This window comes from Oryctolagus cuniculus, chromosome 2, assembly GCF_964237555.1.
Source record: "Oryctolagus cuniculus chromosome 2, mOryCun1.1, whole genome shotgun sequence".
In the NCBI taxonomy this organism is placed as follows: domain Eukaryota; kingdom Metazoa; phylum Chordata; class Mammalia; order Lagomorpha; family Leporidae; genus Oryctolagus; species Oryctolagus cuniculus.
The window spans coordinates 42,012,947-42,156,029 of record NC_091433.1 but is presented as its reverse complement, the minus strand read 5'-3'; the positions used below and the strand labels follow the sequence as shown (position 1 = coordinate 42,156,029).

The window sequence follows — 143,083 nt, the reverse complement described above, 5'->3', positions numbered from 1 at the left end:
TAACATGAACTGGAAAAGAGAATTTTACTCTGTTTCCACAGACAGGATTGGAACTCACAAGGTTATCCTGTCAAAACTAAGCCTCAAGCCTCTTGACAACAGGTTCTGTGTTCTGTCCTCCGTACACATGTTACATGTAATAAATTTTTTTTAAACGGTGATTAGCCAGTGGCTCAGTTAATGACTGAAAACAAGATCCATTTTTGTGATGGTGTTTACCTAGATGACTTCTAAGAAGTGCTGCTCATTCCTATTTACTGGTCATAAAAGAGATACTTGCATAGTCATTAATTTTAAAAGCCTTGTTGAATCAGCTAATAACATGCACAAGCGTTCTGTAATTCATTCCTAATAGGATTTTCAATTCGTATGCCATAATCATTGGAAAACAAAATCTCTAAATATTCATTCATAGTGAGACTTTCTCTAGTAGCCTAGAACACAATGGCAAACAGAAACGTGTAACGACAGCTTTACAAACGATGCAAGGGGCAAGCTCTGCTCTGCCGGCTGCCGGGAGGCTCCAGTGTCCATGAACACTAAGGAGTGACACCGGAGTGGTGGCCCCCAAGGGTGGAGGGAGACTGTGTGCTTGTGACATGACAGACGTTTGATTCACATTTGATGATGCATTCTCTTCTGCCCCGTATATCATATATTTAAAATTGTCTGGGAGCAGCACTGTGGTGTAACAAATAAGGGTGCTACCTGCAGCACCAGCATCCCATAAGGGTGCTAGTTTGAGTCCCGGATGCTCCCTTCTGATGCAGCTCTCTGCTATGGCCTGGGAAAGCAGTAGAAGATGGCCCAAGTGCTGGGGACGGTGCTGTGGTGCAGTGGGTTAAAGCCCTGGCCTAAAGCGCCAGCATCCCATATGGGAGCTGGTTCTAGTCCTGGCTGCTCCTCTTCCAATCCAGCTCTCTACTACGGCCTGAGATGGCAGAGGAGGATGGCCCAGGTACTTGGGCCCCTGAGCCCACATGGGAGACCCAGAGGAAACTCCTGGCTCCTGGCTTCAGATCGGCACAGCTACGGCCATTGTGGCCATCTGGGGAGTGAACCAGCAGATGGAAGACCTCTCTCTCTCTGTCTCTACCTCTTTCTGTAACTCTGCATTTCAAATAAACAAAATAAATCTTTAAAAAAAAATGAAGAAGATGGCCCAAGTTCTGGGGCCCCTGCACCTGAGTGGGAGACTCAGAAGATGCTCGTGGTTCCTAGCTTCAGATCAGCCCAGCTCCAGCCGTTGTGACCATTTGGGGAGTGAACCAGAGGATGGAAGACTTTTTTTCTCTCTCTCTCTCTGCCTCTGCCTCTCTGTAACTCTGCCTTCCAAATAAATAAATGAATCTTTTAAAAAAAAATTTACAGTTCCACATCAAAATATAAACAAAAGGTCTGATTTTGTTTAACAATGGCCAGTATTAACTGAACACTTCCTGCATTCTCATACTTTCTATGAGGTCATATATCTCATTTAATTCCAAAAGAACCCAATGAAATAGGTAGGATTATTGTTCCTGATTTACAGATGAAGAAACTAAGCCTCAAAGTCATTAAAATAATTTGGTGAAGGACACATAACTAGTAACTGAATTAGTATTCAAACCAGATTGTCTGATTCTAGGCTATAGAATATCATGGCTTACCCAATAAACACTGCCCCCCTCCCTGGAGTCACATCTCTGCAGTGTCAGCTATCATTGCTACTGCTATTGTCTTTGCCATTATTATTCGATCAAATGAGTAGAAAACCTACTAAAGGATAAGATGGGGGGCGCTAAGTAGGTGGTTAGCAGGAAGTCAGAAAAGGCCATCTTTCCCACCTCTTTTCCAAGTACATTGCTAAGGCTGCCCTGTAGTTTCTGCTTTCAAGTTTATTTTTTTTTACATTTTATTCTTTTCTAAACTGTATATATTTTAAGATAGAGAGAGAGAGAGAGAGAGGCAGCCAGAAAGAGCTCCTATCCTGGGGCTGGTGTTGTGGCACAGCAGACTAAGCCTCATCTTTGACACTAGCATCCCACTTCTAATCCCACTCCCAGGTGATGTACCTGGGAAAGCAGCGGAAGATGGTCCAAGAGCTTGGGCCCCTGCCATCCTGGGAGACCCTGGTTGGAGTCCTAGGCTCCTAGTTTCAGGCTAACCCAGCCTTGGCCATTACAGCCATTTGGGGAGTGAACCAGCAGATGGAAGATGTGTGTGTGTGTGTGTGTGTGTGTGTGTGTGTGTGTGTTCCTCTCTGTCACTCTGCCTTTCAAATAAATAAATAAATCTTAAAAAAGAAAAGAACAGAACAGAACTCCTATCCTCTGGTTTACTACCCAAATGTTCACATGTGCAGGGCCAGACCAGGCTGAACTTCCGAGTGAGAAACTCAGTCCCTAGGGGCTAGTGCTGTGGTGTAGCGGGTGAAGCCGCTGTCTGCGGTGCTGGCATCCCATGTGGGTACTGGTTCGAATCCCGGCAGCTCTTTGTTATGGCCTAGAAAAGCAGTGGAGGATGGCCCAGCCCTTGGGCTGCTGCACCTGCATGGGAAACCCAGAGGAAGTTCCTGGCTTTGGAATGGCGCAGCTCAAGCTGTTGGGGCCAATTGGGGAGTGAACCAGCAGATGGGAGACCTCTCTCTCTCTCTCTCTCTCTCTCTCTGCCTCTCCTTCTTTCTCTGTGTTAACTCTTTCAAGTAAATAAACAAATCTTAAAAAAGGAAAAAGCAAGAAACTCATTCCCCAATCTCCTACGTGGGTGGCAGGGATGCAACTGCTTGAGCCATCACGTGCTTCCCCCAGGGCACACATTAGCGGGAAGCAGAACAGAGCCAGTACTCAGGCACTCCGACATGGAATAAGGACATGTCCAGTGGTGTCTTAACCACTGTCTTCAGTGCTATGCCACAAGCCTGCCCCTCACATTTATTCGTGACATGTCCAGAGAGGCTAGAGGATGTTAAAAGTGGCTGGGGGGGGGGGGGACATGGGGCGTAAAGGGTAACAGGGAGCGGCAGATCCAACTCTTTCCTGAGCTAAGTCCTTGCACTGGTTTCCTAGCTATTTGACCATGGCTGTACTGCCTAGTTTTTTTTTTTTTTTTAATCTGTACAATGGGGCTATAATAGTACCTACCTTGTACAGAATGAAGGCTAAGTACAGTGAGCACTTAACACAGCACCTACACAGAGAACACTGCACTGCTCAGTAACTGGGGGCTAACCCGGCCATCACTACACCATCCGTGGACTTCCTGTGTCTCTGATGTTCCTATGTCTGAGTTTTCAAATCAGCAACACAAGTCAAATACTTCGGGAGATTAAAAAGAAAGTAAGAAAGGCTATGTCATAGATATCAGTCACATGTTACTACTATTTCTTGATCTTTGTGTAAATTAGATAGACCAAAGACACCCACTCATGATTCCCGAAGTGGGTCACAACAAAATCCACCAGTTTGTTGGAGATGTTGACGGTCAGCGATATGGCTGGTGCAATCTCGCCCTCTGGTGACGGAAGGAGGTGATGCTCTGATTTCACAATTGGATATCTTGACAACACCATAATCCTGCATGGGAGTGAAAAGAAACACGCATCACGCTCTGTCTCACCGCATTATGTCACTGGGATGAAGCATTTGCATTAAAAAGAGGTGTGTTCCACCACAAGTGTCCCACTGAGGGGCCTTCCGAGCAGTTACACAGCAGGCCCATATGCTGGTCTGCTTGGTGGCTCAGTGCACCTCTGCCATTCAGCAGTCCCTCTGTATCCTTGCACAGCGCTGTCAACTCTGTCTTAACAAGTGCTATGGTGCCATGAAAAGGGTGGTGTTAGCAGCACATGGAATCCATTTCACTTCCCATTGTCACTGTGACAACACATTTTCACAATTCTAATACAAATCAACACAAATAAGAGCATATAGTCTCGGGGCATGCCCTGTGGCAGAGCAGGTTAAGCCTGGATCCACCTACAGTGTGGGCATCCCATATGGGAGCTGGTCTGAGTCCTAGCTGCTCTACTTCTGATCCAGCTCTCTGCTAAGGCACACGGGGAAGCAGTGGAAGATGGCCCAAGTCCTTGGGCCCCTGCACCCACGTGGGAGACCCAGAAGAAGCTCCTGGCTTCTGGCTTTGGACTGGCCCAGCTCCCATCATTGTGGCCATTTGGGGAGTGAACCAGTGGATAGAGGATCTCTCTCTTTCTCTCTCTGTCTCTCCCTCTCTCTGCCTCTGTCTCTCCCTCTCTGTAACTAAGCCTTTCAAGTAACATAAATAAATCTTAAAAAACAAAACACATAGTCTTGCCAGTAAAGACATGAAGTAACAAGTTACAAAAAGTTAAAAGTTAGACTGTCTAATGTATGACAAGGTCTTCTTTTTTAGAAACTATTTGAGAAACAAGAGACACAGAGAGAGAGTGCGCTCCATCTGCTGGTTCATTTGTCTAAATGCCTGCAAGAAGTCAGGGACTCAGTCCAGGTCTCCCGACATGAGTGGCAGTGACTCAATGACTTGATCCATCACCTGCTGCCTCCCAAGTGCTGCGTTAGCAGGAAGCTGGAATCAGGAGCCAGGAATCAAAACCAGGTAGTCTAAAATGGGACAGTAGTGTCCCCAGCCTGCCTGTCCTGCGTGGCCCGCCAGGTTACATACACCGGGCTCCTGGATATCACTTGACTGTCCAAGGGAATCTCCAACTTAGCACAAACCTTCCCACCACAATTCGGTAAAGTGGGACCCTCTATGGTCAGGCAGCCACCCTGGTCTTTAATCTCGGCCCTTGGTTCACTCTACTCCAGGCACAGCAAGCTCAGTCCCGCCTCCAGTCTTTCCTTAGCTGTTCCCTCAGCCGTTCTGGAGGCTGGTCCTTCCCATCGGAATGTCTTCAGAGAGCTCCTCCTCACTACCCTAGCTATGGGATCAGCACTGCTCATGGCCACTGCCGTGTGTGTGTGTCTGTCTGTCTGTCTGTCTCTCTCCAGTTTGTTTCCCATGTTGCATTTATCATGATCTCAAATTATCTTGTTTATGTACTTCTTTCTGTTCCCTAGAATATGTTCCAAGGCCCCCAGTGGATGCCTGAACTACAGTGGGTGCCATGACAAAGGGATGATTCGTGCCCAGGGCAGGAAGGAGCAGGACGGTGGAAGATTTTATCACACTCTTCAGAAAGTTGCACGACTTGAAATTCATGGACTGTTTATGGCTGGAATTTCCTTTAATATGTTTGCTCCATGGCTGGCTGCAGGCAACGGAAACCATGCGGCGCACACCTGCGGGGAAGGGAGGACTGCTCTATGTGTTCATGGTCCCTCTCTTCACACTGAGAACATGAGCTCCATGGGGCAGCACCCAGGTCAGACATGCTTGGTGCTGGAACCTCAGCTCCTATGTGAATGGTTTACAACAACAGCCACAAACTGGAAACACCCAGCAACAAGGAAATCACGTTCAAGTTTATGAAATCTGCACACCTTCCGCACCTTCCTATCCCCCAAGAAACCTCACTGGGGCAGAGTCAAGGGTGAAGACAGGAGGATCTCAACTCCCCACTTCCAGCCGACCTGCCTGGCCTGTCAGGAACAGCTCAGGATGAAATCCCCAAGTCTACTCACCCCCAGGTGTGATCCCTTGTGCTAGGACCGAAGTCTGTGTAGAAGCCCAATTTCTCCCCTAGCCACATGGTCAAGTCATTGTTCCCCATGTAGGGCTTAGAGGCATCGCTCTCCAAAATCGTTATGAAATCTGCACCTGTTTACAAAAACAAAAAGCTGGGCCGATGCTGTGGCGTAGCGGGTAAAGCCACCGCCTGCAGTGCTGACATCCCATACAGGCGCCGCTTCGAGTCCTGGCTGCTCCACTTCTGATGCAGCTCTCTGCTGTGGCCTGGGAAAGCAGTAGAGGACGGCCCAAGTGCTTGGGCCCCTGCACCCACGTGGGAGACCCAGAAGAAGCTCCTGGCTCCTGGCTTTGGATCGGCACAACTCCAACTATTGTGGTCATCTGGGGAGTAAACAAGTGGATAGACCTCTCTCTCTCTCTCTCTCTAACTCTGCCTTTCAACTAAATAAATAAATCTTTAAAAATAAAAAACACACAGTAAGTACAGCAATGTAGGACACGATGATCAAAACTTCATTCAAGCTGGTGCCGCGGCTCACTAGGCTAATCCTCCACCTTGCGACGTCGGCACATGGGGTTCTAGTCCCGGTCAGGGCGCTGGATTCTGTCCCGGTTGACCCACTTCCAGGCCAGCTCTCTGCTGTGGCCAGGGAGTGCAGTGGAGGATGGCCCAAGTCCTTGGGCCCTGCACCCCATGGGAGACCAGGAGAAGCACCTGGCTCCTGCCATCGGATCAGCGGCTGGCCGCGGCGGCCATTGGAGGGTGAACCAACGGCAAAAGGAAGACCTTTCTCTGTCTCTCTCTCTCAACGTCCACTCTGCCTCTCAAAATAAATAAATAAATAAATAAATAAAATAAAAACTTCATTCAAGGCCCTTAACCTACTTTATTAATAAACCCCCAAAGTCATTCCTCAAGAATCACTAGCTATAAAGCAATTTTCCCATGTGTAGTAATAATTAAAATATAGAACACCTGGAGGAAATATTGGTCAGGAAAAAAGCATAACTTTTCTAAACATTCAAATATTCTAACATCTTTCTCCAAATTTCAAATAATCTTCATGCTTTTCTCAAATACCCAATGTATGTTCAGAAACAATAGAATAGTGCATAACATTCTATTCTAGGGCAAACAGCTCCACGGTTCTGGCATAGAAGTAGTTTTATTGCCTTTTTTATTTTTTAAAATTTTTATTTAATTTAATTTTCTTTGAAAGGCAGGCCAACAGAGAGAGAGACAGAGACAGAGGTTTTCCATCTGCTGGTTCACTCCCCAAATGGCCATAACATCCAGAGCCAGGTCAAGCCAAAGCCAGAACCCAGAATTCAATTCAGGTCTCCTGTGTGGGTGGCAGGGCCCCAAATACTTGAGCCATCACCTGCTGCCTCTAGGGTGCACAATAGCAGTAAGCTTGACAGGAAGCAGAGGAGCCAGGACGCGAACCAGGCACTCTGAGATGGGCTGCAGGATTCCCAAGCAACATCTTAGCTGCTGCATCCAACACATACCCTTCATTGACTCTCAGACTTAGGCCAGATGTGCCTCAAAGGACTGTAATCAGGACTGAATACAGACAAGGGACCAAACAAATTCCTTCGTGGCCTTATGTTCAGATACTCAGAAAGTTCTCAGGAGGCATGCTTATCATTAAGAACAACAAGAACACAGGGCTGGCACTGTGGCATAGTGGGCTAAGCCTCCACCTGTGGCACCAGCATCCCATATGGGTGTCAGTTCCAGTCCTGGCTGCTCCACTTCCAATCCAGCTCCCTGCTAATGGCCTGCAAAACCAGTGGAAGATGGCCTAAGTGCTTGGGCCCTTGCACTCACATGGGAAACCTAGAAGAAGCTCCAGGCTCCTGGCTTCGGATCAGCCCAGCTCTAGCCATTGTGGTCATTTGGGGAGTGAACCAGTGGGTGGAAGACCTTTCTCTTTATCTCTCCCTCTCTCTGTAACTCTACCTCTCAAGTAAAAATAAATTTTAATTTTTTTAAAAAAATTTAAAAAAAGAATAACAAGAACAGTTCAACCCTTCACTGATCTTGCTTCACGTTGCTGATTCGAGAATCAAATGCTCACAAAATTTAGAAGATGCTTCACATAAAGATGAGCTCCCCAGGACACACACACACACACACACACACAAAATAAAATAAAATAAAATAAAATGGATGCTCAGGCTGCAGTTTGCTTCACAATGAGCCTCACTCGGACCCATTCTGCCTGTTAATTCAATGATTTTCTGGTCCCCAACAGTGGGTCCTTGAGTGACAGCAGCTAACAGCAGAGGCATCTCTAAAAAGAAACAGCATGACCAGAGTCCCTGCAGACAGCTGGCATGTGGTGGTGTTCAGAACCAACTGGATTAATTGCTGTCAAACAAAGACAGATGTGAGACGGCCGCTTGGGCTCCCTGCAGTTGCCCTGCAAAGAAAGCCTTTTCAGGATGAGTCTGTGACCCAGCAAGCCCTCCTCCTGTGATTTATGATCTTGCTGGAAACAGAAGCAACAGTAGTAGTTTCTCAAGACCTGGAGCAAATTCCCGTAAGACTCACCAGTGTCCCTGAGCAGCTGAGCTGAGCGTTCCAGGCTGGACCATCCTTCATTGTCGTACCCGAACCGGAAAGGCCAGATGGCAGCAGAGAAATCCTTGGCTGGAGCCTGCGGGATGGTTTCCGTAGTAATTTAGGATGACTGGGAACAATGGACAGTTTTATCCACCTTTCTCTACCAAACTTCATTTTTTGGTAAAGAAATTTCCTTAGACGTTTGCATGCATTTAATTCACAAAAATAAGGAGATTTCTATTATATGGTACGATCATAATAAGGCTGTGAACTTCCAGGTTAAACTTAGCAATTAGAAGGAACGGGTGTACAGCTCAGTGGTAGAACATTTGATTGAAGACATTAGAAGAGACGTTTGGAAAGTACTTATACAAAGCTTTGTTTATTACAGCAAGACATTAGAGATAAGCTAGCTGGCCATCTGTAGAAAAAGAAATGGTGACACATACATATAATGTGATACTACAAGGTACTGAAACATGAATTAGGACAACATATTTCCATGCAGATGAAATTCGCAAAGATGATTTTTTATGTTTAAAAAGCTGCAAAATATATATGTGAGATGCTGTTACTTAAGTAAAGTTAAAAACTTAGAAAAAGCAATATTGTCTAGGGATCTATTATACGTAGTAACAGTAAAAGGAAATGCTTGAAAATTACTTTTTAAAAACCATTCTCAGGAGAGTGGTTATCCCTGTAGTCACATGTAAAGGAGTAGAGAGGCCTTTACTGTATTTATAAAGTGGCCAGCTTATTCTCACCTAGTTATGGACAATCTTACATCCCTACTGTTCTAGGCGAGGCCAAGGCCAGGAAGCACAGCCCCCTTGAAGAGCTCCTCTTTGGGGCCCTTGAGGTAGTCAGAGAATGCCCAACTCTAACCCTTCATCCCAAACAAACACCTACTGATCTACGACAGGGCCCCTGTGAAAGAGAATAGCTGAATTTGAACCAAGTCTGTGACCACATCTAAAACAGACAAACTGAACCATACAAGTTGAGGTTGGGAGAGGATAAGCACATACACCTTTGCATAGAAGGGGCAGTATCTGACTAACCAGGTCTGTGTGTGTCCTACCATCAGTAAGCCAGGCGTTTCATCTTTGTGAAGGTTGTAAGATGAGGATGGAACCATCAACAGAGACATCAAGAGGCATGATTAGATCCATCCAGTTATGCTTTTTCAGACAACTATATGAGGGGCTTCAAAAAAGTTGATGGAAATATATATTATTATTATTTTTAAAAAGATTTTATTTATTTATTTAAGAGGTAGCGTTACAAACAGTGAGTGGGAGAGACAGAGAAAGGTGTTCCATCCACTGGTTCACTCCCAAAATGGCCACAAGCTCAATCCAGAGCTGGACCAATCCAAAGCCAGGAGCCAGGAGCTTCTTCTGGGTCTCCCACATGGGTGCAGGAGCCCAAGGACTTGAGCCACCTTCTACTGCTTTCCCAGGCCATAGCAGAGAGCTGGATTGGAAGAGGAGCAGCTGGGTCTTGAACCAGTGCCCATGTAGGCATGGGATGGGATAATACGTGTGTATTATGTAGGCATCCCAGGCGAAAGATTAACCTACTGTGCCACAGCACCAGCCCCAAGAAATGCATATTGTGAAAAATCATGCATCAGTTTCATTTTGGCACAAAAATAAAATCATCTTTTAATTCTATTTTTTCCATGAATTATTTTTTAAAAAGAGTTCCCATCTGCTGGGTCACTCCCAAGATGCCCACCATGGCCAGGGCCAAAGTCAAGAGCCAGGAACATAACCAAGGTCTCCCCCACAGGAGGCAGAGACCCAATTATCTGAGCCTTCACTGCTGTGTTCCGGAGTCTGCATTAGCAGGAAGCTGGAGTCAGGAGCTGCATCCAGGAGTCAAACCCTGGCACTTCTATGTAGGAGATGGGTGTCTTAACCACTAGACTAAGCACTCACGCACTGCTCCATTAAGGTTTTGCAGTACCCTCATATGCATATCTATAAAAAAGCCTGGATTTCACCATTTCCAAACCCGTTATACCTTCATGCTTCCCATCTCAGCAAAAACCATCTCTCACTATCCAGTTGTTCAAGTCAAAAACATAGACGTTGCCACTGATTCCTTCCTTTTCCTCATCCAGTCAAATCCAACTCAGCAGTCAAAACTGTCAGTTCTACTTTCAAAATATATCCCGAGTCTATCCACCTCTCTCCAAGTCCACTGTCACACCCCCACAAAAAACACCCTTATCTATCTCTAAGAATTTATTCCCTAAGAATTTATCTCTTTCTAAGAATTTATTCCCTTATATATACTCTTGTCCCCTATAATTCACTCCACACACAGCAGCCAAATTTACGTGTATCAATTTTTTTCACTCTATTGCTTGAGACATTTGGCCTCCACTCACAGCAAATCAAAACCAGGAGTGGCTACTGTGGTTGGAGAGGCCTTCCCCCTCCTCTCCAATTTCATCTTCCACCATCATCAGCCATGCTGGTCACCCAGATGTACCTCAAACACACCACACTCGGCCCGGATCCCAGCTCTGTGAACAGTGGGCTGCTTCTCAACTTTCAAGTCTCATTTCAAGTGGCTCCTCCTCAAAGCAGCCTTCTCTATACACTCAGACCCAGTCACTCTCTACTCCATAATCTTATTTCCTTTATAGCAACGTGATCTAAAATTATAGTCTTTATTTGTTCCTCTGAATACTGTCTTTTTCTACTAGACAGCAACCTCTGGAAGAGCAGGGATCTTGTTCAACTTGTTTACTTCTGTATCCTGGGCACCAGGCACATAGAGGGACTTTCAATCAACAATTGTCACATGCATGGATGAATTAGTCAATTAATAAATGAACAAAAGAATGAAATAGGTATTAAATCCAGTTCATATGACTCCTCTGAAAAAGAATTCCTAACTGATAGTAAGTGTGCTGTTCTGACAGTGTAGCTATAATAGTGACTAACAATTAGACGGCACACGAGATCGTGGACTATTTATTAAGAAGTAGTTACTGAGTTCTAAAAATATGCCAAGCATTCTGTCAGGTACTGAGATACAAAGATAAATGAGAGAAGCATGTTCTCCATTCTCAGTATAGCTTTTAATTTAATAAGAAAAATCTCCCAGAAATAAGACTGCAAAAGTTTAAAGTTAATTCTCAAATTCTGTTAGTCAAAACTATAACCCAGACTGCATAATGAAACACATTGAAATTTTTATTAGAACAGATAGAAAGTCCAGTGCTACAATGATTTATTCTTCTTTCTGCCTACCCTTCTAGATGAGAACAGGACATTAAAATATTTAAAATTGTAGAAAGCAAGAGGGAAAAAAGAAAGGAAATATTCTGTGACCCATCATTATACAAACTACTCATAATTTGAAAAAATCAAGAAGTTTCTGTGAGACTATTCTTAAGACAAAGAATCTCACATTGCTATCTTCAGCAATATCTACTAACAAGTATAGAGAAGCCCACTATGAAATAGTTTCATAAAATAATGCCACTGTGCTATCAACATGTGACAGAGGCCATGAAGCCATCAGATGCAGGCCTAGTATCCAGTCAAAACAGTAAGATATACAAACATATGTATACACACGTATTATTATAAAATTTTATTACAAAATCTTTAAGTACTCACCCCTTTGCCCAATTTTCTCTCATAGGATTTTTGCCGTAGCCCTAATCCCAACAGCCCCACACCAACAAGCAGCCATAAAGCTAAACAGAAAAAAAAAAAAAAAAACCAATTGTTTAAAAGAAACCAAACTTGTTTTAAAAATAATTTTTACAAAATTATTGAATGTATTCATTGAGAATTTTGTGCAAAGTGAAAATGTCTATTTCCTGGATTAATTTTCATGTGTTCATGCATACATAATGTATTACTTCAAATCTAGGTTTCAAAGAATCTTCCCTAAAAATGTTCCAAGGACCATTAGCTTAAAGTAAAAAATGAATCAGAAAATACACAAGAAAACAAATCTCCATGAGCAGGAGCCAGCAGGGGAGAAAAACCCTGCAGCCTCAATCCCACAAAGACTTCAGATATTGGAACCTTCGGGATCAGAGCATAAAATAAGTAGGCTTAAGATATTTAGAAATATGACAGTATTAGGGGGCTGGTGCTGTGGCGCAGTGGGTTAATGCCTTGGCCTGAAGCACCGGCATCCCATGTGGGCGCTGGTTCTGGTCCCGGCTACTCCTCTTCCGATCCAGCTCTCTGCTATGGCCTGGGAAAGCAGTAGAAGATGGCCCAAGTCCTTGGGCCCCTGCACCCATGAGGGAGACCCGGAAGAAGCTCCTGGCTCCTGCCTTCAGAATGGCGCAGCTCCGGCCGTTGCGGCCATCTGGGAAGTAAACCAGTGGATGGAAGACCTCTCTCTCTGTCTCTACCTCTCTCTGTAACCCTGTCTTTCAAATAAATAAAATAAATTTTAAAAAAAGAAATATAAAAGTATTAAAATTATGACAAAGGAACATGAGACTACAACTATCAGGAATATTTGTAAAGAAAGCAAACATTCTAGAAGCTAAAAAGTTATAATAATTGAAATTAGACACTCAATGGACAAGACAGTACAATCTGAATAGAGAATTAATGCAAAGGGTGGCACAAAAATGCACAGATAGAAAATATCAAAGAGATTAAGAGACATGGAGGGGACTGGTGCTGTGGTATAGTGAGTAAAGTCGCAGCCTGAGGCGCCAGCATCCCATGTGGGTACAGGTTCAAGTCCCGGCTGCTCCACTTCTGATCCAGCTCTCTGCTATGGCCTGAGAAAGCAGTAGAAGATGGCCCAAGTGCTTGGGCCCCTGCACCCACATGGGAGGCCTGGAAGAAGCTCCCGGCTCCTGGCTTCCGATCAGCACAGCTCCAGCTGTTGTGGCCATCTGGAGAGTAAACCAGTGGATGAAAGACCTCTCACTGTGCCTCTGCCTCTCTGTAACTCTGCCTTACAAGTAAATAAATAAATCTTTACAAAAAATGAAAATTTAAAATAAATAAATAAAATATATATCCAAAGCTCCTTGAGACTCCATTCAAAGGTTGCAGGCTAATTAAAAGAGAGAGGGAAAGAGGGAGAGAGGGAGAGAGGAAGAGAGGGAGAGAGGGAGAGAGAGAGAGAGAGAGAGAGAGAGAGAGAGATGGAGAACAAAGCAAGACAGTCCAACCCTTATCTAACTGGAGCCAAAACTGAATAAAGAGAAAGAATGGGAAAGAGGCAGTTTTTGAAGAATTAGAAATTATAAAAGACATCACTCTCTAGATTCATAAAGTTCGAAGACTCCCAAGAAAGATGGGGAAGAAATAGATACATCCTGGTGAAACCGCACAACACCAAAACAGAACAATCTTAGGAGCCAACAGAAACAAAAGACAGGTTACCTTCACAGACAAGTCACAGGAAAGTTACACTGACCGATGACTTCTCCACAGCAGAAGCAGAAGCTGGAAGCCAGGGGAGCTGTACCCTCAATGTGCTGGGACTAAAATTAGTAATTACTAAAAGAATAAAAAGTGAAGGCATATTTTCAAACTGCAAAGAGTACTGGGGAGGAGGGATATAAGAAAAAAGGGAAGTGAAAGCCCAACCAGCACAAAAGAAATCGAGAAGAAAGAGAGGAAGAAATACACCTAGAAAAGAGTAGAAAATGAAAAAGCAAAAGAAGATGTAAACTATGGACTTTGGGCAATGGTGATTTGTTAACCAGGTTCACTGATTACCACTCAGTTTTGCTGTCAACCTGAAACTGCTTTAAAAAATAAAGTTTTTTTTTAAGATTTATTTAGTTAAAAGGCAAAGTTACAGAGAAAGAGGGGGAGAGAGAAAGAGAGATTGATCTCCCATCCACTGGTTCACTTCCCAAATGGCTGCAATGGCCACGGGTAGGCAAGACCAAAGCCAGGAGCCAGGAACTTCTTCCAAGACTCCTGCATGAGTGGCAGAGACCCAAGTACTTGGGCCACCATCTCCTGCTTTTCCCAGGTACATTAGCAGGGAGTTGGATGGCAACTGGAGCAGCCAGGACATGAACCATATAGGATGCTGGCATTGCAGGCAGTGGCTTTACCCACTAGACCACAACACTGGCCCCTCACTTGGCCTTTCAAATAAATAAAATAAATCTTTTAAAAAAAATGCTAGATCCTGGTATAAAGGTACATACCAAAACATAAGAACACACACCAAAAAACTTCATCCTAAAAAAAAAATTTTTTTTTGACAGGCAGAGTTAGACAGTGAGAGAGAGAGACAGAGTGAAAGGTCTTCCTTTTTCCGTTGGTTCACCCCCCAAATGGCCACTATAACCAGCGCTGGGCTGATCCGAAGCCAGGAGCCAGGTGCTTCCTCCTGGTCTCCCATGAGGGTGCAGGGCCCAGGCACTTGGGCCATCCTCCACTGCCTTCCTGGGCCACAGCAGAGAGCTGGACTGGAAGAGGAGCAACCGGGACAGAATCCAGTGCCCCAACAGGGACTAGAACCCAGGGTACCCGTGCCGCAGGCAGAGGATTTGCCTAGTGAGCCGCGGCACCAGCCTACTTCATCCTAAATTTAAATAGGATATTTTCAAATCAGGATGAAACATAAATGAAAGTCTTTATATACATGGGGCCGGTGCTGTGGCACAGCAAGTTAAAGCCCTGGCCTGAAACGCCAGCATCGCATATGGACACCGGTTCGAGACCTGGCTGCTCCTCTTCTGATCCAGCTCTCTGCTATGGCCTGGGAAAGCAGTAGAAGATGGCTGAAGTCCTTGGGCCCCTGTACCCATGTGGGATACCCAGAAGAAGCTCCTCGCTCCTGGCTTCGAATCAGCGCAGCTCCAGCCATTGCGGCCAGTTAGGGAGTGAACCAGTGGATGGAAGGCCTTTCTCTCTCTCTCTCTCTCTGCCTCTCCTCTCTCTGTGTAACTCTGACTTTCAAATAAATAAATAAATCTTTAAAAAAAATGTCTTTATATAATGGTCTTACTGTGTTGTGACATTTATTTTAGGAATACATTAAATATTTATATAGCTTCTTAATTGTTTTCTATCTCTTTACACTATAATATTTTATTTCCTTTAATAAAGTATCAGTCCTTAGGGTGGAGACCATTGTTTATATATCTTTGTCTACATAGTAACTGCCCATTCACTTCCTATACATCACATCATTCATCACATCATTTTTATTTATCATGGTCCATGTTAAAGGAATTCGATATTGAATAGCAGACTAATTTCATGTTGGACTCTCTAATTCATTAACATTCCAAATGTTAGCATATTTAATCTCCAAAAAAGAGAAGAAGAAATGGAGTGAACAGTCTTAATTATTAGAACAGTGTATTCTGAGAATTCTACCTGTTAAATCATCTTACCTATGTTAGAAACAAAATAAAACTAATACAAAGACATATGTGGGACACCCACATATCAGAGTGTCTGGGTTCGAGACCCAGCTTTATTCTGGATTCCAGCTTGTTGCTAATGTGCAGGCTTCAGCCTGTCTCAGCCCCAGCTGTTTTGCAGGAATCTGGGGAGTGAACCAGTGGATAGGAGATTTCTCTTTCTGCCTTTCAAATAAATAAGAAAACAGATAAATAATTTTAAGTGGAGTATTTTTAAAACAACTAGTAGAGAGTACTTATGGTTGAAATGATTTGCTTTAAAGAGTACTCTTTAAAAAAAGATTTATTTATTTATTTGAAAGTCAGAGTTACCAAGAGGCAGAGGTAGAGAGAGAGAAAGGTCTTCCATCCACTGGTTCACTCCCCAAATGGCCGCAATGGCTGGAGCTAGTCAGATCTGAAACCAGGAGCCAGGAGCTTCCTCTGGGTCTCCCACGTGGGTGCAAGAGCTCAAGGACTTGAGCCATCTTCCATTGCTTTCCCAGGCCACAGCAGAGAGCTGGATCAGAAGTGGAGCAGTTGGAACTGGAACCAATGTACATATGGGATGCCAGCACTGCAATTGGCAGCCTTACCTGCTACACCACAGCACTGGCCCCAAGAGTAGTTACTCTTCACCTTAAAGTAGTTAACCAAAAAAGGATAGAGAAGATTGTTGTTAATAATATCAACAAAATATGGATAATTGTAGTAATTGAATGAAGGCTACATGAGGGTTCATTATACTCTAGGGTTGCATACTTGAAAATTTATAAAATAAATGCTTTTTTAAGAAAAAAAAAGCACTGTGGCACAGTGGGCAAAGCTGCCGCCTACATGGCTAGCATCCCACATGTGTGCTGGTTCAAGTCCCAGCTGCTCCACTTTCAATCCAGCTCTCTGCTATGGCCTGGGATAGCAGGAGAAGATGACCTAAGTTCTTGGGCCCCTGCACCTGCGTGGGAAACCTGGAAGAAGCTCCTGGCTCCTGGTTTTGGACCGGCACAGCTCCATCCATTTGTGGCCGATTGGGAGTGAACCAGCAGATGGCAGACTTTCTCTCTCTCTCTCTCTCTCTCTCTCTCTCTCTGCTTCTCCTTCTCTCTGTGTGTAACTCTGACTTTCAAATAAATAAATCTTTAAAAAAAAAAAAAAAGAAAAAAGTAAAGCTATACTTACAAAGTTTCATGTATTTTTCACTCTTTCTGAAAAGCTCTTTAGGAGTGTTTTTTGTTTGAAAAATAAAGTCAAGGTTTTTCTTAGGACCAAACAGCATATTTAGCCCAATAATCAGCATCATGGTACCTGTGAAAAGAGAAAGACAGACTATATTATAATGGAATAAAAAAAAAATCCTTCCACAGGAAAATTCCAGGAGCCAAGAATTCTATTGAATAAACAAGCTCTGGAAATCCAGTTGGTGTTGAATTTTTCTCAGTACCTAAGCAATCACCGTAGTAGTGCTTCTGATCATTGGGAACCAGGTGAGGTTCCGGGACTCACGCTCAACATAAAGGGACCCCAGCCTCTTCCTGATGAGGGACGCCTGAATCTCCCGAGCGTGTCCGGGTCACTGGGCTGCTGGGGGCCTTGGGCCGGAGACAACGGGCACATGAGAAAGGAGCCTCTGAGCCACCAGAGGGCCTCATCCTCTCCACTGAAGAGCCCGCACACGCCCCAAGTGGAGGAGCACAACAGGGCAAATGTGGGTTCTGAAAATGGCAGTGCCCTGGGACGTAGGTCCTGTGTACACAGGGTCCTCCCGGAGGCCGCGTGCAGCAAGCCAGACAACTAAGAGGAGCTCGGGTCAGGTACAGCACAAAGGAGCTCATGGAGAACTGTACCAAGTACTCACAAAGTACCTGCAAAGGCCACACAGTTCCCAAGAATGGAAACAGACACAAGGCACAGGATGTACATTAAGAGACACCAAGTAAACCGCAAGCTAAGGGAGAAGGCTGGCAAAAAAAAAAAAAAAAAAAAGTGAAGCCCAAGCTTCCAGGAAACAGCAGGAAAAACCCAGACAAAAATTCATAATTAATTGCTCATATAATATAGATTCTTTGCAATCTAGTTATATTAAAAGCAACTTCAAATATTGCCAATGTTCCTTGTTTTTTGTGGTCTCATCAATATAATGTCACTCATACTTTTTAAAAGAAGAGTGCTTAGTTGTATGGAACTGCAATGACACACTGCGTCTGCAAGTGCACAAGCAGTGAGAAGGAACAGGAAAGGCTCCCCACTCATTCTGAAGAAACAAACTCGTGCACAGAATGCTCTTACGTTTATTCATTTTCTTCACACGCAGACCCCTAAGCAAGACGGAGGAAGAAGAAAGCAGGGCACTGGACAGGAGAACAGAGCAGGACAGAGCAGACACCTGAAAGAAACCAGAGGAAATGCAGTTTCAAAGCCAAGATTATGGCACAGCAAATGCAGCAATGTATTTGTTTAATTCAATGAGAGGTTGAGTATTTACCCACAATACCAAAGTCTCAAAAGTTGTTTCTTAAATTTTTCAAGTAATTTAAAAATAGGTCTTCCAAGAACAGGCACTTGGCCAGGCAGTTAAGGCACTGCTTGGGACGTCCACGTGCCATATGAGACTGCCCTGTGAGAGTCCCAGGTGCGCATCACACTCCAGCTTCCGGCTCCACACGACCTGGGAGGCAGCAGGTGATGGCTCGTGTAGGTGGGCCCCTGCCGGCTACGTGGGAGACCCAGATTGAGTTCTGGGTTCCTGGCTTTGGATCAGCCCAGCCCCAGTTGTTACAGCATTTGGGGAGTGAACCAACCAATGGATAATAGATCTACAAATGGAAAAATGAAGAAAATTTGGATCCCTATCACCATGCTTTACATCTATATTTTAAAGGTTTATTTTGAAAAATTTTAGTTGTTTTAACTTTACTTGAAAGGCATACTGATAGAAACATAGAAAGAGAGAGAGAGAGAGAAAAAATACTTTCATCTGCTGGTTAATTCCTCAAATGCCTGCAACAGCCAGGGCTAGACCAGTTTGAAGCCAGGAGCATGGAACTACAACCAGGTCTCCCACACAGGTGCAGGAACCAAAGTACTTGAACCATCATCTGCTGCCTCCTAAGCACATTAGCAGGAAGCTGAATCAGAAACAGAGGCAGGACTTGAATGGGATGCAGGCGTCCAAGCAACAGCTTAACCTGCTGACCACAATGCCCACCCCTCTACATTTTAAAAGACTGATTGTGGAAGTACTGGATACATTTTACTTAAATTGAAATGATACGCAGTATGTGATTTGTGCGTACCTGGAATGCATCAGTAATTTCATTATAGCCAGAAGACAATTTTTAAAATACTGAACTGAGCTAAATTTATGAAATTTTAATTTTGTTACATGTGTTTATAACTACTAAAGTGGAAAATGTGTGTGTTCTCTGATTTGGTAATTTTTCATTTACAGAAAGATACATATCTATTTTATTGGTAAAATAAAATACCCATGAGCCAGGAACTCCATCTGGGTCTTCCACAAGGGTGGCAGGGACCCAACTACTTGAGCCTGTACCACTTCCTCCCAGCATGGGCATTCGCAGCAAGTCAAAAGCAGAAGCAGAGCCAGAACTCAAACCCAGGCACCCTGATACGGAATGAGGGTACCCCAAGCTTAAGCATTATGCCAAATGCTCATCTTTAGTTATTTTTAAGCAAGAGAGACAGAGAGATATTTATTTTACTAAGAAAGCAGAATCATCCCATTTATTTCTACAAGTCATGTAAGCTGCTGAACCACGGCCAGTTCTCAAGGGTATTTTTGAGCAGTTACTTTAATCCAGATCTCTTACAGGTACTCACCCAAAAGCACATCAGACCTTTCTCTAGCATAGACACCTCCTGGAACAAACTTAAAAGCTGTGCACCAGGCACAGAAAAATATTTCTAGAAGATAAACTATCATGGCAACGGTCATGGTTTTCCCAGGATTTGTCCCTGAGCTAACCAGCTGCCCAAGTACTGGAGGCCACATGGACGCAGTGAAGATGGCCAGCACGCAGCCGGAAACAGCAGCTGCCCACGTGGGCAGGTAAAGGAGGCCCAAGGCTGAAGCCGCTCCTGTTTGTAAGAGAAAGAGGGGAAAATACATTAGACAAGAAAACCGTAAATCTCATAGGATGACCGATTTACAGCCTTTGCAGCCAGAGGGACCTTAGGGATATATTGGTTCAATCTCCAGACAAATGAGAAAGCCAAAGACTAGCAAGGTTATTGTGATTTGCTCAAGGTCACACAGCCAGTTACTGGCCCAATGGAGGCAGAATGCAGGTCTACTAAAACCCAGCCCAACATTATTTCCTTCAGTTAGGATAGGGAGAGGAAAGAAAGCATTTTTAAGCAATTAGCATGAAGATCCTAACAGCCACAAGAACTGAAATTATATGTGATACCAAATTTACATTTAATCAACTAGGTCTAGGACATTACAAAACAGGTAAAGTCACTGTGGTTTCTAAAATGTCTTTGTTAAGGGACTTTCTACAGCAACTTCCGCCTATCTGAATGCTGTCCCTTCTCCTGCTACCTGTACACACTTTCCGAACCTCACGGCCCCAAAAGCCGATGTGACTGGGATAGCAACAGCAGGCTCTCTGCTCTAGCAATCCCGCCGCGGGGAGCTGGGGTAGGCGCTGAGTGATTAAGCCACTCTGTTGAGCCTACCAGTGAGGTCACACCACTTTTCTCCCAAGTCCTGTAAAACCAGCTTTGGAACAACACCTCGGAGCCACCCCGTCTTGGAACTTTCAACAGAACATCTTTTCATAGCCAACCTGCCGTTCTCTAAATAATTTAACCAACATTGAGTCATCGGGACCCAGCCTTCAAGGGGATCTGCAGCAGAATCCTCACACCTCAGCAAGAACTCTAGAAAACTCCACTGAGAAGAGAACACGGCTGCAGTCTGCCTCTCAAAGCCCCGGGAGCCATCAATGAGTTCCACTTGCACCACTCCCGGGGAATGCCTGGAGGCTCCATTCCTCCCCACTTTCCGGATTAAAAGACTACGTCACCGAGACGATGTGAGAACCAGACTCCAGGGTCCTCCGTAGCCAACAGAGTTTAGATCCGTGAACACTTAGATCCTACAGCGGTGATTTTTCATCTTGAAACAAAACAGCTGTAATGTCTATTTGCTGTAGAAAGAGATAAAGGAGCCAGCGCTGAGATGCAGTGGGTAAAGCCGCCTGCTGTATATGGGCAACAGTTTTTGTCCCGGCTGCTTCTCTTCTGATCCAGCACCCTGCTAATATGCCTGAGAAAGCAGTAGAAGATGACCCAAAGCTGGCGCCGCGGCTCACTAGGCTAATCCTCCGCCTTGCGGCGCCAGCACACCAGGTTCTAGTCCCGGTCAGGGCGCCGGATTCTGTCCCGGTTACCCCTCTTGCAGGCCAGCTCTCTGCTGTGGCCAGGGAGTGCAGTGGAGGATGGCCCAAGTGCTTGGGCCCTGCACCTGCATGGGAGACCAGGAGAAGCACCTGGCTCCTGCCATCGGATCAGTGTGGTGTGCTGGCCACGGCGGCCATTGGAGGGTGAACCAACGACAAAAAGGAAGACCTTTCTCTCTCTCTCTCTCACTGTCCACTCTGCCTGTCAAGAAAATAAAAATTAAAAAAAAAAAAAAGATGATGACCCAAGTGCTTGGACCCCTGCACCCACGTGGGAGACCCTGAAGAAGCTACCAGCTCCTGGCTTCAGATCAGCTCAGCTCTGGCTGTTGCAACCATTTTGGGAGTGAACCAGTGGATGGAAGACTTCTCTCTCTCTCTCTCTCTCTCTCTCTCTCTCTCTCTGTGTCTTTCTATAACTCTGCCTTTCAAATAAATCTTTAAAAAAAAAAAGTTAAAATGCTGAATTGCATAGAAACAGAAGGACTGCCTGAGACTGAGACGACCACAGCCAATATGACTTTATATGTGCTTCTCCTAAGTCTTTACCTTACAAGGGTAGAAATTTTCCATGAATAGAACTCTACCATACATTGAGGATTATCTGCTGCTTTTTATGTAACATTATATCAAGAATACCTTCTCATGTTATTCTTTTTTTCTAAAACATTGTTAGTACATATAATACTTCGCGGGATAAATACACTAAAATACAGGAGATTTCCAATGCCAAGCCTTTATAACGACAGTGATTGACATCTTTCTTTGTCACTAAATCAATTACCACATCTTCAACTATTTCCTTAAAACAGATTTCTGGCAATATAACAACTGTGTCAAGGGTTATGAGCATTGTGGAGTCATTACTCAGGGTCAATTGTTCCTAGAAGGTTATACCAATCTTTCCTTCCTGCAGAAAACTCACCAAGAGTCTCAACACCATTTAAATCCTGCCAAAATTCATTTTCTAAATATCTTTACCAAATTAGGGCTGGAAAATAGTATGACATGTTAAATTGCACTTATTTTATTAGTAGTACAATTGAGTTTTACAATGACTATTTTCAAAAGAGTATCCTACTTTTTCATTCAAATATAGAGAGAATATTAGGAAGTACAGGCATTGTGGTGCAGCCGACTAAGCTGCTGTATCAGAGTGCCTGGGAGGGGTACTGGTTCCTCAGCTTCTGATCCAGCTTCCTGCCAATGCACATCCTGGAGGCACAAGATTATGGCTCAGGTACTTCAGTCACTGCCATCCACACAGGAGATTGGGATGGAGTTCCAGGCTCCTGGCTTAGGGCTGGCCCAGCAGGGGCTTTTGCAGGTATTTGGGGATTGAATCAGCAGATGGAAGATCTCTCTCTCTCTCTCTATCTATCTCTCTCTCTGGTATGTGTGTATGTGTCTCTGTAGCTCTGCCTTTCAAATAAATACAAATAAATAAACTTAAGCAAATGATTTGGCTGTTTTCATTTTATTGCACACAATTATCAGCAGGAAAGAAAAATCTCTTTGAATTTTCCATCTAACTCCTTTTATTTTTACTTTAGTTTCTATTTTTAAATAGGTCCTAATTTTTTTAAAGATTTGTTTATTTATTTGGGAGGCAGAGTCACAGACAGAGAGCGGGGAAAAGAGAGAAAAGTCTTGCATCCGCTGGTTCACTCCCCAAATGGCCACAACAAGCTGAGCTGGGCTGAGCCAAAGCCATTAGCCAAAGCTCCCAGTGCCATGGCAACTTCTTTCTGGTCTCCCACATGGGTGCAGGGGCCCAAGGACTTGAGCCATCTTCCAATGCTTTCCCAGGCCATAGCAGAGAGCTGGATCAATAGAGGAGCAGCCAGGACGTGAACCGGCGCCCATATGAGACACAGATGCTGCAGGTGGAGGCTTAATCTATATATTTATATATTTTTAAATCCACTAAAATTGTATTTTTAAGTAGGCTATAAATTCAAAACCTAACCGTCAAAAAAAAATAAAAAAGGAACCTGCTGGGGCCGGCGCGTTTATGAAATTCTTCTGTTATTGCCATAACAAATCTCATGCTGAGTCTCCAGTTTGAGATGTCAGCCTCAGCCTGCAACGGGGAAATATGGTTCCTTTTGCTACACTCTGCTTTACCTCGTGGTTTTCAGAGATGAATCGGTGAGAAGTGGGCACCGTCTCCAGATAATTCAGTGGGAGCTCCAACTTATTTCAGGCGAACAGGCCATTAGAAAGGGAGCTGCAGCTCATGAATGATGGCCCTGCTGCACTCGACCGTGAACACGTTATCAGAAGCCTGAAATCTGCTTGCCCTGAGAGTCTTTAAGACGGCTACTTAATATTTCAGAGACGCAGCAAAACTAGATCGGTCTGACTCAGGATCTGACCTTACTTAGCTGGGAAAAAAGGACCGCAGTTCCCCAGCTCTTCTGTTCACTAACAGCCTATGTCTCTGTGATCCTCGGTTTTCCCACGTTTAGAAGGAAGCAGCTAATTATCTGCCCAAAAAGCACTTCGCTTACATCCTATGAAAAAAGAGTCTTCAAAAAGCCTATGCAAAGTATATATTATGAAAAAAAAACTATGCATGGACTTCAAAAAATTTTGCACCACAACGAACCTATCTGTTAATCCCATTTTCCTCACAAACTTCTCGAGGTACCCCACAAACGCGGGGCAACTTTTCGGTGCGTTTCCATTTCCCTTGCTCCAAACTGCACACAGGTTACGCCGCTTGCAAACTTGGTGTTCACAACGGCTCTGGCTCTGTTCCTGAGGAATCCCATGAGGCAGCTCTCTGAGGAGAAGAAAGGGGACTCCCACACGCACACCAACAGCCACAGACCCCAGAACAAGTGCCTGCTGGAAAACACACAAGCCAGCGAAGACAGCTCAACATGACCGCAACCACTTGCTCAGGTGGCCCCAGGAGGACGAGGACCTGGGAAGAAATAGTTCAGGTAGACTCCAGAGTTTGGTAGAAGGATGGAGAACTAAACTGTTACATACAAAAGAGGAAGAGAAATTGAGGAATTTCATTAAAATTTTTTAAACTTATTTTCACTGTATTTCAAGGGCAGGGAGACAGAGGAAGAGGGATATTCCATCTACTGATTCACTCCCCAAATGGCCACAGTGGCTGCAGCTGGGCAGGTCAGGAGCCAGGAGCTTCTCCCTGGTCTCCCACATGGGGTGCAGGGGCCCAAGGACTTGGGCCATCTTCTGCTGCTTTCCTAGACACATTAGCAAGGAGCTGGATCGGAAGTGGAGCAGCCGGGACTCAAACTGGCACCCATATGGGATGCCAATTCTGCAGGCAGCAGCTCTACACACTGTGCCACAACACCACCCCTCCCCTGCAACCAGTGGCCTCTTGATCCAACTTTGCCCAGCACCAGCCCCACTGAGGAGATTCATTTTGGAATCCCAGAGGAGCACATTTGTGAAACACAGAGAAGCAAGGAATCTGGAGGGGGATATGGGGTTTAACAACCAGGAGCATGAAGGTAGTACTGTGGGAGTACAATCTGGGGAGTGGACAGACACAGAAGGACAGGGAGAATAAAGTGTGGGGGAAGCTGCAGCCTGGAGCAGGTGGTCACCCAGGGCCTTGGTGACAGGGGACTATAGCTGCTGCAGCTGGTTTAACAGCCCACCTGGCAACAGCACATTTGTGTGGCTGCACCTACAGTTGCACATGCTTGCAAGTAAGTTGGGTAACAAAAGTCAGTGATGGCATACCTGCACATAAATTCTACCTACCTGTAGCCCACCAGATTAAACCAGCAGCATGAAACCATGGATAAGCTGAAAGCATCAATCCACTTGCAAAGCACACCAGAACTGCACCTCTGTAGAAAAGCAACATGTTATGAGACATCTGATGTTATTAAAATTTCATTGACCCAGATATAAAACAGAAATACACCTCCTACCTCTAGGTATACCCAAGAGATAATGTAAGTGTGAAACAACCAATGAGATAATGAGAGCCCACTGAACCAACATCGCACAGCTTCCAAACACTGAAGTCACAAAAACTCTACTTGAGATAAATGACATCTGTAGTGTTTCATAGTCAATGTCAACACAGTAATTGTTCAGTAATTCTCAGTCTATTAAATTACAGTCCATATTAGCCATATGGCATTTTCAATGACTCTGCCAAAGATAAAATGAGAAAGTCATTAGGAAGAGTTCGCTTTAATTTGTTCTTTTGTTTCTCTGCACCTCAATACTGCTCTTTTCTAATCTCTGTTTTCCTGTGTCAGCGTGATAAATAAATTGATAGCTGTGGGGCTGCCACCTCCACTTGCAACACTGGAATCCCATACAGGTGCCAGTTCATGTTCTGGATGCTCCACTTCCAATCTAGCTCTCTGCTATGGCCTGGGAAAGCAAAGACAGCCCAAGTCCTTGCGCCTCTGCACCCATGTGGGAGACTGGGAAGAAGCTCCTGGTTCCTGGTTTCATATTGGCACAGCTCCGGCCATTGTGGCCATTTGGGGAGTGAACCAGAGGATGGAAGGCCTTTCTCTCTGTCTCCCCTTATTAGCAGGAAGCTGGAATGGGAAGTAGAGTCAGGACTCAAACCCAGACACTCTGATATGGTATGCAGGCATCCCAAGCCTGTAAGGAAGACAGAGAGAAACTCTCGGGCTAGCATGGATCTAGTGTCTGTAACTCTGCCTCTCCAGTAAATAAATAGATCTTTTATATAAAAAAAAAATGACAGGTGTATGTTTTTTAAAAAACAAGCACCACAAAATGTTTCTTTCTGCTATCGTGGCAAACTCTTTTAAGAGGAGGAAAAAAGAAATTAAAGTTTAGGCAGAAATCCAGAGGCATGTGCAACCACATTGTGACATTCAATCACTAGCTGTAACATGAAGTACACTTAAAAAATAGAGCACTTACTTCATAAAAGGCACTGGTTTAAGATTTTGATCTGTATCAGTTTTTATATTAATGTATTTATTTTCCTTTTATTTGAAAGGCAGAGAGACAGACAGACAGAAAGCAATTTATCACTCGGTGGTTCAGTCTTCCAATGACTGTAGCAGCTGGGGCTGGGCCAGGCTGAAGCCAAGAGCCAGGAACTCAACCCACATCTCCCACATGGGTGGCAGGGATCCAAGTACTAGAACTACCACCTGCTGCCTGTAAGGGTGAGTGAGCATTATTAGCAGGAAGCTGGAATGGGAAGCAGAGCCGGGACTCAAACCCAGACACTGTGACATGGCATGCAGGCATCCTGAGCAGCATCTTAACCGCTGTCCCAAATGCCTACCCCTGCCCTGTATTATTACCCACTTAATCCTCTCAAGCCTGTAAGGAAAATGCTGCTGTTGTCCCCATCTTGCAGAGGAGAATACTGGAAGACAAAGCATTTTCTTGTCAAGGCACAGTGGTCTTGTGTACCAAATGTCCATAACTGTAGCAGAGGGCCTGGAGGACATGGGCGGGCAGGCAGGCTGGACATTCCCTGCCCCCAGGAAACTTCCTTTACGTGGGATTGCTCAGAGTGCCGAGGCAGGAGCTCTGTGAACCTCTCCCTCAGCTGTGCACAGCCCGCATCCTCCACCATCTGCCTTCCAGGACCCTTCAGCACAGGGGCAAGCACCCTTCTGCTCCTCGTGTCCAGAGTACACAGGACTCGCCTGCAACATTTCTGCTATCTAAGGAGAATGACATGGGAACTCTGGCAAGCATGGATCTAGTGTCTGGCGAAGGATGTGTTTCTTCCTCCAACCATAACTGCTGATTTCTTGATTTCTTCCAAACCCAAACTCACCCAAATGGGTTAGGATCTGGTCCTGTATGGGGATGACCACTCACTGCCCATCTGGAAACAAGAGAGACTTCTCCAAAAATCCAGTGGGTGAGGAACAAAAGGCTACCGAAGGCAGCCCCTGCCAATGGCCAGTGAGACCCGGGGGCCCCTCCCTTGGCTGCCTCGCTGGTCTTCCTTCCTTCGGGTTTACTGCAGTCACCATCTAGAATTTTTTAAAACAATAGACAAAGTTCAGTTGCATGGACATTTTCCCTCTGATTTTAACAGACTTCTAGGAAGGAGGAAATGGTCCCTGGCTTCAAGAAGCTGACTTTAGAAGGGGATATGAACATGGGACTACGATCCAATGCAGAATGTGCTGCCAGCCGTTCAGTGGGAGAGATGACTTCAGGCAGGCTGGGTGAGGAATGGCTTAGGGAGAGCAAGCAGTTTGGAATTTGACAACTGAAAATGCAGAGTTATTTGTTTCGTGTGAAGTTGATGGTATGAGCAAAAACACATCCTGAAAAACTGAGTGACACGTTCAGGGAGATGCAGTCCACCTGGAGTGGAACACTTCTTGTATAGCAGGCTCCAGAGAACAAGATTCCCCAGCCCCCCTCACCCCCTGTACCAGAGTAATAGTGGTGCCTTCCTTGGCTGAGCAGTTACTGTGCACCAAGCCCTCTTTCGAGCCCTTTGTATTTATTCATTCAATCTTCACAACTTTATGAGGTAGGACCCATCAGCAATCCCATTGTGCAGATTAGAAGACAGGCCCGGGGGATCAGACAACTCGTCCAAGGCCACACTGCTAATAAAGAGACACTGGGATTGAAGCCGACCCAGGCTGGCTCCTTAACTGTGCTAAACATCACGGTACAGTTTGACCAGGGGGTCCCAAGCCACCGCATCCATGACCTCACACACAAATGTATAACAACTGGAGCAAATGCCAGAGGGGAATGTCCTCTGGCAGAACAGAGAGGACCTGCTGGGCAGCTGCTTGTGACACTGTGAAGTCCTCTGAGGACACAAGGAAGCCTGGGGGTCAGTCTGTGCAGCTGGGAGCTGGACGTTCCAAGGAGGGAAAAGCTGTTCTCACAACGAGGGGACCAGAGGAAGGAGAGGCAGAGCTGAGAGCTGGGAGGATGGGGGTGGGGGAGGAGAGGATGGTGAAGACAGAAGGGAGGCCAGGGCCTGGGGTTAGGCAGAGGACCTTCAGAAAAGAGGTATCTAACCTGACCTGCCTGAGTTAAACACAGCATAGTAGTGACTCCATTCATAGTAGGTGACTCCATCCCAGGCAGCCAGCAAGTCTTCTAATAAGACTATTAAAAAAAAAAAAAAAAAAAGGCCATGTACAGATACCCCGGGGTAGGCAGGGAAGTGTCAGGACTGTCAGAACTGGACATGAGTGCCCAGACAGAAGCAGAGGCATGGAGTGACGGCCGGCAACCATATCACGTAAACTTAAAACAGAGAAGAGACAAAAAGAAAATTCGAGCCAGGAACTGTAAGCAATCCTGAGGCCTTGATCCTTATCCGTCTGGCTCTGAGAAACGTGCTGCCGAGTTCCCAGCTCCGGGTGATTGTTTTTAATGAAATACAAAACTTACATCAGGGCAGCAGGCTGAGCTCTAGATGTTCCGACTCATTTCAAGGCCACATGGCCAGTTACTTGCAGCGTCTCCCTGTCCTCACTGCCTCTGTTCATGCCAAAATTGCCGCCGGAGCAGTATTCAACCAGCACTTTGTTCAAGGTGAGCAAACACCCCCGAAACTTCCACTCATCCCTTCTGAGATTTCCGCTCGTGTTTACAAGGGCACCGCGGCCCACTGAGAGCGCCACAGAAAGCCAGGAGCGAGGCAACGAGAAGGCAGTAGCAGCTCTGCCTCCTTTTCCAAGGAGTCTCAACTGAGCCTATGGCGGAAACATCGAGCTTCGGTACGTGTCTGTCTTGGAGAACATCAGCGTGCGAGAGTCAGGGGGGATGAATATGCGAGATGTCCCCTTTCTTTCTTTCTTTTTTTTTTTTTTTTTTTTTTTTTTTTTTTTTTTTTTTTTATGTGACAGGTAGAGTTAGTCTAGTGAGAGAGAGAGAGACCGAGAGAAAGGACTTCCTTCCACTGGTTTACTCCCCAAATGGCTGCCACGGCTGGCGCTGCACCAATCTGAAGCCAGGAGCCAGGTGCTTCCTCCTGGTCTCCCGTGCAGGTGCAGGGCCCAAGCACTTGGGCCTTCCATCCTCCACTGCCTTCCTGGGCCACAGCAGAGAGCTGGACTGGAAGAGGTGCAACCGGAACTAGAATCCAGTGCCCATATGGGATGCCAGAGCTGTAGGCGGAGGATTAACCTAGTGAGCCACAGCACCCCCCCCCCCCCACTTTCTTTTCAAGCTTCAAATTTGGAGCATCAGACTCCGGGGTGGGGGTGGGAGTGGGGGGACACACATGCAGTTCCCACAGCTGGAGATCAGAGTAACTTGTGGAGAGCTGGAGAGGTCCTGGGGTCAGTGGGGAATCCCGCTCTGGAGAGCCTGGTCCAAGGAAGGCGAGAGCTGAGCAGGAGCTGCACGCGTGAGGCCTGCCTGATCCGAGGGTCCCACTGACACGTGACGCAAGCCAGAGATGGTTCTCTCCTCACTCTCTGTCTCTACTGACACACGAAGAGTGCCTCCTCCTTAGAAAACAGCACCCTGGCTGCACCAGTTGCTATTTCAGAGAGGAGGCAAGCTGAAACAGAGATGTACACAGACCAATTCTTTCCCTAGCGTTTCTTTTCAAGACCTGCTCCTTCTGTGTGGGAAAAGTCAACTCCGTGAAAGGAAATCCCTGCGTTAACTGCGCATCCTCTTACCTGCGCCGATGCGCTCAAGCGTGGCTATGGTACTTAATGTCAGAATCACTCTGTTGGATGTGTGGTAGCTCCAGACTGGGTTCAGCGAAGCGTACCATATGCGAAGCACCAGGAGAAGAATCTGTCCTAAAATGAATCCCCAGAGCCTGTGGTATCTGTAAGCACAAACATATTTTTTAAAGACTTTTTCCTGTGAATTCAATATACTGTGTCCACTGAGAGTTTTAAAGGTTCAGGGGATGAGGATCAGAACTAGTCTGATGGTAACTGTCAATCATCTATTTGACTTAGCCTTCACCCAGCCCATCAGGCAACTTGTTGTATTTCATTCATGCTAAAAACATGTTTGAGACTGATGGCAAGTATTCACGTCTTGGTTTTATAGAAAGGAAGGAAGGGGAGTTCTACAAGGCCATCTACAGCCTGAATCTGCAGGCCCCGAGGTCCCCTTGGTACGGGATCATGCTTCTGTGTCTACAGGTGCATATAGTAGGAACCGTACCTTTGCAAAGCACTCCCTGACCACCAAGTCACGGCCTGCACCACCAGCGAGGAAGACACGCCAAGTGCGAGGACCACCAGCCGAAGGTTAGCGTTTGGAGCCTGGAAGGACGCTATGCTGCCTATAAACAGATGAAGGAGAGCTGAGCATTTCTGGCAAGTACACTCTGGTACTCGATTTATGTTTGGCAAATCTTTACACCCAAAGAGTTTAAAAGGCACCATCTTATTCAACCAACCCAATGGCTTTTGGTTTAATCATAAAAGCTATGCAACCACCACCACTCTCTTATTTCAGAGTACTTTAGTCACTCCCCAAATAAACCCCATACCCTTTAGTAGTCACTGCCCACTCCCTCTTCTCCCAGCTCCCAGCCTCTGCCAGTCACTAATCTACTGTGTGTCCCTGTGGATTTGTCCTAATCCACAATTAATATAAATTAATTAAATAAATTAATATAAATAGAATAATACAATGCATGGTATTTTGTGACTGCTTCTTTCCCTTAAGATAATGGTTCCAAGGTTCACCCATGGTTTAGCAGGCATCAGTACTTCATTCCTTTTCGTGGCTAAATAATATTCCTCTGCATGGACAGACTGCATTTTATTTATTCACTCATTGAATGGATTCTCATTTTTCGGTTTTTATGAATAATGATATTATGAACATTTGTGTACAAGCTTCCGTGTGGATCTGGGTTTTTGTTTTTTTGGAGGGGTATTTACCTAGGAGTGGAGTAGTTAGTTCCTATAATAACTCTGTTTAACATTCTGAGGAATTGCCAAATTATTTGCTAAAACAGCTGTATATCATTTCTTATTACATTTCTTATGTTTCTATCAGCAACAGGTGAAGGTTTCAATGTCTCCACATCCTTGCTAATACTTGTTGTCTGTCTTTTTGATTATAGCTATCCTAGTGAATCAAAATCTTGAAGATAAAAAATAACGTAAATTAATAGGAGTGTGAACTAGGTTCATATTCATTATAGTAATTACCCTAACATATCTGGGGTGCCAAAGGTAAGGTAGTACGTAACACTATCCCACCTCGTGGGTGTGTAAGAGTGCCTTAGACTCACAAAGCTGCTTCAGGCCCCTAAGACACATTAGAAGGGCGTTTAAGGCAAACCATGGCTTATGACAGCCGCTGCGTAGCATTAACAAAGCACAATGGTTCCTCGGAAGGGTACATGGCAGCAAATGGCTTCCTGAGTCACTTTCCTTCCTACTCTGCTTTCTCAAACATAACTCTACTTCCACTCGTGGTGGGTGGGTTGCCACGGATGAGGATGGAGCAAGAGGAACAGCAGGAAACATCACAGTCAGCTATCATACCCACCCCAAACCTGTCTTACATCACAGCCCTAACAGCTCCCAGAAGTTACTGGGCCAGAGCTAGACTTCAACTATGAAAAGCTGCCCAGTAACTGCCCTGCTGGGGGCTGGGGACCTGCACAGATAGCACTGAGCAGACGGTGATACGGTGCCACTGACGCGGCCACTCCTGGGGGCACGAATCTGACAAGCCCCAGGCCACGGTGATTCATTTAAGGAAATTCTAGGCAGCGACCACTGAAGTCAAAGGCTTTCTTCCTATGATTTCTTGAGCTGAAAATTTCCATGATCATTTGACATATCTTTCACCTCCATGGACGCCATCTCTGTAAAAGACACAATTTTCAGGAGTCTTCTCCACTCTTCTTTCTAAGCCCAGGCTGCTTTGAAAACAAGAGCTTTATACCTTCATGGGGGGACTCATGGCACTAGCTGTGTTCTGCCTTCTTCTGGGACTCACAGAAAACAGCCAGAAATTTCCCAGTGATTTCCTGGCACTTCTGAGAAAGTCAAATGACTATCTCCAGACAGAAGAACTGCACAGCATGGCTTATGAACAAAAGCCATTGGAAAACAGAGAAACCAGCTGAATCGGAGCAGGACAAGAAGTTCCGAGTTTTCAATGACAGCTTCACCAGGCTGGGGCCTGGCCTTTTTGCTTTTTAAATCTATTTTCCATAACCTCATCTTCTTCCTTTGTCACTACCAGTATTCTTCCAGGGGTTCTTAGTGTGTATTGATAATAAAAATCTCGCTTATTTGTGATAGTAAGTATACACTAAAATTTTCCTTGTTACTTTTTGCCAACGTGATATATTCAAATTCAGAATTCCAAAGGTATAAAGGGTATCCAGTGCAAAGTTTTCCCTCAATACCTGTCTTTAGAGACTATATTCTCCATCCAAGTAGCAGCTAAAATGTAATCTGGGAGCCAGTGCTGTGGTGCAATGGGTTAAGCCACCGTCTGCAATGCCAGCATCCCCTATGAGCCTGATTCAAGTCCCAGCTGCCCCATTTCTGATCCAGCTCCCTGCTAAAGTGCCTGGGAATGTAGTGGAAGATGGTCCCTGCCACCCATGGAGAAGACCTGGATGAAGTTCCTGGCTCCCGACTTCCACACTGGCTGTTGCGACCATCTGGGGGAATTAGTGGAAAGATCTCTCTCTCTCTCTTCCTCTGTCTCTGCTTCTCTTTCTGTAACTCTTTCAAATAAATAAATTAATTTCTTTCAAAAATGCTATTCCTTGAATCCCTTAGAGATATTTAATTCATGTTTAATGAAATACTAAGTACATTTCCATTTGAACTTTTCTCAACAAATGTTAGCATCCTGCATGCACTACTCAATAATTTATTCCTTTTTTCACTTAATATATTGAAGAGCATTGCATCTTTTTAAAATTTTTATTTATTTATTTTTATTTTTTAACAGTCAGAGTGAGACAGTGAGAGAGAGAGACAGAGAGAGTTATAGACAGTGTGAGAGAGACAAAGAGAAAGGTCTTCCTTCCGTTGGTTCACCCCCCTAATGGCCGCTACGGCCAGCGCTGTGCCGATCTGAAGCCAGAAGCTGGTGCCGCAGACAGAGGATTAGCCATGTGAGCTACGGCGCCGGCCCGACCATTGCATCTTATTATATAAATAATATTCTCCTTCTTTGTTACAAGCTGCATAGTATTCTATAGTACTCCGCTTCACTGCCATATTGTATTTAACCTATCCCTGAAAGATGACATTTGGGTTACTATAAACATTCCTCTAATGCTTAAATAATCTTGGATGTTTGGGCCGGCACTGCGGCTCAATAGGCTAATCCTCCACCTGCGGCGCTGGCACCCCGGGTTCTAGTCCCCGTCAGGGCACCGGATTCTGTCCCGGTTGCCCCTCTTCCAGGCCAGCTCTCTGCTGTGGCCCGGGAGTGCAGTGGAGGATGGCCCAAGTGCTTGGGCCCTGCACCCGCATGGGAGACCAGGAGAAGCACCTGGCTCCTGCCTTCGGATCAGTGCAATGCACTGGCCATTGGAGGGTGAACCAACGGCAAAAGGAAGACCTTTCTCTCTGTCTCTCTCTCTCTCATTGTCCACTTTGCCTGTCAAAAATAAATAAATAATATTGGATGTTTAGTATTTTGCACATGTATATCTATATGATTAGAAATGGAAATGTGAGGTTTAAGGTTGCGTACATTTTTTAAATTTTCATAAAGACTGGAAAATTACCCTCTACACAGCTTGTACCAATTCACAATCCTGCCAGCAATGTGTGAGTACCTGTTCTCCCACACTGAACACACTGAAGTCAGACTTTGTTCTTTACAGGCTGTCTGCGAAACTGCACAAGTGTGTGTAAGTTATATTGCATACATTTTACTACATTACTAAGAACCGGTTACATTGTCTTTCCAATGAACTAGTCATGTCTTTTGCCTTTTCCATGGAGTTGCTGGTCTTTTTCTATAACTGGTTTGTAGACAAGCTTTAACCAAAGAACTGTAAATATTTGTCTTAGCTTGTTTGCTCATTGTGGTAACTGACATGCATAATTTTTATGTTCCTGCAGTGTTATGTAATGAATTTTTCATGGTGTCTCAGGACTGTGTGATATTTGGGAAGAACACAATATATCCAAGAGCTAAGGGGGGGGGGGGGTGGCAGAGTGGGTTAAGCCGCTGCTTGGGAAGCCTGCACTCCATCTGAACTCCATACTGGAGTACCTGAGCTTCTGATCCTGATTCCTGCCAACGCATCCTGGAAGGAAGTAGTTGACGGCCCTAATACTTGGGTTCCCGCCACACACATGGCAGACCTGGATGGTGTTCCATGTTCCTGGTTGGCCCAGCCCCAGCGATTGCAGGTATCTTGGGAGTGAACCAGCAGTTGGAAGCTCACTCACTTGTGCAATTGCTCCCTCTCTTTCTTCCCTCTCCCTCTGTCACTCTGCCTTTTAAATAAATAAATCTTTAAAAGGGGGGGGGAGGGGTGGTATTGTGGCATAGCAGGTAAGGCCACCTCCTGCAACACTGACATCCCATTTGGGAGTTGGTTCGTGTCTGGCTGCACCACTTCTGATCCAGCTCCTGGCTGATGGCCTGGGAAAAGCAGCACAGGATGAGTCAAATGCTTGGACCCCTGCCACCCGTGTGGGGAAACCCAGAGGAAGCCCCTGGCTTCAGTCTGGCCCAGTGCTAACCATTGGGGGCCATCTGGGGAGTATACCAGTAGATGGAAAATCAATCTCAATCTCTCTCCCTTTCTCTCTCCCTCTCTCTCTCCCTCCTCCCCCACCCCATAACTCTTTCAAACAAACAAAAGAATTAACTGTTCTCCAAGGTATCTTTCCTTCCTCATTTCAGTGATTTTTTAGGCAGAAACTGTAGAATGCAGAATATATTGATTCAACCTAGCTTTCTACATTTATTAAAACTTCTCTAAGGTAGTCAAGGAAAATGAAATCTTTGAGTTTTTGATTCAATCATTTAGCATTCAAGGGATAATCTATACCATTTTACTTAATTTTTAACTTTAAAAAAATGTAAAAGAAACATTTTTGAAACCTTACCCACAGTAATTATCCGCAGCAGAGTTAGCATCCACTTCTTGTTAACCAGTTTCCAGAAAGGAGCAATTGTCAGGAATATTGGAGAAAGAGCAGCTATGCTGAAACCTTCCAGCCCCGTGAGCTCTAGCGTTTGCAGGGGAAAGTAATAGATCATCGGTCCCAGGTCATGGTAGAGAGACCAAGAAACATAGCCTATTAAAAATATAATAAAAGAGAAACGATGTTCCTTTGGTTGTTTCTGACAATAACCCTGCTGCATCCCCTGGGTTCCAGGAGCAGAATTCCTCCCCTACCCCACAGGTTGAGCTTGGCAATGGTCTCCGCCTGTTCCTTTAATCAAGTCCCTCAGTAAGGCCTTTTTCCATTGGACCACATGAGCCAAATCTGGTTTCCTGTTGGGACTCTATAAGGAAATAGTCCCTTGACTCAGTTGAGCCATGTATAATGAAAAACATGACAGTTCCCAGCAGCAGGACTGCCTCCTCCCACCCTGGGCAGCATCCTAAAGCACTTGACTTGGGCAGCAATCAGTTTCCCCTGATGTAGACCAATTTAAACCCAACCCTTGGGAGGCAGAGCCAGATCTCAAGTCAGCTGCGCCTCCACCAACGACTAGACCGGGCAGTCTTGTGCAATCAAAATCATCCCAGACGGGCACCGCCCAGGCGCGGGGCTCACCTCTCTCACGCCTCACACAACCCCATGGCCTATGAAGGTAGCCCTCGCTTACAAATAAACAACCAAACAAGCTAAGCCAGAACAAAAAGCAACCAGCCTTGGGAGACACAGAAAGTTAAGTCATTAGATCACACATGCAGCAAATGGTAGGGGACTGAACTTAAACCCAAGTCATTTGGCCCCAAACGGGGAGCCCTCTAACCACCTGCCTGGCAACTTTCCCCCAAGTTACTTCTCAACATTTTTTTTTTTTTTTGACAAGCAGAGTGGACAGTGAGAGAGAGACAGAGAGAAAGGTGAGAAAGGTCTTCTTTTTTGCCGTTTGTTCACCCTTCAATGGCCGCCACGGCCGGCGCGCTGCGGCCAGCGCACCGCGCTGATCAGATGGCAGGAGCCAGGTACTTCTCCTGGTCTCTCATGGGGTGCAGGGCCCAAGTACTTGGGCCATCCTCCACTGCACTCCCGGGCCACAGCAGAGAGCTGGCCTGGAAGAGGGGCAACCGGGACAGAATCTGGCACCCCGACCAGGACTAGAACCCGGTGTGCCGGCGCCGCAAGGCGGAGGATTAGCCTAGTGAGCCGTGGCGCCGGCTGTCAACATCCTTTCTTAATCAACAAACCAGGACTTGTGACCGCCTCACAGAGCTGGTAGACAGATTGAGATCAAGTACACAGAGTGTCTAGCACCCGAAAAGCTTATAGAGAGCTAATGGTTTTACATCTCCCAACTGGTAAGATTCAGGCTGAGCTAGAAAAATTCCATCGGAGGCCCCCTGAGAACTACCAGCTCCCAGAATCTCTTGGTCTAGAAAAATGGCTCAGACGCCACGTTTTGGGTCCAGCCAGCAACTTACAAAGGCCTGTTGGCTCAAAAGTGGGCCATGGGATTCTGGCAATTCTGGTTTTGATCATAGCAGCTCCGAAAGAATCGCCCCCAGGAACTACCCCGGGTACTGCAAAACTGGTGCCTACACGAGGCTTCACACTGCGCTTCGAGACAAATGCCCAAGTGTGCAGCTGCAACCAGGGCCACTTGAGCCTGGGGAAAATGAGTGCCCGTTCAGGCCAAACCGCTCTGAGTTAAACTTCAAGGTCATGGGTGGGGTTATCGGGGCCGGTACCAGCCGCGTGGACAGGCGAGGATCTCGCCATCCCGGGGCGACGCCTTCTGCAGGTGCCACGCACGCAGCGCTCGGCTTCGGAAACCTCCATTGCCGTCTTCTCTTGGATGCCCTTCAGTAGCTAAAGTTCCCGGAGACGATAAGCATCTCCAATCTGGGCCCGGACGCTCTCTTCTTCCTCCGGGAGCTCAGCCAACCGGGCCGAGCGCCGTGGCTCCGCACCGGGCTAGGGGAGCCGGAGCCCTCGAGCGCACCGCGCGGGGCGGCTTCCGCTTACCCAGGAGGGTCTCCAGGACGATTTCTTTCCACAGCGAGGGCATCTTCGCTGCGTAGAGCGGTGCTTTCTAGGAAAGCTACGCCGGCCGGACCCCGCCGCAGAGTTCCCCGGGACCAGCGCCGGCGCCCCACGACCCCGCGCTGAGCCCGCCGTCCGCGCCCTCCCGCACTCCAGCCCACGTGTGGAGCCGAGGCAGAGTGGGGCGGCTCCTGCGCTGCTCTTCCCACCACGCCCAGCCCAGCGCCACCTGTGCGCGCTGCGCCGCCGCGGGCGCTTCTCGTCCCCGCGCTGCCTGGGCGCCGCTGCTTCTGCCGGGGCCCTGAGCGCTCGAGGGCTTCCGCAGCCTCTGCCAAGGGACTGCGCGCTGCTGGGGACGCGCGTCCCGGCGCCGGGTCTGGGCGTCTCGGACCCGGCCATCCGCCCAGCGTGGAGCGCAGCCGGCGCGGGGGACGAGGGAACAGATGCAGCCCCGGGTGGAGGATGCCCTGGTTGAAACGAGGCCCGCAGCGGGCTTCGCGGGAAGACAGGAGGCGCGGGCTCAGACCCGGGGAGAGGACTGCGGGACCGCCTCAGGCGCTCTGGGGGGCCTCACCGGGCGCGCCCGAGGCCTGCGGGCTCCAGCGAGGGCCAACGGGGCCTGCGCTACTCCTTCTCAGCTTCAGGTGGCCAAACATTTTAGAGGTCGCAGGCTTTTCTGTGACTTTTAGAAAAGTAGCAATGTTTGCTCAAGGTGGGACGGCGCGGAGGTGGTGGGGTGGTGGAGAGGAACGCGAGTGCCCTGGGCTGAACGCGGGAGGCGGTCTAATTTATGCAACGACTGAACGAGGCTGGTTCTCGCTCCAACGCTAGCACACGCCAGGGTATCTTGAACTTTTTTAGAAGTTCCACAAAGCGATTTATTTAATTCACTCTCACGTTTTCAGATGAACTTATCACTGATGGAGAGTTTGCTCTGAAATCGAACAATGACAGAGAATCACTTGAAAGCAACTGTTGCTGTAAGTATAGCAGTTTGGAGCAGAAAGTTCGCAGTCACAAAGAGAGGCAAAGAACAGGGCAACAGAGTGAGAGTTCGGAAATAAACCCTTTCATCCAGGGTCAAAGGATTTCCACAAGTTTCCCAAGACAATTAAATGGCAGAAAGAATAGTCTTTTCAAAAAATGATTCCAGGGTAACAAATTATCCACATGCAAAAGAATGATCTTGGAGTGAGAAAGAAAACAAAAAGAGAGGACCTCGTGTTATCTTTTCCTGCCCTCCTAGCTCTGACTTCTTAGCATCCTACAAACATTGGAGAATCTCTTAGAAAACATTCTAGGGGCAGGTGCTGTGGCAGCAGGTTAAGCCCCGCCTCCCCACCCCCCTGAAGTGCTGGTATCCCATATGGACGGCAGTTCAAGATCCGGCTGCTCCACTTCTGATCCAACTCCTGGCTAATGCACCTGGGGAAGCAGCAAAGAATGGCCCAAGTGCTTGGACTCCTGCATCCACTTGGGAGACCGTGACATGGCTCCTGGCTTCAGCCTGGTTCAGTCTTGGTTGTTGTTGGTCATTTGGGAAGTGAACTAGTGGATGAAAGACCTCTCTCTTTCTCCCCCTCCCTCTCTCTCCCTCTCCTTTTCAAATAAATAAAAATAAACCTTTAAAAAAAGAAAATAAAAACATTCTCGCTATTAGGTACTATTTTTCCTCAAGAGTGCAATTCTACCTATGTGTCAAGGGTCTTGGATCACACTGGGCAGCGGCCACGCTGCTTCTCTGTTAAGATGGGAAATGTGTGGCAGGCTGAAACCAGCACCCAGGCAGACATCATGCCACAGCTCTCTTCCCCACTGCTGCCAGAGTTGGCCCCAAAATCTGCTCAGAGCTAATGACTAAACAAAATGCATATCTGCACAATGGACTGTTATTCAGCCATTAACAGGAATGGAGGACTGGCACCTGCTACCATATGGATGAATCTGGAAAACATTACATCCTGGTCAGGCATCTGCCCTAGCAGATAGGTCACTGGGTGGGACACCCACATCCCACATAAGAATGCTGAGTGTGTGTCGAGGCTCCACTCCCAATTCTAGTTTCCTATTTATGTAGACTCTGGAAGGCAGTGGTGATGGCTGGCTCCCAGCCACCCATGTGAGACACCTGGAATGAATTTGTGGTTCCTTGCAGGCAACTGGAGAGCGACCCAGTGGGTTGGGCTCTCTCTCACTCTCTCTCTCCGTCCCTTCTTTCTCTGTCTCTCAAGTTTCAAATTAATTAATTAAAAAGAAAGAAAACATTATTCTCAGTGAAAGAAGCCAAGTACAAAAGGCCAAAGGCCATGTCTTGGATGGTCCCATCTATGAGAAATGTCTGGAATAGGAAAACCCCTGGTGCCAGAGAGAACAGTGGTGGTTGCCAGGCCTGGCGGGGGAGCAGAGATAGAAAGTCACTGCTTAGAGGAAGGGGCTCCTTTTTTGGATGATGAAATCTTAAAACTAGATTGTGCTGATAGATCCCCAACTCTGTGAATATACTAAAGCCACTCAGATATACACTTTAAAAAAAATATTTTATTTATTTATTTGAGAGACAGAGTAACAGACAGTAAGCGGGAGAGACAGAGAGAAAGGTCTTTCATCTGCTGTTTCACTCCCCAAATGGCCACAATGGCTGGAGCTGAGCCGATCTGAAGCCAGGAGCCAGGAACTTCTTCTGGGTCTCCCATGTGGGCACAGGGGCCCAAGGACTTGGGCCATCTTCTGCTGCTTTCCCAGGCCACAGTAGAGAGCTGGATCAGAAGAGGAGCAGCCAGTACTTGAACCAGAATCCATATGGGATGCCAGTGCTGCAGGTAGAGGATTAACCTACTGTGCCACAGCGCCAGCCCCTAGATATATACTTTAAAAGAGGGAATTTCATGGTGTGTGAATTGTAACTCAATTTTACAAAGAAGAAAACATGCATCTGATAAGGGATTGGAATCCAGAATATATAAAAATTGATTACAACTCAACAACAGAAAGACCCACTTTAAAGATGGACAAAGGATTTGAAAGACTATTCTCTAAAGATGATATACACGTAGCCATTAAGTAGAGGAAAGGACATTCAAGGTAATTTCATCAAGGAAATGCAAATCAAAACCACAGTAATGTACCACTTTACACTACAGTGGCTATAATCGAAAAACTAAGATAACGGCAAGTGTTGGCAAGAATACAGAGACACTGGAGCCCTCATATACTGCTGGTGGGAATATAAAGCCACACAGCCACTTTGGCAATCAGTCTGGCAGTTCCTCATGTAATGAAACATACAGTTGCCATATGACTCAATAATTCCACTCCTGGGTGTATAGCCAAGAGAAATACTGAATGTGTGCACAAATGTTCATAGTAACATTCCTCAGAGTAGCCAAAAAGTGGAAATAAATGCACAACAAATGAATAACAGATAAGCAAATTGTGATGCAGCCACACAATAGAATATCACTCAGCGATAGGAAGGGCGCAGGTACTTACATACTCAGTGACAAGACTGGATCTCGAAAACCTATTGCCAACTGAAAGAAGTCAGTCACAAAACCACATATGATATGATTCCATTTATATGAAATGTTCAAAATAGGCACAGTGATAGTGACCCAGAGAACACTGATGATTTCACTGGGTTGTGGGGACAGCTGGAAAGAAAATGAGGCTGCTGGGGCTGTGGTGTAGCAGGTAAAGCCACCACCTGCAGTGCCGGCATCCATATGGGCGCCAGTTGGAGTCCCGGCTGCTCTACTTCCAAACCAGCTCTCTGCTATGGCCTGGAAAAGGAGTAGAAGATGGCCCAAGTCTTTGGGCCCTGCTCCCACTTGGGAGACCTGAAAGAAGCTCCTGGCTCCTGGCTTCGGATCAGTGCAGCTCTGGCCATTGTGGCCATCTGGGGAGTGAACCAGTGGATGGAAGACCCCCCCCCTCCCGCCTCTCCTCTCTCCTCTCTCTGTGTAACTCTGACTTTCAAATAAATAAATAAATCTTAAAAAAAAAAAAAAAAGAAAGAAAGAGAATGAGGACTAATGAGTGCAAAGTCCCTCTTAGAGGAAAATGAAACTTCCTAAAATTGTATGAAGACATGCATTGCACAACTCTCAATATACTAAAAGCATTGCTGTATGTGTATTAAACAGGTGAACTACATGCTGTGTGAATGACATCTCAACAAGATTTTTAGAACTACAATTCTTTCTAGCTATATGTTTTTAAAATGTTCCAGTTCGAGTTACAGGCATTTAGGACCAGACATCCTTCAACATGTAAAGGGCTTCAGTGACTAAAAACTGCAGACACTGCTTTTTCCTTCTTTCTTGCCCACAACAGTTTCATTACAATACACTCATAAAAAGCATCTGATTCAGTGCTGTGTGCCCAGCAGGTGCTCGCACAATTTGTTCCCTTTCAAAGCTAAGTGCTAGGGAAGATCTGACTTCTACTGAGGGTGCAGTGTCTTTTCTCCTCTACTCAGAGCTCAGTTCTGGGTCTTAGCATCTTTTCTCTTGAACAGTTTGATCGCAGCTTACTGCGAGAGAGTCTGGAAATGCAGTCCAGCTGTGAGCCCAGAAAGAGAAAGCAGCGATGTTTTGATAAGCAGCTCTCAGGATCTGCTCCAGAAAACTACTAGGGCTGTTCAGGGGGGTTCCACAGCTGACGGACTGAGGCATTCAACATAGCACCTATGGTATGCACAGTGCTCAGGAAATGGTGACTTGTGTTATCATCTGTATACCTCCTGCCCCTAATGGATGGCCTTGTGCTAAGCATATAGTGGCTCTTCAGAATATGGTTGGCAATTCTACCAGTGACATCCCCATCCTGTGATCGTTCTCACTGCCTTCTGCAGTCTTTCTATAACTCCTGGCTTTTTTCCCCAACTACAGAGCCAAGAATAGCACTAAGTGTGCAGGGGGTGGATTTTCATCAAAGCCCCCCCTCCACTTCTACAATGGGGTATTAGCATTTCTACTGTGTTGACCCTCATTTTTCTGACTTGCTAGTTTGTTACCCCATGATACATTATGGGAAATTTTGTCATGATTCTTGGTGCTTTCCTATATAGCTTGTAAGAATAGTTTAAACTGGTCGGCGCCGCAGCTCACTAGGCTAATCCTCTGCCTGTGGCACCGGCACCCCAGGTTCTAGTCCCGATTGGGGCGCTGGATTCTGTCCTGGTTGCTCCTCTTCCAGTCCAGCTCTCTGCTGTGGCCCGGGAAGGCAGTGGAGGATGGCCCAGGTGCCTGGGCTCTGCACCCGCATGGGAGACCAGGAGGAAGCACCTGGCTCCTGGCTTTGGATCGGCGCAGCATGCCAGCCGTAGCTGCCATTTCAGGGGCGAACCAACGGAGAAAGGAAGACCTTTCTCTCTGTCTCTCTCTCTCACTGTCTAACTCTGCCTGTAAAAAATTTTTTTTTAAAAGAAATAGTTTAACTATTCTATGTTTCTATAGGAGGTTAATTCTGAAGTTGCTTTGGATTTTATTCACAAGTATCTTACCAGATGAATGCCCATATGAACTTTTAATTACCTTGCTCTTCATTGAGCTTCATTCCTATTTAACTATAGATATTATATAATATTTCCTCACAACATATAGGATATGAGTTATTATATAGCTGATTATACAACGGCTCATTCAGTTCGACTTGCCTGTGAATGCACTCATTGTATGTAAAAGTTTTACTGCTGTTACTTCGATTTTCAAGTTTACAATCTGCTGGTTTTAAGTCAGTCTCTTTTGCTGGAATCTCTTCTTTGACCCCAAGTTGCCATTTGCATTCTTATTTTACACAGAAATGAATGAAGTCCTTTAAGGCAATGCCCAGTGCCTCTTTCTTTCTCCCTTATTTCTTGGAGCATGAACACAACAAGTTCAGCTGGAACATACTGGACAATTTTTTTTTTTTTTTTTATCAGAAGACAAAATCTCTTCTAGGAGACAACTCATTCTGGAATAATAAAGACATTCTGGTCCCCTAGTGAAAACTAAAAATGCATTTTTAAAGAGGTGAAGTCAAGAGAAACGCTACTTCAGGTTCCCAATTACACTCATTAATTCTTTTAAAAAAGGCACCTGTGCCACTTTAGGAAAAAGCGAAGTTCTTATTTCACCATGGCAAGGCTGGTATCATATGTCCACTGCGGGCCAGCCACAGCCTCACTCCATCATCGTGAATCTGGGAATCGGGCTGCGGGAGCGGCTCCTCCCGTGGGGTTCCTGCCAGGATCGCATCATTCGCCCCCACACTCAGCAAGCACAGGGGCCAAGCTGACCTCAGCAGGGCGGTGGCAATACAAAAGAGGCAGCAGGTATTTTGAAAAATACAGTCTATTACAGCCCTCTTATAAGAATGGATAGTCATTTCTGTTGTTTTAATTTGTGTTTATAATTGATTAATATTTAATTATTATCTTTGAATATTTGGGATTTTCCCCTTAGAATGAGGATTCTTCAAATAATTCATGGAGGATGTATATTATGAAAAAATTATGCATATATTTCAAAACTTTTCCCCCAAAATAAATTTATTGGTTAAATTTTCCATGATTTTTCTGAAGTTCCTTTTTACACTGAGAATATTTTCGCATGTCAGTAAGTGATCTTTTGCAATGTGAATTTTTTTTTTTTTTTTGACAGGCAGAGTGGACAGTGAGAGAGAGAGACAGAGAGAGAAAGGTCTTCCTTTTGCCGTTGGTTCACCCTCCAATGGCCGCCGCTGCAGCCGGCGCACCGTGCTGATCCGATGGCAGGAGCCAGGATCCAGGTGCTTTTCCTGGTCTCCCATGGGGTGCAGGGCCCAAGCACCTGGGCCATCCTCCACTGCACTCCCTGGCCATAGCAGAGAGCTGGCCTGGAAGAGGGGCAACCGGGACAGAATCCGGCACCCCGACCGGGACTAGAACCCGGTGTGCCGGCGCCGCAAGGTGGAGGATTAGCCTATTGAGCTACGGCGCTGGCCGCAATGTGAATTTTAATGGCTATAATATGATTCTGTAGCATGGCTACATATAATTTACTTAACCATTCTCTTTGAAACCTATTTAGGCTGTTTTGCTTATAAGAATAATCAAATACATAAAAGTAATATTTAGAAAGCATGAAGACTTTTTGTTTCTTCCCCTTTTTTTTGACATATGGTTCATTCAAGAAAGAGCTTCCATGTCTCCAAGAAAACGAAAGCAGCAGTGAACGTCTCTAAGGAGCTGAAGGGCCTTGGCTCTGTTCGGCCAAAGTCATCAAGACGTGGGTTCTGCTTGATCAGCGGAGTTTAACCAGTGACTGCGAAGCAATGGAGGCGCTCTTGGTGCGCCTTCCTCCACTGCGGGCAGGGAGGCTTCTGTGGAAGTCAGCTACCTACCAAATACCATGCTTACCTTGCACTGTCCATCAAGGAGAGCTGTTTCTGGAAAGGCACTGCCAGCTCAGGGCCGCGTTCCTCAGCTCCCCTGGCATCTCCACGGCATCCTGTGTGCCTGGAAAATGACCAACGGAATGTGACCATAGTGATACTGGCGTGTGTCCCTTCCAGGGAAAGGAGTGCTTTTCTCCCCCCACCCCCACACCTGCCAATTCCCTCTTCTGCTTGTAAAAAGATGGCCCTAGGGAAAGACTGAGCACCAAGAGAAAGGGAGCACCAGTCCTTGAACCCCAGCCAGCAGGAGAGCAAGCCCAGAGGCTGAGAACCGACCTTGGACTGTCATGTGTGACTGTGGAGCCACTGAAATGATGAGATGCATTCATTACAAATTAGCATGGCCTCCCCAAAACACCCACAGCCAGCTTTCCCCCAGAGGTTAAGAGAACAAAAATCAAAGAGAATGCCACTGAGCAGTCATCCTATCCTCCTCGAGGCACAGAAAGGGAGAAAGAGAAATACTCACCTTGAAAAATATGAGTTTGGAGTTTGAACTAATTCCTCTAGGAGTTGGAAGCTGCCCCAGATGGGTTTTTCTTCAGTGAACACTGTCCTGAGACATTGTAGGCAGGGATCCAGTCTCCCTAATGCCCAGGGGCCTCTGGTGTAACTGAGATTACATGTGAAATCACTATGCTGTTTTGAACTGGAAAAATTGGAAAAATGTTGCAACTATTACGAGTTGAGCCTTGGAGGAGGGAGCAAGGGACCTAGCAGTTAAGACACTGGTTACAATGTCCATATCCCAGGTGGGATGCCTGGGTTCCATACCTCCACTGGCTCCTGACTCCAGCTTCCTGCTAGGTGCAGCAATGATGGCGCGAGTAGTTGGGACCCTGCCACCCACATGGGAGACGTGGATTGAGTTTCCAGCTCCCGGCTCCAGCCCAGCCCAGCCCCGCCCCAGATATTGCGAGCATTTGGGGAGTAAACCAAAGGGTGGGATGTCTCTCTCTCTCCCTTTCTCTCACTCTCCCTGCTCCTCACAAATAAATAATAAAAATAAACATACCCTGGGTATTTAAAAAATAGAGTAGTGCCTTGGAGAAAAGCAATCCATGTTTGAATCCCAGCTTGATTACGGACTAGGTCAGAACTAATATTCCAGGGATAGTAGCCAAAAACTATGCTGGGAAGCGCTACCCCACACTGAGCTCTGGCTGCCATGGTTGCTCCTGCTATGCCTGCCAGGAACTCACCTATCCTGAAACCTCTGCGACCAGCACCAGAGCCAGCATTGCCTTCAGGGCTGGACTTTCCAGCTGCCATTGCTGCCGCCACCATTTGGGTTCCCGGGAAGCAGACCCTAGGAATTAGAAGTGGGTGAGATTTAGGAGCAAAATGCCATGGAAGACAATAAGGCAGAGAACAGGAAGAGGCAGGGAGAGCCCTGGGCCTTGACGCTGATCAGCAAGGCAGGGGAGGAGGGTGGAGTGGGCAGGAAGAGCTTCAGCCCACACTGACCTGCTCAAGTCCCGACCGGCAGAACAGAAGCCTAAGAAAGTGTGTCATGCTGCAGGGGACTGGCCCAGCTCTCTTACCCAGCTCTGTGCCTATTCAACGGACGGGGCCTTCTGGATAGAGCAGAGACATGGAATGAGTGCTGCACAGATGCCAAGACTGTCAGTTACACTCCTCATGGCAGGTTCTCCTGGAGGCATTTCTCAGTGGCACAGCTCCAAGCTGCCAAAAGAAGGCTCCCATCCTTTCCCTTGGCTTCACCAGCTCCTGAACCAAAGTCTGACTGATGGAGATTAGACTGCATGCCTTGGCTGCAAGGGGGCCTAGGGAAGAAAGTGATTGACAACTGCAGCACCAAACCAAGAAACAGTCTTCTCAGATGAAGGTCAAAACAAATGAGTGTCCATTCTCGCAAGCAAAGCCCTGAGCCTGGAGCCTGGCACCCAACAGGCACCACCCAAATGGAAGCTGCTGTCCTCACTGACCTCACTCACCATGGCAGTGAGGGCGCCAGAAGGAGAACCGGCTGTTGGCTCCATCTCCTCTGGGTTCCCATCTTGACTCAAGCCTTGTGGTGGAACACCTTGAAGCCTCAAGTCCCCATGTGCAAAGACTTCTTGGAAGAATCGTGACCTGAGTTCCTGTCTATAAAATGGCCAACCCAGAGCACACTCTCAGAAAATCACAATGCCATAGCTGCTGTGTGGTGAGCAGAGTGGAGCACCAGGGTTAGAGTGAACTTGCAATGTGGTAGGCACTCGGCAGTGTTCATCTTTGTAGCCCTAGTATTCAGTGTGGAGTGTGGCACAGACCAGGTACTCAATAGGCATTTGTTGATTAAGAATGAATTGATGAACACACTTCTGCTATTACTAACAAAGACAACTATGATAAATCATTTTAGATTAAGAATTTCATTATGCAGACTGGTGATTCCTACCAGTATCCTCTCTTCCCTTTATTTTTTTTTTTCAAGAAGTCTTCATTTTAGTTCATTGAATTGATTTTTTATCTTTAGCAAAGTATATAATGCATAATTTTAAGAATAATAAGAACAAAGTGTCTTTCCTGTTGCCTACCCCACCTCATCCTTGATTCCTATTCTTTAGATGCAACCAGTAACTCAGCCATTTCTTCCATGTGCTTCCGTGTTGCTTGTTCTTGATATTTTGAACTGACATCACTCATTTCTTTAGTTGCAGAAGGTGGGGGTTTAAATCTCTTACACTGCTCCCCCAAGTCACACACATACCTCCTCCTCCCATCTAATACAGTTATTACAGTTATTTCAATAATATTTATGAAATCCATAACATGTTTATTGCATTAACATTATGTCACAGAGGAGCCATGCAGAACGCTGTCACTGTGTTTTATTTCTTTGATAGTTTTTGTGCTATCTTTTGGTTATCATGGATTTATTTTTTCATTTACTTGCCTCTGTTCATTGTAAATTCATTTCCAGATTATCCCCATGAGCTGTAAAACCCCTAGCAGTCAAACCCACTAGGTCTTCCTGAGTTCTCTTTTTCCCCTGGAGTCACTGCTGCCGGAACCCTTTATCCTTGTGCTCCAGTTTGGGATGGGTTGCTGTCCTGCAGCTTCCTTTCACCCCTCTCCTGTGTGAGACTCCTCCCTACTTATGAGATCCAGGTCTTCCTGGTGGCTGGCTTCCCCCAGTCCCAGCTTCTTCAGAAAGAATACATAGGAAGTGAGGTTTGGTTTGTTGTTTGTTTTGGTGCTTTGCATGTCTGTAAATATCATTACCCTATCCCATGGGTGTGATAGTGCAGTCCAATAAGGTAGAGAAATTGAATAGGAATCACATTATTGCAACTATTCATCCCAATGTTTGGGCAAATATGACATAATTTCCAAAATATCAGTAGCTTGAACAAGATGATGGTTTTCTTTCTCACATAACTGTTGATTTAAGTAATCTGGGGCTGGTGTGCTGGTTCCACAGCCATCAGGAACCCAGGCTCTTTCTGTCTTGTTGCTCACCATCTTCCACAGGCAGATCCCACTTCAAGGTAACTACTTCACCTCCAGAGCTCACAGCCTCATTCAAATCAAGAATGAGAAAAGAGAAGGAGAAAGATAAGATACTACCCTTTGAGGACATTCCCTAGAAGTTGCTCCTATCTGCTTCTATGTACATCTCATTGGCCAGATCCTTTATGATTGTATTAACATTTTATTCTTGTTTTTAACCTTGTTTTCATGATACTGCCCACAAATTTTATTGTACTTACATATTGCATCATTAGTATTATTAGATTTTAAATACATAGTATGAAATAAGCATGTCTTTTAATTGGTATTACTTTCACATCTCTAGTAATTCAGATGTTGGGCGTAGTTAATTACTACTTCTGTTTTGTGGGTTATACTAGTCAGGGTCCTTCAGAAAACAGGGTATTGAGGGTGGGAGGAGATTGTAAGGAATGGACTCACATAATTATGGAAGCTGAGACGTACCAAGAGCTGCAGTTGGCAAGCTGGTGACCCAGGAGAGCCGATGGTGTGGTTCTAGAACAAGAACAGGCAGGCTCAAGATCGGAGAAGAGCTGATGTTTCCATTCAAGTCTGAAGGGAGGAAAAGAAGGAGTGCCAGCTCAGAACCGCCAGGCAGGCGGAGTTCCATTTCATTCAGGGGAGGGTGATCTGGCAGCATGTTAGGGAGAGCAGTCTGTTTTACTTCACCCACTGATTCAGGTATTCCTTTCATGCAGAAACACCTGCACAGACACACCCAGGGTGATGCTTGGCCAAAGCTCAGGGCACCTCATGGTCCGGTCAGTTTACCCACAAAATTAACAGTTTTAACAACCTTCCTTTTGTCTGAGCCATTTCACCTTGGATTTCTGTCCTGATTCATCTACAAACAAAGTAGCTGCTTGTATCTGCAGCCCAGTGTGTTCATTGTGCACCTGACTAGTTCAGGGCAGAGCGGGAAGGGTGGAGGGCAGGTTGGGAAGCGACAGCCGAATGGTATGGGGTGTCTTTCTAGGTGATAAAAAGGTTCCAGAACTGATAGTGGTAGTGACTGCACAACTGAATTTACTAGAAGCCATTTTATTGTGTACTTTAAGTAGGTGAATTTTATGATATGTGAATCACATTATAGGAGTTTTTAAAACTGTGGTAAGGTATAGAATTGCTATCTGTACCTCTAAAATGGTTAGCAGGTGACCCTGGTTCTATCTACCTGGAGCAGGTGTAAACATGCTTTAAGCGTAGCAGTCGAGACACAGCCAGCTGTGTGCCTGCAACTGCAGAAGAGGAGGTGCCCTCAAAACCAATTCCTGTGCCCCCCCAGATGAGGGTTTCTCCACCGGATGAAAGGGGATCAATCACTTTGGCTCCCCAAAGTGAGGAAAATCTCCTTACAAGAGCATTTGCAAAATCATAAAAACAGAATAAGGGTTTGAGAAACGTGGACTTCACATCCTAATACAAGAACTGTGTTTTGTTTCATTTAGAGTTGCAACCAGGAGCACAAGCCAAGCATGGGTTTTCAGAAAAAAAGGCTTCCTCCCAAGTCAAGCCTAGAAAATATAAAAATTAAATAAAAAAGTACCCATCATTCAGTAGTTTCTTGGATACATACTTGTTCCTCACTTGTGTGAGGGATTGGTTTTCGAATCTCTACAAATACCAAAACCCACGGGTGCTCAATACCCATTTATAAGATGGCTTGGGGCCGGCATCGTATCATAGTGGGTAAAGCTGCCATCTGCAGTACTGGCATCTCATATGGGCTTGGGTTTGGGCCCCTGTCACTCACATGAGAGACCCAGAAGCAGCTCCTGGCTCTTGGCTTTGGTCTGGCCCAGCTCCAGCCGTTGCAGCCATTTGGAGAGTGAACCAGCAGATGGAAGACCTCTCACTCTCCTCTAATTCTGCCTTTCAAATAAATAAATAAATCTTTAAAAATAAAATCAAATGGCCTAGTATTTGGTTATAACATATGCATATCCTCCTGTGACCCTTAAAACATCTCAAGGGGCTGGCACTATGGCACAGTGGGTTAACGCCCTGGCCTGAAGCACCGGCATCTCATATGGATGCTGATTCGATACCCAGCTGCTCCACTTCCAATCTAGCTCTCTGCTATGGCTTGGGAAAGCAGTAGAAGATGGCCTAAGTCCTTGGGCCCCTGCACCCACGTGGAAGACCTGGAGGAAGCTCCTGGCTCCTGGCTTCAGATCAGCACAGCTCCGGCCATTGCAGCCAATTGGGGAGTGAACCATCAGATAGAAGACCAGTCTCTCTCTGCCTCTCCTCTCTGTGTAACTCTTTCAAATAAATAAATAAATCTTTAAAAAAAATCTTGAGATTACTTACAAAATCTTGTACAGTGAAAATGCTATTTACACAGTTGTGATACTATATTGTTTTGGGAATAACAACAAGGAAAAAAATCTGCACATGCTCAGGAGAGATGCAGCATTTTCCCTGAACGCTGGAGCAGCAGTGGAGTGTGGAGTGCTCAGGTGCTCACAACCCAGCAGGTGTTCTGCCAGGGGTTGTGAGCTGGGAGCTCTGTGGGCGGGAAGGGAACTTGCCTGGGGCCCCCCAGAGCCAAGCTTGTGACAGCTTGTTGATTGGTGGTGGGTTGCGGTACTCCGCACCTTCCTAAGTCTCCATCATCTTAATTATAGAATGAAAGCAATGATGCCATCAGCGCCCTGACTGGTCTGGTCAGAAAGAAAACCTGATTGAGTGTGACTCACATCTTGCTGTCAGTTAGCTCCCCTGGAAGACTGACCCAACACATACATTTCTGGAAGAGTTACCTAAATACAAGAACCCCACTAGTGTTCTCAAACGTTTCATTCATTTGTTCATTCAACAAATACTTGGTGATTATCAATTACTCACGCTTCTCAAAGTGGCGCACACTACGGGGTGGGCAGAAGTATACAAGAGGTGCATAGATTCAGCATTGCATGCCTCCCCACAGCATTAAGCTTACTCAGTATAAGCAATTTATAACATATTTACGTTAAAACAAGCAGGGGTATAATACAGAGAAGAATGCAAAGTGCCTACAAAGTTTTAGGATAAAAAATTGGGGATAAGGTTTTAGTAAAAATTTTTACACTAAAACTCTGTGATTAAGTTTTAGGCTATATCAAAGTATACTTCTTTGATATATGTTTTCCAGAATTGGGGGGGGAGGGGGGACTTGTTCATCTTCTTTTGCCATTAACTGAACATCAATTGCTAAATAAGTATCTTCAAAGATGCAACTATACGGCCTTCTTAGGGTACATCACAGGAGCTGGAACAAGGAACAGAGGTCCACGCCTGTGCCTTCTGAGACATGTCAGGTGGCTCTTGTGTCTGTGAAGCAGTTGTATAGGAAATGCTGGCCAGAGCCATGCAAAGCCGATTCAGGGGGCTCAACAGAAGACATCAGGAGAAGAAGGAAAATGCAGCAGAAAGCTCCTTAAGGAAACAGAGTCAAAAGCAGCAAAGGAAGAGTCCTTCCTGCAAAGCAAAACCCCCTTCCGCTCAGGTGACGGAGGCAGAAGGCTTGCAAGGACAGAGATTACAACGGGCAGGGGTCATGGAAAAGCCTTTCCAGATGGACAACATGAACACCTAGGAAAGAAACAAAGTTAGGAAAAGGGAAGTTGTACTGGGGTTCAGGGATCAATCAGGTGGTCTAAAGCGGACGTTTCACCAAGCGTGCCAATGCAGCCTCATGAAGCGACCTTGAAAATCGGGACGGCGAATGTGAAATGTACCTGCTCCCTAGCACGTGCTCAAGTGGAGTCTGCTGAGTTACGTGAGCTGCAGATGTGCATCCGGATGTACTCTGCAGCTCCCCGGCAAGTTCAGACGAGCCCTGTGACGCATTCCCTTTCCCTCCCCTCCCTGTCCCATCCCTCCCATTCCAACACACACGAGAGATTTTGCAATACCACCCACAGCATCAGCATCATTACACGCTGTTCAGTCCATGACTAGTCCCGTGTGATGACTCAGCCGGAGGGTGGAGTAACTTGTGCTGGATGAAGAGAATTGTGATTGCCCTGTTTTCAGCGTGGTGAAGTCCTTGCAAGTCTGTAAGTTTTACGTCTTCCTAGTTGCCAGTGTGACCATGCCCCTTGGGGAGGAACTGTGTTATCTTGATTTAATTTAGTTCCTGTGTCTGGCATATAGAAGGCATGGTATCCTCTTTCCCCACCCAATCTCTAAACCAACTGGATACAAAGGAATCAAGCAGAGGGAAACCAAAACTCTAGCTGCTTCACTGCTGCTCAGAGTGGGGCCTGTGGCTTAGATATGCAGCAACAATGTTACCCTAATAACTGAACACAAGATTTAGGCAGATCCGCCCACACAGCAAAAGGCAGCCCTAGAAAACTGCAGGTCTCATCCTGGGTGCAGAGCCTGGGGGTGTGGCCAATTACAGACCAGGGCAGGAACTCTCAGCAGATGAATGAAGCAAGCCAGGGACTCCTTCCCAACCCCCAGTCCCTCCTGGGAGACCCTGGAGCACCCCAGCCACGTACCCTCTGCAGTGGCTGTGTGGTGGGGAGCTGACTACTGCCAGCTATAAACAGGAAGCCCATGGACAGAGGGGACTCAGTTACCCCAGCTGATCCCGTCTGGGGTGGAAGCTGGCACATCCCCTTCTGCTGGGAAGTCGTCCGCTCAGCCCCTCTCAGCTACAGTGCATTGTCCCAGAGGCCTTGAAGGAAACCACAGGATGTGTCAGAAGGAATCCTGGCCCTGCTCCTCCAAGATCTCTGGAATGTGAAGCAGGTCACTGGGAAGGTATGAAATGAATTTGCATAAGGATCCCAGGGCCTTCTGGGAGAAAATGATCTGGGCCCCCACACCTGTTCCCAGAGATCTGAAGATTTACAGGGCCTGCTGGCAATGTGCAGTGCCAAGAATGCCAGCCTCTTCTAAGCCACAGTAAAACCTGAGAACACAACAGATTATAGCAAAAAGGCTTTATCTTTAAACTAACCTCCAACAATAAACAAGAACGTCTAATGACACAGCGAAGCTTTTGAGTAGTAATACATTTGTATGCATACAGTATTTTAAATTTTTTCATTTTTATTTATTCTGAAAGGCAGTGGCAGAAAAAGAAACAGATAGACAAGGAGAGATTTCTCATCTGTTAGTCAACTCCTCAAAGCTGGACTGGGCCAAAACCAGGAGCCTGGAACTCAGTGTAGATTTCCGACATGGATGGTAGGACCCGAGTCCTTGAGCTATCACCTGCTGGCTCTCAGAATGCATTAGCAGAAAGCTAGAATCAGAAGCAGAGCCAGGACTTGAACCCAGGCACTGTGATATGGGGCGCGAGAGTCTCAAGTGGTGTCTTAACTGTGCAAACTTCCACCTGTCTCAATATCAAATCAAGGTAACCACCGTGGAGCAGGACTGTAAGAGAACAGTGGGAGAAGTAGGCCAATGAATAATATACATAACTGTGCCTAAAGCAAATATTTAGTCCAATTTCTTTTCTTTAAAAAGATTTATTTTTTTTTTGAAAGGCAGAGTTACAGAGGCAGAGGCAGAGAGGAGACAGGTCTTCCATCCGCTGGTTCACTCCCCAGATGACCACAATGGCTGGAGTTGGGCCAATCCAAAGCCAGAATCCAGGAGCTTCTTCTGGGTCTCCAACGTGGGTGCAGGGGCCCAAGGACTTGGGTCACCCTCCACTGCCACCCCAGGTCATAGCAGAGAGCCAGATTGGAAGTGGAACAGCCAGGACTGGATGGGATGCCGGCGCCACAGGCAGAGGATCAACCCAGTACGCCACAGCACCAGCCCCTAGTCTAATTTCTAACAGCAAAATTTCTTTTTTTTTTTTTTTTTTTTTTTTTTTTTTTTTTTTGGTAGAGTGGACAGTGAGAGAGAGAGACAGAGAGAAAGGTCTTCCTTTGCCATTGGTTCACCCTCCAATGGCCACTACGGCCAGCGCACCACGCTGATCTGAAGGCAGGAGCCAGGTGCTTCTTCTGGTCTCCCATGGGGTGCAGGGCCCAAGTACTTGGGCCATCCTCCACTGCACTCCCAGGCCACAGCAAAGAGCTGGCCTGGAAGAGGGGCAACCAGGACAGAATCTGGTGCCCCGACCAGGACTAGAACCCGGTGTGCCGGCGTCACAAGGCAGAGGACTAGCCTAGTGAGCCGCGGCGCTGGCTACAGCAAAATTTCTAGCCTACTAGCATACATATAAAGAGGATTACACTAATTCCAAATAAATATTCCAAGTTCACTTTTTTTTAAAGTCTGGTGCCCTTTTTTCTTGGAAGCAGCCTTGTGTGTGTTTCATCTGTACATCAGTCATCAATTTCATAGACTTTTGGAGTAAAAGCAGACCTTAGAAGTTATCTGTTTAGTTCAGCAGCTATCCCCGTCCTCTTATTTTATAGATGAGTGACTTACCCAAGGTCAAGTTAATGCAGGGACAAAACTCTTGTTTTCTAGTTTATTCCCTAAAATATATATTTAAATTTTTTTCCTAATTTTCTCTATTTGAGAGGGGTTTCCAGCCACCTGATATAAATTAAAGCAGTGTCTTGCACAGCCAGGAACAGTAGGAATGCCAAATTATCCCCAGACCCTGCACCTCCTGGAGAACCGAGGTATTGCAATGAGATGCGATGCCGTCCCTGCACTACACCCCTCATAAGCAGGAAGCAGTTATAGAAGAGATGATTCTACATCCATCAACTCCCCTTAGGATTAAAGGGATGGAGTCTCTGAGGGGGGAATGAAGTAGGCAGGCTTACAGGTTCAAATCGATTAGGTTTGTGAGCTGGAAGACCATACCTTTGCTACAGTGGGTCATCGCAGTTGGTCAGCTTCCCTTGGAGCAAATGACAGACATTGTTGAGAGCCCCCAGCAACATGCTCAGGAGGTTCTACATTTACAAACTTTCAAAACTGAGGCACCTTAACCCAATTAGTTCAGACAACTGTCTCCTCCCACCTCAGCTTCCTGTCTTTCACATTTCTGGTCAAAGCCATGGGAGTGGCTTCAGGTGTTTTGGGAGCTCTGGGAAGGGGAGATTGAGGAATGTGCCATTTTAGCTGCAATTTGCAAAGTTTTGATAAACCAAGCAGGTAAAGCAGTAGACATAATTTGACTTCTTATAATTTACTTACTAGAAAACTGGAAGAAAATTTGGATTAAAAAAATGGAACATGGAACAAAAATAGTTACAGCGAGAAACAAAATAGAGAAATGAGTCCCATGTTGAGAAGCAAACAGTAGCCAAAAATGATCCTACTGAAGGTAGTAATTCATCAGGAGGTAGTAATTCATTTAGTAATACTGTGAATGAAGAAGAGTAAGTAATGTGAACCCACGTGGAAAATATTTGAACATCATACCAGCTTGACGTGAAATACTGCCATCTAAAAAGGCAACACAAAATTATAGCATAGCACCACAAGGAGAACACAGACACATGCTGGCTAATAATTACTGTCACTTCAATCTGTATTCAAGAGTAGATACCTTGGGACAAAACAAGAAAACTTCCTGAAATCTTACAGCTCAGGACTAACAGAGATTTCCCCCAAATTCGACCACAAACCTTAAAATAGACCTGTTATCAATGAATTGTGAAGCTGAAGGGAATTCTTTTCAACTATCACCGTAAACAAATTTTTCATGAACCATGACAGAGGGAAATCCAAATTATCTTTCTATTGATTGTCACTACAGAAAATATCACGGGATCACTTTTCTATGAATAGACAATCAGTTTTTAAATATGAGGAAAACAGTGTTAGGTCTAAGACACTTAATTTATTTAAAATATTTTATTTTTCTGTATTTGTGGGATTTTTTGCTAAGTTGTCAGTTTTTTTGAAATTTGTAATTGGTTACCATTTCTTTCTCATTCTACAATAAATATTCTTTCATATCTGATCTTGTGTTCTTTCATCTTAAAGAGGGTCTTTAAAACTGAATAAGCTACAGGTTCCACAGAACCTTGTCCTGCCCTTGGTGTTAGTTAAAAGGTAACTCACGGGGCTGGTGCTGTGATGTAGTGGGTAAAGTTGCCACCTGAGGTGCTGGCATCTCATATGGGCAATGATTCAAGTCCTGGCCACTCCACTTCCAATCCAGCTCTCTGATATGGCCTGGGAAGGCAGTGGAAGATGGTCCGAGTCCTTGGGCCCCTATACCTGCGTGGGGAACTTGGAGGAGACTCTAGGCTCCTGGCTTCAGATCAGCCCATCTCTGGTTGTTGCAGCCATTTGGGGAAGTGAATCAGTGGATGGAAGACTTCCCTGTCTCTCTTTCTCTCTGCCTCTCTGTAACTTTGCCTTTCAAATAAATAAATAAAAATAAAAATCTTGAGAAAAAAAAGGCACAAATTTTCTAACAGGAGGAAATCGTGGCCTGTTTTTGGAGCCTCTGGGAGACTCCCTAAGCTGACCAGTAGGGTAACCAGAATGTGGGTTATGCTGTGCCTTGACCAGCAGGTGGCAGTGAAGTAGAGCAATTCCAAATAACAGCCTACTTTGCCATTAAAAATAGCAACTAGGGGCAGGTGTCTGGTGCATAGGACACCGGAGTACAGCATCAAAGTGCCTGGGTTCATCTCCCGGATCCAGCTTACTGCTAATGCAGACTCTAGGAGGTGGTGGTGACAGCTCAAGTAATCGGGTTCCTGCCACTCTCCCTGGGAGACCTGGATTGAGTTTCTAGCTCCCAGCTGCAGCACCCCCTCTCTCCAGATCCAGCTGTCACAGTCACTTGGGGAGTGAACCAGTAGATGTGATGGAGCTCTCTTCTGTCTTTCTCTCCATTTCTCTTGTTCTATCTTGCAAATGAATAATTTTTCAAATAGCAATGTAAAAGGTAATCTTTTACACTATCAGATAACAAATGTTTCACTTCTGTGTGTTGGGAATATTTTAGATGAATAATGCTTTAAGAATGGTGTAGGGGTCGGCGCCATGGCTCATTTGGTTAATCCTCTGCCTGTGACACCAGCATCCCATATGGGCGCCAGGTTCTAGTTCTGGTTGCTCCTCTTCCAGTCCAGCTCTCTGCTGTGGCCCAGGAGGGCAGCGAAGGATGGCCCAAGTGCTTGGGCCCCTGCACCCACATCGGAGACCAGGAGGAGGCACTTGGCTCCTGGCTTCGAATCGGTGCAGTGCTGGCCATGGTGGCCATTTGGGGAGTGAACCAATGGAGGGAAGACCTTTCTCTCTGTCTCTCTCTCTCACTGTCTATAACTCTACCTGTCAAAAAAAATGGTGTAAATAAATACAGCTTCCTCTAAGTTAAAATGTTATATAAATAATAGCATGCAGAGCCTTCCCCGTATTATAATTATATGAACACTGTGTCTCAGAATTTTACTACAACAGTTTCTCATCAAGAGTGGTTACTTTCTTATTACCCTGCAGGAGAGCCCAGTTAAAAAAAAAGATTTACTTGTTTGAAAGGCAGTTAGAGAGAGAGAGAATATCTTCCATCTGCTGATTCACTCCCCAAATGGCCTCAACAGTCGGGGTTGGGCCAGGCCAAAGCCGGGAGCCAGGAGCTTCATCCAGGTCTCCCACATGGGTGCAGGGGTCCAAGCATTTGGGTCATCTTCTGCTGCTTTCCTAGGAGCATTAGCAGAGAGCTGGATGGGAAGTAGAACAGCCAGGATATGAACCAGCACACACACAGGATGCTGGCACTGCAGGTAGCAGTTTAATCAACTATGCAACAGTGCTGACCCCCAAAGCCATTGTTTTTTCACCAATTCTTCTAGTTTGGAAAAGCAAATATTAATTTGCAGGGTCTGTTACATGCAAAACTAAAATAATTCCATGTTGCTGTCGAAGAGCCCAAGCAATCAAAACCATCGCATGGGCTGGCAGCAGGTGGAACAATGGTGGTGAGCTAAGCCCCAGGCTCATTCCCAATGCTGACAGCCAAGATCCTTGGAAAAAGGAGCCATAAAAAGAGCTAATATGTCCACAGGGCCGTCCCTGTGCCAGGCAGGGTTCTCAAGTTCCTCACGTTATTTTACTAATTTGAATGATGCTCACCAACAATCTCATGAGTTGGGACTATAATTATCCTTGTTTTCAGGTGAGGAAATTGGGCCACAGAGATTAAATAACTTCTCCAAGGTCACACAGTAAGTTATCTATGGTCACAGAGCTGAGCTTTGAATCTAGGCAGCTGGGCTCAAGAAATGGGACGCGTAGCCACCACGCACGGCTGCCTCTTGCTAAAAGCAGCCTATTTTTCTCCCTTCCCAAGAGAACATCATTATAAAATGCCCAGCAGGAGCCACCCTAAGAACAGCAACATTGCCATGTTCCAGTCCATCCACGTGAAGGAAGGACGAGACTGCCCAAGAGAGGAGGGGTGAGACATGCCCTTCAGATCCTTTCTCCGGGCGTGGCCGAGCACGAGGCCACAGCAGTGGGACTTCACGGGGTCTTGCCAAGACTGGTGCTCCGCACTTCCCGAGTCACCCAGAGACACTGGTGTTCTTGCTGTGAAGGCCTTTCAAAGGGTGGGCGGCACCCACACTCCCTGCCACCTCACCATCCACTCACTCTATCTCAGTCCTCGCCGTGGCTTCTCATCTTCCTCTCCCAGGACGCCACCAGGAACCTTCTCCAGGCAGCCAAGCCCCCTCCCTGGCCTCTTCCCTACTCCCCCCGTGCTCCCCACCCCTTGCCCTTTCTTCTTTAATCTCCTTTACCCGGCTGCCACCCCTGCCCATCCCTTCTCTCCTCTTCTCCTCTCTCATTCTACACAGTCCCTCTTTCTGGCTCAGCTGTTCCTTAGGGAATGACTAGTTTCCAGCACTTTCTTGTTCTAGTTGTTCTTTGCTCTCATCTCATATTCCCTGCTCTCTTCTACATTTTTCTCTTTGGATGTCTCCACTCAAAACGTCTAACATATGACCATCTGCCCACTCCCTGTGGTCCTTTTCTTGTATCACCTGCGTCGGCCACGGGCGTGGTCATCCACCAGAGCTCTGTGGCACACCAGTTCCTTCTTGAGCCCACATCATCGCCCCATGCCCACCTTCACCCTGACCCCAAATTCTACCCTCCCACACATCCTCCTAAAATGCAGGCTGATGACATCACACTCCAACTTTGAGATCTTTGGTGGCTTCCCACTAAGAATAACATATGTTCCAAATGTCATTTAAGGACTTCGGTAGTCCAGTCCCAACTTGAATTTCTTTTTCTCTCTTTTTTTTTTTTTTTAAGATTTATTTACTTTACTTGAAAGGCAGAGTTACAGAGAAGGAGAAGCAGAGACAGATGGACAAAGAGATCTTCCATCCACTGATTCACTCCCCAAATGGCCCAGATGGCTGGAGCTGGGCCAATCCAAAGCCAGTAGCCAGGAGCCAGGAGCTTCTTCCAGGTCTCCCACATGGCTACAGGGGCCAGAGGACTTGGGCCACCTTCCACCACTTTCTCAGACACATTAGCAGGTAGCTGGATCAGAAGAGGAGCCACCAGGACTCGAACTGGCACCTATATGGGATGCCGGTGCTGCAGGTGGTGGCTTAATCTGCTGCACCACAGCATCAGCCCCCCAACTTTTATTTCTAATTTCCCTCTGGTCATAACACCCACTCTACTCCCTCACTCAGGCACTCATTCTTTAGCCACATGTGGGTCAAACATAGGAAAGAACATTAAGTGCATTAGGCAACCCGAGGGTCATTATCTAACTCCACCACTTCTTGCCACGTAATTTTAAAACAATTGTTTAATCTCTCCATGCCTTGTTAGTTCCTTCATCTGGATTCTCTGAATAAACATGGAATGTCTATTGTGAGCCAAATGGTGTGCTTAGAATGCAGTAAACACTAGTTCCTTTACCCCACACCTCTATAATGCAATTCTTAAAAACAACTCCAAAAACCTCAGGACCAAGTTCAAAATGTGTGGCATTAGTGAAGACTTCCCCCAGCTCTCAAGACAAGGCCCAGCGCTCCCTCTCAGCACTTGGAACCAGAATCATGCTGCGTATTTTGTTATCTTCCTAATGTATCTATCTCCTCTAGTCTGGAACACTTTGACAGCATCTTGGAATAGTGTTTTATGATCTTTGCATCTTTTGCTTCTAAATATGCACATGAATACACTCAGGAGGAGAAGAAATGGCAGTGTTATCTATTGTTACCAAGACGGAGTCTTACCAGAATTCTCTGGAAATTAATTATAAATACCTTTGTGTTGAGGTGTCCCAGATATTTTCAAATTACCTTTCATAGTGTGCTGAATAACTTCCTGCCTTGATGCTATAAAATCTTGTTAATTTGACTTCTCTTCGAGCAAAGATAAGATTTGCATGCACTATGTTTGGATTTTCTAATACTCACGCTAGAAACAGTTGGTGAACTAGTTATCTGGAAAACACTGTTTATGTTTGCGTGTTATTTGAATAGTAGCTAAATAATGTGTAACTACACTTGCTTCTGCTGATAGTATACACATTTCCAGTTCTGTTTTTCTGTCTCCCCTCACAAGAACCTCAACATTCAAAAGGGCAGGAATCTTGCCTACCTTATTCCTGCTCGGTCCCTAGAGTCTAAATCAGGGTCTATGAGATTTGTGGATGAGATGCTGAACAAATGAATGTGCTGTGTTTTCATTTTTAATAGAATATAAATGATGAAAACAAAATGAGTGCTGCTACGTTTAAGAAACTCGTGGAACTAAACAGGAGCCCATCTTTGTAGATGTCTCCATGTGTATGATCCACTGGTATCTCACGCGCCCGTGTCTCAGTGGCCTGTGAGTTTCTTGCCCATACCCTACAGCCAAGCCTTCTCCAGGTTTCTTTGGACCCAAACCCCAGCCACGTTCTTTTAAGGCAACTCTGCTTCTTTCCTTCCTTAGGGGAGGTGGCTGGGACAGGGGGAGCGCTCTGCAATGTGCCTCTTTCCTACCTCAGAGTTAACTCAGTGACTTGGGACTTCCTTTCTAAGCCTTACACAGTTTCACGTCTGTACATTTTCTCTTTTCCTCAAATTCTTGTTCCAGCTCCACTGCCTGAATCCCACCTCTCCTTCGCAACGCAGCCCAGACGTCTCCGGGACACCTCCTTGCATCTCTGCAGCCACCCTCAGCTGCCCTTCGTCGGCACTGGATGGAAACCACTGGGACAGGAATAAGGCTGGCTCCCTGCCCGGCCTGTGGGCAGTGGGGAGGGTCACAGAGCACGGCCTGGCCCTCTACAAGGACTACCGGCCAGTAAACAACTGTGAAGAAGTTGTACAGGAACAGTTTAGATCCCTTCTTAACATGTAAGCTCCTAAAGCAGCTCTTGGGCGTGCTCGTCTTCCTAAGCCCACAGACCGTGGTACAGGTCCACGACTGAGCACACACACGTTTCAAGGTTACTTAAGAGAAGCCTGGCTTTCTGCACGGACAGTGCTTACCTGCCCTTCACGTGACATTGTAATGGGAGGAAGTCCTGCACCAGCATCCCCAGAACAAGGTGCGTTTCCCTGTGGTGAGTCAGCAGATAGAGATGAGAAAGCTCTGTGCTAAAAACAGAGATTGTTCCTTCTTATTTTTTAAAATTAGCCTGGAAGAAATGGGTCCTGAAGCAGAAAAGGGGGACGAGGGGGGGAGGACAAGACAGTGACTCCCTGCTGAGCCCTGAAGAATGCTGAGCAGGCCCATGGTGATTTTCCATGAGAAAGAAAGGAGAGAGAGGGAGGAAAGAGAGGAAGGGAGGGACACCCAGAAAGGGGCACAGGGGACAAGTGCACCCACTAAACCAAGGCTGGGATCAGCCACCTTTCTGATGGTTGTGGTTTTTTTCAAATAAGATAATTTTTTACAGAAAATGTCTTCCTAATATATTCTACAGTATGGGGGCCAGTACTGTGGCACAGAAGGTTAAGTTACCGCCTGGACCACTGGCATCCTGTATGAGCACTGGTTCAAACCCCAGGTGCTCCACTTCAGATCCAGCTCCCTGTTACTGTGCCTGGGAAAAGCAGCATAAGATGGCCCAAGCGCTTGGGACCCTGAACCCGCGTGGGAAACCCAGGTGGAGTTCCAAGCTCCTGGCTATGGCCTTGGCCCAGCCTTGGCCATCGTGGCCAACCAGAGTGAACCAACAGATGGAAGATCTCTGTTTTCTGCTCTCTCTCTCTCTCTCTCCCTTTCTGTCACTCTGCCTTTGAAATAAATAAACCAATTAATCTTTTTTTAAAAAAGTACAAATGGGAATATGATGACAAATTTCTCTTTCCCATGACAATTCCTTATGTCTAGATATCTCCGCCCCAGAAGCAACACAGCTGTGGGCTTCTTTGTATGTGTTGTGGAGGGGAAGCGGGGTGGGGACAGTCTCCATGTGTACAGATGGGGATGACCCCCAGTCACCACCAGGCTAAGACAGCTTCCAGGGAGAGCAGTGACCCCTGGACAGAAGGGACAAAGGACAGCTCCTTCCAGCTACCTCCTCTCCCTACCAGTTCACTCTGAAGGTCACCGCATTTGCCTTCCCTTAACACAAAGGCTACCCTGGTACTTTGACACTGGTCCTACCGGTTTTCTTCTCTTTACTCCCTAATGCCTAAAATCCCTTTAACTGAAACAGAGCTTCTCACGCACCACTGAAGATCAAAGGCTGGAAAGACCGATGCTGGGTGAGCCAAATACTGCAGAGCTGTGGTCCTATAGGACAAGACTGGTCATGACGCGGCTGACTGCACAGAGGTGGGTTCAGCGACTATTAGCCACCCAGCAGCCAGTCGGCTCTCTCTAATCTCATGACCCTCTGGTCTAGTGTGGCTTTAAATCAACTTCTTTTATCTTCTTAAATAGATGCATTTTGAAGGAAAATTTTTATATTTTACAATAGCTTTAAAATTCACATTTCAGGGCTGGCTGTGGCACAGCAGGTTAAAGCCAGGTCCTGTAGAGCCAGCATCCCATATGGGCGCAGGTTCGAGTCCCAGTTGCTCCACTTCCAATCCAACTCCCTGCTAATGCACCTAAAACATCAGTGGAGGATAGTCCAAGTCCTGGGGCCCCTGCACCCACATGGGAGACCCAGAATAAGCTCCTGGCTCCTGGCTTCAGAACGGCTCAGCTCCAGCCATTGCAACGATTTGGGGAGTAAACCAGTGGACAGAAGACCTCTCTCTCTCTCTCTCTCTCTAGCTCTCTCTGTAACTCTTTCAAATAAATAAAATAGGGGCCAGCGCTGTGGCAGAGTAGGTTAATCCTCCTCCTGTGGCGCTGGCATCCCATATGGCGCCAGTTCTAGCTAGCCCTGGTTGTTCTTCTTCCAATCCAGCTCTTGCTATGGCTTGGGAAAGCAGTGTAAGATGGTCCAAGTCCTTGGGCCTCTGCATCCTGTGGGAGACCAGGAAGAAGCTCCTGGCTCCTGGCTTCAAATCATCCCAGCTCTGGCCGTTGAGCCCATTTGGGGAGTGAACCAGAAGATGCAAGATCGTCTGTTTCTCCCTCTCTCTCTCTGTAACTCTACCTCTCAAATAAACAAGAAATAAAATCTTAAAAAAAAACTATCTTATAAACAAGAAAAGATTTCTATCAAAAAAGGAAATATTTCAAAAAAATAAATCTTTTTTAAAAATTAAATTTAAATATAATATTTTATTTAAAGATTTATTTACTTAGTTATTTGAAAGGTAGAGTAACAGACAGAAGGAGTGACAGAGAGACAGAAATATTCCATCTGCTGGTTCACCTCCAATTACTGCAATGGCCAGGATTGGGCCAGGCTGAAGCCGAGAACTCAGAACTCAATTTTAAGTCTCCCATATGGATGGCAGGGCCCCAACTACTTTGAACATTACTTACTGCCTTCCCAATCCATTAGCAAGCAGGAAGCTGAATCAGAAGTGGAGTAGCTGGGACTCGAACTGGCACTTCAATATGGGATGTAAGCATCCCAAGCAACAGCTTAACCTATCGTACCTAACTACAACATTTTAAATGGGTTCATGTAGCCATGGCTACACAAGAGCTTTAACCAGCCAGCATGGCAGGAGCACTGTGCGCAAGCAGTAGGGCTGCGTTGGTTCTCCCCTCCTCCTAACTGGCCCTGCCCTGCCCACTCAAAATCACCCTGGGTCTCACCTGTGGTGTACTTCTATACTTTGGAAATTCTTCTGCAGTACAAGTTTTTTTTTTTTTTTTTTTTTTTTTTTTTTTTTGACAGGCAGAGTGGACAGTGAGAGAGAGAAACAGAGAGAAAGGTCTTCCTTTGCCGTTGGTTCACCCTCCAATGGCCGCCGCGCTGCGGCCGGCGCACCGCACTGATCCGATGGCAAGAGCCAGGGACTTACCCTGGTCTCCCCTGGGGTGCAGGGCCCAAGTACTTGGACCATCCTCCACTGCACTCCTGGGCCACAGCAGAGAGCTGGCCTGGAAGAGGGGCAACCGGGACAGAATCTGGCGCCTCGACCAGGACTAGAACCCAGTGTGCTGGCGCTGCAAGGCAGAGGATTAGCCTAGTGAGCTGCGGCGCCGGCCCAAGATATGTTCTTTTGCTAAATTAATCTCCCTAAAATACAAATTTGATGTTACTTTCCAGATCAAAAATCTTCAGTGGCTAGCACTGTGGCGTAGTAGGTTAAGCCTCTGCCTGTGGTGCCACTATCCCATATGGATACCGGTTTGAGTCCTAGCTGCTCCACTTCCAATCCAGCTCCTTGCTGGTAGCCTGGGCAGGCAGTGGAAGATGTTCCAAGTGCTAGGGCCCCTGCACCCACGTGGGAGACCTGAATGAAGCTCCTAGCTTTGGAGTGGCCCAGTTCCAACAGTTGTAGCCACTTAGGGAGTGAACCAGTGGATGGAAGACTCTCTCTGTCTCATCCTCTCTGTCTGTAACTCTGCCTTTCAAATAAATAAATAAAAATTAAAAAAAAAATATCAGAGCTCACTGCCCCATGTTGCTTACAGCAGGAAGTCCTAACTTCTTAACGTGGCATTCAAAGCTTCTGCAATAAGACAGCAGCCTACTTTTCACTTACGCATTTAACAATATTTACTGTTATTCCTTGGTAACTATGGGGCTTGGGTCCAGCCCCACCCTCACCTTGCAAATTCCCAAATCTGCAGATGTCCAAGTCTCATCTATAAAACAGCATAATACTTGCATATAACTTATATACATCCTATAACATACTTTAAATCATCTCTAGATTACTCATAATACTTATTTACAATGTAAATGTTGTTTAAATAGTTGTTACAGAGTAATGACAATAAATAAGTCTGTACATGTTTAGTACAGATGGAATTTTTTCTCAAATATTTCTAATCCACACTTGGTTGTGTGGAACCGAAGGATACAGGGGCTGACGGTATTCACTGAACGTCTCTCCTGTCTTTCCAGCTTTATCTTCCACTACTGCCATGAACACATCTTAAACTCCATATTTCTAAATCCCAGAGCATCTCCTATCTCCTCCATTTCAGTTCCTTCCACATCCAGCCATCACCACCTGTCAAAATTCTACATGTGCTATAGGACTCAGCTCAAAAGCTGTCTCCTCCATGAAGCCATCCCACATCCTTTTGGATCAGAAATAACCTTTCCTGCGGCCAGTGCTGCGGCTCACTTGGCTAATCCTCCACCTGTGGCACCGGTACCCTGGGTTCTAGTCCCGGTTAGGGGCGCCAGATTCTGTCCCGGTTGCTCCTCTTCCAGTCTAGCTCTCTGCTGTGGCCAAGGAAGGCAGTGGAGGATGGCCCAAGTGCTTGGGCCCTGCACCTGCATGGGAGACCAGGAGGAAGCACCTGGCTCCTGGCTTCGGATTGGCGCAGCACCTGCCGTGGCATCCATTTTGGGGGTGAACCAACTCTCTAACTCTGCCTGTCAAAAAACAAAAAGAAATAGCCTTTCCCATTTCTGCCCTTCCATTGCCCCAAGCCCTCTTCAGAAGTGTATCATAGGCCGGCGCCGCGGCTCACTAGGCTAATCCTCCGCCTAGCGGCGCCGGCACACCGGGTTCTAGTCCCGGTCGGGGAGCCGGATTCTGTCCCGGTTGCCCCTCTTCCAGGCCAGCCCTCTGCTGTGGCCAGGGAGTGCAGTGGAGGATGGCCCAGGTGCTTGGGCCCTGCACCCCATGGGAGACCAGGAAAAGCACCTGGCTCCTGGCTCCTGCCATCGGATCAGCGCGGTGCGCCGGCCGCAGCGCGCCGGCCGCGGCGGCCATTGGAGGGTGAACCAACGGCAAAAGGAAGACCTTTCTCTCTGTCTCTCTCTCTCTCACTGTCCACTCTGCCTGTCAAAAAAAAAAAAAAAAAAAAAAAAAAAAAAAAAAAAAAGAAGTGTATCATGGTTACAATCAAGCCTGACTTCACTCCCTTACAAATTATGTTTGCCAAAGTGATCTTGCCTGGCCAATCTCACCTCCCCTACCCAGTAACTAGCCCAATCCTTTGCATCATTTAATAATGTTTCTTGGACTCGGTATGCAAACTGTCTCCTAGCAACAGCCCTACCTACCTTGCAATAGCTCATATTTCAGAAATGCAAATTAGGCATAGGAAAATACATTTATTGAGCTGTCACTTGTCTACAGATACCTGTGTTTGGGAAGTTTTCCAAAACTTTGCACCTGCTTTGCTGGCCACCCTGCTGTGTTGTTCCTTTGGGTCACATTTCAGAGCATGGCTGTGTTGTTCCAAAAGATAGGAAAAGGAAAGTTGGGGAACTGAAGGATACATAAATCTTATCTGTGCCAACAAGTTGCAACCAGCCCTCCACATAAAAGATGCCAAGAGGGACAGCGTACTGTGAGTCAACCATGGTGCCCAGGAAAACAAGGGGAAAACATTTCCAGATGCCTGAGCATGTGGAAACTACACCATCACTCTCTCAATTTCTGAGATAGTTGGAAAGGCTGTAAGGCACTTTGCATATTTATTTCTTGGCCATTCAGCCATGTTACCCTTTGTGTCTTCCTTCCCAGTTTAAAACAATAAAACCCAGCTCCAGTTAGGCCTCCATAAACTAGTTTGATGCTTACTCAGATTTTATACACACCTGCCTAATAGGGGAAAAAATCCAGAAACTCATGGGAAGAGCAACACAAATCAAATCAGAATCCCCCCCCCTTTTTAAAGATTTTATCCATTTATTTGAAGGGGGGAAGGTATCTTCCATCTGCTGGTTCACTCACCAAATGGCCACAATGGCCAGAGCTGGTCCAATCTGAAGCCAGGAGCCAGGAGCTTCTTCTGGATCTCCCACATGGGTGCAAGGGCTGAATCACTTGGGCCACTTTCCCAGGTCATTAGCAGGGAACAGGATCAGAAGTGGATCAGCCAGAATACCAAGTGGTGCCCATATGGGATGCTGGCATGGCAGGTGGTGGCTTTACCCATTACACCATAGTGCTGTCCCCCACCATCCCTCCTCAAAGTGTCTAAATCTTCCAAGACAACTCCAGGTGGGATATTACTGAGTTTCATTTCCTTACGGGATTCTTTCACCTACCACCATCACCAATCCCAGTAGCTTGCAGTTTGCTCGTTCCTCTGTTAAAAGCCTAGTTTATACATTCTCAGGAAACATTTTCTTACCCCTTAGCACAGCTGGCACAGACCTGAGTCTTCAAAATGGCTTTACAAAATGCTAAAGGGCACACACAGGAAGTAAATACAGAAGACACAGAAACAGTTTAGTTCAGCTCTCCCCAGTCCTGGATCCCCGGGGGAGCATTCGGCAATGCCTGAAGACAGCTTTGATTGTCACAGCTGGGGGGGTGCTCTGTGATTAGAGCATTCCATTCCTCCCTGATGTAGCACCCACAGATGCTGCCAACCCTCTCATAATACCCAGGATGCCCCCCGACACCAGAACAAAGAATTATCTGTTCCAAATGTCAACAGTGATAAAGGTGACAGCAAGAATCCCTTATCAGCCTATACCATTTTTTTTCTCTTTCTTAAAACTTTATTTTTGGGGGGCTGGCACTGTGGCATAGCCGGTAAAAACCACCACCTGCAGTGCCAGCAACCCATATGGGCACAGGTTCAAGTCCTGGCTGCTCTTCTCCTCTTCTGATCCAGCTCTCTGCTAATGGCCTAGGAAAGCAGCTGAGATGGACCAAGTGTATGGGCCCCTGCAACCACATGGAAGACCTGGAGAAAGCTCCTGGTTCCTGGCTTTGGATTGGCTCAGCTCTGGCTGTTGCAGCCATTTGGGGAGTGAACCAGCAGATAGAAGATCTCTCTCTGCCTCTGCCTTTCTGTAACTCTACCTTTCAAATAAATAAATAAATCTTTAAAAATATTTTCATTTCATTTGAAAGTCAGACAGAAAGAAAGACAAACAGAGAAGGATCTTCCATATACTGGTTCTTTCCCCAACTGCCCACAATAGCCAGGAGGCTGGAGTTCAATCTGGGTTCCCCATGTGGGTGGCAGGGACCCAGGTACTCAAGCCGTCATCAACTGCCTCCCAGCGTATTACCAGGAAGCTGCATTGGAAGCAGAGGGGCCAGGACTACTACCCAAAACTGATGCAGTACACAGGCATCCCACACGCTGACTCCACTGGTGCTCCAAATGCCCACCTCCACTGCCTATGCGATTCCTAACTCCAGGTGGCCAGTGTCGTATCCTAGTTGCCATCTGAGATAGCTACACTTTGGCTCCAAAGATCGAGGGCCTCTTCTTTCTTGGCTGTTTGTGGGGAGCAACTCGGACTACACTGTTACTGGAATTAAGACTTATTCTATGCATCTGCTCTCCCACAATATGGCGCTGGGAGAGGAGGAAACAGCTTCTACACAGCTGCCTCCAGTTCAACCAATAAACAGCAGGACCTGCTCCTGATTGGAGGAGAGCAGCGTACTCGGCATGTGGGTAGCAGAGTTGGGATTGGTGGAAGAGGACTATAAAGGAGGAGAGAGACAACATGCACCAGGAACATCTATCTGAAGGAACACCTGAGCAGCCCCCGAGAGAGCCGGCCAGCGGTGTGCCACTCCCCCGCGGAAGTGGGGAAAGTGGCAGGGGAACCGCCCTTCCACAGAGGTGGAAGGGTCGGTAGCCAACCCGGGAAGAACCAGCAGCAAACCCGGGGAGGGCCGAGCAGACAAAAGAACAGCGCAGAGTCCTGTGTCGTTCCTCCACGAAGAGGGGGAGCGACAGCTGTTGACCTGTGCCCACATGCAAATATCATGTAAAGATCTTCCTACAATCTCTCCCCTAATCATTGTCATGTCTCTGTCTAAGAGAAAATAAGTTCCCTATTACAAACCTACAGTCCTCCTACCAATTCTGAAATAGTGACCTCTTGCCTAGTTGATGACACCGTGAATTATCTCACCTTCAAGTGCTATCTCCTTAAACACATAACTGTGGCTTGACTACTTCTCCAACAGCATAAACATACATCAGGCAAAGCAAAATCATCATGGTATCTATAACACAGACAGCTCAATACATGGCTCCAAGAAAGTCCTTCAAGAACAAATAGCATTGGCAATTCTAGCAGCTAAGGAACAATGGCGCAAATACAGTCATGCATCAGAAGACTCAGTCACTCACCAAATCCTCACGTTGGGCCCTGCATTTGGTACCCAGAGCAGGATCAATATGGACTATACCCAGGGCAAGTACATATAAACTGACAATGGCTGCAAACTGTGTGCCAGGCACAAAGCAATCTGCGTTGTACATGAGTACATAATCTCTAATGACCACCAGTATCTGATGACTTGGGTACATTAAAGTTGAGAAATAGGATTAGTAAGGTAAGCTAACTTTCCCATCCTCGTAGTTTTCTTATGTTGCAGATGGAAATACAAATCTGTTTTCCCCCTTGTGGAATATGTCCAGAGGAGTTTTTAGAGTTTATGCTCCTTGTTTTCTTCTGCCCCCATCTAGTTAGCACAAGCCTTCAGGGGCAGGGACAGAAAGGAAAGTGAGAGTGAGAGAGATGCTGACTCCTGCTTCTCCTATGCATTGAGGAAGAACTGATTTGTGTATTGAGAGGGAGGAGTTGGAGGTCTTCTCCAGCATGGACTTACCCCCCTGTTTTCCTACTAGCACGAATATTATGCTCTGCTGGAAGGACAGAAACTAAGAAATTAAAATTAAAATTATGACCAGATAGAGAAAAGACACTAAAATGCCAGACAAGAGGAGAAAATGGAAGAAGATAGAATTCAATCCACTAGCAAAAAAATTTGCCAAATATAACCTAAGAGGGAGTTGTAAAACTGCATCTCCAAGAGTGTTATAACATAGTCCATGGGGGGCCAGCGCTGTGATGTAGTGGGTAGAGACGCTGCCTGCAGCACCAGTATCCCATATGGGCGCCAGTTCAAGATCCAGCTGCTCTACTTCTGATCCCGATCTCTGCTAGGCCTAGGAAAGCAGTAGAGGATGGCCCAAGTGTTTGCGCCCCTGCACCCACTTGGGTGACCTGGAAGAAGCTCCTGGCTCCCAGCTTTGGATTGGCCCAGCTCCAGCCATTGCGGCTATTTGGAAGTAGACCAATGATGGAAGATCTCTCTCTCTCTCTCTGCCTCTGCCTCTCTGTAGCTCTCCCTTTCAAATAAATAAATAAATCTTAAAAATAAAAAAAAAAAACAGTTCATGGGCTGGCATTGTGGTAGAGCAGGTAAAGCTGCCACCTGCAGCACCAGCATCCTTGTGGGCACCAATTCAAGTCCTGGCTGCTCCACTTCTGATCCAGCTCCCTCCTAATGAGCCTGGGAAAGCAGCAGATGATGGCCCAAGTGCTTGGTCCCCCGCACCCACGTGGGAGACTGGGAAAAAGCTCCTGGCTCCTAGCTTTGGCCTGGCCCAACCCCAGCTGTTGCAGCCATTTGGAGAGTGAACCAGCAGATGGAAGATCAAACTCTATCTCTTTCTATATCTCCATCTCTCTCTGGAATTGTGCCTTTCAAATAAATAAAACTTAAAAATAATAAATAGAAAATAAAAATAAAACAGTCCAACATGATCATTAAACCACAGGACTGGGCTCTGCTCTAATATGAAAGATGTCACAGCCATGACCACTCAACTCTGTACTCCCAACCTGCCTCAAATTGTACAAATGCTCCCTGGATTTGGGTAAATGCCTTTTCAACACAGGAAAAGATTAGAATTGAGGGGTCGGTGCTGTGGCACAGCAGGTAAAGCTGCCACCTGCAGTGTTGGAATCCTATATGGGTGCCGGTTTGCTGCCCAGCTGCTCCACTTCCCATCCAGCTCTCTGCTATGGCCTGAGAAAGCAGTGAAAGATGGTCCAAGCCCTTGGGCCCCTGCACCCATGTGGGAGACCTGGAGGAAGCTCCTGGCTCCTGGCTTTGGATCAGCTCAGCTCTGGTCATTGCGGCCATTTGGGGAGTGAACCAGTGGATGGAAGACCTCTCTTTTCTCTCTGCTTCTGCTTCACTGTGGCTCTGCCTTTCAAATGAATAAATAAATCTTAAAAAAAAAATTAGAATTGAATAGAGACAAACAACCAAATTAAAACTGAAGAACTAATAGTTTTATGTTTACTTTAGGAATTAGTTTTGTAATCATAACTGTAGGTTTTTGCTTATTATTTGTTTATTCAAAAGACAGAGAGAATCTTCTATCTGCTGATTCACTCTCCAAATGCCCCCAACAGCCAGAGCTGGGCCAGGCTGAAGCCAGGAGCCCAGAATTCAATCTAGGACTCCCATGTGGGTGTGGCAGGGGCCCAAGCACTTGAATCATCATCTGATGCCCTCCAAAGTGCACATCAGCAGGAAGCTGAAACTGGAATTGGAGTCAGGACTCAACCCAAGCACTGAAATACAGAACGGCAGAGTCTCAGGCAACATCTTAACTGCTGCACCAAACTGCTGCCCCAACAGTCCACAGATTTAAAGGTTAGAGAATACGGCAGATCGGAAAATTTGATGGATTAGACTTACAGTTTGAAAGGTGTCATTGGGTTTGACTTCTAATTTTGGGTTAAAAAGCATTAGGAAGCTCAAACAAATGTTTAACCAATGTTGAGATGTTTAAGAGGCCAACAGGATGACTATAATTCATTGACTGCACAAGAATTATCCAAGTACTTGGAAAGGTTTTGCTTGTTTGGTCACAGATTTGCCTTGTCAGGGATTTGAAGCACTTAGGAAAATTAAATGCATTATATGTATAAATGTAATTTGAAGTTTTAATGAAATTTAATTAAGTTTGTAAGTGGGCCCAATGTTTACAGCACTCTAACATTGATCTGAGGACAACTAAAGGTGACTGTCCTTGTTTTGTTAGCTTTATAAGAATCCTAACAATGGGCTGGTGTTGTGGCACTGGCTCAATCCCCAGCTGCTCCGCTTCTGATCCAGCTCCCTGCTAGTGCACCTGGGAAGCATCAGAAGATGGCCCATGTACTTGGGCCCCTGCTGAAGGGAGTCAGCTAGAGGGCGAATGGCAGGAAGCAGTAGCCCCTCCAGTCATGTGGGAAACTTTCTCAGCCTGGCTGGGAACCCGGCCTGAGCTAGAAAAAACTTCATAATGAAAGAGACATAAAGAACTTCACCGTTTTGTTGAGAGAAACGCAGGCTCTGGATGAAGGCCAGGTGGCTGGAGTTGTCTGTGCGCCGTCTCAGGAGTATGGGGAAGAGAAACAGCTCCCCCAGCAGACCCCAAGACGGAACTTTCTCTGTGTTCCATGGCAAAATGCTGGATGTTTTACATATATAAGCCCCTAGCATGAGAAAGTAGTGGAAATCTGGATATATTCGTGGGAGTTTCTTACCTTTTCTTTCCAATAAACTTTGCTAAAATTGCCTTCTGGTGTCTTCACCTGCCTCATCCATACAGCAAGTTCCTGGGGTTCACCTCACCTGTGACCCTGTCACCATGTGGGAGACCATGATGTGTCGCTCCCCCATTTGCGGAGGAATGACAATGGACCCTGCGCTGTTCTCTCTGCCCGGCCCTTCCCGGGTTAGCTGCCGTTCCCTCACTCGCGGAGGAACGACGCCATCCCGGGTTAGCTGCCGGCCCTTCCCGGGTTTGCTGCCGGCCCCCCGCCTCCACCGAGGGGCGTTTCCCCGCTTCCACGGAGGAAGCAGCACACCACCGGCCGGCTCTCTCAGGGGTTGCTCAGATGTTCCTCAGATGTTCCTGGTGCATGTTTTTTCTCTCCTCCTTTATAGTCCTCTTCCACCAATCCCAACTCTCCTGGCGTTCTCTCCCCACACGCGGAGCACGCTGCTCTCCTCCAATCAGGAGCAGGATCAGCTCCCGCAGCTTATTAGTTGAATCGGTGAGGCAGCTGTGTAGAAGCTGTTCACTCCCTCTCAGCGCCATATGATGGGAGATCAGACGCATAGAATTAGTCCTAGCAGTTCCAGTAATTTGGTCTAGTCTCGGTTGCTCCCCACAATGATGGAGTTCCCAACTCCTGGCTTTGGCCTGGCCCAGACTGGGATGTTGAGACCACTGGGGTAGTGAGCCAGCAGATGGAAGACCTGTCTGTCTCTTCTCTTTCTGTCACTCTGCCTTTCAAATAAACAAATCTTTTTAAAATTTTCAGGTGACAGATCATGTGATTAGGAGCACTTCCCAAACTTGTTCAAGGCATCAGGAAGGACAGGTTGTAGGTGAAGGGACCTGCTACAAACAAACATTGGCTTTTACATCTGGTCTGCCATCTTTAAAAGTAAATCTTGGCTAGTGCCGCAGCTCAATAGGCTAATCCTCCGCCTGCGGCACCGGCACACTGGGTTCTAGTCCTGGTCGGGGTGCCGGATTCTGTCCCAGTTGCCCCTCTTTCAGGCCCACTCTCTGCTGTGGCCCGGGAGTGCAGAGGAGGATGGCCCAAGTTCTTGGGCCCTGCACCCAGATGGGAGACCAAGAGAGGCACCTGTCTCCTGGCTTTGGATCAGCACGGTGCGCCAGCCACAGCACAACAGCCGCGGTGGCCATTGGAGGGTGAACCAACGGCAAAAAGGAAGACCTTTCTCTCTCTCTCTCTCTCTCTCACTGTCCACTCTGCCTATCAAAAAAAAAAAAAGTAAATCTCGAAGGGCAAGCATTTGGCACAGCAGGTAAGATGCCTTTGAGGATGCCCTTATCCCATATCTGAGTGCCTGGGATGGAGCCCTAGCTCTGCTTTCAAGTCTGGCTTCCTGCTGATATATACCCTGAGAGGCAGCCCTAATGGCTCAAGTACTTGGGTCCCTGCTACCCATGGAGGAGACCCAGATTGAATCCGAGGCTGCTAGCTTCAGCCTGGCCCAGGCTCTGCCATGTGAGTATTTGGAGAGTGAACCAGCAGATGGAAGATCTCTCTCTCTCTCTGTGTTTTCTCTTCTCAAAAATACAAGAAATTTAAAATACATTTTTCAAAAAAATACAATTTTAAAGTAAATCTTGGACCCCATTTCATAATACATCTTTTGAACTTGGACATACCTTCCCTAAAAACCTCCCGAGAACATTGACAGTCCAAGAAGTCACCCTGTCTATCCTGTAGTGTCACACACTTGCTGACATTCTTCAGCACATGCATTCCCTTACTGGAGGACCAAAAGCTGAGTCCCTAGGCCTGCTCTGCAGACCATCCTTACAAACATGCACGAGCAGCTACTCCCTAGCTCCCACTCACCTTGCCATTTGCACCCTAGGTTTGTGTTACGAGAGAAAGCTGTCACTTTGGATGTCTTTAGGTCTTCCATCCTTTTCTTAATGCAAAGGAGAAGTTGATAATAACCTGCCCCCCCCCCCATACACACTGCTCCCTCTAGCCCCAGCCACGGCCTTAGAGTCCTCCAAATGACCTTGGACTTGCCCTGTCTGGATGGAAGCCACCTGTTCTGATTATTAAAGTGTTGTTTCTCAGCTCCAAACCCAGCCTTTCATAAATCACTTTGTGCGCTGTAGCTGGATTCTGCAAATACAATTTTCGTTTTGCCTGCTCACTTCCCTATTGAGTTCTGCCAGTAGAGGGCACTATAGAGACCACAAGCCTAGCTGAATTGTTCCACACTCCAGCTTCTACCCACATGCCCAGAATCAGCCTCATCTTACCCTCCGAGCGGTGCCAGCACCACCAGATACAGCCGGCCGTCTCAGGGATCTGCATTCCAGCCACAGAAGGCCTGGAATTTCTGGACTCTGGAAATCCCATTGTGTTGCTTTGGCTCCCACAGCACTAAGGGGCAGCTGCCACTTCCTGTAGTAATTATCTCTGGTTACATAAATGTTCCTTCCCTTTACTTCCTTGGCCTTCAAACACCGACTCCCTACATTGCTGTTCTAACAAACGGTGGTTTCTGTTTTCCCAGCCGGATTTTGACCAGTACAATAGGCTCCACCTCCTGCTGCCCACTCCCCTGTCCCCAGTAGCAGGGTCTTGCTATAACTCTACAAGGTAGAAGGAAGAGGGCAAGTGCAATGGTTAAGCTCAGGTGTCAGGGCCGGTGCTTATAGCACAGCAGGTTAACGCCCTGACCTGAAGCACTGGGATCCCATTTGGATGCCGGTTAGAGACCTGGCTGCTCCTCTTCCAATCCAGCTCTCTGCTATGGTCTGGGAAAGCAGTAGAGGATGACTCAAGTCCTTGGGCCTCTGTACCCACGTGGGAGACCCAGAGGAAGCTCCTGGCATCTGGCTCCAGATCAGTGCAGCTCCGGCCAGTGAGGACAATTGGGGAGTGAACCATTGGATAAAAGACCCCTCTCTCTCTCTCTCCTCTCTCTCTCTCCCTCTCTCTACCTCTCCTCTCTCTAACTCTGAATTTCAAATAAATAAATAATTCTTAAAAAAAAAAAAAAAAAGGTCAGGTGCCAGGCTGACTGGCTTAAAAGTTACGCAGAGTGGTAAAGCATATTTCTGGGTGTGTCTGAAAGGCTGTCTACATGGAGATGAGCATTTGAATCAGTGAAATCTGTCCTCACCCAAAATGGTAGGCACCATCCAACCAATGGAGGCCTCGTATTCAATAACTGTGGCTTCTCTTTCCATCTCCTTCCCATAACTGGCCATCATTAGTGGTGACTTGAGCAGAATAAGAAGTTCTCAAATTTCAGAGCCTACCAGAATCACTTGGGAACTGGTGAAGTATTCCATGACCTGGGATCCACTGAAGAAGTACAGAATCAGAATCACCAGGACCACAAGCTCTGATGGACATCAAGGACCAGGACCCCCGCCCATTCTCAAGTATTGAATAAGACATATGTCAGTCAGGGAAAAAACAATTTAGGAGCCAGCACTGTGGTTCAGTGGGTTAAGCTGTACACATGAATGTGGGTTCAAGTCCTGACTGTTCCACTTCCAATCCCCTGCTAATGTGCCTGGGAAAGCAGCATAAGATGCCCAAGTACTTGGACCCCTGTGCCATCCATGTGGGAGACCCAGATGGAGTTCCAGGCTCCTGGCTTTGGCCTGGCTCAACCTTGGCCATTGTGGCCATTTGATGAATGTACCAGCAGACAGAAGATCTCTGTCTCTTCCCTCTCTCTGTAACTCTGCCTTTCAAGTAAATACAATCCTTCTCCTTCTCCTTCTCCTTCTCCTTCTCCTTCTCCTTCTCCTTCTCCTTCTCCTTCTCCTTCTCCTTCTCCTTCTCCTTCTCCTTCTCCTTCTCCTTCTCCTTCTTCTTCTTCTTCTTCTTTTTAAATGAGAGAAAAATTTAGAGCTAGAAAGGAATTTGGTGAGTATTTATTCCAACTTCATCTTTTGCAGTTGACAAAACTGAATTCCGGGGAAGCCAAATGACTCCCTGGAGATCACCCAACCAGCTGCTGTGCACAGTGCATCCCTAAACCCTGCCCACACCAAGGCTGGATTTAGCCAGTAAGTCCTCCTTGGCCTTGTGCACTAGAAATATCTACTTTGAGACTGTATTTATCTACCCTTGCTGCTTATCCACAGATGGCTCCACCTTGAATGGAGATTGTACTTTGCACAAAAGGAGCCTCCCAATTCTTATGGCTAACTATTACCTGGTGTAATTACCTCTCACCCGCTGCTCTGTGTGATTATGATTCGTGACTCATCAACAGCTCGCCCGAGTACACTCTGAAAGGAGAGATACGGCTAAAGGTCATTGAGCAAATACCATACAATCTCACTTGATTGGTTTTGTGTCTGAGTAGCATAAGACATTTAGGTATGTACCTTTGGAAAGGATTATTTACTTTTTATAGCTTCAAATAAAGTTGGCTTTCAGAAATATAAAGTTGTCCCATTTTGCAAACACAGAGACAAAATTTTTATTTTACTTTTAAAAAGATTTACTTATTTTCATTTACTTGGAAGACAGACAAACAGAGCTCTCCCATCTTCTGGTTCTCTCCCCAAATGCCCACAACAGCCAAGGCTGAGCCAGGATGAAACTAGGAGCCCAGAACCCAACCCAAGTCTCCCCTGAGGGTGACCAGGACGCAGGTACTTGAGTCATCACTTGCTGTCTCTCAGGGTGCCCCTTCCAAAAGCTAGAATCAGAAGTAGAGCTGAGACTCAAACCCAGGTACTGTGATATGTGATGTTGGCATTACAAGCAGCATCTTAACCACTGCACCAAACACTTGCCCCACAGATTCAGAATTTTAAGTGCTCATTCACTTATTTTAGAATTATACTACATGAGCCTTGGATGAAAGATAGCCATTTGTGATTTCTGATAATTTTTTCTGAAGTTGAATTCCTAAAATCAAGTCAGTGTCTCAAGCTTAGATACAACTAACATGTCTTTTTCAGTGATCTGATATTGATGTATCCCACCTGCTATCATATGGATTTGGTTTGTCCTCCAAGGGCTCATCTGTTGAAAGCTTGGTCCTTAGGGTAGCATTGTCAAGGTGGTGGAACCTTGAAGAGAGTGGAAAGAGTTTAGGTCATTTAGGTCATCCCCCTTGGCAGAGATTAAGGTCATTCCTGTGGGACCCTGTTATTTCCTGCGAGAGTGGGGGTTATAAAGCAGTGAGCTGACCCCTCCCTTCTCTCTCTGATTTCCTGTCTTGGTATGTGACCCATCTTGGATGTGCCCTTGCCATGATGCCATCCACTATGAGGCCATCACCAGAGGCTGCACAGATGGAATTGTCTAACTTGGACTTTCAGCCTCCAAAACTGTTAGCTAAATAAGTTTCTTTTTTTACACATTATCCAGCCTCTGGTAATTTGTTAGAGCACCAGGAAATTGATGAATACATTATTTCAGACCTAGAGAGAAAAGGCAGTTTCTTCCGCAGTCTGTCTTTGGCCTATCTGCCTTAGAAAATTAATCTCTTGCTTGAACAACTGGAAGCTGGAAATGTTCTTCCTCCACAGAGAAACCTGAACAGGAAGTGGCTGGCCTCAGGGTCACAGTGAGAAATAATGGCTTGATGCTAGTACATTTCCCAAAGGCGGGGTTACTCAACCTCAAAAAAAAAAAAAAAAAAAAGTAAGAACTATCACCTGTCCAGGCTGAGTTGGTCTAAACGTAATCCAGGTGACCCCATCTCTTTTCATCAGCGTCCGTAAATGGAAAGGGGGCTCTAGTCTTTCTTGAAGCCATTTCGTTGCACAGAGAAACATCCCTCAGAGTGATACTGTTGTGACTGTGCAGGTAAAAGTTCGCAGGGCAGGTGTTGTGGCACAGTGGTTGGGCCGCCTCTTGGGACTCCCACACCCCATATCACAGTGCTCTTGATTCCAGCTCCCTCCTACTGCACACCAGGGAGGCTCCAGTACTTGGGTCTCTGCCACCACATGGGAGAATGGATGGAGTCCCTGGTTCCTGGCCTTGACCTGGATCAGACTGGGCTGTTGTGGGCATTTGGGCAGTGAACCAGTCGCCTTTCAAATAAATAAATGGGCCGGCGCCACAGCTCACTTGGCTAATCCTCTGCCTGTGGTGCTGGCACTCTGGGTTCTAGTCCCAGTTGGGGAGCCGGACTCTGTCCCGGTTGCTCCTCTTCCAGTCCAGCTCTCTGCTGTGGCCAGGGAGGGCAGTGGCGGATGGATGGCCCAAGTGCTTGGGCCCTGCACCTGCATGGGAGACCAGGAGGAAGCACCTGGCTCCTGGCTTCGGATCGGCGCAGCGTGCCAGGCGTGGTGACCATTTAGAGGGTGAACCAACAGAAGGAAGACCTTTCTCTCTGTCTCTCTCTCTCACTGTCTAACTCTGCCTGTCAAAAAACAAAAACAAAAGCAAAAACAAAAACACGGCCTGGGACCAGTGCTGTGGTGTAGCAGGTAAAGCCACCGCCTGCTGTGCCGGCATCCCGTATGGGTGCAAGTTTGAGTCCTGGCTGCTCCACTTCTGATCCAGCTCTCTACTATGGCCTGGGAAAGCAGTAGAAGTGGCCCAAGTCCTTGGGTCCCTGTACCCACATGGGAGACCTAGAAGCTTCAGGCTTCTGGCTTGGGATTAGCATAGTTCTAGTTGTTGTGACCATCTGTGGAGTGAACCAGTGGATGGAAGACCTCTCCCTCTCTCTCTCTCTCTCTGCCTCTGCTCTCTATAACTATGCTTTTCAAATAAATAAAAAAATATTTAAAGAAAATCTTGATTTGTGTGATATATTTTTCATTTAGATGATACTGTTGGGGGAGGGAAGTTTAGATTTTGTCTATTTATTTAAATCGCAAAGAGCAATATGGACAGACAGACAGAGCTCCATTCACTGATTCACTCCCCAAATGCTCATAACAGCTGAGGCTGGGGCCAAAGCTGGGTGGCTGGAATTCAATTTAGATCTTTGACATGAGTGACAGGGACCCATTTCCTTGAGCCGTGTTAGCAGGAAGCTGGAGTCAGAAGCCACAGCCCAGCATCAACCAGGTGTTCTGATGTGGGGTGTGAGCATCCTAACCAGCATCTTAATCACTCACATACCTGCCCCAATGTTGTATTTTATATGTCCTACTTTTTGCTTTTTTTCTTCAATCTAAAATCATGTGAGTTTTTTTAAAGATTTATATTTTTTTATTTTTTTGACAGGCAGAGTGGGCAGTGAGAGAGAGAGACAGAGAGAAAGGTCTTCCTTTGCCGTTGGTTCACCCTCCAATGGCCGCCGCGGCCAGTGCGCTGTGGCCGGCGCACCACGCTGATCCAATGGCAGGAGCCAGGTACTTTTCCTGGTCTTCCATGGGGTGCAGGGCCCAAGCACTTGGGCCATCCTCCACTGCACTCCCTGGCCACAGCAGAGAGCTGGCCTGCAAGAGGGGCAACCGGGACAGAATCCGGCGCCCCGACTGGGACTAGAACCCGGTGTGCCGGAGTCACAGAGAAAAGTAGAGACAGAGAGAGTGAGAGAGGTCTTCCATCTGCTGTTTCAATGCCCAAATGGCCACAATGGCTGGAGCTGAACCAATCCGAAGCCAAGAGCCAAGAGCTTCCTCTGGGTCTCCCACGTGGGCTCAGGGGCCCAAGGACTCACACCAAACTTTGCTCTTTCCCAGGCACACCAGCAGGGAGCTGGATGGGAGGTGGAGCAGCTGGAACCTGAACCGGTGCCCATATGGGATGGCGGTGCTGCAGGCTGGGGCTGAAACTGGCTGCGCCACGGCACCAGCCTCAAACATCATGATTTAAAATCCATTTATGGGGCAGCGCTGTGACCGTAGCAGGTAAAGCTGTTGCCTGCAGTGCCAGCATTCCATATGGGTATACGGTTCAGGTCCCTGATGCTCCACTTCCAATCCAGCTCTCTGCTATGGCCTAGGAAAGCAGTGGAAGATGGCCCAAGTCCTTAGGCCCTTGCACCCATGTGGGAGACCCAGAAGAAACTCCTGGCTCCTGGCTTCAGATCAGCACAACTCCAACCGTTGTGGTCATCTGGGGAGTGATCCAGTGGATGGAAGATCTCTCTCTCTCTGCCTCTGCCTCTGCCTCTCTGTAACTCAGCCTTTCAAATAAATAAATAAATCTTATTTTTAAAAATTTCATATATGCTGCTGGAAGTTATGTCCAATTCCTTGCTTCCTACTACAAAGTCCTCTGTGTTTTTCCTGCACCACACGACCCTGTCCCTGTGGTGCCTGGGTAACCAGGGCTCCAGCTCCCTGTCACACAGGCTGCAGTGACCATTGTGGACACTTCCCTCACGGCCTGCCCTGGAAAGTCCCCAGGATATGTGCTCAGCAGTGGAATTTCTGAGTCAGAGGGCACCTGCAGGCTTAAGCAATACCTTACTGCGTCCGGAGGAAATGCAGTTTTTATAGTTTTCTTTTTTGTGTTACTCATGTCAAAGTTGGCCATCAGTGAGGCTAGCTTCACGAAATAAATTGGATAGCTTGCTTTTTAGAAATATTCTGGAACATTATATATTGTACTGGAATGAATTGTGAGACTGTGGGTAGCTCAACTGATTGGAGCCACAGCCCATTTATATAGGCAATTCTCTGAAAATATTTTCAATTTCTTCCTTGACAATAAATTTAATGGTTCTCAATCTGATGTTGGCACATCAGCAGGGAGAATGAGGTCCAGGAGACATAACGATGTGTATGTTGGAAGCTTGTTGCACTGTGACTTCTGTGATACCTAAGGAGGAGTCTTTCTCCACACGGACGCTCAGGAACACTATCGCTGGCCTGGAAGTTATCAGCCTGCAAACACGTATGGTAGGAGCTTGTTCTTTCTATATCAGATTAGTCTGCCCTGGTCAAAGAGAAGGTCTTTTTAACGAGCTCAAATTTTTGCTTTTAAATTGAAATGATGTCATGGACTCGTTGGTATACATGGGAGAAATATGTATGTGTGTGTATATATATATTTTTTTTTCAAGTATTTCTCTTCCCCCAGGAAGCCAAGGCTAGCAAATTACTACTTATAAATCATGTGATGCTCTTGCAGTCTGAATCATTCTGACTACCCAGAGAACATTTTTTTCTTCCTTAATAATAGCCATTCCAAAATTGCACTGTATCACAAAGCTGCCCTTTGCTGAGCTGCTGTAGGAATGACTCGCTCGGGGAGTGCGTACCATGTTCCTCACCAATCACCGCAGCCAAGGTACTTGTTTCCAAAAAGGAAACTATCAGTAAAAATGACGTCAGAGAACATAAATAGCCTGCACTTAAAATAAACCCAGCAAGCCTACATTGAAACTTAGAGTTATGCAGAAGGTGACTCACATGTCTACTTAAAAGTTCTCAATTAGATTTATCAAGAAATTATTCTCCTTCCCAACCAGGAAATGTACCAGTAATTTTGTCAGTCACTGGGAGAATAAAGTTTCATTTTTTAAAAAAAAAATTTATTTATTTGAAAGGCAGAGTTACAGAGAGGCTGAGGCAGAGAGAGGCCTTCAATCTGCTGGTTCACTCCCCAGATGGCCACAATGGCCAGAGCTTGGCCCATCCAAAGCCAGGAGCCAGAAGCCTCTTCTGAGTCTCCCATGTGGGTGCAGGGACCCAAGGACTTGGGCCATCTTCTACTGCTTTCCCAGGCCATAGCAGAGAGCTGGATCGGAAGTGAAGCAGCCGGGTCTCAAACTGGCACCCTATGGGATGCCGGCACTGCAGGCGGTGACTTTACCCGCTACGCCACAGTCCCAGCCCCAAGTCTCCTCTGTAGATATTAATGTTATATCTCATACAGCTGGAATTCAACTGTTACATAAAAGAAAAGACATGACTGTTGTGTATTAGGCTCCAAAACGACCCAAAGACCAAAAATATCTTTCCCTGGTATTTACCGAGACTAATCTCAAATCCTGGATGTTGAGGAAACATTCAGAAGAAAATCTTGATATGAAAGCAACTTTATGATCCATATTCCTAGTTTTTTGTGGAAAAGCACAAGATCCATTTTCCAATTAAAAAAATATTTTATTTATTTGGAAGAGAAAGGAGGCTTTCACCTGCCAGTTACCCCCTGGGGCAGGGGGCAGAAGCCAGGGACTCAATCCAGGTGGCACTCAATTGTACAGGCAGCAGGGACCCAACTGCTTGAGCTGTCACTGCTGCCTCCCAAGATCACACTGGTAGGAAGCTGGAATCAGGAGCCAGAGCCAGGAACGGCCTAAGCACTCTGATATGGGACAAGGACATCTTAATCACTAGGGCAAACATCCGCCCCTGATCCAATTTTAGTTTGGTTGTGTCTGTCTTCTTGTGGCCATGGGTGTTTGTTGCTTTCATCTATTCCTTTATTCAACAAGCATCTACTGGTGTTTACTCTGCTGCAGATACAGCGGTGACCAATCACAGCCTGAGAACACAACCCCTGGCTCTTCCAGCTCTGCTTCATGGAGGAAGTGGACAGCACAGGGGCGGTCAGTGCTCCTGCAGCTGCTGCACAGATGCTGGGGATCGGAGTGGGAGGGGAGTCATAGCAGTGACAGCATTTAGGAGGCTCCTGCGGGGGACCAAGACAGAGAAATGGTGGCTTGGATGAGCCAGCGGTGGAGATGGAAAGCAGCAAACAGGTTTGGGATATAACGCGAGAGGGAGTTACCAAGCTGGATCGCAAACACATTGTGTTTTATTTTTTAACTTTTATTTAATGAATATAAATTTCCAAAGTACGGCTTATGGATTACAATGGCTTCCCCCCCATAACGCTCCTCCCACCCGCAACCCTCCCCTTTCCCACTCCCTCTCCCCTTCCATTCACATGAGGATTCATTTTCGATTCTCTTTATATACAGAAGATCAGTTTAGCATACATTAAGTAAAGATTTCAACAGTTTGCTCCCACACAGAAACATAAAGTGAAAAATAATAGATGATTTTTTAAATGATGATGAAATCAGATCAGATCTATTGTCATGTTTAATCCCAGTGAGAGTCAAGTTGGGAATTGATAATTTCTTCTTCTTCTTTTTTTTTTTTTTTTTTTACAGAAGATCAGTTTAGTATACATTAAGTAAAGATTTCAACAGTTTGCACCCCCATAGAAACACAAAGCGAAATATACTGTTTGAGTACTCCTTATAGCATTAAGTCTCAATGTACAGCACATTAAGGACAGAGATCCTACATAAGGAATAAGTGCACAGTGACTCCTGTTGTTGACTTTACCAATTGACACTCCTGTTTATGGCATCAGTAATATCCCTATGCACCAGTCATGAGTTTCCAAGGCTATAGAAGCCCCTTGAGTTCTCCAACTCTTATCTTGTTTAGACAAGGTCATAGTCAAAGTGGAGGTTCTCTCCTCCCTTCAGAGAAAGGTACCTCCTTCTTTGAAGACCTGTTCTTTCCACTGGGATCTCACTCACAGAGATCTTTCATTTAGGTTTTTTTTTTGTTTTTTTGTTTTTTTGTTTTTTTGCCAGAGTGTCTTGGCTTTTCATGCCTGAAATACTCTCATGGGCTTTTCAGCCAGATCCAAATGCCTTTAGGGCTGATTCTGAGGCCAGAGTGCTGTTTAGGACATCCGCCATTCTATGAGTCTGCTGAGTATCTCGCTTCCCATGTTGGATCACTCTCCCCTTTATTTATTCTATCAGTTAGTATTAGCAGGTACTAGACTTGTTTATGTGCTCCCTTTGACTCTTAGTCCTTTCATTATGATCAATTGTGAACTGAAATTGATCACTTGGAATAGTGAGATGGCATTGGTACATGCCACCTTGATGGGATTGAATTGGAGTCCCCTGGTATGTTTCTAACTCTACCATTTGGGGCAAGTCAGCTTGAGCATGTCCCAAATTGTACATCTCTTCCCTCTCTTATTCCCACTCTTATATTTAACAGGGATCACATTTCAGTTAAATTTCAACACTTAAGAATAACTGTGTATTAATTACAGAAGTAAACCAGTCATATTAAGTAGAACAGACAAAAAAAAAACTACTAAGAGGGATAATGTATTAAGTTGTTCATTAACAGTCAGGGCTATGCTGATCAAGTCACCGTTTCTCATAGTGTCCATTTCACTTCAACAGGTTTCCTTTTTGGTGTTCAGTCAGTTGTCACCGATCAGGGAGAACATATGGTATTTGTCCCTTTGGGACTGGCTTATTTCACTCAGCATGATGTGTTCCAGATTCCTCCATTTTGTTGCAAATGACTGGATTTCGTTGTTTCTAAAGAGTTGTATTCTAAAGAGTACATATCCCATAATTTCTTTATCCAGTCTACCGTTGATGGCCATTTAGGTTGGTTCCAGGTCTTGGCTATTGTGAATTGTGCTGCAATAAACATTAGGGTGCAGACCGCTTTTTTGTTTGCCAATTTAAATTCCTTTGGGTAAATCTTGTCTGAGGTCGTGTCCTCTTACCAGGAGCAGCCCATTCTCGTGGTAAATTCCAAGGAGTGGGATGGCTGGGTCGAACAGTAGGGTTATATTCAGGGCAAACACATTGTGTGTGCATCTTAGGTAAGAGTCTCTGAAACAGGTTCTGAGACGACCTGGGCTGCACAGGCCTGAGAAGGTGACGGGCTGCACCGGCCCTGCAGGTATGCCTCTGCCTGAAGCAAGAAGAGGCAGGTCTCCGCATCCGCTCATGGACAAGTCCACAGGAATGGGCTGCTCCTGGTAAGAGGACACGACCTCAGACAAGGCAGTTCCTTTCCCAGGAGGGCAATTCCTGCAGGGGGACTGAGCTGCAGAGGCTGGGGACGCCAGTGCACAGGCCTCCCTGGGGACATGTGGGCTGCACACCCTACCATGTGGTCAGGAGGCTGTGTTCCAACCCAGGCTGATGAAACACCAATCTCCAATTCTAGCTTCTCAAATTCCAGGGAGGATCACAACCGTCCGCGAAGTTTGTATAAAGTGCAGATTCCCAGGCCCAGTGCTCCCAGAAATTGACTCCAAGGTCTGGGGTGCGACTAAAGAATCCTCACTCTCCGTGAGGTGTCAGCTTGTTCTCACGCAACAGTCTGCAAACACCACTGTGAGAAGAGGCAGACCCCAGCGACCTGCAGAGCTCTAAGGAATCACCAAGACCCCCACCCTTCCCATGCATCGCTCCTGTGATGACAGGATGTCCTACGGCACAGCTGGTCTTAAAGTCGGGAGACCATCCAGATGGGCCCGACCCAGTCACACAGGCTCTTGAAGAGAGGAGAGCTTCCTCTGGCTGACAGCACAAGAGGAAGGGGGCAGTGGACAGAAGCACAGGAAAGGGGACAGCTGCCCATGATGCCTGCATCCCTTATGAGTGCTGGTTCGAGTCCCAGTTACTCCACTTCTGATCCAGCTCCCTGATAATGGCCTGGGAAAGCAGCAGAGGGATGGCCCAAGTGTTTGGGCCCTTCCACCCAGGTGGGAGACCTGAAGAAGCTCCTGGATCCAGGCTCCTGACTTCAGCCTGGCCCGGCCCTGGCTGCTGCGGCCATTTGGGGAGTGAACCAGCAGATGAAAGACCTCTCTCTCTGTCTCTCTCTCTTTCTCTGTAACTCTGCATTTCAAATAAATAAATCTTTAAGGAAAAAAAAAGTGGGGGAGGGAGAAGAAGCAACAGCAGCAGCAGCAGTAGCACAGGAAAGTTTCCATGGATTGAAGATAAAAGGATGACGAAGAACACACAGTCGCCAGCAACTAAGAGTGGCTCCTGGCTGACAGCAATGACACAAGGACTGCAGGCCTGCAACTGCGAGGAACTACATTCTCCAAAGGCACCGTCACTGTCCTCCCAGCTGATACCTTGATTCACCCCTGTGACACCCAGAGTAGACACCCCAGCCATGCCATGCTAGACATCTGACCTACAGAACTGGGAGCTAACAAGCCAGTGTTGTCTGAAGTTACTGAGTGTATGGTATTTGTTACACAGCAATAGAAATTTAAAATAAAAACCACTGCAGTGGCAGGTGTTGGGAACAGTAGTTGAGATTCCACTTGAGATGCCCACATCCCATACCAGGGTGCCTGTTTCAGGTCCCTGCTAATGTACACCCTGGGAAGCAGCAGATGGCAGCTCATATATGTGGGTCCCTGCCACCCACAAGGGAGACCTGATTTGAGTTCCTGGTTCCTGGCTTCATCCTGGTCTGGCCTGATCCTAGATACAGTGGGCAATTGAAGAGTGAACTGGCTGGGTATGGAAGATCTCGTTCTGGGATTCTGCCAGTCAAATAAAATGAAAATAAATAAATAAATAATTTTAAAAATCTTAAATTAAAAAAAAAAAACAGAAAAAGAAAATATTGCATTAAGCATATTCTGGAGGCAGAAGAGAGAAGAAATAAGCAGACTTGGCTGTGCCACAAGTTGGCCCAGGTAAGCGCAGGCAGGACAGGGAGCCTCCCCTCCCAGGGGAAGGGAAGTGATGTGTCCACCCAGGCTCTCACAGGGTTACAGGGGAATTCAAATGAATCATTATTGAAATGAATCCCAAGACTTTTATATAAGATTATTTTTCTCTCTGTTTAGTGTTTTCAAATTTTATCTATGGCTGACACATGTATGGTTATAGATATCTTTCATAAAAGCCTTCATAGGGATTCTTCCAAATAGAAGTTTTCAAATCCCAAACATGTATAGAAAATATTTCTCCTGACCTTGAGACAAATAATGGAACATCAAGATATTCACCAGGACTTGCTTTCTGTGTGAAGAGATATACACCCCTTTCTCTCTGTCTCTCTGTCTATAACTCTACTGTCAAATAAAAAAAAAAGAGAGACATACATCAATAAGAGCTGATAGATGATAGATAGATAGATAGATAGATAGATAAGAGGGGATTATTAGGGTGATTGACTTATGTGATTATGGCAGCAGAGAAGTCCCACAACAGGATGTGTGCAAGCTGGGGACCCTGTGATGCCAGTACTGTGACTTGGACTAAGTTGAAGGTTTCCCAACTGCTGGTCCAAGTCCTGGAGTCCAAAGGCCAGGGAGCCAAGAGTTCTAAAGTCCCAGGGCAGGAGAAGAAAGGTGTCTCAGCTCCAAAAAAGAAAGGGACTTTGCCTTTTCCTCTGCCTATTTGCTCCATCTGAGCCTTCCGTGGATTGAAACAAGAAACATTAAACCTGTAGGTAAATCAAACTTGTCAAGCTCTATTGTCCATTTCATTTCATGTGTGCCAACCAACACTCCAAAGATTTAACTCAGCTGCAATGGGATCTGTGCTTTTTCCTTTAGATAGGCCAAATGCAGGCCAAGACTAGTACACAGTTTAAAATTTCAGGTTGCAAGGACTTCTTCTGCATTGACTCTGAGGTATAAATCTCCACTCTTGCTTGTGCTGGGAGCAATGATTGTGACTAGGCAATGGTCAGTTCTCCAGGTGCTTTCCCCACAGTATTTATTCAAATAGCACTGCTCTGGTGAGGTTCCAGGCTCCTTATCCTCAGCAACTTGGGACAGTGCACTGTCAGGAAGGCCTACAAGTTAGCATTTACAAGCTACCAATAGTGCAGCCACCAAAAAAGGAAATGTTATACCCATTTCAAGACTTCGGTATGAAAAGAGCATTTGACTTCTTGAAGGAGGGGGGCAAAGTCAGTGGAAGTCTATTTAATATATTCAATATTTACTTTTAGTGTCCTTTTAGATCTAAAGTTATTTTGTTGGGCAACATAAAAATTGAATAATGATTAGCTTAGTTTACTAACCAAATTATTATGTGTCATGTCTCATATTTTAAAGTTATATTTTCTTAAATATTTACATCTATATCAGCTGAGTGTTCTTTTCAATGTGCAAAAATGTTCCTACAAGTGGAGTTATATATTGCTGAACTTTAAAGTAATCCAGCATCTTTACATCTCTCTGAAAGGCAGGCAAAAAATCTACAAGGAGGAGAGAGGAAAGAAGGGGAAACATCCACTGTATGCAGACACCATACACAGATTGTCTCATTTAATACTCTGACAAGCCCTGAGGTGGGATTATTGGTCCACTCCACAGATGAGGAAGGTGGGGTTTAGTGGGGTCCAGTGGATCCAAGCCAGGAACGGTAGACTTGGGGCAGAATTCAGTCTATGGGATTCCAGAGGTCATGCTGCTCCTCTCACAGGACTCCAATGACTATGGAAGGCCACCAGCCCAAGGGGGCCTGCAGAGAGAGTACTGTGCACTACCCACATGTATCAGTACTGAGAAGACATTGATCAACCAACATATAGCAGTGACTTCCTACCGGGTGATTCTATTTCCATGATTCTCTGATAGGAAAGGCTCCAGGAGCACAGGATAATTTCCCCACTTGAAAAGGTTTGGATCCTTAGCCAAACAGTCTCCAAGTTGGCCTGCAACACCAGGGATAAAAATTCTCCCAAGTCTAGCTCCTTCCAGCAGTCAAGTGCCAACTGCAACATTCAAGAAATGTCAGTACTAGAGCCCCAGTAATGTGGTCCCAGAAAAAGCATTCTTCCTTCCACATGTACTGTTTGAATGCATTACTTCATTCCTGATGACAAGGGGAGGTCCGGGACACAGGCCTGGCCAGTCGGAGCTCCCTTGTCCCCAGAACCAGTGCATGGTCCAGGAGTAAACAGGGACTTTTCCTGAGTCTGACATATGCATAGTGGAAAAGACAAGTTCTATGTTGGGAGGATGTGACATTTAGGCTGCCACCTGGTATCTTCCCCATGACCATGTAGAGAAAGCTGTTCTGCAAAGTGATGCCAGAAATGAGAAATGGATGGAGAGAGTGAGCGAGTCCAGGAGGCAGCTCTGTTACAGTGCAGCTCCTCCTCTAGGACCATGAGCTACCCCAAGAACAACCCAGTTGTTTTTCTGTCCTCTGGAATTGACAGAGTTTTGATAAATACACTTGGTTGCCTCTGCCAAGAACTGAGAATTCCCTTGGTTTTCATCCATGTCTCTAATAGCTTCTTGGACTGGTTTAGCTTACAGCTTCCCAAAATGAACTCCTTGAACTTGAACCACATTGCCACCCGTATATCCACCTCTTGATTTATGCTGAAATGAATCACACTGAAGGAACAATGGTTTGGCTAAAACATGTAGGAATACTGATTACATGCGCACCATGCTATGGCTTACATGTAGTGCATCCCCCAGAGGCTCATGTTCTGGAAGCTCGGGTGATGATGTGACAGGTGGTGGAATCTTTTTTAAAAGATTTTATATATGTACTTATTTCAAAGGCATAGTGATGTGGAGGGCGAGATTCCATCTGCTGATTTACTCTTTAAATAACTGCAACAACCAGAGCTGGGTCAGGCCAAAGCCAGGAGCCAGGAGTTTTATCCAGGTCTCCAAAGCACCCAGGCCATCATCTGCTGCCTCCTAAGAACATTAGCAGTAATCTGGATTAGAAGTGGAAAATTTGGGTGGCAAGCCAGTATTCTGATATGATGCTGTGATGGCTTAACCTGCTGCATGGTAGGATCTGTAAGAGGTGAGGTGTAGGGATCAGTATTATGGCATAGTGGTTAAGTCACCACCTGCAATGCCAGCATCCCACATGGGCACCATTAGAGTTACAGAGGCTGCTAATCCAGCTCCCTGATGATGTGCCTGGGAAAGCAGTGGAAGATGGTCCAAGTGCTTGGGCCCATGCACCCACATGGGAGACCTGGATGAGGCTCCTGACTCCAGGCTTTAGCCTGGCCTGGCCCCAGCCATTGCAGCCATTTAGGGAGTGAACCAGCAGATGGAAGATCTCTCTATCTTTCCCCCTCTCTCTGTAACTCTGCCTTTAAAATAAATGAAATAAAGGGATTAAGGTAGTTTCTCAATGACCCTGGTTAGCTCTCCTGAAATTTGAATGTTATAAAGCACTTGGCCCCTTGGTTCCCTTTCGATTTCTCCACCGTATTGTGATGCAGCCAAGGGAACACTTCCCAGAGGCCAAACAGATGCAGCTGCCAGATCTTGCACCTCCAGCTTCAAAAACTGTGAGCTAAATAAACCTCTTGTACATATAAACTGTTCAGCCTCAGGTATTCTGTTATAGCAACACCAAATACACTAATACACACAGGGATAGCAACGCCATGCGTACCCCACATAGTGAGGACTGTTATCTGCATAGGTGGCTAAATCCCAGAAAGAGGATGACAAACGTGGGGCCAATTGCTTCCATTTCAGTTTGGAATCTGTCCTCCTGGGATTTCTGCCCTATTATCTGGTTTCACTCCCAGAGGGACACATTCTGCAGAGGCTTTTCAGGACGTGCGCCAACTGCTGGCTTTCCAGATGCATTTACAGCAGGGTTTCTCAACAGTGGCGCTAATGATCTTTTTTTTTTTTTTTTTTTTTTTTTTTTGACAGGCAGAGTGGACAGTGAGAGAGAGAGACAGAGAGAAAGGTCTTCCTTTGCCGTTGGTTCACCCTCCAATGGCCGCCAGTCAGCGCGCTGTGGCCAGCGCACCGCGCTGATCTGAAGGCAGGAGCCAGGTGCTCCTCCTGGTCTCCCATGGAGTGCAGGGCCCAAGCACTTGGGTCATCCTCCACTGCACTCCCTGGCCACAGCAGAGAGCTGGCCTGGAAGAGGGGCAACCGGGACAGAATCCGGTGCCCCTACCGGGACTCGAACCCGGTGTGCCGGCACCGCAAGGCGGAGGATTAGCCTAGTGAGCCGCGGCACCGGCCACTAATGATCTTTTGCGCTAAATAATTCATTATTTTGAGGAATGGTTTGTACCTTGCTGAATGTTCAGCTGGCCTCCACCCAGTTGATGTCAACTGCACCTTCTACCACTCGTGACAGTCAAAAACATCTCTAAGTATTGCCAAATAGACCCTGGGGACACAAGTGCCTCCAGTTGAGAACCACTGATTGAAACAGATCACCAAGTTTGGATATTTGGTCTGTTTTTTTTTTTTTTTTAAAGAGATTTATTTAATTCATTTGAAAGGCAAAATAACACAGAGAGAGAGAGAGAGAGAGAGAGAGAGAGAGAGGGAAAGACACCATCCATTAGTTCACTCCCCAAATGGCAACAACTGTGTGGGTTTGGCCAGGTCAAAGACAGGAGCCTGAAATTTCATGCAGGTCTCCCATGTGAATGGCAGGGTCCCAAGGACTTGAGCCACCATCTGCTGCCTCCTGCATTAGCAGGAAGCTGGATTAGAAGCAGAGCAGCTGGGATTCCAACTGGCACTACATTATGGGATGTCAGCATCCCAGGCAGCTGCACTACAATCCCAGTGCCAGACATTTGATCTTTGGAGGATACTTTTGTCTCCCACTATTGTGCTCAAGAAACAGGTAGCAGTTCACCATTGCTAGGCTCCCAAATAGTTGAGAATACTTCTCTAGCATTTGTCATTATTTCAGGTAATTTCTATAACTCATCTTTTTTTTTTTTTTTTTTTTTTTTGAGAGGCAGAGTTAGACAGTGAGAGAGACAGAGAGAAAGGTCTTCCTTCTGTTGGTTCACCCCCTAAATGGCTGCTATGGCTGGCGCGCTGCACCTATCTGAAGCCAGGAGCCAGGTGCTTCCTCCTGGTCTCCCATGTGGGTGCAGGGCCCAAGCACTTGGGCCATCCTCCACTGCCTTCCCAGGCCACAGCAGAGAGCTGGACTGGAAGAGGAGCAACTGGAACAGAATGTGGTGCCCCAACCAGGACTAGAACCCAGGGTGCCAGTGCTGGAGGCAGAGGATTAGCCAAGTGAGCCATGGCACCAGCCAATAACTCATCTTTATGTGTGTGCATATGCACACACACACATACAAACAAACTCACACACAGGCATTTTTCTTTTTTTTTAAGATTTATTTTATTTATTTGAAAGGCAGAGTTACAGAGAGGGGTAGAGACAGAGAGAGAGGTCTTAGATCCACTGGTTCACTCCCCAGTTGGCCGCCAGAGCTGTGCCAATGCAAAGCCAGGAGCCAGGAGCTTCTTCCAGGTCTCCCATGTGGGTGCAGGGGACCAAGGACTTGGGCCATATTCTACTGCTTTCACAGGCCATAGCAGAGAGCTGGGTCAGAAGTGGAGCAGCCAAGACTTGAACCAGTGCCCATATGGGATGCCAGCGCTTCAGGCCAGGGCTTTAACCTGCTGTGCCACAGTGCTGGCCCCACACAGGCATTTTTCTGAGCCATCACTCCCCTAATTTCTCCGATTGAACTAATACATGCTTCCTAACTGCCTCAGTTAGTTAATAACTGATATGAATCAAGATCTGATTCCAGTGCCTAATTTTTCCCCAAACCATCCCTGCCTACTTGTATATTTATTCCTGCACAGTCCAGCTTGAAACACAGCTTTCAACATGAGCTCATTCTCTAGGAAGGCCGCCAGATTTATTAAACAAAGATGCAGGACACCCAGTTAAACTTGAGTTTCAGATAAACAATGAGTAATTTTTAAATATATTCCAAATATTGCCAAACATCCTACAATGCACAAGACAACTCTGACAACAAAGAATTATTATCCAGTCTATATTATTGTATGAGGCAGCCCTGCACTGCACCTGGCAAACCTGGAACTCTATCCACTCTGCCCTGGTCCTGTTGGTGTGTGCAGCTTTCACAAGTCTTCCCACCTACTGCTTAAAACCACAAGAACATTCCCTTGTCCAGAGCTGGCCCTTGTGAGCCATACTGGTCAGATTCTGGGTTACTCAGCGCTTCAGCAAGAGTCCAGCCAGGAATTCCAACACAGGAAACTGGTTTCACTGATGAGCAACTCACAGATTAGCAAAACTGCAAATTACTCCCACCCCTCACTGGAGAGATGAAGGAAAAGGGGGAGTTCCTGGAGTCAGGGTCACCTGGCAGACAAGAGCAGAGGCAGTCCCTGTCCCTGCCCAAGGAGAAGAGCAGGAGAAATAGCCTGGCTCCTCCTACCACCAATTTCCTATCAAGAGCCAAAGCCAGCCAGAAGCCACCTGACCAGGGAGCCTGGGAACTGCACTGAGTCCCTGGCCCTGCTCCTCAGCCTCCCTTCTCCTCATGTCAGGACTAAACTGTCTCTCCTTACTCCTTGGGGCCCTGGGGAGGTAGAATCTTCCTGTCTTTGGGATTCTGCGCATGAGCCACTGCCACATTCACCAATGTCTTCCCCAAATTCACTCAGGAAATTGTTGAACCGTTCTTTTTTTCAGTCCTGATTGTGTGCCCTCAGTCACCTATTGAGCTTCCATGAGTGAGTCATACCTTTGCTGTCCTAAGTCACATCCTTTAACATTCTGCTCTTGCTATGTTAGTCCCTAGCCACTCACTAAGACCCCACCCCTCAGTTCCCTCCAGGTCAGTGGTCGCCATGCACTCCCCACCTCTTCTGAAGTCAAGGTGACTGTGTGACTCGCTCTAGCCAAAAAATATAAGCAGAGACTGCGTGCGTGATTTCTAGTTGAAGCTTGAAGAACAAATGCATACTTCACCACTTTCCCACTTTCCGCCTTAGCAGTCACAAAAGCATTTGTCAAGATGGGACTCAGGTCTCTGAGTTGCCTATTGGTGCCATAACATGACGACAAACGTTGCGGCTTAAAACAACACACATCTCTCATCTGAAAGTTTTGGACGTCAAAGGCCAAAAGCAGACTCATTAGGCTATAGTCAAGGTGTCAACAGGGCCAGTTCCTTCTGGAGGCTTCAGGGAAGAATCCATTCCCTGCTTAGCTTAGCTCGGGGCCCCTTCCTCACGTCCATCCAACCTCTCGCTTCTGTGGTCACATCTCCTACTACCACTGTCTTTGACTTTCTTGCCTTCCTTTTGTATAGTCTCATGTGACTACATTGGACCTACCAGGATAATCCAAGATAATCTCCCCATTTCAAGATCTCCTACTTAATCACATCAGCAAAGAGCCTGTTACCAGGCAAGGGAGCCTATTCACAGGTTCAAAGGTCCTCACACAGTCCCCGAGAGATCTCAGTGAGCAGAGCTCTACCCGACAAGCCACATTAGACACGCACTGTGGATTTTAAAGAAAGCTTTTGTAGCGTCAACTCGCTGAGATTTAGGGGATTATCTGTACTGTAGCACAGTTTAGTCCACAGTTACACCCTGTTTCCTTTTCTGTTTCCTGTGTGGATTTTTACAAAGTTTTAAAATAACTTAGAGCACTAAATATGACTATTTTCTGAATAAAATACACTTTTAAAATTTTATGCTATGAACCGTCGATCTATGACAGCCCAAGGGATGCTTCTGTTCCTGAACAAAGGAAAACTTTAGCTCTGTGAAGCACGCTCAAAAATACACACTGTACACCTTAAATACTCTAACAAAATTCTCTCTTGATTTCCAAAACATCAACAGGTTAGCAATACTGAGTTGCTATTCAGATGCTGAATCAGGTAAAAGCGAAAGTCTTAGATTTAGTCCTATTTTTCCTAGAAACTGGGTTTGGAGTGAATTTTTCCTAACAGTCGAAATGAAAATACTTACTTGAATTTGTCAAAGGCAATCCTTTCTTTAACTGTGTCCCACGTCATAAAAAGTAGAACCATCGGTGTTTTGTAGTCTCTAACTGCAGAGTCCAAGCTGTGCCACGCACACTCTGCTTCTTCCTAAGCTGGGGAGTATCGGACACGTCAGTCTTAGTCCCCAGCAGTGCTCACCAGTGTTTTAACCACGCCCCTCTATTCAGCAAAAAATGTTCAACCCATGCTTCTGATAGTATACTTACCAATGCACCATGAACAGTATCATACACGCACAAAACAAACTCTAAAGTGATCATAAAAAGATGAGATAAACAACATCTGTAAATGCCTTGCTAATCACAAGGACATCATACCACACCAGTTTCAGGGCAAATACTCCCTAAGGTAAGGTTCCTCCTTATTGATAAAATCTGTTCATTTTTTATGTTTTTTCAGACTTTGTCAGCTCTGACTTAATCCTTATTCTCTTCACCTTTTACTATGGATAGTAAAGTTTGTTCCAGGAGTCTGAGTGTCTGCTCTGGGGGCAGGCATTTGACATAGCAGTTTAAGACGTTGCTTGGGCTACATGCATCTTATATCAGAGTGCCTGGTTTGAGTACTTCCCAAAGCCTGCAATAGTGAGGGCTGGGCCAGGCCAAAGCCAGGAGCCACACTGGGGTCTGGAATCAAAACTATAGAAGGCTGTGTGCTCCTCATGGCTCCACCTCTGTGAGCTCACAGCACAGCATGGTGTGGTGGGCTTGGATCACAGCTGTGAGTACAGACAGCAGTGGAGAGAAGAGCTGGATGTTGAAAAGAATCCAGAAGAAAAAAATGAGAGCAAAGTGGAATCCACTGGCACTGCTAACTGCCTCTGCCATCCATGGCCTTCAAAGTGCCCTGGCTGCTACACCTCTGCCTCTCACATATCACACTGCTTTCTCCAACAGCAACCATAACCATGAGCCCTTCTGGGCACAGTACTCTTGTGTATCTATGAAATGTTCCAATTTAGCTAAGCTGACATTGCACAAAGTCCTTCCAGTTCCTCAGAGACAAATACAAGGTGGCAGAAAGGAAGACTCTGACCAGCTGCATGGAGCACAGTATAAGACCCCCAAGGCTCTAGCTCCTGGTACCAGCGATTGCTATGTTGCCTTCCCCAGTGTTGGGGTTGTCTGCCTGCCAGGCGTCTGCTTTGCTGATGGGACAGGCAAGTTTGGAGCCAGACCTGCATTGCTGGAGACCACAGAGGGGAGTCAGCCAGGTATCCCCAGCCACTCTTCTCCATTGACTTTGCCACCAACAGGACCCTGGAAATAAATCTAGAACCATCTGCAGAACACAAGTCTGGAGAGAAATCTGCAATAGCTGTTAAAAAAATAAATGTACCTCTCTTTTGAGTCAAAAATCTCAGGATTGTGGCCCTACCATTTACCAACTCTGTGAAGCTGTACCCATCTACAAAAATCATATTGTAGGGGCCGGCAGCAGTGGCACACTAGGTTAATCCTCCGCCTGCCGTGCATCCCATATGGGCGCTGGGTTCTAGTCCTGGTTGCTCCTCTTTCAGTCCAGCTCTCTGCTATGGCCTGGGATGGCAGTGGAGGATGGCCCAAGTCCTTGGGCCCCTGCACCTGCATGGAAGACTGAGAAGAGACTCAGCAGAAGGTGGCAGAAGTTCTTGGTCCCCTGCCACCCACATGGAAGACTCAGATGGAGTTCCAGGCTCCTGGCTTTGGATCGGCATAGCTCCGGCCATTGCTACCATTTGGACAGTGAACCAACGGAAGGAAGACCTTTCTCTCTGTCTCTCTCTCACACTGCCTGAAAAACTTTACCTGTCAAATAAATTTTAAAAAATCATATTGTATAAATCTATTTGTTGTGGTATAAGTAGAAAGTGGAGACGATCCTTGTATCCACCTATGGGAGCCTGGTTAAGTACTCTGTGGTAGGTATACAGCATGGAATTCTATGAAGTTACAAAGAAAGAATAAGAAAGTTCTCTATATAATGATACAGCAAGATTCCTGGATTAAAAAGAAAAGAGACTTGGGGGTGGGTGCAGGTGAGAGAACAAAGGAGCACAATGATGTTTACAGTTTGCTAACCTTTATATGAGATAAGGAGGAAAATAATTATGCCTACTTGGATTTGCTCAAATGTCAACATGTGGCTGCTTAGTACAGTAGCTAAGACGCCACCTGGGATGCCCTCATCCATATCAGAGTGCCTGGTTCCAGCTCTCGCTCCATTTCCAATTGCAGCTCCCTGCTAATGCACATCCTGGCAGGAAGCCAGTGAGGGCTCAAGCAGCTGGGTCCCCGCCATCCATGCAGGAGATGTGGAGAGAGTTCCAGGCTCCTGTTTGGGTGAAGAATTAACCACTGATTCTAAGTTTCAATCACGCCTTGAGCACAGCTGTTGATGTGACCTTGGCCAGGGATCTGACTTGTCCATGTTTCAGTGCCCTGCTAGGGAAAGACAGGTACAGGCAGACCCGTGAGTGACTGCGAGAAGAAAAGATGATATCCCACGTAAAACAGTGTAGCACAGTACTTGAAATTTATTGTCAGGTTTTAAAAATCACTTAGGAGGTTGGTGTTGTGGCGTAGCAGGTTAGGCCACCACCTGTCGTGACGGCTTTACATGTGGGCACCAATTCAAGACCCGGCTGCTCCACTTCCAATCCAGCTCTCTGCTATGGCCTGGGAAAGCAGCAGAAGATGGCCCAAGTCCTTGATACCCTGCATACACATGGGAGACTTAAAGGAGGCTCCTGGCTCCTAGCTTTGGATCAGCGTAGCTCTGGCCATTGCAGCTAGTTGGGGAATGAACCAGTGGATGGTGGACCTCTCTCTCTCTCTCTCTCTCTGCCTCTCGTCTCTCGTCTCTCCGTATAACTCTGACTTTCAAATACATAAATAAATCTTAAAAAAATTACTTAGGGGCCAGTGTTGTGACACAACAAGTTATGCTGCCACCTGTGACACTGGCATCCGATATGAGTGACAGTTTGAGCCCTGGCTGCTCCACTTCCCATCCAGCTCCCTGCTAATGTACCTGGGAAGGCAGCAGAAGGTGGCAAAAGTTCTTGGTCCCCTGCCACCCACATGGAAGACTCAGATGGAGTTCCAGGTTCCTGGCCTCGGCCTGGCCCAATCCAGTCTATTGTGGCCACAGGCAGAGTGAATCAGCAGACAGATCTCTCTCTCTCTCTCCCTGCCTCTCTGTCTCTCTGCTTTTCAAATAAACAAATCTTCTTTAAAAATAAAAATAAACATCATTTCTACATATATTTTAAATGTTTTACCTTTATGAATCATGATATGGCAGCATCAAAATAGCATTCTAATATCTAAATCTCTTGGGTACTGTTGGCCTTGCAAGAGGAATGATTTTCAGAATTACTCACAGTGGTACAATTTAACCTAATTTTGTTCTTCTCTGATATACATCCATTTAGTCTTGAAGATTTCTGTTTACCCTAGAATCAATCTGCAATAAAATGGGCTGTTATAATGGGTGAGCAAGTCCTGATAGCTTCCAAACATCCAGTGTTCCCAGTGTTTGAGAGAAGACAGGAACAAAAAAAAATTATTAATTGCTACTAAAGATCCAAAATCAAAAATAATATAGAACAATATAAAATAAAGCCATTTGTAATATTAACTGAAGTAAAATATTTTTCCAACTGAAAATCTGACACAGACTTACAAAATCCTGTTTACTAGAAAGTTTGTTAGTGACAAAGTTAAACAATGGTCCTTAATCATTATGTATCAGACTTGCTTGAAGAGACATGGTTATACAGGCATCTTCTGTTGTGTTTGTTCATTGAAAAACATTTTCTAGCCCAGTATTCCTAATTTAAAAAGTTAAATCTTCCTGCCAGAAGATTCTAGGCTTAGGAGTAGCTTCAATCACCTGTTACTTAACTTCACTTAAAACTTTGGATTTTTAATGGGAGAGGAACCCAAAAGCCCCATTACAAGCAGTAACAGCAAATGTTTCTGGGCCTTAGCCCTCATCATCAGCCCTTAAAATAGGGGCTGGGACAGTTCCCAGTGTAGTGGAAAGAACTAAAAAATGGCTTCCAAGGAACATGCAGCTCTTGTGGCCACTAGCAACACACCAGAAAACCCGAGAAGGGCACGATTCTATCTGTTCATGCCAACCCAACAGCTGTAGGAACACACACTTCAACAACAAGAACAGCTACAGCAACAGCTAACACTGTCTCATTGCTATGTGCCAGGACCTCTTTTCTTTTTTTCTTTTTCTTTTTTCTTTTTTTTTTTTTTTTTTTTGACAGGCAGAGTTAGTGAGAGGGAGAGAGAGAAAGAGACAGAGAGAAAGGTCTTCCTTTTTCCGTTGGTTCACCCACCAAGTGGCCACTATGACCAGCCTCTTTTTACGCTCTTAATGTGTAAGAGCTCATTTGTCCTCACAGCTATCCTGTGTGGTGGATTTACTAATATTCCTCACAGCTGAGGAAGCTGAGGCACAGACAGGCAAAGGACCTGGGCCAAGATCATACAGTTCAGAAACTCTCTTCTCGCTCTCTTGAAATGTATTTATCTGTTTGAAGGGCAGAGTGACAGAGAGAGAGAGAGAGAGAGAGAGAGATCGTCCACAGACTGGTTCACTCCCCAGTTCACTGCAATGGCTGGGCCTGGGCCTGGGCCAGGCTGAAGCCAAGGGCCAGGATCTCCATCCAGGTTTCTGACGTGGGTGGCAGGGGCCCAAGTACTAGAGCTTCCTTCCACTGTTTTCCCAGGCGCATTCAAAGGGAGCTGGATCAGAAGCAAAGAAGCCGGGACTTGAAGTGGTGCTCCCATATGGGACGCCGATGCTGGCCTAAGACCTGTCTCTTTACCCATGGACTACAGTACAGCTACCTTTCGGGTTGGAACAACCAACAAAGATATAATGGGTTGGGCATATGGTGTAACAGTTGAGATGCTACTTGGGAAGCCTACTTCCCATATGGAAGTGCCTGGGTTCAAGTCCTGGCTCTGCTCCAGATTCCAGCTTCCTGCCAATGCACGCCCTGGGAGGCAGCAGGTGATGGCTCAAACACTCAGATCCCTGCCACCCACACAGGACTTCCAAACTGAGTTCCCAACCCTTGGCTTTGGCCTGGCCCACCCTGGCTGTTGCAAGTATTTCAGAAGTGAACCAGCAGATGGAAGATATTCTCTCTCTCTCTCTCAACTTCTCACCCGCTATCATCTCTCTTTCAAATAAATAAATAATTTTGTTCTTCCAGATTTTATTCTCTTGCATTCACTTTATTGTTAAAGTATTTAAATGTAAATTGCATGCATGATGTTCTATCTCTAAATACTTTAGCATGCAACTAAAAAAATAAATCAGGACAGTCTCCATAAGGAAAATTAGTCCAGCCATGCCTAATAAACCATAATAACAGTCTTCATGAGTGTTAATATCACTTATGAGCCAATCCCATAGTCCAATTTCCATAATTCTTCCCCAAATGGTTTTTGCAGCTATCAAAACCCATACCAGGCCAGCGCTGCGGCTCACTAGGTTAATCCTCTGGCTGCGGCGCTGGTAACCTGGGTTTCTAGTCCCGGTCGGAGCGCTGGATTCTGTCCCAGTTGCCCCTCTTCCAGGCCAGCTCTCTGCTATGGCCCAGTAGTACAGTGGAGGATGGCCCAAGTCCTTGGGCCCTGCACCCACATGGGAGACCAGGATAAGCACCTGGCTCCTGCCTTCGGATCAGCGCGGTGTGCCAGCCGCAGCGCGCTGGCCGCGGCGGCCACTGGAGGGTGAACCAACGGCAAAGGAAGACCTTTCTCTCTGTCTCTCTCTCACTGTCCACTCTGCCTGTCCAAAAAAAAAAAAAAAATGCAACCATGTGACATTCTGGAAAAGGCAAAAATGTGGCAACAGTAAAAACAGGAGTAGCAGCCAAGGTTAGGAAAGAGGGAAGGACAAACAGGCGGAACAGAGAGGATTTTAGGGAGGTGAAAACGCTCTGCCTGATGCTATCGTTGCTGGAGATCACAGAACGCACAAGAGCAAAGGTGAACCCCAACGTGAACTACGGACTTGGTGCTAACAGTGCCCCTACACAGGTTCCACCATTGTAGCCCAGGCCAGGTACATGCCCTGATAAGGCAAGAGGCTGCGCAAGGCAGATACATGGGAACTTTGTACCTTCTGATCAGTTTCAGATACTCACACTTCTCTAAAAGATAATTAGAAGCAAAATAAAAAACAAAAGAGCATGGAGAGAAGTCAAGGATGAATTCTTGGGGGTCCTGGGAGGGGAAATAAATAAAATCTATAAGCTAAAAAGAAGCCTTTGAAGTGTGGGGAGGGAAACAGCAGAGACCAACAGCTAAAGGAACATTTCTCGATTATCTCTAGATTTAGTTCACCTGAATAATCCCTGTGTAAATAACCACAAGTAATTGAGACAGGGAAAAAAAATAACAGCCTAAATAACTTTCATTCTGAGCAAGGTCTAAAACTGTAGGCGCAGGGCAGCTTTGTGAAATGGACATCAACAGGCAAAGCAAGACTTTGGGGTTTTGTCTTTAACCTTTATCACACTAGGTGGGGCTTCGTGAGCCAGGTTCAGACTGGACACTCCCATCCAGCCATGGTAGAACAAAGCAAAATGCCTGGTTGCTCCAGCAACCAACAATGTGAGCCTAGTGAGTTATAAATTCAACTTGTTGCCAACCTGCAGTCACGAATCCCTTTTGAGTTTTTGTTCCAAGACAGCTCATTTGAATGTGTTTTAATTGCTCAGGAAACAGCCAGGACAGCCATTACTCAAGGTAGGTAAATCATGCCCGGATAAATGTCAAGGTCCTACCAGCATTTGCCTCCTCACCAAATATTCCATACTTAGCTCTGCCAATTCCATGGGCAGGGCACACAGGGAATTTCACTTCACTAGGGGTTAAGGCCATGCCGTTTTCTGTTTCTGAACTGTTACATTCATTCAGAGCCACTTCCAATCAGGAAATTCAATCCCAACACTGGTCGGAGTGCAGGGGAATGGTAACCTTCTCCCTAGGACCAGAGAGGTGATGTGGCCAGTCTAGAACATTCTAAAAGACCTTTTGATCCCTTCAGGTCACTGTTTAGATGTTCGGTGCCAAAAGCCACACAAGGGGCCATTGCTATGGTGTAGTGGATAAAGCCACTGCCTGCAGTGCCGGTATCCCATATGGGTGCTGGTTAGAGTTCCAGCTGCTCCACTTCTGATCCAGTTCTGTGGTGTGGCCTGGGAAAGCAGTGGAAGTTCTTGGGCCCCTGCACCTACATGGGAAGACCAGAGGAAGCTCTTGGCTCCTGGCTTCGGATTGGCACAGCTCCGGCCATTGTAGCCATCTGGGAAGTGAACCAGTGGATGGAAGACCTCTCTCTCTCTCTCTCTCTTTCTCTCTCTCTCTCTCTCTCTCATCTTTGTGTGTGTGTGTGTGTGTGTGTGTAACTCTGAAGTAAAATAAATAGTTCTTAAAAAAAAAAAAAAAAAGCCACACAAGTCCCTTGAAAGCAGTGGCTCAGCCCCATTCCCAGATCTTTCCAAGGCTAGCAGCAGGACCAGTGCTTAATGAACACCCTTCCTTAGGTACCACTTCTGCCATGAGGTCCATGCAGTGGGAAGGACTGGGGTCCTGGTCTCCACTATTGCAGGACCTGCACACCTGTGCCCTCTTCCCAGGCACTCAAACAGCTTTCAAAACCTTCCCTTCAGGGCTGGCGTTGCACAGTGAGGAAAATCACCACCTGCAACCCCTGCCATGCCATATGGGCACTGGTTCACGTCCCAGCTGCTCCAATTCCAATCCTGCTTCCTGCTAATGAGCCTGACAAGGCAGCGGAAGATGACCCAGGTACTTGAGTCCCTGCACCCATGTATAAAACCATGATTGAGTTCCTGGCTCCTGACTTCAGCCTGGCCCAGTCCTGGCCATTGCAGTCATCTGGGGGAGTGAACCAGCAGATGGAAGATCTCTCTGTCTCTGTCTCTCCCTCTCTCTCAGTAACTCTGACTTTCAAATAAATAAATAATTAATTAAAACAACAACAACAAAACCTCCTTCCCTTCATGGTCAGCCCAGTTCTCCCCCTCTCAGTTGGGACTTTTTGTCTGCGACATGATTCTGCATGGGGGAGATATTCCAAATGCCTGTGGGTGCCTTAGTTCTGGCCTCTCTGTTTACCCCCACAGTGCCAAAGTCGCCAAGGACACCCTTGGCAGCATTCTTGGAATGGGGAGGGGAGAATACCTACCATTCGTTCAGGCTGCTGAAAAGCCACAACACCGAAATGATTATCTCCAGCCACAGGCATGAAGGTGAGAAGCCTGGCCTTGGGATGGCCCAGATCCTAGAACACAGACAAACGATGTGGTCATTAAGACTGAGCAGAGAGGAGGGACCCTGTTAGGGAGGCCCTGGAGGGTGAACACTTCAACAGCACTGCCTACCTATGTGCCAGGCGCTCTCCCAAGCGATCATCTGGACAGAGAGGAAGAATGAGGCTAGAACAGGAGCCCAAGCAGTCTGGCTCCAGGGCACATGCCCCAAACTCCTAGACTCTAAGGATCTCTTCCGCCAGGGCTGCAGACTAAGTGTGAGTCCATCACGGCAGAATGTAGGCTAGGGACTAGGACAGGAAGATGACAGGGCACCCTGGGATGAGATGGGCCACAGCCTCTGCTTAGCCACATAGTCTGATATACCAGAGGCATTCTGACTTTTCTATTGCATTCAAAGGCTTTGTGCGTCATAGCTGTAGAAGGTAGTTCTGGGATATGAAAACAGTAAATTTACTTTCAGGACATCTATTAGCACTTGTGAGTGAAATAAAGGACAGGCCTGTCTCAGAGGTTGAAGACACAAGCTAATCAGTACACACTCATCTTCATATTTTAAACTTTCCCCCTCTGAGCCAAAACTATGATCTCTCGGGCCCACCATGCCTCTGGCTGAGTCTGCAGTCTGAACATCAAATCCAGATGAAAGTCAAGGAGCCAGAACTCTGGGTTGATGGCCCAAAAGCTCAAGCTGAGAGCTGGCAGCAAGCCTGGCCCGACAGCAGTGCCAGTTCAGCAGGGAACGCAGAGCCAGAGCTCAATCTTTGTGACTCCTCATTCAAACCTGATTGCCTGCTTCTGTGAAGCTTGGCATTATTGATTCCTCGGAGAGGAAATGAGTGACTCAGGCGATCCTGTGATTCACAGCGCCTGTCACAGAGCTACGCAGATGGCAAGTGGACAGCTGGGACAAGAAAAAGGACGGCAGGAGGGTGCTGGCTGCTCTGCTGTTGCCTCTCGGTGAGCAACCAAAATGCATCCCCCCATGCCCCAAACACGTATCCCATGCAACCTTCCCTGACCACAAAATCAGCGAAGGCCCCTTTTACAGAGCAGGGAAGAGCTGCTTGCGAATGAGCTCCAAGCTCGAATGGTGCTATCCAGACCCCCATCTGCTTTTCAGTTTTCACCCCTCCCCATCCCTCCACTACTAGGACAGGCATCCATCCAGCCTTGCTGAGTAGCGCTGACTCCCACCTCTCCCAAGCTGCTGACTGGTTCCCCGTCCTCGCTAGCTGCTCAGGTGTTTGTACCTGCCTCTTGTTCTGTGTCTGCTCTGTCCAGTGAGGATGCTAAAGGGGAATCCATTGTAGAAATTAAGAGTATAGGCTTTGGAGCCAGGCCACTGGGGTCTGAACTCCTGCAAGTGCTTCCCAGCTGTGAACCTTGGCACATTACTTTTCTGCACCCCATTTTTCTTACCCATAAAGTTGGAATAATATAAGTATTTCTAGGGTTGTTTAGAAGCCCTAAATCCATTTTGTTAAGAAAGGGAAGACTGTGAGCCTCTTGAAAGAAAAGCCGTGAATGGGGGCCGGCACTGTGGTGCAGCGGGTTAAAGTGCCACCTGCAGTGCTGGCATCCCATATGGGTGCCAGTTCAAGTCCTGGCTGCTCCTCTTCTGATCTAGCTCTCTGCTATGGCCTAGGAAAGCAGTAGAAGATGGTCCAACTCCTTGGGCACCTGCACCCGTGTAGGAGACCCAGAAGTGGCTCCTAGCTCCTGGCTTCAAATCAGCTCAGCTCTAGCCACTGCGGTCATTTGGGGAGTGAATCAGCAGAATGGAAGACCTCTCTCTCTCTCTCTCTCTCTCTCTCTCTCTCTGGCTATACCTGTCTCTCTAACTCTTTCAAATAAATAAAAATAATTCTTAAAAAAGAAAAAAGAAAAGCAATGAATTTTGTGTCTCACTGAATTTATCATCATCTTTGTCATTCATAGATTCACACAATGTGCCCCTGCACTCAAGGGGCCAAGAATCAAGAGAGGGTGACCAGGAATGACATCAGTGGTTGTAACACAGTGTGATGACAGCCAAGGGCCAGCAGGGTGGCATTGCTCTGGCACATGGCTCTGGGGCTTGAGCTCAAATTCTAGTTCTTGCCAGTTCCTGATGCTGTGACCAAGTTATTAGCATCACTCATGGACCAGCAGTGGAGATGGAATTCAAAGGTGACAAGAGAGCAGAAGAGTACCAGGCACATAGTATTTTAGGCATGCTCACTGTGAATATTACATATCTATACATACATGCATAGCAGACATGTACACAGGCACTTATATAAAGTGGTGGAAAATAAAATTTAAAATTAAGTTTCAGGGGCCAGTGCTGCAGCTCACTTGGATAATCCTCCGCCTGCGGCACTGGCACTCTGGGTTCTAGTCCTGGTTGGGGCACCGCATTCTGTTCCAGTTGCTCCTCTTCCAGTCCAGCTCTCTGCTGTGGCCCAGGAAGGCAGTGGAGGATGGCCTAAGTGCTTGGGCCCTGCACCTGCATGGGAGACCAGGAGGAAGCACCTGGCTCCTGGCTTCAGATAGGTGCAGCACGCTGGCTGTAGTGGCCATTGGAGGGTGAACCAATGGAAGGAAGACCTTTCTCTCTGTCTCTCTCTCTCTCTCTCTCTGTGTCTAACTCTGTCTGTTAAAAAAAAAATTAAGTTTCAGGTAGGTGTTTGGCCTAGCAAATAAGATGCCCACATCCCATAGCAGAGTGTCTGGATTCTACTCCCAACTCCAACTTCCTGCTAATGCACACCCTACAGGCAACAGGTGGTGATGGCTCAAGTGATTGGGTCCCTGCCACCCACATGAGAAACCTAAATTAGCTACTCAGTTCGCAGCTTCAGCCTGGCTTAGACTCAACCATTGCAGGCATTTGGGGAGTAAACCAGCAGACGAGAAGTCTCTCTTTCTCTTTCTCTCTTGCTGCTTCTCAAATTTTTTTAAAAAGTTTATTTTGCAAAAAATCTTAAATTTATGCACACTTTTTCATAATATACATTTTTCATGTACTTTTTGAAATACCCTCATATATGCACACAGAGGTAGACACAGCAGGTATTCATTACAGATAGGAGCACAACAGGTGGGAAACTGAACTTGTGTCTGGCAGGGTTTCCAGGGAGGTTACCCAGAGCTCTGTCTTTAAGCATGAGTGACAGAGCAGTGCAGAAGTCCAGGAAGGCTGATTCTGGCTGAAGCAACAGCACATGCAAAAGTATCAGTCACAGGCAAGAGCTGAACTGTGCAGGATGCTGCTAAAGAACCTGTGCCTCGCCTAGGAAGATGCAGGGCCCTGGGAGGAGTCCGAGCTAGAGGCTGACATGAAGAGTGTGGTGCTTGCTACAGCGGAAACATTTTCCCCGGCATGGGCCAGTGATCATCAACTTCATACAGATCCCAAGGCTCTGCAGGAAGCTAAAGCCTAAGAAAGGAGCCACTCAGTGCAACACCCAGGGTTCCAGTGCCACATCTAGGCCCTAATTCTTTGGAAAGTGAGAGATCTTTCATGGGAAGAACCCATGTCCATTTCCTTTCATCTCTGAAAGTGCCCAGAACAATGTGTGGACACATCAGATTTGCCCAATAAATACCAACTTACGAACTCATGATGCTGCACACTACATATGGTAACTTCGGCTATTCAATGCAATTAACTGGAATGTTCTGGTGGAAAGTAGAGATGGGGGGACATGGGCTGTACTGCAGCAAGTTTTTTTTTTTTTTTTTTTTTAAGATTTGTTTATTTGAAAGGCATAATTACAGAGAGGAGAGGCAGAGAGAGAAAGAAGTCTTCCATCTGATGGTTCACTCCCCATTTGGCCGCAATGACCACAGCTGAGCCAATCCAAAGCCAGGAACCAGAAGCTTCTTCTGGATTTCCCACATGGGTGCAGGGGTCCAAGCATGTGGGCCATCTTCTACTGTTTTTCCAGGCCATAGCAGAGAGCTAGATTGGAAGAGGATCAGCCAGGACACAAACCGGCACCCATATGGGATGCCAGTGCTGCAGGCCTGGGCTTTAACCCACTGTGCTACAGGGCCGGCCCCCCATAAACTTTTAGGCTATCAAAAGCCTTTCTGATAAGGTAGGATATCCTAGCACGATGCCTGAAGGGCTGAATCCTGAAGAGTAGCAAAGGAACGTTACAACACAAACCCAGGGCAACATTGTAGCATAGCAGGTAAAGCAACCACCTGCAACATCAACATCCCATATGGGCACCTGTTTATGTCCCATCCCAGCTACTCCCCTTTCGATCCAGCTCCCTTCTAATGGCCTGGGAAAAGGCCACGCACCACTCAGCTGGCCAGCCCGGAAAGTGAGAGAGCAGCACTAACCCGCAGGGCTGTGGGAAGGGCTGCAGGTGAGTGGAGGCCAGCGCCTGGCTCAGGGTCGGAGTGCACCAGGAAGTTGTGGGAGCTGTTATCCTCGGGAGGAAGAATCGCGTGCAAGCGTGACAGACGGGTCAGGACAGGCCGAGGGGTCAAGGGGGAGGTTCTAGCACAGGGCGGCTTCCAGCCACCAATCAAGACCGGGCCTGCGGGGTGGGGGTGGGGATGCACTTGCGCAGTGACTTAAGCGGGGGAAGACAGAGCGCTGCCCAGGAGCTCCGCGGCGAGGAGAGGGCGCTCGGGAAGACAGGTGGGGGCCGGGGACTTGCAGACCCGGGTCCTGGGGCCCCGCGGGGCGGCGAGGGGCGGGCGCGGAGGACAGCGAGGAGGGTGCGGGCTGTGGCTGCGGCCGCAGAGCGGGCGCCGGGCACTCGGCCTGGGAGATGACAGGGAAGGGGGTAGGTGGGGGACCGAAGGCCTCCTCTGCTCGCTTGCTTTCTGGCGTCACTGGGGACGCTGGCAGGGGCAGGGCTAGGGCCTTGGCCGTGACCGCCTTCCTGGCTCGGGCTCCGGGCTCCCGCAGGTTGTGCGGAAGGACCGTGGGGGGGGGGGGGGCGGGGGCGGAGTCTCACAGGCGAATTCCGGGCTGTCCTCGGTCCGAAGGCGCGGTATTCCCTCGCGTCCCTGGTCCTGCCTGCCCTCTCGCCCCCTTAGCACCTCTGCTGCCCTCCGGCACCGCGCAGAAAACGGACCAAACCTTCGTGTGGGTAGTGGGAGCTGCACCTGGCAGGCAAGCCCCTCAAAGGCTTCCTTCCGTAGGGTGACTGGGAATTCATGGGGTGCAAGGGGGCCTAAGCACCGAAGCTGAAGAGCTGGGGTGCCTTTGCTTTCTAATTTGAAGCAACAGCCTAATGCTTGACTAAGCAAAATTAATATATTTTGGCCTTGGACACCTGATTTCCTGAGGCCTCCCAGGAAGTCTTTTCTGACCCAAGGCCACTCAGACAGCTGCCCCTCACCACCTACACACTCCCTGTGAGCTGGGCGCTGAGCTGGAGTCTGGGCCTCCTTGCTCGTCCTCATCCGTCATCCTTGCAACAGCCCCTCAGGACTGCTGTGTGCATTGATTGCACCTGCTTAACAGGTGGGAAAGCTGAGGCACAGCCCGTTAGATCACCTGCCCCTAGGCACAGGGCTAGCAAGGAGTAGAATCAGGATTTGAACCTAAGTCTGACTCCAGGACTTAACCTTACAGAGCTCCATGCTGTCTCTACAACACGAGGCACCTAATGGTGAAATCTGGTGCAAGTATGGGCCCCCTTGGGGAGTAATTAATGAGGAAATAGGCTGTGTGTGAGAAGGTACTCCTTTTGCAGGGAGATCATTAGTCATGAAGCATGCAAGAATGCAGCGGCCATTGGAGGGAAAGGGACAGGAAGTTCACTGTCCACTTGGAATCTGTCCATTGCCAATCCCGAGTCCACTCTTCAGAGACATGTGACGTTGTTAATGATTGACCTCCTCTTGCAGACTCCCTCACCTCTGCAGCTGCTCTGCCTCTCAGCTCTTCCCTGGCCCATTTCCCCCTTTTCTAGTTGATGGCTGCTTGGGCTCGGTGTTCCCATTCTCCAGATGGATTTATTCAGCTTCCTTGCCTTCGCTCTCGTCTCTGTGGTGGCAGCTCCCAGATTCATCTCTCCTGGAACGCTAGGCCCAGAACCTCAAATAGTCTAACCCCTATTGACTAATTCCACTGTCTGCTTCCGTAGATACCCAGATCCAACCTTTCCTACCGAAGTTTATCACCCCCATCCTTTCCTCCGGGGTCTTGGTTCGGATCTCCATAGCTCCTTGTCTCAACTGTTGTGCTACCTTCCTTATGGATCCTGTTGCTCCCCGTGTCCATCCATCCCCTGCACATCCCTCTGCAAGCTTAGGAGTCTTGGTCTCTTTGGTGTTCTTGGACTTGACCAGACAGAATAGACCTTTCCCGCCCTCCTTCCTCAGCACCTGGGCATACCTCTGGAAGCCTTCCCATGTTGGGTCACTGTTGACTTACCTGTCTTCCCCTTTAAACTCTTACCTTCTTCAGCAGGGATTTTTTTTTTTTTTTTGTCTTACCTTTCTTTGTATCCCTGGGTCTGACACATAATAGACATTCAGCAATACAAGGAGTTTTCAAAGAGTTCAAGGCAGGGCAAGCATTTGGGCCAGTGAGTGATTAAAACACAGTTGTGATGTCCATGTCCCATATCAAAGAGCCTGGGTTCAGTACCCAGCTGACTCCAGCTGCCTGCTAATACAGATCCCGGGTGGCAGCAGTGGCAGCTCAAGTACTTGGTTTTCTGCAACCCACATGGGAAACCTTGAATTGGGTTCCCAACTCTTGGCTTCAGTCTAGGCCCAGCCCTGACTGTCCCAGGCATTTGGGGAGTAAATCAGCTGATGGGAGAGTATTTGCTATGTACCTCTCTCTCTCTGCCCCTCAAAAAAATTAACTTTTAAAAACTCATGTAAAAATGTATTCAACTGCATTGATTTTAAAATTTTTGCATAAAAGTAAACTTCTAATTCCATTTTCTGTGAATTTTTTGAAGTCACCTTGTATTTGTGTCACTGATGACCTTAACGTTTCTTAGGACATAATTTATAGGTAATAAAACATTTCAGGTGCACAGCATGATGTTTTGTCTACACTACCTCCAATCTGTCCCCATCAGTGAGTTAATGCGTGGGTGTCACCAGGGGAAGAGCTTTAGACATTGAATTTGTAGACAATTGCAGGTTAAGATTAATGAAAATAGGCCAGCACCACGGCTCAATAGGCTAATTCTCCGCCTACCGGCGCTGGCACACCGGGTTCTAGTCCCGGTTGGGGCGCCGGATTCTGTCCCGGTTGCCCCTCTTCCAGGCCAGCTCTCTGCTGTGGCCCGGGAAGGCAGTGGAGGATGGCCCAAGTGCTTGGGCCCTGCACCCCATGGGAGACCAGGATAAGCACCTGGCTCCTGCCATCGGATCAGCATGGTGCACCGGCCGCAGCGCGCCAGCCGCGGTGGCCATTGGAGGGTGAACCAACGGCAAAGGAAGACCTTTCTCTATGTCTCTCTCTCTCACTGTCCACTCTACCTGTCAAAAAAAGAAAGAAAAAAGATTAATGAAAATAAGTTTCCAAATGCAGCTGATGCTAAGGGTGATTTGAAACGTGATATAAACATTCAGTCATGGCACAGCAATTTCCTTATATTTTTCTTAGACATTGGGTAAAGGAGTAAGCAAGAGTACACCCAGCTGGAAGAGCAGCCAGGACCAATCACCATGGCATCCATGTCGACTCATGAAAGCCAGGAGAACGGTCCCCATTTGCCACCGCTAAACAAGAAGGTATATGTTTAATTTGGGGGCAGGGGGAGACCTATCTGAAAAACTGTTCAGGACTGTTGTTCAGCTGCATCTTTGACCAGTGCTCTGACTTAGCATTTTGTCCAGTGGGTTCAAGGAAAATGGAATGAGGAAGAAAAGTGGGTTTTTAGCTACCTTGGAAAGTAGCCTTTTAAAATTTTATTTTAAAGCCTTTTTGTACTCTTCCCTGTGTAGATCCCAGCTTAACTAACTCTTAGGCTGTTGGCGACTGAAGTCATTCCCTGTGGCAGACAGAAGCCTCAGCGAGCTCCAGCAAATGATGCATCTTGTTCATTTTTACAGCTTTGTTAGGAAGGGTGCGCATAACCAGCACTGCTGCTGACAGGTGCTCTTCTTAGGCTGTCAGAGTCCTTAATTACCAATGGCCATCAGGCTGAGAACCCAGGGGTTAGCACGGGCATCCTTGCTGCCTGTTAGGGATGAATACTGGCGTTTTGGGAACATGCAGCGAAGATGAGGAACTGTTTGGTGGGTAAATAAGTGGAGTTTATGTTCTGTGAGGTCAACTTTTCCAGCTAAACATTGTTTATCCTGGAGGAGATGCTTTTTAAGGAGCGGAGTTTAGAGAGGCAAACAGACACATGATAAGTCACAGGAGAAGAATGCGGACACCCGAGTGGCCTCGGTGAAACGGAGAACCATGCAACATTTATGGCTGCACAGAAGGCCAGGAGAGCTCCTTTCAGGAGAGCTGCAGGCTCACAGCAGCTGTGGTAGTTGGGTGTGTGCATACGTGTGGGTTTGGGGAGGTGCCCCCCTCTTTCTTCTGAAGCCACAGCCAGGAGCAAGAACAAACATATTCCTCAATTTACTAACAATGGAGTCATGTCCTGATGAACACAGGCGAAGTTGAACGTTTTGTTGAGTTGAAAATGCACTGAAAACGCCTCCCCTGCTCATCAGCACAGCTTAGCCACAAAGCACACTGCAAAGTAGCTGTGTTTCTTCTCCAAATCACACAGCAGGGGCGGGGGGCTACAGCTGCCCAGCACCACATCTCACATCTCTTCAAATTCAAGATTGGAAGAACAGTTTTTACTGCATGTGTATCAATTTTGCACAGTCGTGAAGTTGAATCATCGTAGGTTGAACAATTGCTGAGTGGGGACCATGTGTATTACACGGGGCACAAGGAGGGGTGCTTGCCCAGGAGTGACCCTGCTGAGGGACAGAGCAAGAACAGCTGCTTCCCCTGTTGTTGGATTCACCTGTCCACTCCTTCCTCGTCCTGGGCCGTGGGCAGCTGTAGACAAAGAGGGAGGTTGCTCGTGTTGCTCTGAATGCATCAGAGCCACAGGGACACTCCAGATATGACGTCACTTGGAATGGTGACCATCATGCACATTGATGTCTACTACAAATGAAGAGGCTAAGAAAGAACAGAGGTGGGGCCCGCGCTTTGGTGCACAGCGGGTTGAATCTCTGGCCTGAAGTGCTGACATCCCATATGGGCGCCGGTTCTAGTCCCAGCTGCTCTCTTCCGATCCAGCTCTCTGCTGTGGCCTGGGATAGCAGTAGAAGATGACCCAAGTCCTTGGGCCCCTGCACCCACGTGGGAGACCCAGAACAAACTCCTGGCTTCTGACTGGTACAGCTCTGGCCATTGCAGCCATCTGGGGTGTGAACCATCGGATGGAAGACCTCTCTCTGTTTCTGTACCTCTCTCTGTAACTCTTTCAAAAAAAATAAAATAAACATTAAAAAAAAAAAGAGGCAAGGTGCACTTCAAAAGGCCAAGAGCTGTACCTCAGCAAGAAAAACCCCAGAACCCCAAGAAATACTAAAATACTAAGCCAGAGACCTATGTAATAATTCACAAACAGAGAAATACAAGTGAGGAACAAATTAAATTTTTCAAAAATTTTAGGGGCCAGCGTTGTGGCATAACGGGCCCCTGCACATGTAATGAAGTTCTATTTCTCTTTGACTTTGTTTCAACTATTTAAAAAATGTAAAAACAGGGGCTGGCATTGTAGTGTAACAGGATAAGCCTCCACCTGAGAAACTGGCATCCCATATAGATGCTGGTTCGTGTTCAAGCTGCTCCACTTCCAATACAGCTCCCTGCTAATGGGTCTGGGAAAGCAGCAGAAGATGGCCCAAGTGCTTGGGCCCCTGCATCCATGTAGGAGACTAGAAGAAGCTCCTGGCTTTGGATCAGCCCACCTCCAGATATTGCAGCCATTTGGAGAAAATACCATTGGATGGAAGATCTCTCTCTCTCTCTTTCTCTCTCTCTCTCTCTCTGAAATTTTGCCTTTCAAATAAAATATTTAAGAAATTGTTTTAAACAAATGAACCATCAATAGAATTGGGTTTGATGTCATCTGTCCTTAGGGAAATGCAAATCAAACCCATACTGAGGCACCACTTCGCTCCCATTAGGAAGGCCATAAATAAAAACAAAAGCTGCAGCTGGTGCTGTGGCATAGCAAGTAAAACCACCACCCGCGGTACCAGAATTCTATATGGGTACCAGTTTGAGACCCGGCTGCTCCTCTTCCGATCCAGCTCTCTGCTATGGCCTGGGAAAGCAGTGGAAGATGGCCCAAGTCCTTGGGCCCCTGCGCCCACATAGGAGACCTGGAAGAAGCTCCTGGCTCCTGGCTTCAGATTGGCCCAGCTCCAGCCATTGTGGCCTTTTAGGGAGTGAACCAACAGATGGAAGACCTCTCTTGCTCTTTCTGTAACTCTGCCTTTCAAATAAATAAAACTTTAAACAACAAAAGCCAAGGGGCTGGCTCATAGCACAGAGAGTTAAACCATAGACTACAGTGTCAGCACCGCATATGGATGCCAGTTGGAGTCCTGGCTGTGCCACTTCCTGTCCTCCTCTCTGCTAATGTGCCAGGGAAAGCAGCGGAAGATGGCTCAAGTGCCTGGGCCCCTGCACTCACATAAAACCTGGAGGAAGCTTCTGGCCTCGGCCTGGCCCTGCCCCAGTCATTGCAGCCATTGGGGAGTGAACCAGCAGATGGAAGATCTCTCTGTGTCTCTCCTCTTGCTCTGTAAATCTGCCTTGAAATAAATAATTTTTTTTAAAAAGCCAAATAAAAAATTAAAGTGATAGTGAGGATGTGGAGAAATGGGAACTCACATAGTGTACTGGTGAGATAGTAAAATGGTACAGCTGCTTAGAAAACAGTTTGGCAGTTTCTCAATAAGTTAGAATGACCATGTGGCCCAACAGAATTGAAACAGGGGTCCAAACAAAAACTTGTGAAGGAGCATCCTTGGCAGTTCTGTTCACAGTTGCTGGAAGGTGGAAACAACTCAAGTGCCCACCGATGGATGGTATATATAACAATAATACAGTATATCCCTGTGATGGAATACTCTTGAGCCACAAAAAGGAATGAAAATGCTAATGCTTGCCACAGTGCAGACAGACATTGAAAACATTGTGCAAAGGAAAGGAAGCCAGCCATTGAATGCCACACATGCTGCGATTCCGTTTTTATAAAACATCCAGAAGTGCCAAGTCCACGGAGGCAAAAGGCAGAGTAGCAGTGGCCAGGGGTGGGAGGACAGAGGAAATGAGAATTAATGGGTGTGGAGTTTCCTTTTGGGATGATGAAAAAGTAATGGAACTAGTAATGGTGATGGTTACACAACATTTTGGATGTACTTCATGCCACTAATTACAAACATTGAAAGGATCAAAATGGTAAATGTTGTGTATTTTACCATGATAAAATTAAGGTAATAAAAGGGGCAGAGGTATAGCATATGGCATAGAGGTAAAACACTGCTTGGGATGCCTGTGTCCCGATATCAGTGTGGCTGGGTTTGAGTCCTGGCTCCATTTCCAATTTCAGATTCTTGCTAATGCACACCCTGGGAGGCAGCAATGATGGCTCAAATACTTGGACTCCTGCCACCCATGTGGAAGACTTGGATTAAGTTCCTGGCTCTTGGCCTTGTCCTGGCCCAGCCCTAGCTGTTGAGGCATTTGGACAGTGAACCAACACATAGAAGATCTCTCTGTGTCTGTCTCTATATGTCTCTTACTCTCTCTGCCTTTCAAATAAAATGAAAATTAACTGATTAATATTAATATCTAGACAATGAGAGATTACTGCCCACTCCAACAACTTGTAGTGGTTGCCTCCACACTAGAGAAGGATGATCTGGCTCAATGATGTGTGGAGATGCCCAGACACATTGGTATCACAGAAATGCAAATAAGACATTACTTCAGACCTGCAGCCTAGAAAACTGGATAATGTCAGACATTAGAAAACCTAGTCGGGGCCGGTGCTGTGACGCAGCGGGTTAACACCCTGGCCTAAAGGGCCCGCATCCCATATGGGTGCCAGTTCGAGACCTGGGTGCTCCACTTCCCATCCAGCTCTCTGCTATGGCCTGGGAAATCAGTAGAAGATGGCCCAAGTCCTTGGGCCCCTGTACTTGCGTGGGAAACCAGGAGGAAGCTCCTGGCTCCTGGCTTCAGACCAGTGCAGCTCCAGCCATTGCAGCCAGTTAGGGAGTGAACCAGTGGATGGAAGGCCTTTCTCTCTCTCTCTCTCTCTCTCTCTCTCTCTCTCTCTCTCTCTCTCGGCCTGTCCTCTCTCTGTGTAACTCTGACTTTCAAATAAATAAATCTGTCTTAAAAAAAAGAGAATAGAATGTCATATAGGAGAGGTCCTCAAAAAGTTCATGGCAAATACATATTATAAAAAACTATGCATGGATTTCACATTTTTTAACAAAAACATTTTTTATAACAAGTATGTTAAATAATCAACACAGATGAGTCTTAAAAGAATAAGGCTGAGTTTAAAAATATTTTTAAGATTATTTACTTGGGCCGGCGCCGCGGCTCACTAGGCTAATCCTCCACCTAGCGGCGCTGGCACACTGGGTTCTAGTCCCGGTCGGGGCGCCGGATTCTGTCCCGGTTGACCCACTTCCAGGCCAGCTCTTTGCTGTGGCCAGGGAGTGCAGTGGAGGATGGCCCAAGTGCTTGGGCCCTGCACCCGCATGGGAGACCAGGAGAAGCACCTGGCTCCTGCCTTCGGATCAGCGCAATGCGCCAGCCGCAGCGCGCCGGCCATGGCGGCCATTGGAGGGTGAACCAACGGCAAAAGGAAGACCTTTCTCTCTGTCTCTCTCTCTCACTGTCCACTCTGCCTGTCAAAAAAAAAAAAAAAAAAAAAAAAGGATTAATTACTTGAAAGGCAGAGTTACAGAGAGGCAGAGGCAGAGAGAGGTCTTCTATCCGCTGGTTCTCTCTCCAGATGGCCACAACAGCCGGAGCTGCACCAATCCGAAGCCAGGAGCCAGGAGCTTCTTCTGGGTCTCCCACACAGATGCAGGGGCCCTAGGACTGGGGCCATCTTCTGCTGCTTTCCTAGGCCATAGCAAAGAGCTGGATCAGAAGTGGAGCAGCCGGGAATGGAACCAGCACCACATGGGATACCAGCACTGCAGATAGCAGCTTTACCTGCTACGCCACAGCACCTGCCCCTGAGTTGAAAATATTTTAAAGAGTAAATAAAATACATAAAACAATGCCATTTGAGGATTCTGCATTGTGGCACAGTGGGCTAAACTGCCACCTGTGATGCCAAAATCCCATATGAGCACCAGTCCCAGCTGCTGTAGTTCTGATCCAGTTGCCTGCTAATATGGCTGCAAAAGCAATGGAAGATGGCCCAGGTGTTTGGGCCCCTGCCACACATGTAGGAGACCAGAATGGAGTTCTTGGATCCTGATTTTGAACTGGCCCAGTCCTGGCTGTTGTGGCCATGTAGGGAGTAAACCAGCAGATGGAAGATCTCTTTTTCTTTGTCTCTCCCTCCGTCTCTCCATAACTCTGCCTTTCACATAAATAAAAGCATTTATAAAACTGCTATTTTTATTACAAAAATGCGTGTACCCAAAGCAATGAACATCTTGCAAGAATGTGTACTGGCTGGCGTTGTGGTATAATGGATTAAGTAGCCCCCTGCAATGCTGGCATCCCATATGGCTGCTGGTTTGAGTCCCAGTTGCTCCACTTCTGATCCAGCTCCCTGCTAATGTGCCTGGGAAAGCAGCAGCACATGACCCAAATATTTGGGCCCCTGCACCCAAGCAGGAGACCGGAATGAAGCTCCTGGCTTCAGTCTGGCCATTGTGGCCATCTAGGGGAGTGAACCAGCAGATGGAATCTCTCTCTCTCTCTCTCTCTACCCCCCAACTGTTTCAAATAAATAAAATATTTTTAAGCAAAAAGAATATGTACTAATAAAAGGTGTACATTAAACACCCAGAATAGTTGTGGGCAGAACAGAATGAGAGAGGAAAGTGAATGAATAATATATACTAGTGGACTTCAAATCATTTGTGGAAACTGCGTATTATGAAAAAACTGCATGGATTTCTAAAAGTTTTTTTGCAACAACAAAAATTTATCATTTAATGCCATTTAATGAACATTTTGAAATATCATTGTACCCACAAAGGGGGAGGGATCATAAAAGATGGGAATTATTCTAGATGACAACATTTCAGCATGATACAAAATAATAGGAAAGTCATTAGGTCAGCAGTGTGCCAGAAATTAGACCGCTTACAAATCTGTAAAGAAAACTGTTAAAATTGAAATTAAACAATAGAGAATAATGGAAAGCAGTCTGTTCATGAGTCCACTGTCTAAAAATTCATGTAGAGTATAAATGGGTAAATTGGAAATCAGATGTGTTAAGTGGATAACTTAGAGTGCTCTGAGTAGTGTCTCAGATGTCTGCATATTGTGCTGAAGGGGAAATTGCTCTTCTCACCCAAAAGCAACACTGAGCTAGGGGGCTGGCTCACTCACTCTCTCAGATTTTTTTAAATTTTGATTTGAAAAAGTGACAGATCCTCGTACATTGGTCCACTCCTCAGAAATGCACACAACAGCCTGGGCTGGGCCAGGCTAGAGCCAGGAACTCCATCCAGGTCTCTCGTGTGTGTGCAGGGACCCAAATACTTGGGCCATCATCCACTCCTTTCCCAGGTGCATTAGCAGGAAGCTGGGTCAGAAGCAAGACAGCTGGGACTCCAGCTGGTACTTTGATGTGGGATGCCACATTGCAAGCTACAGCTTAACCTCTTTTGTCACAGTGTTGGCCTTTGGGCTGGGTCCCAAGATTAGGTGGGCCAAGGGAATGAGTAGCACTCTAGGCAGGGCACATAGCAAGGATGGAACACGTGGTCTCAGATGTAACTCAGCCTGACCAGAGAGCTGCTCACCCAGCGTGCCCAGCTGGAAAACACTCATGGCAATGGATCCTTGCTCTGTGCTGGCAGCAGGCACAGAGTGTACACCCTCAACAAGTGAAGGGGCCTCCTTGTGCCCTCGCAGAGCAAACAGGGCAGGTGCTTCCTGATTAGCTCAGCATATTCACCCTACAACTTCCCTTACAGAGCCTGCTGTTTTGTCCGAAATCAAAACTGCACATCCATAAAGGAGAGATTGCAAAGATCATCCGAGAATGTCAGGAAGAAAGTTTCTGGAAGAGAGGTAATTGCAGCCCATCTTGATCTTGATACTTTATTTGCTACAACCAAATCCTGTTAGAATCAGGGTGATGCTTTGTTTCTGAGCAAAGACTTGCAGAAATCCCTGATATCCGAGATCCTTTTTAGTGCAGATGTTTGATCTGATTAAGGAGCACTTGATTCACCTCATTTAGCAAAAAGTGATGCACACATAACTTTCCTTCACGTGACCAAGAGCGTGGACCAAGACCATAGTTTAGAATTTCCTGACTACGAGAGAGCAGAGCTTCTGACATTCTACTAGACTCTAAACCTTACAGAGCTCAGTAACAATGTCAGGTTTATCTGAAACTTCATCCCGGTGTCTCCTATACAATGTCTTTTTTTTAAAATTTATTTATTTATTTTTTATTTTTTGACAGGCAGAGTGGACAGTGAGAGAGAGAGACAGAGAGAAAGGTCTTCCTTTGCCGTTGGTTCACCCTCCAATGGCCGCCGCGGCGCGCCGGCCTGATCCAATGGCAGGAGCCAGATGCTTCTCCTGGTCTCCCATGGGGTGCAGGGCCCAAGCACCTGGGCCATCCTCCACTGTACTCCCTGGCCACAGCAGAGAGCTGGCCTGGAAGAGGGGCAACTGAGACAGAATCCGGCGCCCCGACCGGGACTAGAACCCAGTGTGCCGGCGCCGCAAGGTGGAGGATTAGCCTAGTGAGCCCCGGCGCCGGCCTACAATGTCTTAATCATAAAAAATACCTCATAAATATTTGCTGAGTGTAACGGGGCAGCGTCCCGTTCATTCTTCTCTTGCCCTGTCTCTTACATCACCCTTTCTGCTGAGTTGCTTCCTCTCTCTGGCCCTGCCTTACGAAGGACCAGAGTGTGCATTCAGTCTGTGCATTAAGGCCCCTTCCGGTGTGAAGAATTCATGATTCATCACTTGAAAATAGTTTTTAGATATAGACCCAATGTTTTGCGACACCACTGATAGATAATTTATAATTTGAAATACTCATTTTGATTTCATAAATCATTCAAATTCAGAATCATCTGTTTTGGAAGTAGCACTTTTTAGAAGTTGATATTTGCAATGCATTACTGTGATTACTGGTTGTGCTCCTAGACAACCTATGAGTAAATATTTAATTGGGCCGTACTAGATGAACATTTATTAGGTAGGTGCCTGTGAGTGGAACAATTAGTTGCTATTTGATTTGTGTTGGTTGCTAGGAAGAGTTAGGTGTTTATCAATGTTCTCAGTCATCCAATGTTTTAGAAACGTCATTTTGACAGAACTAGAAACTATCTTTGCCATTCTAAATGGCTTCTTTCAAAAATCATAATTAAACTTTGCACATGTTTAACGTGAGTGTAATCATCTTGTAATCTTTATTTGGATCGTGAGACAAATATTCAAATTGTGAGACAAAATATCATGAAAGATTCAAAAGAGAGGCAGAGAACTGTCCTAGATAAAAACAGATTAAAGAATAAAATTAAGATATAATCCTTTATTTTTCTGGATTGGAAAAAACAGCTATGAAGATCATTATTGAGGAGGCTTGAATTTGAGTGTATTTTACTGTGTTTTAATGCTATGTAGAAGTGGCAAAATACATAGCCAAAGACAGCTCCCCAACTCAACAGTTAAGTTCACACACACTATGATGCCTGTGTTGTCTGTGCTGATTGACTAGTGGCTGGTGCGTGCTGGGCGTGGAGGACATGAGGATGCCAGAGATGGCACAGCATGGGGTTTAGGTTTGGTCTAATTAATGCTGTGCACCTGGGTGAGTGACTGAAGCAGATGCCAGGAAAACTCTCCATGTAGCATTTAATAAATATTTGTAGAATAAGTAAAATTAAAAAACAACAACAATATAAACTCACTGCCAAAGAAATAAGTCAAAAAGCTCAGAGTAATTCTCCTTGAAGTCTAGGTAACTGCTAAGTTTTAAGATACGAACATTGAAGGGCATTTTTGTTTTACAGCTCTGCCTTTTTCTCTGGTAAGCATGCTTGTCACCCAGGGACTAGTCCACCAAGGTAAGATTTGATTTTGTGAAATAATTTCACTTCAGAGAGCCTTGTAGTCTGTGACCCTCTGGCAGCGTTTTGGCACTTGGCATTTATTTTTTTGGTGAAGGATTTATTTATGCAAGCTCTTGCTTATTTTCGGCCTGTGTCTTCACCTCCCCAGGAGAGCTTCTAATCCCTGGAATGAGTGAATATATTAGGTTACCTGGCAAAAGGAACTTCAAGTTGCAGGTGCAATAAGCTTGTTAATGAGCTGACCTTAAAATAAGGAGAATATTCTGGGTGATCCAAGTGGGCCCATTGTAATCAAAGGGGCCTTCAAAAGTGAAAGAGAGTATCAGAAGATGGCCCCACAGAGATGGCAGTGCTCCTGACCTTGATGATCCAGGAAGGGGCCATGAGCTAAGAAACGTGGGTGGCTTTGGAGTCTGGAGAGGCAGTCGTTCCCAGATTTCTGTCACCGTAACGAAAGCCGAGAGAAGTCCACTGCAAACAAGAGTTTTATTTTGGCTGTGGTTTTGGAGGTTCTCAGTCCCAGATCAGGCAGGCCCTGCTGGTCTAGCTGCTGGCAGTGGCAGAGCGATATGCAAGGGAAGGATCCTTAAGCAGCCCTCTCATGAGAGCGACCTAATGAGCTTCCTCTAGTCCCCACCTCCCAAACTCGTGACTGGATGGAGCCTGTACCCTCGTTAGTGCCATTGACTCATGAGTTCAGACCATGGCATGAATAAACCTTGGAGCCTCCAGAGAGGAAACCAGCCTTAAAAGGAATGCAGTTAAAACCTTGATTTTCACCCATGGAGACCTGTTTTGGACTTCTGGCCTCAAGAACTTTAAGACAATAAATTTGTGTAGCTTTAAGCCACTGCGTTTGTGATAATTTATTAGAACAATGATAGGCAGCCAACACAGAGTGCCCATGTCTCCCAGGTCAGACCGATCACCCAGGGGTGGACAGTGTGTCCCCTGTACGAGGGAGCCCCAAGGAGGAGGTGAGTGGCTCTGAAAGTCACCTCAGCCTCTCTCCATCGAGCGTTTCTCCTGGTCAGAGACTGCAGCTGCCTGAGGGACGCCCAGGCCGCTTCATGCAGGAGACCACAAGGATGAGCAGCCGCCCTGCATCTCCCCACACAGGCCCTCCTGCCCCTGAGTTTGCCTCTCTGTGCTTTTTCCTCATTCTCTTCTGTCTGTCTCCACCTGACCAGGGAACCCCCAGGTAAGAAGGCAGCTGGCCCTGTTTCAGCCCATTTTATTGAGCACTGCTTGATGACCAGGAGTTTAGGAGGGGTGCTCATACCCAGGAACATGAGAGAAGATGGATCCCATTTACCTAGGGGAACCCCATCTCCATCAACATTAGTAGTTTTTAAAGGCCGTGCATTTACTGTGAATTAATTCTATAACTGGAAGGCAGTTTCTTTGTAGAAATAGATGTATCAATCAGTAACAAGCCTTTGTCAGGCATTTCTGACACACAAAAAATCTATCACTGGGACATCTATAGGGTTCATTAAGCTGCTCAGCCTACCATCTCTTGCGTCTGGGCATATTTCTTCAGGATTGTGTAAGCTGGATCTCTATGTCTGATGTAACAAATTAGCACAAGCGTGGTGGCTTTAAACAGCACAAATGTATTAGCTTACAGCTCTGGAGCCTGGAGGTCTGAAATGGATCTCACTGGGCTAAAAGCCAGGTGTCAGCCCCACGGTGTGCTTCTGGTGGCTCTCGGGCTCTTTTCCCTTTCTAGCTTCCAGAGGCCACGCACATACCGTGGCTGGCGGCCCCTTCCCACGTATTCACAGTTAGTAACGTTGGGCCAGCTTTTCCCCATCTCTCTGGGTCTGTTTCCTCTCTTCCACACTCAAGGACCCACAGGGATTGTCCAGGACCATCTCCTTATTTCAGTTACCTGACCAGCAATCTTAATTCCATTTTCTATCATTTTTATTATTTTCATTTTATTTAAAAGGCAGAGAGAAAGAGATATCTTCCATTCACTGGTTCACTCTCCAAATGCTACAGCAGCCAAGGCTGGCCCAGGCCAAAGAGGAGCCTGTCTGGGTCTTTCATGTGGTTGGCAGGGGCCCAAGTACTTGGGCCATCACCTACTGGCTCCCAGGTGCACATCAGCAGGGAGCTAGATTAGAAAAGGAGGAACCAGGACTTGAACCAGACACTCCAATATGACACGTGGACATCCCAAGGGTGCAACTTAACCACAGCACCCTTATTTTTTAATCTTAAATCCCCTTTATGTAATGTAACCTATTTATAGTTTCCAAAAATTAGGCTATGGACATCTTTAGGAGACTATTATTGTGGCTGCCACAATTGTAATGTGTTTATTTTAAAATCATAATGTATATACTCTGAATCTCTAAGTTGAAACTTTCTGTATTGAGCTACTTAAGAAGAGGAGAGGGTGGATGATAACGTAATTTCTTTGAATTCAGTTGTTAGGTGCACCTTTTGCTTGATGAATATCTTTAAATCAGTCTGAAATTGTCTGTTTTCAGATTTCTTTTCTATAGTTTAAAGCTAATATTTGCAATTTGCCAGAATAGATATTTGGGAGTTAAATTCAACTAAGAATTTTTTAAAAAGATTTAATTTGCTAGAAAGACAGAGTTCCAGAAGCAGAGAGAGAGCATGCATACTTCCATCCACTGGTTTACCCTCCCCCCCCACCCCAAAATAGCCATAATGGCCAGAGCTGAGCCGATCTGAAGCCAGGAGCTTCTTCCAAGTCTCCTACATAGGTGCAGGGGTCCCAGTATTTGGACCATCCTCCACTGCTCCCTGCTAATGGCTGGTATCAGAAGTGGAGCAGCTGGGACTCCAACCTGCACCCATATGGGATGCTGGCACTGCAGGCAGCTGCTTTTCCCCACTAGCCACGGCACCAGCCCCTCAACTAAAAATTGAATCAGTGCTTATAAGGCCATTCATTCAGATTAAGAATATATACATTTAAGAGATTTTTTTATGTTAAAATTTGAAGTTTTGTGCATAAAATTGAGTTTTGTTGTAGAATGAAATAACAATGTATTTATCTCTTACTCCTTAGGTTATTTAGCAGCTAATCCAAGATTTGGATCATTGCCTAAAGTTGCACGTAAGTTATCAAAGTAAGAAAAAGCAGATTCATTTTGAAAAAAGACGATGTTTATAGCAACTGAGAACATGAACATCCAGCTTAACCACTTTGCTTGTGTTGTTTTTGCCACTTTGCATTTCTCGGTTCATTCAACACTTTCTGATGTACAGCTTAGCAGGAGGGACTGGCACGACAGAGCCAGTTGTCCGTTAGTATCTTCAGGGCGTGGTGAGGAACCCCTTGAGAACACCAAAACCTGCAGGTGCTCAGCTCCCTTGAGTGAAATGGTGCAGGTTGTGTATATAACCTGCGCACATTCTCCCCTATACTTTAGGTCATCTCTGTCTTACCCACCTTACCTACTACAATGTAAATGCTATGCAAATAGATGGGATGCCGTATTGTTTAGGGGATAATGCAAGAAAAGCGTCTGTACATGTTCACTACTGATGCAAAACTTTGGAAAATTCTGGGTCTGCAGTTGGTTGAATCCATGCATATGAAGCCCATGGCTACAGAGGACCCACTGTAATGGAATCGCCGGCAGACGGGCCTCCGGCTGATAAATCCTTTATGGATTTTTATTTCCTTCTTTACCCTAGGCAATCTTTTCAAAGTGTTTTCTACGACAGACACACAAAATGTGTGATTTTTAGGAATCAGGGACTTTTCCTCTTTTACATGAAAATATGCATAAACCATGAGTTTCTGTGCAGAGAGGGCTGGGTCCAGCATACATTCTTCATTCCCAGCAGGAGGAACACGGCTCAAGATTTCTTCAGTCCCTGCTGAGTTCTCGCCTGTAGGCAAGGAGAGAGCTCCCTTCTGCTCCAAGTCCGGAAAGCAAGCGGAGTGGCCTTCCTACCCAGGGGTTTGGAGGTTGCCCTTAGCGACAGCCCAGCCCCCACCTTTCCCTCCTCTGGTGGCCTCCACCATTTGGTTGACAGCTGGGCCATTGTCTGGCTGTCTGCCCCTGGGACCGCACTTTGCTTGCACTGTCATTGCTGTCTCCCATCAGTTCACAGCTGAGGAGAACAGAAAGTCTCCTGTGCCCAATCCTGCTTGTTCTCAGAGTTTATCATGGTACTTTTAATACAAACATTACTAGGGTTAATAAAGTTCTAGAAGATAATTAGTGGAGAAGGTTCTGAACCTTTGAATTATCTGTCTTTCTTAACTTGCTTTCACAGTTGCTGGTATCTTGGGATTTGGCCTGGGAAAGGCATCCTACATTGGAGTGTGCCAGAGTAAATTCCATTCCTTTGAAAATCAGCTTCGTGGGGCTGGATTTGGTCCACACCACAACAGGTTTGTCATCTGTTTGATTGAGGGTTTACGATGAAGATAATTACAGAGTGAGAGTGCACTTACTATTTGCAATACCGAGCAGCGGTTAGCAGAGCAGTGAAGCCACCACTCGGTATGCCTGCGTCCACAGGTAGAGTGCCTGGGTTTGAGTTCCAGCTCCACTCTGCATTCCAGCTTTCTGCTAATGTGCACCCCGGAAGGCAGCAGGTGGTTGCTGAAGAAGTCAGTTCCTGCTACCCACATGGGAGACCTAGATTGAGTTCCCAGCTGCTGGTTTCAGCCTGGCCCTGCCCGATTGTTGCAGGCATTTGGGGAGTCAGCCAGAAGATGGAAGATCTCTCTCACTGTCTTTCAAATAAATAAATTGGTTTTTTAAAAAATATGCTAAAAAAAGAAACTTTTAACCCTCTAGTTCTAAGATGTTACTATCGAAAGTCAGTAATTTGTTTAATATTTAGTTACCTGTTTCATTAGCAAATTGTTTTTATTTTAATTAATTTTTATTTTATTGTTTGAAAGGCAGAAAAACAGAGATTCCCCTACCTGCTGCTTCACTCCCCAAGTGCCCACAGTAGCCAGGGGCTGAAACAGGCCTCCCAGGTGAAAAGCAAAGACCCAACTTCTTGGGCCGTTACCTCTTGCTTCTTAGGGCATTAGGAGGAAGCTGGTATCAGAAGTAGGGAACAGGGCAGGTCGGGGTGGGGAGGGCCCAGCACTGTGGGGCAGTAGGTTAATCCTCCACCTGTAGCACTGGCATCCCATATGGGTGGGTTCGAGTCCTAGCTGCTCCTCTTCCCTCCCAGCTCCCTGCTATGGCCTGGGAAAGCAGTAGAAGATGGCCCAAGTGCTTGGGGCCCTGCACCCACGTGGGAGACCCAAGAGAAGCTCCTGGCTCCTGGCTTCACTTTGGCCCACCTCAGGCCATTGCAGCCATCTGGGGAATGAATCAGCAGATTGAAGATCTCTCTCTCTGTCTCTCCCTCTCTCTGTCTATAACTCTGCTTCTCAAATAAATAAATAAATGCATCTTAAAAAAAAAAAAAAGTAGGCACCACAAACTCAAACTGAGGTACTCCTGAGATGCTAGTGTCCCGAGTGGTGTCTTAGCCTCTATGCCAAACACCCCCGTCTCCTTACAAATACTTAATGAACACCTACTATTTTCAAAGTATTATCCAGGTCTCTAAATAGCTTAGTGAGTAGCTGTGGCTTCTGCCATCACAGGGTTACACAAAATATGATAGGGCTTCTCAGAGTCTTTAACGTATTCGTATGTGGAGATTCTCCATGGGAGAGATAAACTGCAGGATTTAGGAGCTAATAATATAACTTCTGCTGTTTGACTACTTGGATTAAAAAATTATTTCTACCACTTATTAACCTATGTGGCCTTGGACAAGTTTCTTTAACTTTCTAATCTCCATTTTTCTCCTGTATGGAAAATGATGATCAGAATCATTTCCATGGGATGTTGGCAGGAACAGAAATGGCTCTTCGTAGCACTCGGTAAATGTTAGCTATTCTGCAGTATGATAGGATGACGATTCTGGACACATTTCTCTAAAAACCCCTCACTTGTTATAGTGGATTCTGTTTTAGAGGTAGCATGATACAGTGAAAACAACATTGGACTAGAAGTTAGGGCACCCAAATTCTTTCTTTATTTGAGAGCAGAGAGAGAGAGGGAAAGGGGGAAGAAATCCCACCTGCCAGTTCACTCCCCGAATACCGACAAGAGCCAGGACTGAGCCAGGCCAAAGCCAAGAAAGAATTCAACTCAACTCAGGTATCCCTCAGGGGCTGCAGGGATACAAGTACTTGAGCCCTTGCCGCTGATCCCAGGGTGCACAATAGCAGGAAGCTGAAATCAAGAGTGGAGCCAAGACTCAGTCCCTGGCATTTTCAAGCCAAACACCTCCCCTGTCCCCCCCAAGTTCTTTTTCTTTTCTTTTCTTTCTTTCTTTTTTTTTTTTTTTAAGATTTGTTTGTTTATTTGAAATAGTTGCAAAGCGATAGGGAGAGACAGAAAGTAGGATCTTCCATCCAGCCACTGGTTTACTTCTAGGCCGAAGCCAGGAGCTAGAACTCCTTCCAGGTCTCACATGTGGGTGCAGTGGCCCAGGCACTTGAGCCATCCTCTGCTGCTTTCTCAGGTGCATTAGCAGGGAGATGATGGGAAGTGGAGCAGCCGGGACTCAAACCCGCACCAATTTGGGATGCTGGTATCACAGGTAGCAGCTTGTGCATTACAGCACAACGCAGACTCCCAAATTCTTTGTCTAATGGTGTGACTTTGGAAGACCACGTTCCCTGGCTCCATAGAGGTGGGTAGAACCGCACAAGCTGTCTCTTCCTGATGATGAGGTTGGCTCAGTGGAAGGGGAACACAAACCTTACCCATTTGTTTCCCAAACCCTTCCCATCAGAGTCACCAACTCCACATTCATAGACAACAGCGGCTTTAGCCCATCCCTGCAAAGTTGTGTTTTAGGACCCTGCTTGCTAAGGACGCTGGTCTATGGAAAAAGTTAAAAAAAAAAAAAGAAAAAAAAACCACAGGTGAAGGAGATTTTGTGGATTGCTGCCTTGTCTTCTGCAGTTTCAGGAGTTTCATTTGCTATTAGTCAACTTTGGATTCCAGAATAATTATGAGCACAAGAGTGAAGTCTACATTTTCGGAGACTCTCCATTGCTGTGTACTTCACATGTAGCAGGTGGTTGAAGTGAACGGTCTCCAAGTTTCCTTTCAGCTCTGTGGTCCCACATGGCTTGGCCATCCCTGGCCACAGCAGTGCCACTCTGGACTTACATCAGTGGCTGAGAGCCAACTGCAAGTCCCCATGCGAAGGGCCGTTACCAGCACGTCAGGGAGTCAAGCTGTTCCGTTTTCTAGTTAAGGCAAACTAGAGCAGGGCACCTAAGTAAGGTGAGGTGGAGGAGAGGAACATGAGGAAAGGCTTTTTAGAAGAGGTGCTGTTGCTTGCTTTGAATCTTAAAAAACCAATGTGGGTGGGTTTTGGCCTGCCTGCATCCCCCATGGGAGCTTCAGGGTTCCAGGCTCCATTCCTAATTCCAGCTTCCTGCTAATGCACCCCGTGGGAGGCAGCAGGTGATGGCTGCTGCCACCCACAAGGGAGACCTGGATTGAGTTCCTGGCTCCTTGGCTTCAGGCTGACCCAGGCCCAGCTGTTACGGGCATTTGGGAGTGATCCAGCAGATGGCACTATCTGTCTCCGTCTCTCAAATAAATAAGTAAACAAACATATCAGTAGAAGTTATGGCAAAGTTGAACAAGAGGATTCTGGATCAGGAAAAGCATGTAGATGTGATTTATTAAAGGGAGACACAAATACATCTTATGGCTAAAGAGCTACTGGGAAATGGCAGAAGACAAGCTGGGAGGCTATGCAGGTGGAGGTCAGTTCTGGAGAAATTTATGCCATGTAAGGATTTTCACTTCATTCTCAAAGCAATGGAGTGAAATGAGTGATGAAGGAAGGAGCGAGGGGTCCCATCATCCAACTCTCCATGGATTTACAACAGCTTCTAGTCTTGATGTCTCCCGAGTAATCCTTCCCCCGTTGTACTAGGCTGCTTTCTGTTACTGTAACGAAATACCCAAAGCTGGCTACTTTATGAATTTCTTTAGCTCACAGTTCTGGAGGCTCTGGGGCATGGTGCCAACGCTAGCTTGGTTGTGGTGAGGACCTCATGGTGGATGAGGTCATGGCGGGAGCAAGGGTGAGAGGGAAATATCACTTGGTGAAACAGGAAGTCAAAAAGAGGTTGAGGGGTCAGGCTCCCATTTATAACAGACTCTCTCAGGAGCACTACCCAGAGTTCCACAAGGATTACAGCAATCCTCAGTGACCAGATTACTTCCTGCTAGGCCCCACCTCCCAACCCTGCTACCCTACGGACCAAGCTTCAACACATGAACCCTTATGCAAACTCAAGCTGTATCCACGCCATGGCACCACTCAGGGCAGATTGTTCTCATCTCATGTCCTTAAATAAAATTCTGCCATTGCAAACTCCTCAGAGTAGCAGATGTTCAGTACTTGAATAGAATTTGTAAATCTCTAAAATTTAAGTGCTGAAAAGGGCACCAAACACCTTTCAGTAAGAATGGATGTTATTCGAGAACAAACCTGCATTTTCCTTTGTATTAGGTTGGATCAAAAGGAAACTGACAGAGTTAAGCAAACTATAAGCCAGGAATTATGGAAATGTCATTACAATTTTTTTCTTGTCATTTCTTTATTGTAGTAAGAACATGTAACATTAAATTTACCCCCTTAATATGGTTTAAGTGTTAAGAAATATCTTTTCAATTCTTTTGCTCATTCTAGTCTGGTCAATTTTTTTAAATTTTGAAAATTATGTGTATATATGTATGCATAAGTTAAGTCCTGTTTATGACTTTGTTATGCTGTTGATAGAAATGACTTATTTAAAATAGAGCGAAGGTGTTCAACCCCTGTCTATGTGACCCTCACCACAGATACAACTGTTTCTACTTCACTGTTGGCTGAAATGATTCCTGTTATCCATTAGGCTAGGGGCTGGTGTTGTGGTGCAGTCCACAAACTGCCCCTTGGGACACCATGATCCCATATCAGAGCACTGGTCTGAGTCCCTGCTGGTCAGTATCTGACCCAGCCCCCTACTGATGCACCTGGAAAAGCAGCAAAAGATGGCCCGAATGCTTGGACCCCTGCCATCGGTTTTGGAGACCCTGATAGAGTTCCAGGCTCCTGGTCCCAGCCTGGCCCGGCCCCAGCCCTTGTGGTCATTTGGAGAGTGAACTGGCAGATGGAAGCTCGCTCACTCTCATTCCACACTGCCCCCCACCACACACTCTCCTACCCTTGTCTGCCAGATAAATCTTTTTTAAAAGCCACTGCATCGTCGTCTTTTTTTTTTTTTTTATTAGGCTAGGGAATTTTATCATGAAAAATATCCTCTAAATAATGTGTTAAGACTGGAGCTCCCAGTGTCAAAGCACAAATCACCACTTATGTTTGCTTCTCTTCCAGGCACTGCCTGCTCACCTGTGAGGAATGCAAAACAAGACATGGATTAAACCAGAAGGGAGACTCACAGCCATCAGCCTCCTAAACTCGGTGTCTATGGCTTTTAAAGATTTTTAAATCTGAATTTGGATGCATTACAAATTTCAAGTACACTTTAAAATATACTTGTAGTGAAATAAAAGCATCATGATTCTGTCACTCTACTGAAATGCTTTCTGCAAAAGGCTGTCTGTAGAACTGCTCTGTTAAGAATGTGTTAGGAGCCCTCACACAGCAAAAAAACACTGATGTCGCACTTTTCCTTGCTTAAGCTAAGTAAAAGCATTTAGTCTTCTCTGACTTGTCTCCAATCCATTCTTTGATTCTGCTCCTGTAGAGGGCAGGGATGATCACTGAGACCGTTGGGAAGTCATGACCCAAAGAAAATTTGTGTTTATGGAGGCAGAAATATAGGACAGGAAAGGCGGTCTTCTAGGTATAAGGGCTTCCTAAAAAATATGGGCCAAGATTTCTAACTTAATGACAAGCCTTTGATTTGACAGGCTCAAATGAATCAGCTGATCGAGGTGACATTACGACCAATCAGTGTGGTGGGGTTTTGGAAGGACCGAGTGTCTTGTCACTTGCTTAGCTCATGGACACCTGCTCATGGTCCACGTTCAAGAATGGATTTCCTTTAAATTCTTTAGCCTGAAAAAATAAATACGACTTCCTTACTTCTCCCAAGGAGCAGCCTATTTAGGGCAGGAATTGCTAGAAGAATGAACTCATAGAATGATGAACTCTGAGAACTTTAGGGAGCTCAGAATCAGCCAGTGCAACTCATATTCTCTTGACAGGTTTATTGCACGAAAAAGAATTTTTTCCCACTTTGGAACCTTTTGTCTTATGGCAGATTGGCTGAATTCTAAACTTCCCTTTGCATCACTGCATCTTCTCAAGAAAATGCTTCAAATGTGTGTCACCGTTTATACATAGAGGGTGTGTGCACATGTATACATTTGTATTTCAGTGAACTGATCTTGAAGCCTATATCATAGGTGTTAAAAGGAAAACCTCATCAAAAATTCATATTGGATGTGAAATATTTTATTTTACCCATTAAAAATATTTGGAGGGTTTTTTCAAGATTTACTTATTTATTTGAAAGGCAGAGTTGTAGAGAAGCAGAGAGAGAGGGAGAGAAAGTCTTCCATCCGCTGGTCACTCCCCAAATGGCCACAGTGGCTGGAGTTGGGCCAATCCAAAGCCAGGAGCCAGGAGCTTCTTCTGGGTTTTCCACATGGGTGCAGGGGCCCAAGCACTTGGGCCATCTTCTACTGCTTTCCCAGGTCATAGCAGAGAGCTGATCAGAAGTGGAACAGCCAGGTCTTGAACAGGTGCTCATATGGGATGCCAGCACTGCAGACAGTGGCTTTACCCACTATGCCACAGCACTGGCCTGTGGAGGTTTTTATTTTTACATGAACATTAAGTATAAAATGGAGTGATTCTAAGCCTCTTTTTATATTACATATTCTTTATTTCAGTCAATAAAATTCTATTTCTGTAAGTAAGAGTGCAGAGCCCATATCCTAGCTTCTTGAATGCAGTTTAACTCTTGGCTCTGACAACTAGCAATTGGTGACTGGTTGTTATCTCAGTTATGGGCAAAATTCAGAATTGGGCACATTTATTTCCTGTACACTTCCCAATTCCCAGAGCTCACAACAGCTTAGCACAGCAAGTCAATGTTAACATCAGTCTCAGGGTACTGGGAAAAATGCATTATTGTTGAAAAGGAATATTGTTCTTACTGATGACATCTTTCCAGTTTTTTTCAATCAAATTGGGTTTATTGCTTGGGCTCTCTGCTTTTCTGAAGTAGCTAAGTTACTCACTGAAGCACTTTATCAGGGCTATCTATCTTACTGTGAAAGGAAATCAATAAGAAACTGTAAGGTCATCCAAAACATCTTGGCTATTCCGTTGCATATACTGTGTATAAGGAAGCAAGTATGGGGGGTTTCTATTTCTTGGGTTAAAGGAACGGTATCTATCTTTTAGCACTTAATAATTACCCACGCTCATCCTCAAGCTGATCACCTTTATGATGGAAAAAAATTAAGAACCTTGGCAAAAAATAACAGAATAAAATTGTAGATAAGCTTACATAAACAAAAAGAAACTGTAAGACTACCTGGTGGGGCCAGCACTGTGGTGCACCAGGTTAACGTCGTGGCCTGAAGCACCGGCATCCCATATGGGCACTGGTTCTAATCTTGGCTGCTCCTCTTCCTATCCAGCTCTCTGCTATGGCCTGGGCTAACAGTAGAAGAGGACCCAAGACCTTGAGCCCCTGCACCCACATGGGAGACCCAGAAGAAGCTCCTGGCTCCTGGTTTCAGATCAATGCAGCTCTGGCTGTTGTGGCCATCTGAGGAGTGAACCAGCAGATGGAAGACCTCTCTGTCTCTATTTCTCACTGTAAATCTGTCTTCCAAATAATAAAGCAAATCTTAAAAAAAAAAAAAAAGACTACCTGATAAAAATTGGTATCTAACCAATCTTAGTGACAGACATTCCCTGGGGTGTTATGAACTGATATTCCAGAGCCAAGAAAATGGAAAATAACCCATTACCGATCCTGTTCACTTACGACAGGGTTAATGTTTTCCATTAAGAAAATATTTAGAAGTTTTAAATGCAGTTAATACACCTATCAAACATCATAGCTTAGCCTCGCCTGACTTAAATGTATGCAGAAGACATATTTGCCTACAGCTGGGCAGAATCATCTACCACAAGGCCTATCTTATAATAAAGTTCTGTATATCTCATGTAGTTTATTGAATATTGAACTGAAAGTGATAAACAATGGCTGTTTGGGTATGTGTCTGCAACATCACAATTGAAAAATCTTAATTCAGCCTAAGGAACCATCTGTATTTTGAATTTAAAATGTAATACAGTCTGCTTTATCCATAGTGTACCTATGAAACAAACTTGATATCTACAAACAAACCTTGTCGAACACATTCAAATGTTTAATGGAGAATGACAGCCTATCCTACTTTAGAGAAAGAATCAAAATGATTTATTTTAATGTGATGCATCCTTGTGGTACTCCAAACATGCTTAGAAGTGCATTTCTTTGTAGGCTTACATATTAGAGGATGACTACAAAGGATCTTTTCAAGATATTTTTAAGGGGCAGGTGTTTGGCCCAGCAGTTAAGAAGCCACTTGAGATGCCCATTCCATCTTGGAGTGCCTGGGTTAGAGTCCTGGCTCTGCTTCTAATTCCAGCTTCCTGGCAATGAACACCCTTGGAGGTAGCAGGTGATGGCTTGCATCCCTGTCTTCCACGTGAGAGACTCAGATGCTAGGCTCCTGGCTTGTCCTGGCCCAGTACAGGCCTTTATGGGCATTTTCAGGGCAGGTGGGAGATGTCTTCTTTCTGCCTTTCAAATAAATGAAAATAAATTGTTTTGAAGAAAGCATTGATCAGACATCCCACTTAGTTAAGATGACTTCTTTCTAAATTTGCTTTAGCTCCTGGGGTTCAAAAGCTATTGCTGGAGTTCAACTGTATGTGGCATGTATGTTTCACAATTTTAAAAGTGGTAGAATAATCCTTTTGGGTCTGTTTCTCTTATCTAATTAGAACTTCCAGGAAGGTTGTATGTTGTTTGGGTATGTAAATATAGCATGTGATATACTGTATATCTGACATATGTTTAAAATATTTTTTAAAGATTTACTTATTTGAAAGAGAGAGAGAAATCTTCCATCCGCTGGTTCAATCCCCAGATGAATGCAACGCGAGAGCTGAGATGATCCAAAGCTAGGAGCCAGAACTTTTTCCAGGTCTCCCACACAGCTTCAGGGGCCCAAGGACTTGGGCCATCTCCTGTTGTTTTCCCAGGCCAAAGCAGAGAACTGGATCAGAAGTGGAGCAGCAAGGACTTAACCGGTGCTTATATGGGATTCTGGCGCTGCAGGCTGAGGCTTTAACCCGCTGCCCAATAGTGCTGTACCCTAAAATTTTTTTTTTTTTTTGACAGTGTGGACAGTGAGAGAGAGAGAGAGAAAGGTCTTCCTTTGCCATTGGTTCACCCTCCAATGGCCACCGCGGCCGGCGCGCTGCGCACCGCGCTGATCCGATGGCAGGAGCCAGGTACTTATCCTGGTCTCCCATGGGGTGCAGGGCTCAAGTACTTGGGCCATCCTCCACTGCACTCCCGGGCCACAGCAGAGAGCTGGCCTGGAAGAGGGGCAACTGGGACAGAATCCGGCGCCCCGACCGGGACTAGAACCCGGTGTGCTGGTGCCGCAAGGCGGAGGATTAGCCTAGTGAGCCACAGCGCCGGCCTAAAATATTTCTTAACATTATCTTTTGCTGTCAGGATAGATGATCCACCTCTATTTTTTGTCAGCATTATGAAAGAGACAAAGTTTATCTTGAGTGACTTAAGGACATGTAATGCAAATTTCACCTAGGTAATTTTCTTGATAATCAGATAATGAAACCTATTAACAGAAAATCTTTTCCTCTTTGGTACACTTACCCCAAATTAGAATTATAAAGTTGGATTTTGTAGTGACGTGGCATTGGCAGAGTGATTTCAGTGATTTAACCCACAGGTCACAAAGTCCAGGACAGACAGACAATGTAATTGAGTGAAGCTGATGCTATGGTTTGACAGGATTTGGCTCCCTAAGTCATGCAGACATTTTAACCCCAAAGTCGGGCTGGCAGTCCTAGGAGGATGGTGGCATGATCCAATCATGGCGTTTAAGAGGTGGGCTCAGTGGGAGGTTCTTGGATCATTAGGGGCACACTCCCAGAAGGAAGTTCTCATCAGAGGGCGGATTATAAAAGCTGCTTTGGGTGTAGCTTCTCTCTGCTTCCTGGCTGGACGTATGGTCCTTCCTCTACACACAGTCTGCCATTGCCAACCTCTGACCTCACAGTCAGACCAATGGCCTGTCTGATCTTGGACCATGAACCTACAAAACTTTAGTCAAAATAAACCTCCTTCCTTCATAAGCAGCTTTCCTTAGGTATTTTGTTGTAGTAAAGAAAAAAAACAACAAAAAGCCCAACACAGAAAATTGGTTCTGAGGAGTGGTATTGTAGTTTGTACTTGGTTAACTGGCAGAGTCTGGAGGAACAGGCTGAGTAAAGTTTTGAATGCTGTAAGCAAAGTGTTATGGGCGATTCTGGTGAGAGCTCATAGGAAGTGCGGACAGTAAATGCATGCTGATCGAGCTTCCGGTAGAAATGAGGGTTCTATTGGGAACTGAACTAAAGGCCATCCTTGTTGGGATATAGCAGAGAACCTCTTTTGTGTCCCTGTTCCAATACTTAAGTGGGAGGCTGAACTTAAGAATAGTGGACTAATTATTTAGTGCAGATTTCTAAACAGTGAAACATTCAGGCTGCAGCGTGAGTAGTGTTGGCTGCCGTTAGGCAGTTTTATAGTGAAAATCAGGAGCAAAAACAAGCACGGCAGAAAGATCTGGAAAATCCACAGCCTGGCCAAAGAGCAAAGAGAATGCTGTGTTCGGGATGACGGTGTGCCGTGCAGAAACCATGTGTTGAGAGATTAGCACAAGCAAAAGGGTGCTGCATGATGAGTGGCAAAACCCTGGGAGACACACCCTATGGCATTTCAGATGTCTTGAGGCCTACGATCCCATCACAGGCCCAGAAGCCTGGAAGGGCAGAGAGCTTGCCCAAGACCCCCCTGCAGCAAGCCCACAGGGCCTGCAGCCGTCATCCCAGCAGGCCCAAACACAGGCCTCCCAGCGGCAATCTTGGTGTCACTCTGATGCTAGTTTTCCAAGCACTTAGAATGCAATAGTTATGCGTCTTAGCTGCTTCTATCAAGATTTCAAAGGAAAGTGTGGAGGCCAGGCATAGTTGTGTTGTGGGCTGGAACCCCCTCATGGAGCTCCTGACGGGACAGTGCCTAGTGGAGCTGTGGAGGGAAGCTGATGTTGAGCCCACAGGCTGCTAAGTGACCGGCAGTGGGAGACCTCTGCCTTGGAAAGATGCAGACAGTTGTGTGTAGCCTCAAACATCTGCACACAGGCTCAGAAGGCAGCAATGACAGAGACCAACAGAGCTGTGTTGGTCCAGAGGCCTCCACTGAGACTCCAAGGGAGTCCTGGGGGGCAGGGTGTGCGTCCAGGCACAGACCTGCAGAAGGGGTGGAGCCACTGTAGAAAGCTGCCATGACAGCACCAAGTGGAAATGCAGGTTGGAGGTGCTGCAGAGATGAGTCTCCAGCTGGAGGGAAATGAAGCGTGGGTTGTGATCAGTGAAGCCACAGGGGTGGAGATGCCCCAGCCAGAGCCCATCCCTCACCAGTATGCCCCACACGCTGAACACAGCTCCGTAACTCTCATTCTTCCACGTGACAGCCTTTATATACCGGACACCATGTTTCTCTTTCAGAATTCTGGGTAAAGTGTCCCAGTGCTTTCAACCATGAGGGGTGGGTATCCACACTTGTCACAAACTGGTCTTGGGACACCCTTTGTGGCTGCAGTCTTCACACACAAACTCCAGAAATGGACTGGCCAGTTCAGAGGAAACCAGGATTACTTTTCATTTCACACACTAGAACTGCTTGCATTAGTTCTTGTGCTTCAAATCCAGGCTCTACTTCTTCCTAGTTACCTGGTGCTTTTCTGCTGTGGGCTGTGATATATGCGTGAGCCTGTTTCTCCATATGTAAAATGATCAGTTGTTTAAATGAGCTCATGAGTACAGAATACTTAAAAGACAGTGCACCACTAACTCAATGGGTATCAGCTATTACTATGACTACTAATGCAGTCTAGAAGTGTTGAGTCCACTTTTGGCCTATGCTAGGCTTTTTCACATGAGCGACTTAAAATTATTTGCTGTTCTCTCTGTCTCTCTTCACTCACTGGGCCACTCCCTGCCTGTCAAAAAAAAAAAAAAAAAAAAAGAACACATGGCGTGTTTGGTGCTGGGGGTTAAGTCGCTGCTTAGGAACTCTGCTCCCATATTGGAGGTGTCTGGGTTCAAAGACTTGGCCTTTTGGACTCCATTTCAGCTTCCTGCTAATATGCACCAGGGTGCATATTAGCAGGAAGCTGAAATGGAGTCCAAAGCCAAGTCTTGAACCCAGACACTCAATATGGGATGCAGAGTTCCTAAGCAGCGACTTAACCCCAGCACCAAACACGCCATGTGTTCTTTTTTTTTTTTTTTTTTTTTGACAGGCAGAGTGGACAGTGAGAGAGAGAGACAGAGAGAAAGGTCTTCCTTTTGCCGTTGGTTCACCCTCCAATGGCCGCTGCGGCCGGCGTGCTGCGGCCGGCGCACCGCGCTGATCCGATGGCAGGAGCCAGGAGCCAGGTGCTTTTCCTGGTCTCCCATGGGGTGCAGGGCCCAAGCACCTGGGCCATCCTCCACTGCACTCCCGGGCCACAGCAGAGAGCTGGCCTGGAAGAGGGGCAACCGGGACAGAATCCGGCGCCCCAACCGGGACTAGAACCCGGTGTGCCGGCGCTGCTAGGCAGAGGATTAGCCTAGTGAGCCACGTCATGTGTTCTTTTTAAAATGTGGCCAGATGGGAAGTCTACAGCCCCACCCTCCAAGAGGAAGGGCTGTGCAGAAATAACGCTATGCTGACGTATGAGGCTAGGTCATGCATAAAAGGCGATGCAGTTCTTGACAAGCTTGCTGGAAACTCACACAGTAGCCCTAGGAGCCATCGGAGTATGACTGCCCTGAGCACACCATGCTGTGAGAACTCCAAAGCAACCCGGAGACCTGGCAAGTCCTTCAATAAATGCAGACAATGTCCTAGCCAAGCTGCAGCTGCTCTATCACTGCTTTCAGCACCTGACTGCAATCCTGAGACACCCAGAGCCAAAGCTCTCAGCTGAACCTGTAATTCCTCACGCACTGAAAACTGAAAGCTAATAGATGACTGCTGTGTTAAGACACTGTGCTCAAGGCTGGCGCTGTGGCGCAGCGAGTTAATGCCCTGGCCTGAAGCGCCGGCTTCCCATATGGGCGCTAGTTCTAGTCCCGGCTGCCCCTCTTTCCAACCAGCTCCCTGATATAGTCTGAGGAAAGCAGTAGAAGATGGCCCAAGTCCTTGGGGCCCTGCACCCGCATGGGAGACCTGGAGAGGCTCCTGGCTTCAGATCGGCACAGCTCTGGCTGTTGTGGCCAATTGGGAAGTGAACCATTGAATGGAGGACTTCCTTCTCTCTCTCTGCCTCTCCTCTGTGTAACTCTTTCAAATAAATAAATCTTTAAAAAAAAGTCACTATGTTCTGGGATGATCTGCAGCAGTAGCTAACTGAAACATGTATTCTGGTAGAAATGTGACATAAGTAGAATGTGAATGAAACCACAATCACATCTCTAAACCAGCAACTAACATTCAATAAATAATGAAGCACAATACATTTTTACTCCCCTGTAATTTGCAAACTTTTGGAACATGACCACTTGCCTTTTAAAGGCATTTAGCTACTTACTATACATCAGTTTTTCTACATGAGTCACATTAGCATTATCAAATATATAACCCATCCCTATAAAACACTACTTATAACTGTACTTAAAAATTTACCAAATTGAAATAAAACCATTAAATCAATAAAGATGAGAGCTGTTGCATGTTCCTTGACATTTTATTTACCATAAGGATAAAACGGCAAATACTGAAGAAACACTTTTAATTATTTAATGTAAAGCTTCAGTCTACTGCCCCCGCCCACCCCAATTCAACATGCAGATATTTATTTTCAGATATGCTGATTCTAGAGCAAGACAGTCTCTTGATTGTTTAGGAGTATCACTGTCCTGTAGCTTAAAAATGGTTTCACAAACTGTATGCAAGGGAACCTCAAAAAGTTCATAGAAAACGAAACTCAAGATCAGCTTATTTTGGTGCAAAAGGATATTTGAAATCCATGCAGTTTTTCCACATACTCATTTTCCACGAACTTTGTGAAGATCCCTTGTGCAATCCTGGTTTAACACCAGCATTCACATGATTCCCCGCAAGGTGAGTACATTTACACACTGTTTTGTAAAACAGTAAATCAAACCACACAAACCCCAGATTTCGTTTTCACATGTGTTTATGAAGACTGCTGCTGAGCTCAAAGCATGCAGGCATTCATGACTTCCTAGATGAAGCTGGATATTGAAACTCCTTCAGTAGGTCCAGTGGTGGAATTTTTCACTCATCCCAAGTATCTCCATATTTGTTTACTTTGACTAGGAAAAAAGCACAAATAATTGATGATTCCAAATAGTAATAAGATAGTGTTCACTGTTACAACAATGAAAAGTTGTATTTTTCATCTGAATAAAAGCACATGATAAGTCAAATTACAGCAGGAGCTGGCTAGTGTGAACTGGGGGTGGGACACACCTGTAACTGTACTCTATCAAAACCTTACAGAAATAACTGATCCTCCTAAGGACTCAGTAAAAACAGTCCCCATCTTAAGAGTAAGAAAATAGATTAGTAACTTGCCCAAGGTACAAGCCTCACCAAGCAGAACTAAAATTTTGATCACAGGTCAGTTTAGATACAAAGCCTAGGTATCTTTATGACTTAAACCACATTATTAACTGTGGAATATATTACAGCAGGTACAAAAAAGTACCAGGAAATACACAAACAATTAAATTTTGTTTTTCACAAAAATCACAGTAACAGAAATGTCCAAATCTTCAGGCTGTGGTTAATTCAATCTCTCATGAGCTGAAATATTACAAGAAAAAGACAGTTTCCAATATTCCTGCATTTTACATGCAATTAAATTTTATAACATGGTCCTGTCTTTTCTACTCTTACACTTTTTAGTTTCTCTTCTCCATAACCTCCATCTGTGAATAACTGTTCAAGACCCAAGCAATCATGAAAAGGTAAAGAAGCAGTTATCACAGTGTAATCCCTTACAGGAAACGCATGAAGTCCAAAGTATATACTATATGACATTCCCACATATTCCACATTTCCCCTTGTTCTCATTCCTTCATGAGTATACAGTGGTTTTCTAGAGACTAAATGGTATGTAGTAACACAGTTCAGACAGCTAATATAATATGTCCCTGTTTCTAAAATTTCTCAGTCTTAATTTCTATTTAGATACATATAAGCCACATAAGCTGAAGTTGAACAATTCCATACTTTCAGATCCTGTGAATTTAGACTGGACAATGTCAAATTTACTGTCTAGATTCAAGAACATTCTAGAAAAATCACTGAAACTATTTCGTAACAGGTCTCTTTTCTTTAAATTATGTAAAGCACACCAAGAAAATCAGCTTTCTTTTATAAGGATTAAAGTCTACAATTTTACATCACTGTATCATGTAACAGAATTTAAAGACCAGTCAAAGCCACAAATGTCAAAATCTAGCAAATGCTAAAGGTCTGCCATACTTCCTTCTCTTTTAACTTTTATTACTATGGAAGCCCAACCAAAACACTCCATTTCTAATATGTCAGTGGTTGGTACTATGCTGTAGTGACATACAGTTTTTTAAAAACTACCAAAAAAAAAAAAAAAAAACCTACTTCCTGCTCTCATGGAGCTTACAATCTAAATGCCTCAAATTAATTAGCAGAACAAAGTACCAATAAATCTTTATTCCATATTACAAGAGTAAGGCATAAAGTGTATGTTAAATGTTTTTTTAATGACAAACATTAACAAAGCAACAAGCATTACAGATTACAAATCTCTTTCAATGCTAATTTTTTTTAAATCAGCAATAACTCACTATTATTTATCACTGCTTTAGAAACGATTCTAAATGAAGCAACCACTAACAATTTTCAGGAAGGCACAAGCATCTATTCCTTCCCTTGGTTTTTAAAGCAGGAAACAGAAAACACTGAAACAATGACATATTCTCCAAAATTCCTTAAGAAAGAAACAAGAAATTCTACACTGAAATAAATACAAACCCCCACTCAAAATGCCATTTTCATTTAAAGGTAAATTTCTGTGTCAGAAAATTCACTTGGGGGTAATTTAAACATGTTCCCAAAGAAAGAAAATTAAAAGATTTTAAATTAGATTTAAGAGAAAATTAAGAAAGAAATTTTGACTTAAAAATTTACAATTATAGAGGACAGTGTTGTGGCATAGAATATAAAGCTGCCACCTGCAGTGCCAGTATCCTGTATGGGCTCCAGTTCGAGACTCAGCTACTCCATTTCAGACCCAGCTCTCTGCTATGGCCTGGGAAAGCAGAAGATGGCCCAAGTCCTTGGGGCACTATATACCCGTATGGGTGACCCAGAAGAGGCTTCTGGCTCCTGACTTTGGATGGGCACAGCTCCAGCCATTGTAGCCATTTGTGGCGTGAACTAGTGGATCAAAAATCTGTGCCTCTAAAAAAATTTTACAATTATAAAGTACGGTCTGAAAAATAAAATCAAGGGCCAGTGTTATGGCACAGAAGGTTAAGCCACTGCCCGCAACACCAGCATCCCAAACGAGCGATGGCTGGAATCCCAGCTGCTCCACTTTCCATCCAACTCCCTGTTAATGGTCTGGAAAAAGCAGCAGAAGATGGCTCAAGTCCTTGGGCCCCTGAACCCATGAGGGAGGTCCAGAGAGAGTTCCAGGCTCCTGGCTTCATCCTGGTCCAACTCCAGTCATTGTGGCTATTTGGGGAGTGAACCAGCAAATGGAAGATCTCTCTCTCTCACTATTCTTTCTCTAACTCTGCCTTTCCAATAAATAATTTTTTAAAAGTAAAAAATAAAAAAGATAAAAATATCAAATTCTCTTGAAAATTCCCTAAAAGCTGGTTTGTGAAAGGTATGTAACTCTTTCAATTTCACAAATATACAAGAAAATCATCCTCGTTACTCACAGATTCCGTGGTTCTGCCTAAAGTGGCGTTACAGCTCAATTATCAACCTCAAGTCACCAGTTCTGGTTACATAATACATGTACCATTAAGAAAAGTCCCCAGGTAACTTATGGGGAAAAATAGTCAAATGGGTGTGTGATTCCTACACTGTATTACAAAAGCTATCTCACTGTCTTAACATCTGTACTTCATTATTTTCTAACATAAAATGGCTTTTGGAACACTTTAAAAATGGACAAATGGGTTATCTGCCAAAGAACTGTATCCTTAATTGCTTGACTGCATCTTAATATGATTCAGTTTTATACTAATGCTTCCATTTTCAATCCTAGAGAGAGAGTGATTCAGACTGAACTCTCCTACCTTCTTTTTTTGGCACTCTGTCCTGCAGAGGCCTGACTGAGGGCTCAGCCTTTTGGCTTAAAGTTACTTCATATGACTCTCTGTTCTTATTCCTTAATTCCTCATATGTAATACTTTTTCTTTTGGGACTTTCTTCAAGGATGGGATCAGGTCCTAAAACAACAAACAGTTAATAAACGGTGATAAAAAAAATTTGGGCAAATCCGTGGCAACTAAATTTTGCAAATGTTTCTTACTACAATCAAAATAGGATAATGAAATGAAAGAATCAAATTATTAGCATTCAAAAAGTACTTAACCAAGGTAACTATAAAGCTAAAATCTATTTGCACTATATTTTTCAACTTTTATTTCTAAAATTTAAAATCAACATAAAAAACTTTCAAAACTAAACATGACCAGATAAAGAATGGATACCAAAAAATTTAACAGTACAAATAAAGCTGACTAAAATGTTAGTGTGTTAAACTGAAAAGTTATTCATACTATGTATGGAAATAAAGAGCAATTTATACTGGTAACAAGCAAATAAAACTTGACACAGTATAGATTTTATTTAGCAATATTTAGTAATTTTCCATAGTTAAATGTGCCTATAACCAGAGTTGATATGCAAACAACTCCAGCTATGTTTAAATTACTTATCTT

At 46.1% G+C, this 143,083-nt stretch overlaps 3 protein-coding genes and 1 long non-coding RNA gene across 26 annotated transcripts in view; 1 reads left to right on the top strand and 3 right to left on the bottom strand.

The window, feature by feature from the left end:
* Nucleotides 1–44,505, bottom strand: part of CWH43 (cell wall biogenesis 43 C-terminal homolog) — a 67,705-nt gene extending 23,200 nt beyond the window's left edge. Inside the window, exons 1-12 of one of the 5 annotated variants that reach the window (XR_001792268.3) lie at nt 37,087–37,290; nt 35,011–35,202; nt 30,113–30,233; nt 29,611–29,765; nt 26,772–26,973; nt 24,740–24,828; nt 19,401–19,658; nt 16,740–16,865; nt 11,824–11,903; nt 8,171–8,276; nt 5,604–5,739; nt 3,405–3,554 (exon numbers count right to left, since the gene is read on the bottom strand). Coding sequence is in view for 4 of the 5 variants with exons in the window: in XM_002709432.5 (XP_002709478.2) it covers nt 3,405–3,554; nt 5,604–5,739; nt 8,171–8,276; nt 11,824–11,903; nt 16,740–16,865; nt 19,401–19,658; nt 24,740–24,828; nt 26,772–26,973; nt 29,611–29,765; nt 30,113–30,233; nt 35,011–35,202; nt 37,087–37,129 (1,658 nt within the window). In the remaining variant the exon portion in view is untranslated. Of the gene's footprint in view, nt 1–3,404; nt 3,555–5,603; nt 5,740–8,170; nt 8,277–11,823; nt 11,904–16,739; nt 16,866–19,400; nt 19,659–24,739; nt 24,829–26,771; nt 26,974–29,610; nt 29,766–30,112; nt 30,234–35,010; nt 35,203–35,303; nt 35,537–37,086; nt 37,291–44,485 lie in introns of those variants that run through there. The other 4 variants (XM_051831574.2, XM_002709432.5, XM_008248787.4 and 1 more) reach the window with 4 other exon arrangements.
* Nucleotides 44,506–76,549: 32,044 nt separating this feature from the next.
* LOC138848444 (uncharacterized) lies at nt 76,550–107,970 on the bottom strand. The gene is made up of 5 exons (XR_011386231.1): nt 107,831–107,970; nt 103,405–103,500; nt 77,707–77,793; nt 76,939–77,001; nt 76,550–76,618 (listed from the first exon to the last, which is right to left on the bottom strand). It is a non-coding gene; the product is annotated as an uncharacterized lncRNA (long non-coding RNA).
* On the top strand, nt 107,962–132,704 carry OCIAD2 (OCIA domain containing 2). 4 transcript variants are annotated; one of them, XM_051831541.2, is made up of 8 exons: nt 108,009–108,134; nt 111,078–111,205; nt 118,640–118,736; nt 120,704–120,757; nt 123,816–123,863; nt 125,036–125,153; nt 130,193–130,279; nt 132,475–132,704. In XM_051831541.2, exons 2-7 carry the CDS (start codon nt 111,140–111,142, stop codon nt 130,272–130,274), a joined length of 465 nt encoding a protein of 154 aa, XP_051687501.1. In that variant the 5' UTR covers nt 108,009–108,134; nt 111,078–111,139; the 3' UTR covers nt 130,275–130,279; nt 132,475–132,704. The 4 variants fall into 4 exon arrangements, with proteins under 4 accessions (XP_002709477.1, XP_051687501.1, XP_051687513.1 ...); XM_002709431.5 differs by lacking the exon at nt 132,475–132,704 and having other exon boundaries at nt 107,962–108,134; nt 130,193–130,528; XM_051831553.2 differs by lacking the exon at nt 130,193–130,279.
* A 6,135-nt stretch (nt 132,705–138,839) lies between these two features.
* The window catches only part of OCIAD1 (OCIA domain containing 1), a 22,895-nt gene continuing 18,651 nt past the window's right edge, over nt 138,840–143,083 (bottom strand). For 8 of the 16 annotated variants that reach the window (XR_011386229.1, XR_011386227.1, XR_011386226.1 and 5 more), the window contains 2 exons: nt 142,436–142,588; nt 138,840–139,450 (listed from right to left, as the gene is read on the bottom strand). Coding sequence is in view for 6 of the 16 variants with exons in the window: in XM_070068195.1 (XP_069924296.1) it covers nt 139,413–139,450; nt 142,436–142,588 (191 nt within the window). In the remaining 10 variants the exon portion in view is untranslated. The remainder of the gene's footprint in view (nt 139,451–142,435; nt 142,589–143,083) is intronic. The other 8 variants (XR_011386230.1, XM_070068202.1, XM_070068199.1 and 5 more) reach the window with 1 other exon arrangement.

Coding starts and splice junctions, on each gene's coding strand:
- OCIAD2 (XM_051831541.2), top strand. CDS start 111,140: ATGGCATCCATGTCGACTCATGAAAGCCAGGAGAACGGTCCCCATTTG. Junction 111,206..118,639: donor TGCCACCGCTAAACAAGAAG/GTATATGTTTAA, acceptor CTTCCCTTACAG/AGCCTGCTGTTTTGTCCGAA. Junction 120,758..123,815: donor CCAGGGACTAGTCCACCAAG/GTAAGATTTGAT, acceptor CTTACTCCTTAG/GTTATTTAGCAGCTAATCCA.